The sequence below is a fragment of the Crinia signifera genome, chromosome 7 (assembly GCF_055691185.1).
Source record: "Crinia signifera chromosome 7, ASM5569118v1, whole genome shotgun sequence".
NCBI lineage: Eukaryota > Metazoa > Chordata > Amphibia > Anura > Myobatrachidae > Crinia > Crinia signifera.
The window spans coordinates 50,607,602-50,751,780 of record NC_139223.1 but is presented as its reverse complement, the minus strand read 5'-3'; the positions used below and the strand labels follow the sequence as shown (position 1 = coordinate 50,751,780).

General features: G+C 47.4%; 3 protein-coding genes across 7 annotated transcripts in view; 2 read left to right on the top strand and 1 right to left on the bottom strand.

The window, feature by feature from the left end:
• The window catches only part of MRM2 (mitochondrial rRNA methyltransferase 2), a 41,394-nt gene extending 5,126 nt beyond the window's left edge, over positions 1 to 36,268 (bottom strand). Inside the window, exons 1-2 of the mRNA XM_083153051.1 lie at positions 35,991 to 36,268; positions 35,811 to 35,894 (exon numbers count right to left, since the gene is read on the bottom strand). Coding sequence (XP_083009177.1) covers positions 35,811 to 35,894; positions 35,991 to 36,253 — 347 coding nt within the window. The 5' untranslated portion in view covers positions 36,254 to 36,268. The remainder of the gene's footprint in view (positions 1 to 35,810; positions 35,895 to 35,990) is intronic.
• On the top strand, positions 36,113 to 43,214 carry NUDT1 (nudix hydrolase 1). 5 transcript variants are annotated; one of them, XM_083153056.1, is made up of 5 exons: positions 36,113 to 36,410; positions 37,152 to 37,266; positions 39,122 to 39,278; positions 40,896 to 41,041; positions 41,802 to 43,214. In XM_083153056.1, the coding sequence occupies exons 3-5, from the start codon at positions 39,127 to 39,129 to the stop codon at positions 41,972 to 41,974; spliced, it is 471 nt and encodes a 156-aa protein (XP_083009182.1). In that variant the 5' UTR covers positions 36,113 to 36,410; positions 37,152 to 37,266; positions 39,122 to 39,126; the 3' UTR covers positions 41,975 to 43,214. The 5 variants fall into 5 exon arrangements, with proteins under 5 accessions (XP_083009182.1, XP_083009180.1, XP_083009181.1 ...); XM_083153054.1 differs by having other exon boundaries at positions 39,119 to 39,278; XM_083153055.1 differs by lacking the exon at positions 36,113 to 36,410 and adding an exon at positions 36,412 to 36,481 and having other exon boundaries at positions 39,119 to 39,278.
• Positions 43,215 to 97,292: 54,078 nt separating this feature from the next.
• Positions 97,293 to 131,113, top strand: EIF3B (eukaryotic translation initiation factor 3 subunit B). Its single transcript, XM_083153050.1, has 19 exons — positions 97,293 to 97,753; positions 104,188 to 104,380; positions 106,601 to 106,720; positions 106,822 to 106,879; positions 106,991 to 107,119; positions 108,173 to 108,330; positions 108,982 to 109,113; positions 109,202 to 109,268; positions 110,167 to 110,213; positions 110,299 to 110,509; positions 110,616 to 110,688; positions 114,758 to 114,880; positions 114,957 to 115,035; positions 115,125 to 115,263; positions 116,118 to 116,243; positions 116,551 to 116,628; positions 122,854 to 122,962; positions 123,152 to 123,264; positions 130,640 to 131,113. Exons 1-18 carry the CDS (start codon positions 97,504 to 97,506, stop codon positions 123,247 to 123,249), a joined length of 2,190 nt encoding a protein of 729 aa, XP_083009176.1. The 5' UTR covers positions 97,293 to 97,503; the 3' UTR covers positions 123,250 to 123,264; positions 130,640 to 131,113.
• The last annotated feature ends 13,066 nt before the right edge of the window (positions 131,114 to 144,179 follow it).

Here is a 144,179-nt window from a genome sequence, read left to right as displayed (position 1 = left end):
CCTACACCCCTACTCTCGTAAACATGTCACCTGACGTGGAATGACGGCTTCCTCCTATGGAATGACGGCCTTTTAATTCGCCATCCTGAAGCCAAAATAGCATTAAAGCAGCTCCATTATGCGATATTAAGACCCCGATGTTACGGTGATCCCCATAGCGCACGCGCTCATCCTTTTCCAAATATGCCCGCCTACACCCCTACTCTCGTAAACATGTCACGTGACGCGGAATGACGGCTTCCTCCTATGGAATGACGGCCTTTTAATTCGCCATCTTGAAGCCAAAATAGCATTAAAATAGCTCCATTATGCGATATTAAGACCCCGATGTTACGGTGATCCCCATAGCGCACGCGCTCATCCTTTTCCAAATATGCCCGCCTACACCCCTACTCTCGCAAACATGTCACGTGACGCGGAATGACGGCTGCCTCCTATGGAATGACAGCCTTTTAATTCGCCATCCTGAAGCCAAAATAGCATTAAAATAGCACAGTGGAATGACAGTGGAATGACAGTGTTGTCTGCAGATAAGGAATGCCAATTGACTATAATGGGAGAAAATGACTTTTATATTAATATTTCTGAAATTATTGCACATATCAACTATATTTTAGGTATACTTCTTGCTAAGACCATTACACATATTTTACATGCAGAATGACGCGGAATGACGGCTTCCTCCTATGGAATGACGGCCTTTTAATTCGCCATCCTGAAGCCAAAATAGCATTAAAATAGCTCCATTATGCGATATTAAGACCCCGATGTTACGGTGATCCCCATAGCGCACGCGCTCATCCTTTTCCAAATATGTCCGCCTACACCCCTACTCTCGTAAACATGTCACCTGACGCGGAATGACGGCTGCACCCTATGGAATGACGGCCTTTTAATTCGCCATCCTGAAGCCAAAATAGCATTAAAGCAGCTCCATTATGCGATATTAAGACCCCGATGTTTTGGTGATCCCCATAGCGCACGCGCTCATCCTTTTCCAAATATGCCCGCCTACACCCCTACTCTCGTAAACATGTCACCTGACGTGGAATGACGGCTTCCTCCTATGGAATGACGGCCTTTTAATTCGCCATCCTGAAGCCAAAATAGCATTAAAATAGCTCCATTATGCGATATTAAGACCCCGATGTTACGGTGATCCCCATAGCGCACGCGCTCATCCTTTTCCAAATATGTCCGCCTACACCCCTACTCTCGTAAACATGTCACCTGACGCGGAATGACGGCTGCACCCTATGGAATGACGGCCTTTTAATTCGCCATCCTGAAGCCAAAATAGCATTAAAGCAGCTCCATTATGCGATATTAAGACCCCGATGTTACGGTGATCCCCATAGCGCACGCGCTCATCCTTTTCCAAATATGCCCGCCTACACCCCTACTCTCGTAAACATGTCACCTGACGTGGAATGACGGCTTCCTCCTATGGAATGACGGCCTTTTAATTCGCCATCCTGAAGCCAAAATAGCATTAAAATAGCTCCATTATGCGATATTAAGACCCCGATGTTACAGTGATCCCCATAGCGCACGCGCTCATCCTTTTCCAAATATGTCCGCCTACACTCCTACTCTCGTAAACATGTCACCTGACGTGGAATGACGGCTTCCTCCTATGGAATGACGGCCTTTTAATTCGCCATCCTGAAGCCAAAATAGCATTAAAGCAGCTCCATTATGCGATATTAAGACCCCGATGTTACGGTGATCCCCATAGCGCACGCGCTCTTCCTTTTCCAAATATGCCCGCCTACACCCCTACTCTCGTAAACATGTCACGTGACGCGGAATGACGGCTGCCTCCTATGGAATGACAGCCTTTTAATTCGCCATCTTGAAGCCAAAATAGCATTAAAATAGCTCCATTATGCGATATTAAGACCCCGATGTTACGGTGATCCCCATAGCGCACGCGCTCATCCTTTTCCAAATATGCCCGCCTACACCCCTACTCTCGCAAACATGTCACGTGACGCGGAATGACGGCTGCCTCCTATGGAATGACAGCCTTTTAATTCGCCATCCTGAAGCCAAAATAGCATTAAAATAGCTCCATTATGCGATATTAAGACCCCGATGTTACAGTGATCCCCATAGCGCACGCGCTCATCCTTTTCCAAATATGTCCGCCTACACTCCTACTCTCGTAAACATGTCACCTGACGCGGAATGACGGCTGCATCCTATGGAATGACGGCCTTTTAATTCGCCATCCTGAAGCCAAAATACCATTAAAATAGCACAGTGGAATGACAGTGGAATGACAGTGTTGTCTGCAGATAAGGAATGCCAATTGACTATAATGGGAGAAAATGACTTTTATATTAATATTTCTGAAATTATTGCACATATCAACTATATTTTAGGTATACTTCTTGCTAAGACCATTACACATATTTTACATGCAGAATGGCGCGGAATGACGGCTTCCTCCTATGGAATGACGGCCTTTTAATTCGCCATCCTGAAGCCAAAATAGCATTAAAATAGCTCCATTATGCGATATTAAGACCCCGATGTTACAGTGATCCCCATAGCGCACGCGCTCATCCTTTTCCAAATATGTCCGCCTACACCCCTACTCTCGTAAACATGTCACCTGACGTGGAATGACGGCTTCCTCCTATGGAATGACGGCCTTTTAATTCGCCATCCTGAAGCCAAAATAGCATTAAAGCAGCTCCATTATGCGATATTAAGACCCCGATGTTACGGTGATCCCCATAGCGCACGCGCTCATCCTTTTCCAAATATGCCCGCCTACACCCCTACTCTCGTAAACATGTCACCTGACGTGGAATGACGGCTTCCTCCTATGGAATGACGGCCTTTTAATTCGCCATCCTGAAGCCAAAATAGCATTAAAGCAGCTCCATTATGCGATATTAAGACCCCGATGTTACGGTGATCCCCATAGCGCACGCGCTCATCCTTTTCCAAATATGCCCGCCTACACCCCTACTCTCGTAAACATGTCACGTGACGCGGAATGACGGCTTCCTCCTATGGAATGACGGCCTTTTAATTCGCCATCTTGAAGCCAAAATAGCATTAAAATAGCTCCATTATGCGATATTAAGACCCCGATGTTACGGTGATCCCCATAGCGCACGCGCTCATCCTTTTCCAAATATGCCCGCCTACACCCCTACTCTCGCAAACATGTCACGTGACGCGGAATGACGGCTGCCTCCTATGGAATGACAGCCTTTTAATTCGCCATCCTGAAGCCAAAATAGCATTAAAATAGCACAGTGGAATGACAGTGGAATGACAGTGTTGTCTGCAGATAAGGAATGCCAATTGACTATAATGGGAGAAAATGACTTTTATATTAATATTTCTGAAATTATTGCACATATCAACTATATTTTAGGTATACTTCTTGCTAAGACCATTACACATATTTTACATGCAGAATGACGCGGAATGACGGCTTCCTCCTATGGAATGACGGCCTTTTAATTCGCCATCCTGAAGCCAAAATAGCATTAAAATAGCTCCATTATGCGATATTAAGACCCCGATGTTACGGTGATCCCCATAGCGCACGCGCTCATCCTTTTCCAAATATGTCCGCCTACACCCCTACTCTCGTAAACATGTCACCTGACGCGGAATGACGGCTGCACCCTATGGAATGACGGCCTTTTAATTCGCCATCCTGAAGCCAAAATAGCATTAAAGCAGCTCCATTATGCGATATTAAGACCCCGATGTTTTGGTGATCCCCATAGCGCACGCGCTCATCCTTTTCCAAATATGCCCGCCTACACCCCTACTCTCGTAAACATGTCACCTGACGTGGAATGACGGCTTCCTCCTATGGAATGACGGCCTTTTAATTCGCCACCCTGAAGCCAAAATAGCATTAAAATAGCTCCATTATGCGATATTAAGACCCCGATGTTACGGTGATCCCCATAGCGCACGCGCTCATCCTTTTCCAAATATGTCCGCCTACACCCCTACTCTCGTAAACATGTCACCTGACGCGGAATGACGGCTGCACCCTATGGAATGACGGCCTTTTAATTCGCCATCCTGAAGCCAAAATAGCATTAAAGCAGCTCCATTATGCGATATTAAGACCCCGATGTTACGGTGATCCCCATAGCGCACGCGCTCATCCTTTTCCAAATATGCCCGCCTACACCCCTACTCTCGTAAACATGTCACCTGACGTGGAATGACGGCTTCCTCCTATGGAATGACGGCCTTTTAATTCGCCATCCTGAAGCCAAAATAGCATTAAAATAGCTCCATTATGCGATATTAAGACCCCGATGTTACAGTGATCCCCATAGCGCACGCGCTCATCCTTTTCCAAATATGTCCGCCTACACTCCTACTCTCGTAAACATGTCACCTGACGTGGAATGACGGCTTCCTCCTATGGAATGACGGCCTTTTAATTCGCCATCCTGAAGCCAAAATAGCATTAAAGCAGCTCCATTATGCGATATTAAGACCCCGATGTTACGGTGATCCCCATAGCGCACGCGCTCTTCCTTTTCCAAATATGCCCGCCTACACCCCTACTCTCGTAAACATGTCACGTGACGCGGAATGACGGCTGCCTCCTATGGAATGACAGCCTTTTAATTCGCCATCTTGAAGCCAAAATAGCATTAAAATAGCTCCATTATGCGATATTAAGACCCCGATGTTACGGTGATCCCCATAGCGCACGCGCTCATCCTTTTCCAAATATGCCCGCCTACACCCCTACTCTCGCAAACATGTCACGTGACGCGGAATGACGGCTGCCTCCTATGGAATGACAGCCTTTTAATTCGCCATCCTGAAGCCAAAATAGCATTAAAATAGCACAGTGGAATGACAGTGGAATGACAGTGTTGTCTGCAGATAAGGAATGCCAATTGACTATAATGGGAGAAAATGACTTTTATATTAATATTTCTGAAATTATTGCACATATCAACTATATTTTAGGTATACTTCTTGCTAAGACCATTACACATATTTTACATGCAGAATGACGCGGAATGACGGCTTCCTCCTATGGAATGACGGCCTTTTAATTCGCCATCCTGAAGCCAAAATAGCATTAAAATAGCTCCATTATGCGATATTAAGACCCCGATGTTACGGTGATCCCCATAGCGCACGCGCTCATCCTTTTCCAAATATGTCCGACTACACTCCTACTCTCGTAAACATGTCACCTGACGCGGAATGACGGCTGCCTCCTATGGAATGACGGCCTTTTAATTCGCCATCCTGAAGCCAAAATAGCATTAAAGCAGCTCCATTATGCGATATTAAGACCCCGATGTTACGGTGATCCCCATAGCGCACGCGCTCATCCTTTTCCAAATATGCCCGCCTACACCCCTACTCTCGTAAACATGTCACGTGACGCGGAATGACGGCTGCCTCCTATGGAATGACAGCCTTTTAATTCGCCATCTTGAAGCCAAAATAGCATTAAAATAGCTCCATTATGCGATATTAAGACCCCGATGTTACGGTGATCCCCATAGCGCACGCGCTCATCCTTTTCCAAATATGCCCGCCTACACTCCTACTCTCGTAAACATGTCACGTGACGCGGAATGACGGCTGCCTCCTATGGAATGACAGCCTTTTAATTCGCCATCCTGAAGCCAAAATAGCATTAAAATAGCTCCATTATGCGATATTAAGACCCCGATGTTACAGTGATCCCCATAGCGCACGCGCTCATCCTTTTCCAAATATGTCCGCCTACACCCCTACTCTCGTAAACATGTCACCTGACGCGGAATGACGGCTGCACCCTATGGAATGACGGCCTTTTAATTCGCCATCCTGAAGCCAAAATAGCATTAAAGCAGCTCCATTATGCGATATTAAGACCCCGATGTTACGGTGATCCCCATAGCGCACGCGCTCATCCTTTTCCAAATATGCCCGCCTACACCCCTACTCTCGTAAACATGTCACGTTACGCGGAATGACGGCTGCCTCCTATGGAATGACGGCCTTTTAATTCGCCATCCTGAAGCCAAAATAGCATTAAAATAGCTCCATTATGCGATATTAAGACCCCGATGTTACGGTGATCCCCATAGCGCACGCGCTCATCCTTTTCCAAATATGTCCGCCTACACTCCTACTCTCGTAAACATGTCACCTGACGCGGAATGACGGCTGCACCCTATGGAATGACGGCCTTTTAATTCGCCATCCTGAAGCCAAAATAGCATTAAAGCAGCTCCATTATGCGATATTAAGACCCCGATGTTACGGTGATCCCCATAGCGCACGCGCTCATCCTTTTCCAAATATGCCCGCCTACACCCCTACTCTCGCAAACATGTCACGTGACGCGGAATGACGGCTGCCTCCTATGGAATGACGGCCTTTTAATTCGCCATCCTGAAGCCAAAATAGCATTAAAATAGCTCCATTATGCGATATTAAGACCCCGATGTTACGGTGATCCCCATAGCGCACGCGCTCATCCTTTTCCAAATATGCCCGCCTACACCCCTACTCTCGTAAACATGTCACCTGACGTGGAATGACGGCTTCCTCCTATGGAATGACGGCCTTTTAATTCGCCATCCTGAAGCCAAAATAGCATTAAAGCAGCTCCATTATGCGATATTAAGACCCCAATGTTACGGTGATCCCCATAGCGCACGCGCTCATCCTTTTCCAAATATGCCCGCCTACACCCCTACTCTCGTAAACATGTCACGTGACGCGGAATGACGGCTGCCTCCTATGGAATGACGGCCTTTTAATTCGCCATCCTGAAGCCAAAATAGCATTAAAATAGCTCCATTATGCGATATTAAGACCCCGATGTTACGGTGATCCCCATAGCGCACGCGCTCATCCTTTTCCAAATATGTCCGCCTACACCCCTACTCTCGTAAACATGTCACCTGACGTGGAATGACGGCTTCCTCCTATGGAATGACGGCCTTTTAATTCGCCATCCTGAAGCCAAAATAGCATTAAAGCAGCTCCATTATGCGATATTAAGACCCCGATGTTACGGTGATCCCCATAGCGCACGCGCTCATCCTTTTCCAAATATGCCCGCCTACACCCCTACTCTCGTAAACATGTCACCTGACGTGGAATGACGGCTTCCTCCTATGGAATGACGGCCTTTTAATTCGCCATCCTGAAGCCAAAATAGCATTAAAGCAGCTCCATTATGCGATATTAAGACCCCGATGTTACGGTGATCCCCATAGCGCACGCGCTCATCCTTTTCCAAATATGCCCGCCTACACCCCTACTCTCGCAAACATGTCACGTGACGCGGAATGACGGCTTCCTCCTATGGAATGACGGCCTTTTAATTCGCCATCTTGAAGCCAAAATAGCATTAAAATAGCTCCATTATGCGATATTAAGACCCCGATGTTACGGTGATCCCCATAGCGCACGCGCTCATCCTTTTCCAAATATGCCCGCCTACACCCCTACTCTCGCAAACATGTCACGTGACGCGGAATGACGGCTGCCTCCTATGGAATGACAGCCTTTTAATTCGCCATCCTGAAGCCAAAATAGCATTAAAATAGCACAGTGGAATGACAGTGTTGTCTGCAGATAAGGAATGCCAATTGACTATAATGGGAGAAAATGACTTTTATATTAATATTTCTGAAATTATTGCACATATCAACTATATTTTAGGTATACTTCTTGCTAAGACCATTACACATATTTTACATGCAGAATGACGCGGAATGACGGCTTCCTCCTATGGAATGACGGCCTTTTAATTCGCCATCCTGAAGCCAAAATAGCATTAAAATAGCTCCATTATGCGATATTAAGACCCCGATGTTACGGTGATCCCCATAGCGCACGCGCTCATCCTTTTCCAAATATGTCCGCCTACACCCCTACTCTCGTAAACATGTCACCTGACGCGGAATGACGGCTGCACCCTATGGAATGACGGCCTTTTAATTCGCCATCCTGAAGCCAAAATAGCATTAAAGCAGCTCCATTATGCGATATTAAGACCCCGATGTTTTGGTGATCCCCATAGCGCACGCGCTCATCCTTTTCCAAATATGCCCGCCTACACCCCTACTCTCGTAAACATGTCACCTGACGTGGAATGACGGCTTCCTCCTATGGAATGACGGCCTTTTAATTCGCCATCCTGAAGCCAAAATAGCATTAAAATAGCTCCATTATGCGATATTAAGACCCCGATGTTACGGTGATCCCCATAGCGCACGCGCTCATCCTTTTCCAAATATGTCCGCCTACACCCCTACTCTCGTAAACATGTCACCTGACGCAGAATGACGGCTGCACCCTATGGAATGACGGCCTTTTAATTCGCCATCCTGAAGCCAAAATAGCATTAAAGCAGCTCCATTATGCGATATTAAGACCCCGATGTTTTGGTGATCCCCATAGCGCACGCGCTCATCCTTTTCCAAATATGTCCGCCTACACTCCTACTCTCGTAAACATGTCACCTGACGTGGAATGACGGCTTCCTCCTATGGAATAACGGCCTTTTAATACGCCATCCTGAAGCCAAAATAGCATTAAAATAGCTCTATTATGCGATATTAAGACCCCGATGTAACGGTGATCCCCATAGCGCACGCGCTCATCCTTTTCCAAATATGTCCGCCTACAACCCTACTCTCGTAAACATGTCACCTGACGCGGAATGACGGCTGCACCCTATTAAATGACGGCCTTTTAATTCGCCATCCTGAAGCCAAAATAGCATTAAAGCAGCTCCATTATGCTATATTAAGACCCCGATTTTACTATGATCCAATAAGCGCACACACTAACCTCTTTCCGTATACGCCTGCCTACACCCCTACTCTTATTAATATGTCAAATTACTTAGTTTTTTTTTTGGTACTTGTGTGTTATTGCGGTGCCCGTAACGTAGCGTCCCTGTTAAAATAGGCGTAGTGTTCCCGCGGCCAGCGTAGTTTAGTGTTCCCGCCCGTCGGGCCGGAGCTTACGTAGTTAGCGTAGTCAGTCAGTGTTATGCAGTTAGTGTAGTCAGTGATCGCATATTGTATTGTGTGGGAACCATTGACCATTTTAACCTGCCTGACATGACAGGTGTGAATGTGTTCCTGAAACACCCCCACTATCCACGCCAGCCCAAAGTGCGGTGAGTGCAGCGTCAAGCATCCTCCTGACCCTTTCATACCCCCACTATTGCCGCGCTTCGGAATCGGTGGCTCGCTGCGCTTGCCTCACTTTTCTAAAATCAACTCCCCGCTGACGTGGATAGTGGGTGTATGAAAAGGTCGGGAGGACACGTAACGCATCAACGCGTCCCCTTTGCGGGGCTTGCTACGCTCGCCACGCTTCAGGCTGACGTGGATAGTGGGGGTTTTAAATGGAGGCATTTGCCAGTATGTAACATGGAGCACTGGCAAATGACTCCTTTATTGTGCATGAGACGCACTTGCTGCCAAACCCCCCCCCCCCCCCCCCTTTGCGCAGGAGACGCACGTGCTACCGAACCCCTAACCCTGCCGTACCCTGCCGCAATAATTACTGAGACGTCTCAGACCCGCATGATCCCCTCTCCGCTGGTGTCTGCCAGCGCAGGGGATCTGGCGGTTACCAGCGCTGTGTGAGAGGCACTCACTAGGCTGGCCAGGGATGCTGGGGACAGAGCCGCAGCTCTCCTGGGGACAGTACGCTGGCTAGCTGCCTGATGGGGACACTTACTGACTACGCAGGGCTGCCACGGAGTCACTACGCTGACTACGCTAGGCAGCTGTTGGGCTACGCTAACGTAGCTTAGCCTGCGCTGAAAAGGTAGCATAGCCAGGCACTGTGATAATACACAATTACCAGGGTTTTTTTTTCCACAAAAGTGCTTGAAGTGTGGCAGTAAACAACTTTATGACATACCGCCAGATCTGGCCACCATTTTGATCTTGCCGGAGAAAGAAAAATAGCAGCCTTGGGATTGAGTATGGCATCCCAGCTCTGGAAAAGTAGCATCATTATGTGTAAAGGTGTCCCTCTGTGGACAGGTGTCCATCAGCATTGGCCAAGCTGGTATGTACTGTAGGTTGAGCATGGTCCTGGCTGTAACTTTTTAGTTAGCACTGGGGCGGTGGGTATGCTGGCATTCACAATACTCACCCCTGCATACCGACTACCACCAGGAGTCCTGCCCCAGAATACCAAGATCATTGGAAATGCCTACGTCGGAATGTTGAATGCAAGTATGTGCGTTAGGAATGGCTGGGGGGGTTAAGGTTTAGGCACTAGGGATGACATAGGTCAATTCTGGGTAGGTGGGAGTTAGGGTTATGCACTTAGAAATGTGTTTTTTTTTTTTTTTTTCAATAATAACTTTTTATTGAGTCTTGAACACTTATAACAATAGAATCGGTAACCAATGTTTGGTTTCGATTGTGCAAAATATCTGAATAAATTGTAAAAAGACATTACAATTACATAGGTGTGAAACATACATGACAGGTTTTAAATTTATGAGTTAAGAAGAGAAAAGGAGGAAAGAGCGGAGAGAAAAATAAGAAGATAAAAGATGAAAAGAGGGAAAGAAAGGGGTGAAAAGGAAAGGAAAAGGTCCCGGGGTGAGTTATGAGGCGGAGAGGTCCAATAGGCAGGGGTCCATAAAGGGACAACTAGCTCCTAAGTAGAGCCGTCATCCACAGAGTGCGGAGGGGATAGAAGGGTTGCTGGGTCTGCAGTGTCTGTGTGAGACAGTGGAAGGCCATGGGACTCCCTATATTCACTCCATTTAAACCACTTGAGGTGTATTGACGAAGCTGAAGATGTATATTTAACGTTGGATGTCTCGAATAGAAAATGCTTATGAATACTAGAAATTATATGTGGCATGGAAGGGACATCTAAGGATTTCCAAAGTTGACCTATGGCAGCTTTGGTGGCTATCAGAATGTGTCGAAGAATGTATAGGTCTCCCTTGGGAAGCTGCATACACTGATGTAGGAGAGCTATTATTGGGTCCAAAGGGATACTAACTCTCAAAACATCACTAATAAGAGAGAACACTTCACCCCACAGCGGACGTATAAACGCACATTCCCAGAAGATGTGGTACAGGGAACCCACACTGCCACAGCTCCTCCAGAAAAGTTTGGAGACGGTGGGCCAGATCCCGTGGAGCCGCTGGGGGGTGAAGTACGCTCTGTGGCACAACCTGTAAAACATCTCAGAGTGGTGGAGGCATCTAGACATTTTAAAGCCAGAGTAGAGAATAGCGTTCCACTCCTCCTCCGTGAAGGTAGTGGACAGATCCACCTCCCACTTCAGCTGGGCCGGTAATTTACCTTTTTTCCCTTTAGTAACCAAGTATCTATACCATCTTGAAATACCCCCTCTATGGTTCTGTGAAGTCAAATAAGAGAGTACGTAATTAGGGAAGGAGGGGCTGGCCGTGGTACTTTTAAATGAGGATGACAACCAGTGCCGTATTTGAAGGTATTTATAAAAGTCCTGCTTGAGTACCCCGTATCTCTCCTGTAAAGAAGAGAACTGTAAAAGATTACCCTTGTGGTACATCGGTCTAAGGGACACTATTCCTGCCTCTATCCAAGAATCTAGCTTCAGGTTGGGAATGAGTCTCGACATAGCTTTAAGTGACAGGTCGGGTCCAGGCAGGGAAACTCCCTCCGCGCCAGTGATAGCTTTATGCCAAACCGTTACCGTAGCTTTGATAGATGTCCCAGGGCCAGACCTTTTAGGGGAGACCTGAGGGGGAATCCAAAATAGGTAGTTTAGGCCCAGTCTTGGGGAGAAAGAGCGTTCTATCACCACCCAAGGCTTAGGGGAGTGCGGCGCGAACCAGTCTCTAGCTTGACTAAGCCGACAAGCCAATTGATATCTCTCGATATCCGGATAGGCCACTCCCCCCCCTGTCCTTAGGCAGCGAGAGCACTCCTCTGGAGATCCTGGGCCTGGAACCCTTCCAAATGTATTTAGAAAATAAGGCATTGAATTTACAAATAAGAGAAGTAGGGAGGATCCGAGGGATAGCTCTGAACAAATACATGAGCTTAGGTAGCAAGACCATCTTTGACGCTGCTACTCTACCTAACCAGGAGATCTCGTGTATGGACCATTCCAGGTTCGCAAAAACGCGCTATAGCGCGTATTTTACCCTAAAACGGTCCCCGGGGACTCAGTTTTTAAAACTAAAGGGGTCCCCGAGGACGCGCTGTACTAAACCTGTCAGCCGCCGCTGCGAGCCAATCACTGTGACTGCAGCGGCCGCCGGGACCCAATCACTGAACAGTGGCCGCCGGCAGCCAATCACTGTAGGTTTTATACAGTTTGCTGCCGCTGCGCACCTTAAAGCAACGCACCCTGCATGAGAGCAGGTTACCGTTTCATAGTAACTCTGCATCCCAAGTCCACTCCGCTGCTGAGAGGGGGATGCTGTAACAGCCGCTCTCAGCAGAGTAGATGAGCGCGCTGTCAGGGTGGCGGGGGACTGGATGTGGCTAAAGCAACTCAGAGCAGCGTGTCAGCTATTCCAGCCACATCCAGTCCCCCGCCGCGCTGATAGCCCGCTCACCTACTCTGCTGAGCAGCATGTCGGCATGTTTTCCAGCCCCCCCCCCCCACTGTGGCAACAAACCTAATATGCGCCCTCCCCCCCCCCCCAATGGCAACCAGCATAAAACGCCCCCTCCCCTGTGGCAACCAGCATAAAATGCCCCCATCCCCCCCAGCATGTGACCCCTGCAAGGAGCATGTAACCCCTAGCAACAAGCATGTAAGTAAGCAGCACTTATGTGCTATAATATATACTGGGCATTACAGTGTGTGCTATGATGTGTACTGGGCATATCAGTGTGTGCTATGATGTGTACTGGGCATATCGGTGTGTGCTATAATATATACTGGGCATTACAGTGTGTGCTATAATGTGTACTGGGGTGTACTGGGCATATCGGTGTGTGCTATAATGTGTACTGGGCATATCGGTGTGTGCTGTAATGTGTACTGGGCATTACGGTGTGTGCTGTAATGTGTACTGGGCATTACGGTGTGTGCTGTAATGTGTACTGGGCATTACGGGGTGTGCTGTAATGTGTACTGGGCATTACGGGGTGTGCTGTAATGTGTACTGGGCATTACGGGGTGTGCTGTAATGTGTACTGGACATTACGGGGTGTGCTGTAATGTGTACTGGGCATTACGGGGTGTGCTGTAATGTGTGCTGGGCATTACGGGGTGTGCTGTAATGTGTGCTGGGCATTACGGGGTGTGCTGTAATGTGTGCTGGGCATTACGGGGTGTGCTGTAATGTGTGCTGGGCATTACGGGGTGTGCTGTAATGTGTACTGGGCATTACGGGGTGTGCTGTAATGTGTACTGGGCATTACGGGGTGTGCTGTAATGTGTACTGGGCATTACGGGGTGTGCTGTAATGTGTACTGGGCATTACGGGGTGTGCTGTAATGTGTACTGGGCATTACGGGGTGTGCTGTAATGTGTACTGGGCATTACGGGGTGTGCTGTAATGTGTACTGGGCATTACGGGGTGTGCTGTAATGTGTACTGGGCATTACGGGGTGTGCTGTAATGTGTACTGGGCATTACGGGGTGTGCTGTAATGTGTACTGGGCATTACGGGGTGTGCTGTAATGTGTACTACTATGTGACAACACCACTTCCCCCCCCCCCCCCCCAAACACATGCCATAAATTTTTAGCGCGCGCCTTCGGCGCGCACTGTCCCTGTTTTCAGGTTTAGTTAGTTTCTAGTATATATGTACCTTCATGAGAGTGGGCCAATTGATACTCTCCCCCCCCCCCCTCCTGACCCACATGTGCTATGCTAGGGAGAAGGGGAGAGGAGGATTTATTCCGTTGGGACCCAGAAAAGGTCCGGTAGGACCCCAATTTTTAGAAGTGAAGGGTCCCCGGGACCTACTTTTTTGGGTGGTTTTCGCGAACACTGCATTCAGTAATGAGCTTTTCAAAAGCATTCAGTAAAGGGATAAAATTACAATCTATAATATTGAGATCCCAAGCTACATGCACCCCCAGATATTTAATCGATTTGTTCTGCCAGGCATATTGGTATTTGTCTTTTAATACTGTAGTTACCGCGGGAGGGATATGCAGTGGGAGGGCTTCAGTCTTAGAGGTATTAAGCTTATAAAAGGATACTTTGGAATATTCCTCCAGAGTCTCGTGTAGAGCAGGGAGGGAGCTCTCAGGATCCAGAAGACATAAAAGTATGTCATCTGCAAACATACAAATTTTATGGGGAATCTCACCCACAACTGGGCCCACTATTTGGCTGTTTGTCCTAATTTTTTCCGCCAAAGGTTCAATAGCCAGAACGAAAATTAGTGGGGACAGGGGGCAACCCTGTCTGGTCCCGTTGGTAATATTAAAGCTAGAGGACAGGCAGCCGTTCACGAAGACCCTTGCGGAAGGACAGGAATACAGGGCAAGTATGGAATTCAAAAAGATAACCCCAATGGAGCCTATTGAACGCTTTCTTATTCATATTACAGTACTCCACAATATCAAAAACCCTTCTTGTATTATCCGGTGCCTGCCTCCCCGGGACAAATCCCACCTGATCGGCTGCCACCAAAGCAGGAAGCAGAGGAGCCAAACGATTGGCGACTAATTTAGCGTATAGTTGAAGGTCAGTGTTTAAAAGGGCTATAAGGCGAAAGTTCTGGGCCGAGGTTGCAGGTTTACCAGGTTTGGGGATCGCCACAATTCTTGCCTCAAGCATTTCCCTAGGGAAGCCCTTGGATTCCGAGGCTTCACTAAAGACAGTTAACAGTACAGGGATAAGTTCTGACTTGAAGCATTTATAGAAGGTGGAGGGATATCCATCCGGGCCAGGGGCTTTATCTCGTGGCAAAGAGTCGATGGCAGCCTCTATTTCGGAAGTGGACCAGGGAGAGCATAGAGACAGCGATGTCTCGGTCCAATTTTGGGAGATTGATGCTGTTCAGAAAGTTATCTTTCTGCTTTATGGGCAGACTCCAATCTAGTTAATTCTTCTTCAGCTAGTAAGCGCTCTTTGATTTGAGCCTTTTTTAACCTGGAGGCTGCCTGAATGGCAGAACCTCGGATTACTGCTTTGAGCGAACACCAATGATTGAATATGGAGGTGTCGTTGGGGTGATTAGTAGAGATATAGGAAGTAAGAGCGTCCTTAATAAACTGAAGGGATTCAGGGTGGGACAAGGCCGATTTACCCAGTCTCCAGGGGCCCGGGGGAGCTCTATAGCGAGATTGATCCCAGGAGATAAACAAGGGGGCATGGTCCGACCAAGTAATGGGTAGTATTTCAATTTTACGTAGAGACTCTAAAATCCATTCATCTGTTAGCGCTAAGTCTATCCTAGAATAAGTTTGGTGAGGGTGAGAGAAGAACGTATAATCTCGCTTCCCTGGGTGCTTAGCACGCCAAGCATCATGTAGGTCAAATTCATTAATGATCTGCCTAAACCTGGAGGAGTCGTCTGCTGCTTGGGTCCCCCTTCTAGAGCAATGGCCCGATCTATCAATATTGGGGTCCAAGACCATATTGAAGTCTCCCAGAACAATGAGGGCTCCCCTTGTATGCTTCTGCACCAATGCACAGAGTCTCCTTACGAACTTTACCTGCCCAGTATTTGGAGCATAGCAGGCAACCAGGGTTACCTCCACTTCATCCAATTTACCCACTAAAATTATAAATCTGCCCTCCGAATCAGAGTGTTGAAAAGAGAGTGTGAAAGGACAGTGAACAGAAAACAGAATTGCAACACCAGCTTTCTTAAGGGGACCATTGGCTGAATAACACTGGGGATATCTAGCATCTGAGAACTTAGGAGGGGACGATTTCTTAAAGTGTGTTTCTTGTAGTGCAACTATATGAGCCTTCAATTTATGGAAGGTGGCCAGAGCAACTCTGCGTTTATGGGGGGAATTGAGCCCCTTCACATTCAGCGATAGAATGTTAACCATAATCTAACTTGGGTAAAAGTTTAACTCTATCTAGGCAGAGAACAATCTCATAATAACTCACCCACACCGGGACCCCGAGAGGAGGGATAGTAAGAAGAAAGGATAGGTTAAGCAGGGAGAATAGAGACAGAGATGTAAAGACAGCGACTCTAAGAAGAGTCGAGAAGAGGCACCAAGCAAAAAGTACCTCACACATAGTTCAAAAAGGGGGGTAGTGGCCTAACACCCCAAGGTAGTTAAATCCAAACTAGTATTAAAACAGGCTTAAACAGACTATACTAAACTCTACCGATCTCCTTAATGCCAATATCAAACATTGCAGGAATAAGATAATAGAAATGCAACAGGGACACAGAGCCCTTGCTCATAGGTTGAAACATAACGGGGATCAGGAGGCCCCCTGCGGAGGTCCCCACGGTAGTTTTAATATTACAATATATTTAAACAACATTAGACCAAGTGCTGAGGCCCGCCACAGACAGCAGGCCCTCCGCTCACTCCTCGGCACGTCCCCCAAGTCGGCATAGACTAGTGAACAGATACAGTGCGCCAACAGGAGGTATAGGGCGCATCTTAGAGGACACCTGGAGCGCTCCAAGGAGAGACCGGGGCCGGTCCGCCACATGCAGTGCAATTAACGGTTTGCTACATCAGACATGGCTAATAACATAAGTACGTTGTAAAACAATTATGCTCTATATGCTTAATTCAACAGGATAATTAGGGCTATGTGGGCACTATTAATAAAAGACGTATCACAGGGTATCCACTTTCCAAATAATTTGGGAATACCACCAGCGAGAAGGCGCCATTGGGCGCGTCCTTCCCCACCGGTGTGGACTTACTCCACCGTCGACCAGTCCTGCTGAAGCCGGCGGTTTGGAGAGTCCCCTGGGTGAGTTACCGGGATGTTCCATTTCTGCAATATTTTCAAACTGTCCTCCATTGAGGAGATAGAGATGGTTGACCCCTCACGTACAATCAGTAGTCGAGTCGGGAAACCCCAACGGTAAAGGACATTGGCCTTCCTGAGCGATAAGGTAATAGGTTGTAGCGCTCTCCTCTTAGCTAAGGTTGCCTGCGACAGGTCCCCAAACAACTGATAGGAGCCCAAGGCAGCAGCCGTCTCAGAGGAGGGTCTCGCCGCTTTTAGGAGAGCCTCTTTAATGTGGTAGAAATGTACACGCATGAGGACGTCTCTGGGTGCACCCTCAGGGGCGTTCCTGGCTCGTGGAAGCCTATGAATCCGGTCTATCAACAGGTCGGAAGCCGAGGCCGATGGAAGGAGCTTCTTGAAAATATCCAAAGTCACATCATGAAGGCTACTGTTAGAGACGTTGTCAGGAATGCCCCTTAGCTTAAGGTTATTCCTGCGGGAGCGATCCTCCAAGTCTGCAACTTTATCCCGTAACAAGGCGACTTCCGTCTCCAGATTAGCATGAGAGTCAATCAAATCGTTATGGGAAGCAACCACCTCCCCCATTTTCAACTCCAAAGCTGTCACGGCTAAAGGGCTGGATGGAGTCGTGTGGTGCACAGAAGCCGGAGACGGACCAGGAGGAGTAGGATTTAAACGTGCAGGTTTAATAACAGATTTCATAAATGATAAACTTCACTCAAATACTTCTTTAAGTGACAGTTGGGATAAATTAAATAGAGTCCAGCACAATATTAATAACGAGCAGGTAAATCTGGAAACGTGTACATGATGAGCCAGAGTACATAGAGGAAGATCCGGAAAGAGGTTGATTTGATGACAGAAGAAATGGATCCGGATGACTGAAAGATGATGGAATGAATGAGTTGTATGAAGGAGGGCAGCGGAATGCTGTGCAGGGTAATTCTGGGACACAAGCAGGAACAAGCACTAGGTAGGACTTGCAGCATTGGTGTCAGGAGAAAACTTCCTTGTAGCAAGATGCAGGGAGCAAGGCACCAGAGTCAGGGGAGAAAGAGCCAGGATCCGGGAATCAGCTAGGAGTTGTGAATGACTCCAAAGACTCATTGCACTGACACTGAACAGCCTAGGCAGATCCCTTATATCCCCAGGGGATGGCTGCCATTGGCTGTCAGCGCAGGATGAGGAGGGAACCTCCACTCTGGGCCAATCTGTCTCCTGCCCTCAACCAAGATGGCGACGCCGGCCTCCCGGCACGACTATCTGCAAAGACACCGCTACCCGACGCTCCCCTGCTGCCATCCCTACCCAGAGCTGCCGCTACCCGAACACCGCAGACCGGAGCCTGCACACGCTAGCCGGCGGTGGGCGCGGACGGGTGAGTACTGTACCCGCCGCGCTCCGTCGCGGCTACGTGTGACAGTACCCCCCCTTTTCAGGGTGACCCCAGGGCGCCTATGGGCCTTGTGAGGATTTCTCTGGAGAAATTGCTTTATCAGTTTCGGAGCGTGCAAATCAATGGAATCCACCCAAGAGTTCTCTTCGGGACCAAACCCAACCCATTCCACCAGATACTGGGTACGAGAATTGCGGCAACGAGAGTCTATAATGCGTCTTACCTCGAATTCAGCCCCACTTTCAGAGTTAATCTTGGGCGGTTTGGGAATCTTCTTTTGATAAGAGTTCAACCTTAAAGGCTTGAGGAGGGACACATGGAAGGAATTGGAAATCCTTAGGGAAGGAGGAAGTTGAAGTCTATAAGCGACCGGATTAATGACTTGGGTGATAGGGTATGGTCCAATGAACCGGGGAGCCAGCTTCATAGAGGGCAGACGGAGGCGTATATGGCGGGTAGACAGCCATACCCGGTCTCCGACTTTCAATCTGGGCGCTGCCCTTCTTTTCCTGTCTGCCATCCTCTTGTATCGGGCGGAAGATTTAAGGAGAGCGGTGTGGACATCCGACCAGATTTTAGCAAAGCGTTGTAATGAAGTGGTTGCTGCAGGGACTTCGGAAGAGGATAATTCTGAGAAATCTGGAGATCGTGGATGTTTGCCGAATACTGTAAAGAAGGGGGTGGTTCCGGAGGAAGAGTAATAGGAGTTGTTATGCATATATTCTGCCCACGGGAGAAGATCCACCCAGTCATCTTGGGAAGACGAGACAAACAGTCAGATAAAGGCCTCCAAGTCTTGATTCACCCGTTCTGTCTGGCCGTTGGTCTGGGGATGAAAGGCAGTGGAAAACTTGAGTTTGACCTGTACCGCGGCACAGAGAGCTCTCCAGAACTTTGCAACGAACTGTACTCTGCGGTCGGATACAATCTCTTTGGGCAGTCCGTGAAGATTAAAAATGGTTGAGATAAATAGCTGAGCCAGTACTGGAGCAGAGGGGAGACCTTTTAGTGGGACGAAATGGACTATTTTAGAGAATCGGTCAACCACTACCCAGATTGCAGTATGACCTTTTGAGGGAGGTAGTTCGCAAATTAAGTCCATTGACAGATGGGTCCATGGTTCTGTGGGAATGGTTAGAGGGCGGAGAGGACCAGCGGGAGTTGTTCTGGGCACCTTATGCTGAGCACATTTTACACAAGAGGCGACGAAGTTGGTTACGTCGTGGCGGATGGTTGGCCACCAATAAGAACGTGACAGGAACATCAAGGTCTTTTGTGCTCCTGCGTGCCCTGCGAAGCGGGAAGAGTGTGCCCATGACAATATTTTCTTGCGGAGTTCGGGGGGAACGAACGTTTTACCTGGAGGAGGAGATGGCTGTACGGTTACTTGGGCGAAGACCACCGGATCGAGGATTGGACGAGGAGGTGTCTCTAGGTCAGAGGTCGTCTCAAAGGAGCGGGATAGAGCGTCCGCCTTAGTATTCGTGGTTCCAGGTCGGAATTTAATTTGGAAATCAAAGCGTTCAAAGAACATGGCCCAACGGGCTTGGCGGGCAGTAAGGCACTGAGCTTGTTTGAGAAAGGACAGATTTTTGTGGTCTGAATACACGGTGATCTTATGCCGCGCCCCCTCCAGAAGGTAGCGCCACTCCTCTAACGCAGTTTTGACTGCAAGCAACTCCTGTTCCCCGATGGGGTAATTCCTCTCTGCCAGGAGGAATTTTTTAGAGAGGAAGGCACAAGGGTGTAATTCTTGATCCTCACCTTTTTGTGACAAGATGGCCCCGATCCCTTCCGAGGATGCGTCCACCTCGAGAATGAAGGGCTTGTCGAGGTCTGGTTGGAGGAGGATTGGTGCCGTCATGAATGCTCTCTTTAACTGCTGGAAGGCAGAGGATGCTTCTGGCGACCATCGGCTTGGATCAGCTCCCTTGCAAGTGAGAGCAGTGAGGGGAGCAGCGATAGTAGAGAAGTTCCGGATAAATCGCCGGTAATAGTTTGAGAACCCTAGGAATCTCTGAATTCCTTTGAGTGTTGTGGGGGCTGCCCAGTCTTGGATGGCTCTCACCTTCTCTGGGTCCATCTCTATCCCAGTGGCGGAGAGAATGTGACCCAAGAATGGAATGGACGTGACCTCAAAAACGCACTTCTCCAACTTGCAGAACAGTTGATTTTGGCGAAGACGTCGTAGGACTTCGGACACTGTCTGTCTGTGAAGTTGAAGATTTGGAGAGAAGATGAGTATATCGTCTAGATAGACTACGATGGAGTGGTACAGCAAGTCCCGAAAGATATCATTTACAAACTGTTGGAAGACGGCGGGGGCGTTACAAAGGCCGAAGGGCATCACCAGGTATTCATAGTGACCGTCGCGCGTATTAAAAGTTGTCTTCCACTCGTCACCTGGACGGATCCGGATCAAATTGTAGGCCCCTCGCAGGTCCAATTTAGTAAAGATTACTGCCCCTCTGATCTTGTCGAATAGTTCTGCGATAAGGGGTAAGGGATAGCGGTTTTTAATGGTGATGTCGTTCAGGCCCCTATAATCGATACATGGCCGAAGACCGCCATCCTTCTTTTTCACAAAGAAAAACCCGGCCCCGGCCGGAGAAGTAGATGGTCGAATGAAACCTTTGTTTAAGTTCTCTTGAATGTACGAGGACATGGCCTCAGTCTCGGGTAGCGACAGGGGATAGATGCGGCCACGAGGAGAGAATTTCCCGGCCACCAGCTCTATCGGGCAGTCCCAAGGACGGTGAGGAGGCAGGGTGTCGGCACCACCTTTACTGAAGACATCTGTAAATGAACGATATGGTGCGGGTATCGACAAGGGTGGAGCTGAAGAGGATGAAGGACAGTTACCCTCACGTTGTGGATGGGTCTGGTAGACCGGAAGGATCTGAGGAATGCAAGTAGACTGGCAATCTGTTCCCCAGGCCTTGACCTCCATATTGGTCCAATCGATGTGTGGGTTATGTTTGGAGAGCCAGGGAAGGCCCAGGACCATTTGGTGTGGGGACTGTGGAAGAATGAAGAATTCGAGGGTCTCTTGATGTAGAGCTCCTATGAGCAGTGTCACCGGGGTGGTCTGATGGGTGATTTGTCCACTACGAATTCGACTCCCATCCACTGCAGTGAGGACCAGCGAGTGATCCAGGGGTTGTACAGGCAGGGCATGTTGGGTGACAAAAGAGGAAGAAAGGAAGTTTCCCGCTGCTCCAGAGTCCAATAGGGCCTGAACTCTTTTTCTCCCTTGGGGACACACAAGGGTAACCGGAATGGTGGAATCAGAAGAAGAGGGAGATGGAAGCAAGACTCCTAATCGGACCTCCCTCGGGGAGAATAGGAGCGGTCGTTTTCCCGGCCGCAGCGGGCAGGAAGCCAATAAGTGAGCTGAGGAACCACAGTACATGCACAGATTCTCTCGCCGTCTTCGGGACTTCTCTTCGAGAGAAAGACGGGAGCGGTTGATTTGCATGGGCTCATCTGTTGAAACCGCAGGAGGCGGGGTTGGTTTGGAAGCTGGTGTGACATTGGAAGGGAATCGAGGGCGAAGGCGATCAGAGCGATTCCTCTCAAGTTGGCGTTCTTGGAGTCGCAGATCGACCTTGTTACATAATGAAATGAGTTCAGCCAGGGTGGAAGGAGAATCGCGAGTTGCTAACTCGTCCTTGATGCGCCCGGCTAGGCCATTCCAGAAGGCAGAAACGAGAGCCTCTTCGTTCCATCTGAGTTCGGAAGCCAGGGTTTGAAATTGTACGACATATTGTCCCACTGGGCGACTGCCCTGACGAATCCTTAGGATCTCCGTGGCTGCGGAGGACACTCTGCCAGGCTCGTCGAAGATGCGACGGAAGGAGGCCACAAATTCTTCATAGTTGTTGAGGATGGGATCCGCACGCTCCCAAAGGGGGGACACCCACTCCAGGGCTGGACCCGCCAGTAGGGACACGATGTAAGCCACCCGAGTCTTGGGAGAGGGGAAATTGGAAGGCTGGAGGGTAAAATGGACGTCACATTGATTCAGGAATCCTCGACACCCATTCGGGGACCCGTCATATTAACTGGGGGTTGATAGCTGTAGATGGTGAGGAGCAGCTGGCCCAGGAGGAGCAGCAGAGGTCGAAGCTCCGGAGGTTGGTGCTGCCGAAACTGGGGGAGCCGCCTGAGGTGGTGACAAGGTCTGGAGAAATTGAGCCCCTTGACGCTGGGTAGCCTCTACCTGTTCCAAGCGAGCCATGATGCCTTGAAGAACATCCGTCATGGAGGCCTGTGCTTCACCCGATTCCATCGGGTCAGTGCAAACTGTCACGGCTAAAGGGCTGGATGGAGTCGTGTGGTGCACAGAAGCCGGAGACGGACCAGGAGGAGTAGGATTGAAACGTGCAGGTTTAATAACAGATTTCATAAATGATAAACTTCACTCAAATACTTCTTTAAGTGACAGTTGGGATAAATTAAATAGAGTCCAGCACAATATTAATAACGAGCAGGTAAATCTGGAAACGTGTACATGATGAGCCAGAGTACATAGAGGAAGATCCGGAAAGAGGTTGATTTGATGACAGAAGAAATGGATCCGGATGACTGAAAGATGATGGAATGAATGAGTTGTATGAAGGAGGGCAGCGGAATGCTGTGCAGGGTAATTCTGGGACACAAGCAGGAACAAGCACTAGGTACAGTAGGACTTGCAGCATTGGTGTCAGGAGAAAACTTCCTTGTAGCAAGATGCAGGGAGCAAGGCACCAGAGTCAGGGGAGAAAGAGCCAGGATCCGGGAATCAGCTAGGAGTTGTGAATGACTCCAAAGACTCATTGCACTGACACTGAACAGCCTAGGCAGATCCCTTATATCCCCAGGGGACGGCTGCCATTGGCTGTCAGCGCAGGATGAGGAGGGAACCTCCACTCTGGGCCAATCTGTCTCCTGCCCTCAACCAAGATGGTGACGCCGGCCTCCCGGCACCACTATCTGCAAAGACACCGCTACCCGACGCTCCCCTGCTGCCGTCCCTACCCAGAGCTGCCGCTACCCGCACACCGCAGACCGGAGCCTGCACACGCTAGCCGGCGGCGGGCGCGGACGGGTGAGTACTGTACCCGCCGCGCTCCGTCGCGGATACGTGTGACAAAAGCATCCGTACATTCTCCCAGTTCGTTTATGGAACGCTGGCACGACTGTAGGGATGTACGTATTTCCGCGGATACTTCATCTTTCAGTTGTGTAAGTAGAAATTTCAAGGTGCCAACTGTCAGCGCCTCATCATCAGGAAGCTCCCTGCGGGTTGGGGTCTCCAGAGGAGAAGACAGGGAAGGGGCTGACGTAGGGAATAGTGAAGTGGGAGACGAGGTGGATGTGGAAGGTGGAGCATTTTCAGATTTAGAGGATCTGGGAGACGGTTTGAAAAAAGCCACCTGGGACACTGTCTTAGACACCTTGTTTTTGCGCGATCTCATAATGGCGAAGGCAGGAACATTCACTTCTCTTAAATCAATTCCTTAATAGGGTCAAGGGGGTCGGTAGCAATTTCACATAAACAGAACTGTCAGGCTGCACTCATGCAGAAAGAGGACAGTCTCACAGCATCCGCCTTGACATAATGGGGTGTATGCGAGGCCGTCACATCAAATGTACACAAGAGCACACTGACTCCCCAATGGGCTGAATGATAAGGTAGGGATTCACAGCTAGCAGGAGGGGGGTGAGATCACTGTGTCCCGATCAATTCTGGTTGTAGCAGTATAGGGAAGTAAGGAGCAGTAGTGTAGATTCAGAGTAGGTGGCGCACAGGAGACACTTATTTTGTGTACCCACTATCTCATGCCCAGGCTGAGCTTACCCTGCAGTACAGTACAGAGGGGCTTGCCACCCAGTATGTGAGTGAAGGCAGTGCAGTAGAGTAATATGCCCTGTGAGGTGTTATATTAATGTAGGCTAGGGTAGCTGTAAAGAAGGCACTGAGTGCCACTTACTGCAGCTTGCTGGGGGCAGCTGGGGGTCTGCAGGAATCCGTGTGGAGCACAGTATGCCGGGGAAGAGCAGCAGAGGTCTTAGGCTGCAGCTCCGGATCCAAGATGGCCGCCATCTCCCTGAAGCAGAGGGGATCACCGCAGGGAGGACTCCTCGGGCGACAGCAGCAGATCCTCAGCCCGCTGCCAGCCTCCTCCCGCTCCTGGATGGGCTGCACGGGCTGCTGGGGGTCTCTGCTTCACTCCTGCCACTCCGGGCGCGGCGGGCTGGACCCGGAACCGCGTCGCGGGCAGCCGCAAAACTCGAGGCCCCGGCTCCACCACCACGAGTAGGCCGCAACCCGCGGGGACTCCGGGAATGTCCCCCGGCTCTGCGGCACTAGTCAGCTGTGCGAGGGGGCCCCGGGCAAGTGATCTGGGGCAGTTGTGGGTAGGGATGAGGCTCTGGGTACCAGGTTTTGGCCTTGATAGTGGGAGCTCCAGCAGCCCACGTCTGCTCAGCTCAGCGTCCTGGCCACGCCCCCCCCAGAAATGTGTTTAAGGCTAGGCTTTGGGGTGGGAGGGTTTGGTTTAGTGAGCAGAGTACTAGGGTTAGTCTGTGTGGTTGGGGGAAGGTTAGGGATAGGAAGGGGCTGTAAAGTATACTTACAAGACCCCTTTCAGGATTCCGTCTTACAGGATGCCGGTGTTGGTTTTCTGACTGTCAGCATCCTCACTGCCACTCATTCATGTGTATTTCATCTCTTAAGGCCCCCATACACTACACGATTTGGGCCCGATTTCACCCGATTCTGGAGGATCGGGCCAAGAAATCGGGTGAAATTGCCCAAATCGCGTAGGGTATGACATCCAATCTCTTCCGATGCGTGGTCCCGTGCGCATCGGATCAGATCTGGATGTCGGACGGTCTGCACATAAGATAAATCTTATGTGCAGCCGGCATTGAGCTGGTCTGGGGGAGTGGGGACCAGAGACCGGAGAGCAGGGTCTGGTCCGTGGGTGATGCAGAGGGAGTAGTCAGCTAGTGGCAGGAGAGGTGGCAGGGAGCGGGGTCCGGTCCAGCTGCAGGAGGGGTAGTGGGCTAGCGGGTGGACTGGAGAGGTAGCGACAGGCGGTGAGCGCACGGCACAAAGCAGAGTCCAGGTAGAATAGGAAACATCCTATTCAAAAGACTGTGTGGGCAGGGCAGTCGCTGATTGGCTGAGCTCTCAGGCAATCAGCATCCGCCCAGTCTCTCCGGTCTCTGGTCCCCGCTCCCCCAGACGGACCCTGACCCCCCCCCGCCGCAAGCTCCCCCTAGACCCTGCTCTCCTGCAGCTCCCCCGGATTTGAATCGATCCGATTTATCATATGCAAAAAAATGGCACATCAAGTGCCAAATCATATCAGGAGCTGCCGGGGGGAGCTCAGTGGAAGTTGGGGCCGACATTAGGCCGACTTGTCCTAATGTCCCGGCAAAGAGTAAAAAATCACACACATCATCTATAGGGATGTGGAACCATTTGTAGGCAACAAGTAGATGGTTCCCACACAATACAATATGCGATCACTGACTACACTAACTGCATAACACTGACTGACTACGCTAACTACGTAAGCTCCGGCTCGACGGGCGGGAACACTAAACTACGCTGGCCGCGGGAACACTACGCCTATTTTGACAGGGACGCTACGTAACGGGCACCGCAATAACACACAAGTACCAAAAAAAAAAACAAAGTAATTTGACATATTAATAAGAGTAGGGGTGTAGGCAGGCGTATACGGAAAGAGGTTAGTGTGTGCTCTTATTGGATCATAGTAAAATCGGGGTCTTAATATAGCATAATGGAGCTATTTTGGCTTCAGGATGGCGAATTAAAAGGCCGTCATTCCATAGGAGGCAGCCGTCATTCCGCGTCATGTGACATGTTTACGAGAGCAGGGGTGTAGGCGGGCATATTTGGAAAAGGATGAGCGCTTGCGCTATGGGGATCACCGTAACATCGGGGTCTTAATATCGCATAATGGAGCTGCTTTAATGCTATTTTGGCTTCAGGATGGCGAATTAAAAGGCCGTCATTCCATAGGATGCAGCCGTCATTCCGCGTCAGGTGACATGTTTACGAGAGTAGGCGGACATATTTGGAAAAGGATGAGCGCGTGCGCTATGGGGATCACCGTAACATCGGGGTCTTAATATCGCATAATGGAGCTATTTTAATGCTATTTTGGCTTCAGGATGGCGAATTAAAAGGCTGTCATTCCATAGGAGGCAGCCGTCATTCCGCGTCACGTGACATGTTTACGAGAGTAGGGGTGTAGGCGGGCATATTTGGAAAAGGATGAGCGCGTGCGCTATGGGGATCACCGTAACATCGGGGTCTTAATATCGCATAATGGAGCTGCTTTAATGCTATTTTGGCTTCAGGATGGCGAATTAAAAGGCCGTCATTCCATAGGAGGAAGCCGTCATTCCACGTCAGGTGACATGTTTACGAGAGTAGGAGTGTAGGCGGACATATTTGGAAAAGGATGAGCGCGTGCGCTATGGGGATCACCGTTACATCGGGGTCTTAATATCGCATAATGGAGCTATTTTAATGCTATTTTGGCTTCAGGATGGCGAATTAAAAGGCCGTCATTCCATAGGAGGCAGCCGTCATTCCGCGTCACGTGACATGTTTGCGAGAGTAGGGGTGTAGGCGGGCATATTTGGAAAAGGATGAGCGCGTGCGCTATGGGGATCACCGTAACATCGGGGTCTTAATATCGCATAATGGAGCTGCTTTAATGCTATTTTGGCTTCAGGATGGCGAATTAAAAGGCCGTCATTCCATAGGGTGCAGCCGTCATTCCGCGTCAGGTGACATGTTTACGAGAGATGGGGTGTAGGCGGACATATTTGGAAAAGGATGAGCGCGTGCGCTATGGGGATCACCGTAACATCGGGGTCTTAATATCGCATAATGGAGCTATTTTAATGCTATTTTGGCTTCAGGATGGCGAATTAAAAGGCTGTCATTCCATAGGAGGCAGCCGTCATTCCGCGTCACGTGACATGTTTACGAGAGTAGGGGTGTAGGCGGGCATATTTGGAAAAGGATGAGCGCGTGCGCTATGGGGATCACTGTAACATCGGGGTCTTAATATCGCATAATGGAGCTGCTTTAATGCTATTTTGGCTTCAGGATGGCGAATTAAAAGGCCGTCATTCCATAGGAGGAAGCCGTCATTCCACGTCAGGTGACATGTTTACGAGAGTAGGAGTGTAGGCGGACATATTTGGAAAAGGATGAGCGCGTGCGCTATGGGGATCACCGTAACATCGGGGTCTTAATATCGCATAATGGAGCTATTTTAATGCTATTTTGGCTTCAGGATGGCGAATTAAAAGGCTGTCATTCCATAGGAGGCAGCCGTCATTCCGCGTCACGTGACATGTTTACGAGAGTAGGGGTGTAGGCGGGCATATTTGGAAAAGGATGAGCGCGTGCGCTATGGGGATCACCGTAACATCGGGGTCTTAATATCGCATAATGGAGCTGCTTTAATGCTATTTTGGCTTCAGGATGGCGAATTAAAAGGCCGTCATTCCATAGGAGGAAGCCGTCATTCCGCGTCAGGTGACATGTTTACGAGAGTAGGGGTGTAGGCGGACATATTTGGAAAAGGATGAGCGCGTGCGCTATGGGGATCACCGTAACATCGGGGTCTTAATATCGCATAATGGAGCTATTTTAATGCTATTTTGGCTTCAGGATGGCGAATTAAAAGGCCGTCATTCCATAGGAGGAAGCCGTCATTCCGCGTCATTCTGCATGTAAAATATGTGTAATGGTCTTAGCAAGAAGTATACCTAAAATATAGTTGATATGTGCAATAATTTTAGAAATATTAATATAAAAGTCATTTTCTCCCATTATAGTCAATTGGCATTCCTTATCTGCAGACAACACTGTCATTCCACTGTCATTCCACTGTGCTATTTTAATGCTATTTTGGCTTCAGGATGGCAAATTAAAAGGCCGTCATTCCATAGGATGCAGCCGTCATTCCGCGTCAGGTGAAATGTTTACGAGAGTAGGAGTGTAGGCGGACATATTTGGAAAAGGATGAGCGCGTGCGCTATGGGGATCACCGTAACATCGGGGTCTTAATATCGCATAATGGAGCTATTTTAATGCTATTTTGGCTTCAGGATGGCGAATTAAAAGGCTGTCATTCCATAGGAGGCAGCCGTCATTCCGCGTCACGTGACATGTTTACGAGAGTAGGGGTGTAGGCGGGCATATTTGGAAAAGGATGAGCGCGTGCGCTATGGGGATCACTGTAACATCGGGGTCTTAATATCGCATAATGGAGCTGCTTTAATGCTATTTTGGCTTCAGGATGGCGAATTAAAAGGCCGTCATTCCATAGGAGGAAGCCGTCATTCCACGTCAGGTGACATGTTTACGAGAGTAGGGGTGTAGGCGGACATATTTGGAAAAGGATGAGCGCGTGCGCTATGGGGATCACCGTTACATCGGGGTCTTAATATCGCATAATGGAGCTATTTTAATGCTATTTTGGCTTCAGGATGGCGAATTAAAAGGCCGTCATTCCATAGGAGGCAGCCGTCATTCCGCGTCACGTGACATGTTTACGAGAGTAGGGGTGTAGGCGGGCATATTTGGAAAAGGATGAGCGTGTGCGCTATGGGGATCACCGTAACATCGGGGTCTTAATATCGCATAATGGAGCTGCTTTAATGCTATTTTGGCTTCAGGATGGCGAATTAAAAGGCCGTCATTCCATAGGAGGAAGCCGTCATTCCGCGTCACGTGACATGTTTACGAGAGTAGGGGTGTAGGCGGGCATATTTGGAAAAGGATGAGCGCGTGCGCTATGGGGATCACCGTAACATCGGGGTCTTAATATCGCATAATGGAGCTATTTTAATGCTATTTTGGCTTCAGGATGGCGAATTAAAAGGCTGTCATTCCATAGGAGGCAGCCGTCATTCCGCGTCACGTGACATGTTTACGAGAGTAGGGGTGTAGGCGGGCATATTTGGAAAAGGATGAGCGCGTGCGCTATGGGGATCACCGTAACATCGGGGTCTTAATATCGCATAATGGAGCTGCTTTAATGCTATTTTGGCTTCAGGATGGCAAATAAAAAGGCCGTCATTCCATAGGGTGCAGCCGTCATTCCGCGTCAGGTGACATGTTTACGAGAGTAGGGGTGTAGGCGGACATATTTGGAAAAGGATGAGCGCGTGCGCTATGGGGATCACCGTAACATCGGGGTCTTAATATTGCATAATGGAGCTATTTTAATGCTATTTTGGCTTCAGGATGGCGAATTAAAAGGCCGTCATTCCGCGCCATTCTGCATGTAAAATATGTGTAATGGTCTTAGCAAGAAGTATACCTAAAATATAGTTGATATGTGCAATAATTTCAGAAATATTAATATAAAAGTCATTTTCTCCCATTATAGTCAATTGGCATTCCTTATCTGCAGACAACACTGTCATTCCACTGTCATTCCACTGTGCTATTTTAATGGTATTTTGGCTTCAGGATGGCGAATTAAAAGGCCGTCATTCCATAGGATGCAGCCGTCATTCCGCGTCAGGTGACATGTTTACGAGAGTAGGAGTGTAGGCGGACATATTTGGAAAAGGATGAGCGCGTGCGCTATGGGGATCACTGTAACATCGGGGTCTTAATATCGCATAATGGAGCTATTTTAATGCTATTTTGGCTTCAGGATGGCGAATTAAAAGGCTGTCATTCCATAGGAGGCAGCCGTCATTCCGCGTCACGTGACATGTTTACGAGAGTAGGGTTGTAGGCGGGCATATTTGGAAAAGGATGAGCGCGTACGCTATGGGGATCACCGTAACATCGGGGTCTTAATATCGCATAATGGAGCTGCTTTAATGCTATTTTGGCTTCAGGATGGCGAATTAAAAGGCCGTCATTCCATAGGGTGCAGCCGTCATTCCGCGTCAGGTGACATGTTTATGAGAGTAGGGGTGTAGGCGGACATATTTGGAAAAGGATGAGCGCGTGCGCTGTGGGGATCACTGTAACATCGGGGTCTTAATATCGCATAATGGAGCTATTTTAATGCTATTTTGGCTTCAGGATGGCGAATTAAAAGGCTGTCATTCCATAGGAGGCAGCCGTCATTCCGCGTCACGTGACATGTTTACGAGAGTAGGGGTGTAGGCGGGCATATTTGGAAAAGGATGAGCGCGTGCGCTATGGGGATCACCGTAACATCGGGGTCTTAATATCGCATAATGGAGCTATTTTAATGCTATTTTGGCTTCAGGATGGCGAATTAAAAGGCTGTCATTCCATAGGAGGCAGCCGTCATTCCGCGTCACGTGACATGTTTACGAGAGTAGGGGTGTAGGCGGGCATATTTGGAAAAGGATGAGCGCGTGCGCTATGGGGATCACCGTAACATCGGGGTCTTAATATCGCATAATGGAGCTGCTTTAATGCTATTTTGGCTTCAGGATGGCGAATTAAAAGGCCGTCATTCCATAGGAGGAAGCCGTCATTCCGCGTCACGTGACATGTTTACGAGAGTAGGGGTGTAGACGGGCATATTTGGAAAAGGATGAGCGCGTGCGCTATGGGGATCACCGTAACATCGGGGTCTTAATATCGCATAATGGAGCTGCTTTAATGCTATTTTGGCTTTAGGATGGCGAATTAAAAGGCCGTCATTCCATAGGAGGAAGCCGTCATTCCACGTCAGGTGACATGTTTACGAGAGTAGGAGTGTAGGCGGACATATTTGGAAAAGGATGAGCGCGTGCGCTATGGGGATCACCGTAACATCGGGGTCTTAATATCGCATAATGGAGCTATTTTAATGCTATTTTGGCTTCAGGATGGCGAATTAAAAGGCTGTCTTTCCATAGGAGGCAGCCGTCATTCCGCGTCAGGTGACATGTTTACGAGAGTAGGAGTGTAGGCGGACATATTTGGAAAAGGATGAGCGCGTGCGCTATGGGGATCACTGTAACATCGGGGTCTTAATATCGCATAATGGAGCTATTTTAATGCTATTTTGGCTTCAGGATGGCGAATTAAAATGCTGTCATTCCATAGGAGGCAGCCGTCATTCCGCGTCACGTGACATGTTTACGAGAGTAGGGGTGTAGGCGGGCATATTTGGAAAAGGATGAGCGCGTGCGCTATGGGGATCACCGTAACATCGGGGTCTTAATATCGCATAATGGAGCTGCTTTAATGCTATTTTGGCTTCAGGATGGGGAATTAAAAGGCCGTCATTCCATAGGGTGCAGCCGACATTCCGCGTCAGGTGACATGTTTACGAGAGTAGGGGTGTAGGCGGACATATTTGGAAAAGGATGAGCGCGTGCGCTATGGGGATCACCGTAACATCGGGGTCTTAATATCGCATAATGGAGCTATTTTAATGCTATTTTGGCTTCAGGATGGCGAATAAAAAGGCCGTCATTCCATAGGAGGAAGCCGTCATTCCGCGTCATTCTGCATGTAAAATATGTGTAATGGTCTTAGCAAGAAGTATACCTAAAATATAGTTGATATGTGCAATAATTTCAGAAATATTAATATAAAAGTCATTTTCTCCCATTATAGTCAATTGGCATTCCTTATCTGCAGACAACACTGTCATTCCACTGTCATTCCACTGTGCTATTTTAATGCTATTTTGGCTTCAGGATGGCGAATTAAAAGGCCGTCATTCCATAGGAGGCAGCCGTCATTCCGCGTCACGTGACATGTTTACGAGAGTAGGGGTGTAGGCGGGCATATTTGGAAAAGGATGAGCGCGTGCGCTATGGGGATCACCGTAACATCGGGGTCTTAATATCGCATAATGGAGCTGCTTTAATGCTATTTTGGCTTCAGGATGGCGAATTAAAAGGCCGTCATTCCATAGGAGGAAGCCGTCATTCCACGTCAGGTGACATGTTTACGAGAGTAGGAGTGTAGGCGGACATATTTGGAAAAGGATGAGCGCGTGCGCTATGGGGATCACCGTAACATCGGGGTCTTAATATCGCATAATGGAGCTATTTTAATGCTATTTTGGCTTCAGGATGGCGAATTAAAAGGCTGTCATTCCATAGGAGGCAGCCGTCTTTCCGCGTCATGTGACATGTTTACGAGAGTAGGGGTGTAGGCGGGCATATTTGGAAAAGGATGAGCGCGTGCGCTATGGGGATCACCGTAACATCGGGGTCTTAATATCGCATAATGGAGCTGCTTTAATGCTATTTTGGCTTCAGGATGGCGAATTAAAAGGCCGTCATTCCATAGGGTGCAGCCGTCATTCCGCGTCAGGTGACATGTTTACGAGAGTAGGGGTGTAGGCGGACATATTTGGAAAAGGATGAGCGCGTGCGCTATGGGGATCACCGTAACATCGGGGTCTTAATATCGCATAATGGAGCTATTTTAATGCTATTTTGGCTTCAGGATGGCGAATTAAAAGGCCGTCATTCCATAGGAGGAAGCCGTCATTCCGCGTCATTCTGCATGTAAAATATGTGTAATGGTCTTAGCAAGAAGTATACCTAAAATATAGTTGATATGTGCAATAATTTTAGAAATATTAATATAAAAGTCATTTTCTCCCATTATAGTCAATTGGCATTCCTTATCTGCAGACAACACTGTCATTCCACTGTCATTCCACTGTGCTATTTTAATGCTATTTTGGCTTCAGGATGGCAAATTAAAAGGCCGTCATTCCATAGGATGCAGCCGTCATTCCGCGTCAGGTGAAATGTTTACGAGAGTAGGAGTGTAGGCGGACATATTTGGAAAAGGATGAGCGCGTGCGCTATGGGGATCACCGTAACATCGGGGTCTTAATATCGCATAATGGAGCTATTTTAATGCTATTTTGGCTTCAGGATGGCGAATTAAAAGGCTGTCATTCCATAGGAGGCAGCCGTCATTCCGCGTCACGTGACATGTTTACGAGAGTAGGGGTGTAGGCGGGCATATTTGGAAAAGGATGAGCGCGTGCGCTATGGGGATCACTGTAACATCGGGGTCTTAATATCGCATAATGGAGCTGCTTTAATGCTATTTTGGCTTCAGGATGGCGAATTAAAAGGCCGTCATTCCATAGGAGGAAGCCGTCATTCCACGTCAGGTGACATGTTTACGAGAGTAGGGGTGTAGGCGGACATATTTGGAAAAGGATGAGCGCGTGCGCTATGGGGATCACCGTTACATCGGGGTCTTAATATCGCATAATGGAGCTATTTTAATGCTATTTTGGCTTCAGGATGGCGAATTAAAAGGCCGTCATTCCATAGGAGGCAGCCGTCATTCCGCGTCACGTGACATGTTTACGAGAGTAGGGGTGTAGGCGGGCATATTTGGAAAAGGATGAGCGTGTGCGCTATGGGGATCACCGTAACATCGGGGTCTTAATATCGCATAATGGAGCTGCTTTAATGCTATTTTGGCTTCAGGATGGCGAATTAAAAGGCCGTCATTCCATAGGAGGAAGCCGTCATTCCGCGTCACGTGACATGTTTACGAGAGTAGGGGTGTAGGCGGGCATATTTGGAAAAGGATGAGCGCGTGCGCTATGGGGATCACCGTAACATCGGGGTCTTAATATCGCATAATGGAGCTATTTTAATGCTATTTTGGCTTCAGGATGGCGAATTAAAAGGCTGTCATTCCATAGGAGGCAGCCGTCATTCCGCGTCACGTGACATGTTTACGAGAGTAGGGGTGTAGGCGGGCATATTTGGAAAAGGATGAGCGCGTGCGCTATGGGGATCACCGTAACATCGGGGTCTTAATATCGCATAATGGAGCTGCTTTAATGCTATTTTGGCTTCAGGATGGCAAATTAAAAGGCCGTCATTCCATAGGGTGCAGCCGTCATTCCGCGTCAGGTGACATGTTTACGAGAGTAGGGGTGTAGGCGGACATATTTGGAAAAGGATGAGCGCGTGCGCTATGGGGATCACCGTAACATCGGGGTCTTAATATTGCATAATGGAGCTATTTTAATGCTATTTTGGCTTCAGGATGGCGAATTAAAAGGCCGTCATTCCGCGCCATTCTGCATGTAAAATATGTGTAATGGTCTTAGCAAGAAGTATACCTAAAATATAGTTGATATGTGCAATAATTTCAGAAATATTAATATAAAAGTCATTTTCTCCCATTATAGTCAATTGGCATTCCTTATCTGCAGACAACACTGTCATTCCACTGTCATTCCACTGTGCTATTTTAATGGTATTTTGGCTTCAGGATGGCGAATTAAAAGGCCGTCATTCCATAGGATGCAGCCGTCATTCCGCGTCAGGTGACATGTTTACGAGAGTAGGAGTGTAGGCGGACATATTTGGAAAAGGATGAGCGCGTGCGCTATGGGGATCACTGTAACATCGGGGTCTTAATATCGCATAATGGAGCTATTTTAATGCTATTTTGGCTTCAGGATGGCGAATTAAAAGGCTGTCATTCCATAGGAGGCAGCCGTCATTCCGCGTCACGTGACATGTTTACGAGAGTAGGGTTGTAGGCGGGCATATTTGGAAAAGGATGAGCGCGTACGCTATGGGGATCACCGTAACATCGGGGTCTTAATATCGCATAATGGAGCTGCTTTAATGCTATTTTGGCTTCAGGATGGCGAATTAAAAGGCCGTCATTCCATAGGGTGCAGCCGTCATTCCGCGTCAGGTGACATGTTTATGAGAGTAGGGGTGTAGGCGGACATATTTGGAAAAGGATGAGCGCGTGCGCTGTGGGGATCACTGTAACATCGGGGTCTTAATATCGCATAATGGAGCTATTTTAATGCTATTTTGGCTTCAGGATGGCGAATTAAAAGGCTGTCATTCCATAGGAGGCAGCCGTCATTCCGCGTCACGTGACATGTTTACGAGAGTAGGGGTGTAGGCGGGCATATTTGGAAAAGGATGAGCGCGTGCGCTATGGGGATCACCGTAACATCGGGGTCTTAATATCGCATAATGGAGCTATTTTAATGCTATTTTGGCTTCAAGATGGCGAATTAAAAGGCTGTCATTCCATAGGAGGCAGCCGTCATTCCGCGTCACGTGACATGTTTACGAGAGTAGGGGTGTAGGCGGACATATTTGGAAAAGGATGAGCGCGTGCGCTATGGGGATCACCGTAACATCGGGGTCTTAATATCGCATAATGGAGCTATTTTAATGCTATTTTGGCTTCAGGATGGCGAATTAAAAGGCCGTCATTCCATAGGAGGAAGCCGTCATTCCGCGTCATTCTGCATGTAAAATATGTGTAATGGTCTTAGCAAGAAGTATACCTAAAACATAGTTGATATGTGCAATAATTTTTAGAAATATTAATATAAAAGTCATTTTCTTCCATTATAGTCAATTGGCATTCCTTATCTGCAGACAACACTGTCATTCCACTGTCATTCCTTTTAGTATGTCCCCCTGTCACTAAGAAAACCAGGCTTTAACCATGATCTTCCCGAGTTAAAACAATCACTGACAGACAAACTGGACATAATACCCTAACAGGCATGCTGCACCACAAACTTACCGTGAGGTCACTGCAGCAGCCGCCATCGCTATACAACATTTATGACACAGAAAGCGGCTGACACCTCGGCGGACATATTTGTTACTGGAAAAAAAACTGAAATAAAAACAATTTAAGGTATAATGTATATGTCAAATATAAACAATTTGATGACATAGTAACAGTAAAAATAAGAATTACATGACTAAAAACGAACAGGAAACCGTCTGCCTGAATATGGCATGGCTGCCAGAGGCATCATACTGGCAGATCACGTGACCAACATTATTAGAAAAGCGAGTCAGATGATCGACACACCCACTGTGAGCACAGCTGAGCTTAGATGGGAACCATCGATTGCGAATACAACGATGGCAATCACTGCTTTGCTCAGATGAGAGAGTCGGATCGTAGCTGGGGCGGGGCTGCCGGACTCTCCTGCTTGTGCTGACAACTGAGGTCATGCTGCTCAGCCAGTCAGTGGAATAGAAGAGCCTACTCTCCACCCATCCTGGTACAGTCACTGTCTGAGTGTCTGTCCCGCCTCACTGATTGGTCACTGTTCGGGAGGGGGCGGGATAAGAAGTTTCTGTCGTCTGAGAGAGCAGCACTGGTTAAGTAGTAAGTACCACCACCATCGGCCCTGCGCACATCATCGATGGCGACCCGCATCAGGGAACAGGCTATTGATGGTAAACATGTAGGGCTATAGGAGACATCGATGTTTTGGGAAACGATGGCCATTCCTACTGTTAAGTTAACGCGGGTGAATTACACGTGTGTGTTATGTATATCAGTATCGTTCTGGATTCTTGCTATTATCCCTGTAATTGGAACCTGCCAAGGTAACTATCTGAAATGCGCTGTAAATATACAAAAACAGAAATAAAAAAAGGGTATGTATATATTATATACTACATACACACATACTACATGCGTAGTATTGTATTGGGCAATCCTGAAGCTGTGTCTTCCTTTTTAGTGCTGTATTCAATTAAATATAGCTGTGGAAGCCTCTGCTAATCATCACTGTAATAATAATTTTAGCCATTTATTTAAAGTGTAAACCAACCCAAAATTGTATACACTAAAGGTGCTCATACACTGCTGCGCTGTGTAACCCATCCCCTGCCGCCGGGAGGGGGGCTGAGTCGGAGGTCGGACATAGTCCGACCTCCGGCTCAGGTCCGATGCGCACGGGACAGTGCATCGGACCCGAGGGGAACATCAAACACGGCCGATTTCTTGGCCCGATCCATTTGGATTGAGTGAAATGCTCCCAAATCGGACAAGTGTAAAGGCATCTGTGTCTGTCATTGTTACCATTTTATACCATTCTTTCACTATAAACTATACTTACAGGTCCACCTGGACAGGAGCCATTGGCGGCTGATAAGTCTCGCCTGGTAACACGTTGGCCAAAGGACACCAAAGGACACTGCAGCAGGGCTTGTGCTATAAGTAACCGTCACATCAGGTAAGTAGTGATCTTTGTGCACGCCAGTGGGGTAACTACTGTAAGGCAGCCCCAGCTGCCGCTTGGGGGTCTATGTGGCCGCCAGCACCCGCTGGACGCACTGACATGCTGCTGCCCACTGGCAGGCGGCAGCAGGTGCGGCCATGGCAGAGACGACAAATCCCATCCACTGATTCAATTGACTGTACACAGAACCGGCTATTGGCTACTGTGTACAGGATGGGCATGCTGGGGTGACCTGGGATGCGTCGGAGCCAAGGGAATCAGCAGTGTCTGCTGGTTTCTCTTCCTCTATCCTGCTTCAGATTCTCTATTATGCGTGTGATGTCATCACGTGACACACTGGGGCAACACACTGGAGAGGAGCCTGGGGGGGCGAGCAAAGTGTATAGTTACGCCACTGGTGCACACGCTATCGTCAGGGGCCAGGGCTGGTGCAAGGTTTTATGGCACCCTAGGTAAAACTTCAGCTTATTGCTCCCACCACTCACACACCAGTACCAACTTTCCAGATCCTCACGGGAAAGTGTGGACTTGGTGTCTTAGACAGTTAGCAACTGCTGTTTGCATTGAGTTTAACAAGGATGCCGCGCTGAGTCATCCTTCATTTTGTCATAGTCAGGGGTTCCTCCCAGATTCCGGGGCCCCTAGGCAGCCGGATAATGAGTAACCTGTTGTAGAGGAAAACGCTTTGTGCTGTCAGAATTCACGTTCCCATTCAAGTCACATGTCTAAAGCAGTTTGTGCAAAAATGTACATTCTAGGCTTGGTGGATCTACTGCAAGGTGAGTAAAGTGCAACATGAATCTGTCACATGAATGAGCAATATATCACTTGAGTAGAGTATTATTTTTATTAACAATTTCTTATAATGGTGCTTGCATCTTCTGTTACGCTTTATAATTGGGCAAAACAGCATTAAAACGAGACACAGTAATAGACAAAGTGGTTAGAGGGTCCTGCTTGCAAACTCACAATTTATAGCAGTGATAGTTAACCTTGACACTCTAGCTGTTGTTGAACTACACATCCCAGCATGCCTTGCATCAGTTTTAGCATGGCCAAATAGCAAAACTGTAGCAGGACATGCTGGGATGTGTAGTTCAAGAACATCTGGAGTGTCGAGGTTAGCCATCACTGATCTATAGGGAAATAGGCAATTAATAAATAAGGTTAAGTTTTACGGTACTCATATGTTAGTTGGGCGCCCACTATAGTTAGTACGCTCATACCCCCACTATCCATGTCGGTATGGAGTCGACTTTATATAGTGTGGCGAGCGCAGCGAGTCACCAAGCCCGAAGCGTGGTGAGCGGATGCGGAAAACTAAGCAAATAGCTTAGTGGGCGCCCAACTAACATAAAAGTACCAGTTTTACATATTGGGCCTGATACTGAGTTTTGTTTTTAATAATATTATTATTATATATTTTTTTTTTTTTATAACTGGCTTGTTCTTACTTCACCATCCATGTTGGCATAGAGGGAAAATATAATAGTGTGCCAAGCTTAACGAGGCAACAAGCCCTAAGCATGGCGAGCACGTATTACACTAATTGGGGGTCCATGTCGACAGTTGTCAACATGGACACAAAACAATGTGAAAAACACATGGCGATTTTTATGTGTCTACTTTTTTTATCTCAACATTTTGACCCAGTTGACCTTTTCCACGTACACCTGTCCTATGTTGTCCTTTTGACCCTGGCGACATATTTCATGTCGACCTGTTAGAGTAGACCTAATAACTCATATCGTAGACACTGTCTATCTAATAATCCACAACTGTTTCAAATAGTGCTGATTGTTGTCTTCTAGTTTTCATCCAGTTATATTATAATGTAATGTCCCAGCAGACACAATGTTCACATCCAAGCTCCTCACGCTTGTCCTGGTAGTGCAGCCCCAGAGGATTTTGCTGGGCATGAAGAAACGTGGCTTTGGTGCTGGCAGGTGGAACGGCTTTGGAGGAAAAGTGCAGGACGGAGAGACGATCGAGGAAGCCGCCAAGAGGTGGGAGGTTGGAATATGGAGAAGACTTACTGAATATCATATCACAGATAGTCTTGCCACTATTAAACTATCTTACCATATACTGGTCAAAGCTAGTATCTTGGTAGTAGTTGGTTGCCATGGGTGACTGCGTATGCGACATGTGTGTATGCTTATAATTGATAAAACCTGATGTCCTCAGTGTTCATTGCGTCCTAAAAGGAGTTATATTACAGATTTGGTCACTTGGCTTTCCATGAGCTGCATAAAAGCACTTTGGCCAAAATCGGATGTGCTTGATGTCCCCCTCGGGTCCGATGCATGGTCTCTGGCGCTTCGGACCTGTTGCCCGTCCCACCTCCGACTCGACCCTCCTCCCGGTGGCGGCGAGCGGAGTCGCATGCGATACATCGCATGTGCAAGGACCTCATACAATGTATCACATGCGGTCCGGGAAGGTGCCAGGCGGCTCAAGGGAGTTGGATGGCCATACACTGCTGCTATACATCACAGTAATGTATGGGCACCTTTATTTGCCAGCAAAACATTGGTCCATTTGCCAGGTTGGGATCATTTGTTCTACAGCATGATGGTCGACACCATTAGGTTGACATGGGTCTAGGTTGGCTTTGGAAAAGGTCGACATGGTTCTAGGTCGCAAGGTCATTAGTTCGACAATGTCTATGTCAACAGTCAAAAGATTTGAAAGTACCACAAAAGTGCGCAATTAAACAGAGTGCAGCCACATGTATAAATCGCCAAAAAAGGGTAAACATCCAAAGATACCCCAAAAGCAATGGAATAGTGACAACAATAGGTGTTAATACTCGGGCGCACAGTGTAACCCTTTCCACAGTAATAATAAATTGAACAAGATCACCGTAATTCGCTTGATGATCAGGGATGGTAATACATTAGCAGGGTTCAACACCTGAAACGATATACCTCCTTCTGAATAATTTTGCCTATTCTTAGGTTCTAATTTCGGTGTATCCGATGATATGGGGTGAGTCCCTCTGGTACGTTTTTTTGTGTAGTTTGATTTTGACCTTTATTCAGATAGGGAGGAAATATAGCCTCTATTTGTGAATGGTGTTTCTGATAAATCCCCTCTATTGAGAATAAACTCTTTAACTTCAAAAACACTTTTCAGTTTTAAGGTAAAAGTCAGGAAAATATTCCACCTCAGTATAAGTCTGTGTGTGCTCCTTGGAGTCCAGCCAGCAAGTCAAAAGATTGACATGGGGTTTTTCACTGTTTTTTTTTAACCTGAATGTCAACAGAGTCGACATGGACACATTTTCAAGTGCGCCGCATCCCCTCGCACCGCTCGCTATGCGTCGGACACTATTTTATTCTCCCATCACGCCCTAGTGGATGGTAGGGCATGAAATACCGCCTGTCGGCTCAAAAAAAACAATGAAAAAACCCATGTCGACCTTTTGACTGTCAACCTAGACATTGTCGACCTAACGACCTGTCGAACTAATGACCTTTCGACCTAGAACCATGTTGACCTAATGACTGTCGACCATCATGCTGTAGACCAAATGACCGCATCCCCATTTGCCAATCTTTGCTTGTTGTGGGGATGGTAATATTTAGTTCTATTTTACATGTGTCTGTTTCTTTACATAGAGAACTGTGGGAAGAAAGTGGGCTAAGTGTTGACACTCTCCTGAAAATCGGGCAGATACAGTTTGAGTTCGTTGGCAGCACGGAATTATTAGAAGTCCATGTTTTTCGGGCAGATGAGTTTACAGGAGAACCAAGTGAAAGTGAAGGTAAGCCAGCGCTAGTGATAGCTCACTGCGACAGCTATTCTCACTGTGTAGAGGGAATCAGTAAACTGGCCATACCTGTACTGTTGTATTTTACCTTGAAAGGTACATGTATAAAACATTAAAGTCATACTAAATGTATTTGCCCTTTATTTTTGTAATAAAAAATATATATATATATATATATATATATATATATATATATATATATATATATATATTTTTTTTTTTTGTTTTTTTTTTTTTTGCATTACTGTTTTTATTTTTTATTACTATGAAAGGGTTTCCGAGTCTGCTTGCAGAGCTCACCCTTCAGTAGGGTGATGTTATGTCTCCCTTCTTACCTGCCTCCTCTCCTCCCAGAACTCTCCTGATGGTCTTATTGATTTGTGAGAGCTGCAGGCTCGGATGCTGAGGGGCGTGACGGTCCGTGACCAATAGAAGCGGTGCGGTGTGAGCATAGCATATTGGGCAGGTGTTTTTATGCATCCCATTGGCCACTATTTTGCCACGGCACCCCTACCCTTGCTGATACACTAGCTGGGTATCACTAACTGTTCACTGTGTTAGGAAGTCTGAATATATTAATGATAGTCAACAAATGAGCATCAGAATCCGCTTTCTTCGTTTATTCTAACCCTTCACAGAGCGATAGTATAAAACTATTTAGTCATTTATTGGACGGAACTACATAATATGCTATGAGATTTCTGACAGCGTAAGCACAAACATTTCTTAGTGGCATTGTGTTTTCTTTTCTCAGAAATGCGGCCTCAGTGGTTTCAGATGGACAGTATTCCCTACGATGGAATGTGGCCGGATGACATACTCTGGCTGCCCCTATTGCTGAAGGGGAAGAAGTTTCAGGGTTATTTCAAGTTTGAGGGACACGACAAAATTCTGAACTACACACTGGAACAGGTGGAGAATATCTGAGAGAAATCCACCAGCAACAGTTCCACCTGTTACGGTGGAACCCTACTTCTTTTGTCCGCTATATTTTTGGAGCCAAGCCTAGTCCAAGAGCCCGGTGCTGATTTTGGAAATACGGGGGAACCTCAGACAACATTTCCAACCCCATTTTTTTCAGAAACTAGGTTGGCTCAAAGAGCCCAGGGCTGGTTATGCTCAGGAGGGGGGGGGGAACCCTCTTCCATTTTTATGTGTTTAACATTGTCAAAGAAACCGCACTTTCCCATTACTAAAGAAAAACACACCCCAAAAAAAAAATAATCACATTCCTATTACTAAAAGAAAAATCACCAGAAATCACAATTGATTTTTAAATTTGGCTAAAAAAATCACACCCTATTACAAATGGTGTTTTTGAAGGAAATTAATCTCAAATTTTACTTTTTTTTTTTTTTTGGTGACTAAAAAAATGGAACCCTATTACTTTTGGCCTTATACCTCACACTTTTTCATCCACTTGCACTATTGCGTCATCTACCACTCTCTGTATGACTATTGCGTCATAGTAAATTTGGTGGCATTTCTCCCAACATGACCCATTCCAGGAGGGACATAATACTCTGCTCCTGGACTTCCTTCTTAGGCGCCGATTCTGGTTCACACAGAGTGAACTAAATTTGGCCCCTGCCCCGATGGTTGGGGTTTGTGCAAGTGCACTTTTGCAATTTACACTGTCGCCAGGCCGTACGCAGAGGGGAGGATGGGATGGGGGTGGTGGCAGTGCTGGGACATGGCAACGCCTTGCGTTTCATGGGTGTCTCCATGAAAACGCTGGGCTTTCCCATGGTTGAGTGACAGGTCATGCTGGGATGTATGTGGTGGTAACCAGCGTCTGCTCCAGAGGAGGGGCTGCAGCACAGTTAAAAATTCAATAGTGGGGCCACACCCACTTCCACCAACTGCCATTCCAAAGTGACTCATTGGCAGTTGATATGGCTCCCCTCTTTGAAGTTTGAACTGTGCTGCAGCCCAACCTCTGGAGCCACCACTGGTGGTAACCTTAGCCACCTTCCCCTTACTGTCCGTTTCAATTAAGTTTTTTTTGCTGTATTCCACACTATATACAGATGGAGCCCTCCTCATTTAGCCCTTTTCTTTTTTTTTTCAAACAATTTTATTAATTTTGTCAAAATGGGATATTACATGTTTACATCCTTGTGGTTACATGTATAAACTTTTGTGAATAAAGCATAATTATTTGGTACATGTATTCTGATCATTGCACGAACAGTTACATCATACATATAAATCATAGAGAAATTTCGGTACTTGTGAGTTATCTGGGCGTCCGATTTTTTGATTGTATGCCTTAAGTTAAGGCATACAATCAGATGCGATGCGATGCGATATCGCATCGCATCGCATGCGACCATCGGATGCGATGACCCGATTTTTCCATAGGAATCAATGTTAAAATGGACTGAGTCCATTTTAACATGGAATTCAATGGGAAAAAGGGGTCCTTTTCATACCCCTACTATCCAAGTGGGCATGGAGTTGGATATAAACCTGTGGCGAGCGTAGCGAGCCACCGAGCCCGAAGCGTGGCGAGCGAAGCGAGCCCCACGAGGGGACGGTATTCCGTGTCCCCTCGCGGGGCTCGCTACGCTCGCCACGCTTCGGGCTCGGTGGCTCGCTACGCTCGCCACAGGTTTATATCCAACTCCATGCCCACTTGGATAGTAGGGGTATGAAAAGGACCCCTTTTTCCCATTGAATTCCATGTTAAAATGGACTCAGTCCATTTTAACATTGATTCCTATGGAAAAATCGGGTCATCGCATCGCATCGCATCCGATGGTCGCATGCGATGCGATGCGATGTCCCGATCCGACCCGATTTAAAAATCGGACGCCCGGATAACTCACAAGTACCGAAATTTCTCTGCATGTCACTTGTTCTATCTTCCCACTTTCCCGAGCAGTGACTCTCTGAAAGTGTATATGTATCTCAGCAAAACACTTCAAAAGTCACCAAATATCCTAAGTAGTATATATATCTAGTTTGTTAAAACATATCACTCACAATTACCTTATCTAACTCTAACACTGTAACTTTTTTTTTTTTGCAACTGTTATAGCTAAAGTAAGGAATGGAAACAATTCAGTTTTCCGTCCATGTATGTTCCAATTGGAGAAATTTGCCCATATCATGGCTAGAGGATCTTTAATGAGGTGTAGACCACATGTGTTATTTATAAACTTCATTACCTTGTCCCGAAACTTCCTGATTTTCCCACAATCCCACATGTGGTGGAAAAATGTAGCATTAGAACCCTTAAAGTGTTTCCTATGGGCTTGCGAGATATAAGCTCTATGTAGCATTTTAACATGCACATCTTGCAACATAGCGTTTAAAAGCGATATGGGCCTATATGAACCTGGATCCTCCAGGTCTCTACCCGGTTTCGGAAGCACCTTTACCACTGCCGAGTTAAAATATAAGGGTAGTTGTTTGCCCTGGAATATGGCATTGAAAACGGTGACCAAGGTGTCTCTTACCCTGGGTTTTAACATTTTATAGAATTCTCCAGAATACCCGTCTGGCCGTGGGGCTTTGAGAGGTTTGATTTTGGATATGGCTTGTTACTTTATCCATAGTTCTAGGCGCAGTGATGCGGTCTGCCGCCGTGCTTGAAATTTGGGGCAGGGATATAGATGCCCAGAACTTCTCTTTTTCCCCCCTGATCTATTTCTCCCTGAGAGTATAGCTGAGAGTTAAGCATCTCCGGTCCTTTGTGTGTCCTGTCGCCCCTCAGATTTTTCAAGGCTTTAATGAACGCAGATCGCAGATCCTCTCACTAGGTAAGGTAATAGGTTTCCATTTTTATTCCCATGTCTGTAGAACTGAAAGTTAGCATTATTTATATATTTTAATGTCTGGAATTCCAACAAGGGATCAAATTGAGTTTTGGCCTGCAAATATATCCTTTTATGTATTGGGGTAGGGGACGATTTAAAAACCGCATACGTAGTTGTTAGCGAATCTTGGGCTTTGATTATATCTGCTGATCTTTCTTTATGATGTTTATTGACAAAGGAAATGATTTCCCCTCTCAGCACTGCCTTATCTGCTGCCTGTCTACACCATGGTCTTTGTTAGTATGTTGATGCTCCATCCATTTAGCCTCCAGGGCATCTCTAAAAGTCTTGGAAGACGCCAGATAGGAAGGGAACCGCCATTGGCGATGTGTCCCGACATCTAGAGCAGTTTCCAGTCTAATCCATATCATAGAATGATCTGACAGACACATAGGTTTGATACCCGCATCAAGCAGATTGCCACAGAGGCCCACAGACGGGAGTATGTAATCAATTCGTCACAAAGTACCATGGGCAGCCGAGAGGCACAAATAATCTCTCTCAGTTGGATGTAACAGCTTCCTGCTATCATCCAGATGGAGTTGGGATGAAAACTCCCTAATACCCACTGAGGGTTGTGTAGGTTGTCTTTTAGGGTTGGCTAAGATCAAGTGTAGTATCTGTTCTTATCAGTTGGGTATGGACTGGCCTCCTGGCAGAGAATAGAGAAAGGCTTGTCTGAGTAGCTGCTCTGATGGGCGGAGGGTGTGGGACCCCTCTGTTTTTTCCCGGGAGCAGTGAAAGGGCTAGCTGAGTACCTTCACCTCTGCCAGTGGTAGGAGGTGTTGTTTCCGTAAACCCACTGGTAAGAGGGGGGGAGAAACATTGGGCTTAGTAGTTTGACTCTCTTGACGGGGTTCGTAGCCCCCGAAGGATGAGTCAGCGAAAGGCTCAGTCTAGTATCCATTCCCAGGGAGCGGAGAAAAGCTGAGACCGAGTAGATTGGTCCAGGCTGGGTAGGGCCCCAGCCTGGGCACAGCGAAAAGCTCAGCCTAGTATCTTAACCCTGGGAGCGGAGAAACACTGGGACTGAGTAGATTGCTCTTCCGAGGGGGGTGCAGCCCCTAAGGGAGTCTTTCGAAAAGCCCAGTGGAGTACCCATTCCCATGCCAGGGGCTGGAAAGTACCTGCTGGTGAGACGGAGAAACACTTGGTCGGACGCTGACTGGTCGGCTGCCTGGAGCCCGAGGCTGCACTGTGCCCCCGGGGTAACTCGGGGGTGCCTGATTTGCACTGGTGATGTCCAGCACCATGCACTGAATGGCACTTGCACCGCGCACTTCCCCCTAGGTTAGGCTACACGTCCTTACCTCGTCCTTTTGGATGGGGTAGGACAACTTTTTACACCCCCACCCCGGCCTTCTGGCTAGGGCCTCTTTTTATTTCTTTCTTTGATTTGCACTTTTGAGCACTTCACGTTTTTCGTTAGTTTTGTCACGTTTTTTGATTTGGGTAGTGCGGCTGTCCCTAACGGGCCTTCCGTTCCCCAAATGTGGCTGGGACTCTTCACCTTTTGGGGAGAGTCCCGGTCCCCTCGAGGGCAACCCCGAGCCGCAAGGCGGAGGGAAGCCTAAGCGGGTCTCTTCAAACCTTCGGGTGCGGAGGACCCACCGTCCAAAACCCTTCCGGGGGTGGAGGAAACGCGGGTCTCTCTGAGCTTCGGCGAAGAGGACCCACCGATCCCTTTTTTCCCTTCCTCGGCCTTATGGTTGAGGGGGGTTAGGGGAACCATGGGGCCTTTCTCCTTTGGGAGAGGGTCCACACGTTCGTACGGCTGCCCCCTTTGCACGTGTTTAGGCACAGCACTGGTGGTGGTGGGAGCACACCTCGGGCTCCCTGAGTTTCTTCAAATTCAAACTTTAGGGTTAAATGATTTATCAAGCGAGGGCATGGTCACTATATTAAAGTCCCCGCATATAATTAGACACAAACTGCATATGGGTACAGTTTCGATAGTAAGCTAGCAAAAAAAATTTAGAATAAGTATTGGGTGTGTATAAATTACATAGCACAAATTTCTCCTGATGTATGGAGATCACCACCACCACCACCACAAAACGCCCCTCCGGGTCTACTATACATTTAGTGACTGTCGCTCCCAATGTCTTACGTGTTAAAATGGCCACCCCTCTAGCTTTAGAGGTAAAAGCAGCATATGCCTCAACTTTAAAACCTAGAACTCCCAATTTATCATGTTCTGTGTCAGTAAGGTGAGTTTCCTGAAGCATTATCACATCTACATTTTGCTTCCCCAGATATAAGAGAAGCTTCTTCATTTTAATTGGGGAATTGATCCCTCCTACATTCCACAAGCAAAACTTTATACTAGACATATCACATTTACCATCGGATAACCCTTATGAAGCACCCGACCGAGTCCTGAATCCCACCCCCCCCCCCTCCCAACCCCAAAAAAACAGAAACAAAGTAAAGAAAAAAACAGATAAACCAGACAAACATTCTAACCGTTGAGGGATAGACCCTCCCTAGCATTATGCTATTAATGCAGACTTTTCTGTGTAAACGCATAGCACTACTGCTGTTGCAGCAGTTTATAACACAGCATACGGCCCCCAGGCATATCCAGACTCCTCAAATGGTGATGACACATTTATCAACAGAACCAATGCTCATTAACGAGTGAATCCCATTTCTATAAGGATTTGAGCATAACCCACATAATTAACATATTCGATTTCAAGCAATTGTACAGTTAACAACCGCGTATACACACGGTTTTTGAAGCTTTAGATATCAAAACTTTAGATATCAACAGGCTAACCAAACTTCCAACAATGGCAGCAAAGGATTTCTATGACGGTAACTTGCATAATAGGCAGAAGTAGGAAAGTCAGGTATATTTAGGTAAAATAATACATCTCAAGCTTTTTCCTTAATGCTCAGTCAGGAGACACTGAAGAACCGTCATCCATCTTGAAGTACACACACACGTAACCTTGCAGGGTACAAGAGGGCAAATTTGCGGTTGTCTTTTATAAGCCTGCCACATATCAGGGAGAACTCCTTTCGTGCCCTTGTGACCTCTGATGACTAGTTCTGAAACAATAAGATCTTCTGACCTTCCCATTGTATATCCTTATTTTTCCTTGATGCTGTCCATAAAAGCTCCTTATGGAGATAATTCAAGCACCTGAAGATAGTCACCCTAGGACGCATGTTAACCCCTTTCTTCGCGGGTCCTAGGCAATGAGCCCGCTCAATCACCATATCCTCGCAGTCAGACTCCACTCCCAGCAAACCCGGCAGTGTAACCTTTATAAAATGGTAGAGTGCCGGCCCTTTCAGGGATTCATGGCATGGTAAGACTTCTGTAGCCCTGAGGTGTCTGCCTTAAGGGTCTGAACATCATGAAAGACTGTCCCTAATTGGGCTTCTGCTGTGCTGACTCTGTGTCAGCTGTGATAAATGGTCCTTCAGGTCCTCAATAGTTTGTTTAAAGGTAGCAGCCTGTTCCTGGAACATTAAGGCTATGGTTTCCTTTATAGTCTTAAACATGTCCTGATATGAGCCCTCTACAGGGGGGGGGGGGGAGGTCAGCGCCTCTAGGGGTTTCAGATTCTGGTACCTGTAGTGCGCCATGTGTCTGTTCTTGTGCTGGGGGAGCCGCGGCCGCCATCTTGGATTTTTGCTTCCCAGGCTGAGTCCCCTGTGGCTTTAAGAAGCCTCCCTGTCCGGTATACCGCTCTGTGGTGAGGTGGAGGGCGCCGTTTCCAGCCGTGAGGTGCAGCTCCTCTCATGTGCACCGGAACCGGAAGTCTCATTTAGCCCTTTAATAGGATTAAGTGAGTAATAGGATTACTCTGCTAATCCCCTACTATATTGTTCTATGTATTGCATTGCTGCTGAGAACAATAGGATAGCCATGGTGAGCCACGACCTAAGGAAGATAGTTGAGAGGGGCTCCGACTGTACTTTGTAAGTTTCATTGCCGCATTCAAATAGTGTTGGGCAAAACAGCTGTCATTATCCTGAACCTCCTGATGTATTTAGGTACTGTTTGTCTGTATACACTGTAATGTCTTCATTTATGATTACTGCTACCATTGATTCTTGTTCCTTTTTTTTCTACATTAAAAATTGATTGTGAAAATAAAATGGACCTTGTGTTTGTGTGGCATAAATTGAGACTGATTGCTTCAGTGGGCCAGGTACAGATGTGACCGTTTCATATACTCCGATGTGGCTGATCGGTTCCTGCACATCTGCACAAGACAATAGCTAGCCATTGGGTCTAATTTGCAGCTGACTGCCTAATGACTGGAACCCTGCAGTTGGGGTTAGGTTCCTGGGGCCTGTAATGCTCTAGTGACCCCTCCTCACCAGTGGCATGATCCGGTATGAGAATCCTGCCATCATTACCATACAATACACTCACCATAACCAGGTCGCTCATCGCTCACAACTACTGTATACTGCCCAATTCTCAAAAAACTTCTAGAGGCCATTGAGAGAATAGGCAATACCGGCTGGCCATGTTGGGGCTGCAACACATTATAGCCAGTGCTATGTACCCATACCGCCCAACATCTGCATCGGTGGCAGTGGGACATCGGTGGCTGCTGGCCATGCCCTCCGTCTCTCTGTGTTTCTGAATAGACACTGTGGGCATGCAGGGGAGAGCAAGGGGGCTCCCAATTGCAAGAGGATAGAGCACTGACTTCTTCTTTCTCTCTCCCCAGCGCAGTTTGTGCGTGGACCGAGCTTTATCGCAAGCTCTGTTCCTGCATGCATGGATCCATCCATGCAATCTAGTCAATTATTGCATTGTGAGTTGGGCCAATAGTATTGCAGCACATTAGCATCTAATGATACAGATGGTGTTTGTCAATACCTATGTATTGCCAAATACAGTGTTCAGACAGGGGGGGTAAAAAAAAATTGCCCATGTAATCCAAAATAAATTCTAACATATTTCATATATTTTATTACATACAATTTTTATATGCATTTCTTACACATCTGTTTTTATATTCATGAATAATTATTAGCTTATATAGGCCTGGCAGTATTTTTCTTTTCCTAACAAACAAAACTCTATTTTTTTTTTATTAGCTGGATCGTTTTGATCATTTTGTGTAGCAAAGGTAAGTAAAAAAAAAAAAAAAGTGCAAAAGTCAGCAAAACAGCTGCTGCCAGTTCCATATTTTTAATCAGAATGAGACCATCCAAGTTTGTAATAATATCTTCCAGTGACCTTGTGAGGACATTAGATGGGTAAAATAAAACTACAGCAATATTTTTACATTACTTTGCAAAATGAGGTGCAGCTTTGGTATATACCTCTCTCCTCATGTGCCTTTCTTAGAATATATAAACCTCTGCCACCCTGATGCTTGCTTCAGTGTCCTGTCCACTGATGCAACTATCCATATTAACCATGTACTTGTCCTAAACTGTCTTGTGCTGTAATTCGTTATGTGTTTTTGCCAGTGGCGTAACTATAGCTCCGCAGCTCCCGCGGTGGCGGGGGGGGGGGCGCAGAGAAATTGGGGGCGCCGCCGGGGGGGCTGCGGGGCTATAGTTACCCGCGGTCTGCGTCTCGCCCGGCTCTCTGTCGGGACCTTCCTGACGTCACGGTCCCGGCCGGCTCCTGCTGCAATGAAAACTGACAATTAGAAAATGTCTGCCCCCATACTGCAGACAGTTTTCTGTCTGCAGTATGGGGGCAGCCATTTTCTAAGAGTCCGTTTTCATTGTAGCAGCAGGAGCCGGCCGGGACCGTGACGTCAGGAAGGTCCCGACAGAGAGCCGGGCGAGACGCAGACCGCGGGTAAGAAGGGGGGGCAGGTTAGGTGTTGTGTGTGTGTGGGGACGCTAAATAGTTAGTTACGCCCCTGGTTTTTGCTAATAACTATGCTCTGTAAAGCGCTGCGGAATATGTATGCGCTATATAAGAAACTGTTAATAAATAAATACCTTCTTACGTACTGAAGTATAAAACATAGGTCGCTATTCAATTTGCTGAAGTTATTTACTGCAGATAATTGATTTGCCGGGGGCTATTCAATTACCCCAGATACCTGGCACTTATCAGGGATCATATTGATTAATTGGATAGCACAATAATGGTCATCAGTCAAAAATTGTGCTATCAGGTTTTTTTGTTGGGGGGTGGGGGTTTGCTGATTGTGCAACTTCTCCACCCTATGTGTGATCCTCACAGGTAAGTATCTTCTACTTTACAGGTAAGTATCGCTTTGTTTTTACAAGTTATTCGGCTATACACTTATGGACAGTTCATTACAATAAAACACACAAATAAAACAATAAGGTTGCTTTTATTAAACTGGAACTCTGCTTTCGATGAAAGCCTGTTTGAAATCAAGGTTATTATTGGGCATGAAATATCAATATGCCAATACAAACATTTACTCACATAACATTAGTGAGCTGTTACTATCTAACAACTGGTTGACAGCAGAATAAATAAAGATTTAACACTTCACTTACAAACTATGGTGACACGTTACAATGCCAAATAATGTGAATAAATACTACACTGACCTCTAGAGATCGCTGTCTAAACCGTTACACTAGATTGTTATTACTTTGATAGACAGGCAAAATAATTGCTGGTAAAACATTTCCTAAATATCAATTACATTAAAATGTTAAACATTTCCACAGTACCCTTTGTTTCCTATAAGGCCTTTAATTACACAAATGGGTTATTATTGCGCAATAATCCTTCCTTCTTATAATAACCTAGAGTTAACTCTTTTTATGACTATAGTCAACTGTTATACAAGCGCTTTTTAATAACTGTCTATTCCTTTGTTGCAGGCTTTCAGGTCCCACGTCGCAATGTCTATTCCCTGAACAGAATATTTGTAATCCAAAATTTGGGAAGAAGTAGGTAAGTGTCGCTTGGCGGGGTCCTGATGTAGTCTATGCATTAAAGGGAAGAATAGGCTAATGGGCGTTAAACCGAAGAATGGTCTATAAATTACAACAGTCCCCAGCTGTCTGGCACTTCCAAACTATTGCTCCTCTGTGCTGAGATTATACTGCAAAATTGGTTTTGTTGTTATCCTGAGCCCCTTGCTATGTGAACTGTCCCTGCTATTGCTGGGATAGGCTTCTTATTACGATGAAGCACCGCTGCTAGTAAATCAGTCTCCAAATACAATGTCCTAGAAAAATCTTAGTTTAACTGGCAGTTGTAGTCTAAACCTCCCAAGTATGATAGTCTATTAGCTATTTCTGAAGCAAGCCTGGATTAGTTATAAGGTCCCTCTCTCTCTGTAACATCGACAGCTTCAGTAAGGATTGCTGGCAAGGAGCGTACGTCCTGAAGTCTATGACTACTCCTAATGTGCTGAGATAACCTTATAGCCAGACTCGGGGGTGCAGACTACACTGGGAGATGATGTAGCGTCGTCTCTTTACTTTATGCAGCTCTTACAGCTCTGTATGCAGTTTTATACAGCTCTTACTGAGCAAAGCAGTCTGATTGATGCGTGTGATACAAGTCCCTGGGACTTGCTAGAACAGCTGAGTGTATGATGCGGGAGGCAGGGCTGAGGGCATAGTGGGCGGCCCTTTTGGGCTGGATAGTCACTCACCGCGCCCCTTTATTGTTCCTTATCTGCTGCAGGATCGACTGGACACTCCCTCCGGTGCCGCCTCCACCGCCTAGTCACCGCCCGGAATGACGCAGACACCGCCTTCCTATGACGCTGCGGCCCGCCCAGGAACACCACGTCTGGGTTTGCAGGGGAGAAGCCGCCGGATCTCTGGTGCCTGTCACCGCTGAAGGGAAGAAGCTCTGCCGTCGTCTCTGGAGCCCCTGGTGAGTGTGCTCCGTGTCTCAGCACCGCTCTCTGCTTCCTCTCCAGCTGCGTAGCTCTGCTTGCTTTTACAACCTCTGGGGAACTGCTCAACAGCCGTTAACGGCTGTCAGTTTTTTTTACCCAGGCTCTCGTGGCTCACGGTGCACGTCATGTGCACGGGCTGAATAACTTTATCGACATAGGGGTTTTCTGCCAGCAGTTCGTTGCTCCCTGTCTAATGTCTCTCTGGCGGGGAGCACAGTGTAAAACCATTAAAAGAACAGTCTCTGGCCTTCTGTGGAGGCATGCCCATAGACATACATTTAATGTCCCCTATAGGGTTTAATTATTACACAAAGCATTAAGTATTCTCTATGAGACTTGTAATATGACATTAACTGTACATTCATAACATATACATATCTACAACAAGGGTATATATCTACCCCTAACGTGGCGGCTACCACATATGCACTGTGTCACGAGGCGGCGAGTACGAACCTCGACTGCGAATGGCCGCAGCGAGTTGCTCACTTACCGGGCAGTTCAGTTCGCAATGTGGAGGGAGGGGCGGATGCGGCACTGGGCCATTTTATGGGTGCCCCCATGAAAAGCGTTCTCAGCCGCCCACCCTGTCTTCGTCCCGGCGGCCACAAATATAGGCCAGCTGAGACTGACTTATATTTGCTAAGGCAGGAGAAATCATTCAATGGTCAGCGAACAATGAATGATTTGACCTGCAGCGGCGGCATGTGAGGGGATGTGTCTTTTTGACACACACCCCCTTCCCCTCGCATGGTTGCACAGGGAAATGTGTGTGTGTGTGGGGGGGGGGAGGCAGATAAACATTCAGAATCACCCCCTCTGTCCGTCCGGCTGGTTCGTGCTTGCCTCTGTCTCTACTGGCTCCCGGGGCTGAAGGTGATCAGTTGCTGTGGGTGCTCCCATTGCGTAAGGGTGTTTGAGTGTCCTGTGCTTCCTTACTGCTGTTCTTCAGCAGTCTGGATATTCTTCAGTTTTATAGCAGTCCAGTCCGCCTGGTAATTCTGTGTTCCAGCATATTCTAGTCTTCAGTCTACATCTGGCACTGCAAAAGACCAAGGCTTCTTGGTGAAGACCTCCTTGCAAGGGTTCTTGGTGAAGACCTCCTTGCAAGGGTTCTTGGTGAAGACCTCCTTGCAAGGGTTCTTGGTGAAGACCTCAGATGCCCCTGTACTGGTTCACGACCAGCTTTATCACTAGTACAGTATCTAAATTCCTTGCAGTTAACTATCCATTATAAACATGTAGCTGTAACTAATATTTACATTACTGACATCAGCTCGGCTTTCCAATACTTTCATTTGCGACAAACACAACTGAATTAACAACAAAGTCTGTACAGGGTCAGTGGACATACTGGGTTCTATTATCAATATGAATATTGAATTATGCTACCCTCATGTCAATTATCATGTAGGAGAATGCAATCTATCAATTTGCTACGGAAATAACAAAATATTGTCAGTATGGGATAGTATTTATTTTCTGGCAGACATGAATTTAGAATATAATACATTAAAAAAAAAATGTATTCACTAAAGACTCTAAAGAAGGGCTGTTAACAAAGGTAAACCTACTCATCAGGGCTGACCCTAATCAATTTAATGCCCTAGGCAAGATACCAGCGGTTGCCCCTTTCCCACAATGAAAAAAAAATCTTTGTGTGCGCCAAGGCTTGTGCACTAGAAAGGTGCATGGCCTCACTGAATGGGCATGGCCTCATAACAGTGGGTGACTGGGGAGGCAGATGTTGTCAGTGTCGCCACCTCTCAAGTCTCCCCCACCTTATGTTTTCACCCATTGGCTATATCCCCCTTGTGTGTCTCCAGCCATCAAGTCCCTCTACCTTGTGTCTTCAGCCATCAAATATTTCCCTCTTATGTGTCTCCAGCCATCAAATATCTCCACCTTGTATGTTTTCAGCCATCAAGTCTCCCCCCTTGTGTCTCCAGCCATCAATCAAGTCTCGACCCACTGTGCGTCTCCAGCTATCAAACATTTTCCGGTACTTATGTAGTATCTGGACGTCCGATTTAGAAATCGGATCGCATCGCATCGCATGCGACCAAATCGTATGCGATGCCATGGTACAGATTTTTCCATAGGATTCAATGTTAAAATGGTCTGAGTCCATTTTAACATAGAATTCAATGGGAAAAAGGGGTCCTTTTCCTTTCCCCACTATCCAAGTGGGCATGGAGTTGGATATAAACCTTTGGCGAGCCCGAAGCGTGGCGAGCCCCGCTAGGGGATGCGGAATACTTTTTAACGAATCCGTGTCCGCTCGCTACGCTTCGGGCTCGGTGGCTCGCTACGCTCGCCACAGGTTTATATTCAATTCTATGCCCACTTGGATAGTGGGGAAATGAACAGGACCATTTTAACATTGAATCCTATTGAAAATCTCATTGCATCGCATCTGATTGTATGCCTTAAGTTAAGGCATACAATCAAAAAATCGGGCGTCCAGATACTACATAAGTACCCATTTTCCACTTGTGTGTCTCCAGCCATTAATTCCCTCTACCTTGTGTCGCCATCCATCAAATATCTCCCTCTTGTATGTTTTCAGCCATCAAGTCTCCCCCATCTTGTGTTTCCAGCCAAATCAGTCCCCTTTGTGTGTCTCCAGCTATCAAATATTTCCTACTTGTGTACAAGTAAAACAAAAAGATGGAGCGCTAGAAATGGATCAATTGGGTGCTAATATTACACAGTATTTATTAATTAGTATAAAACATATACTTAATGCATGGGTATAAAAATGTTGAAAGTTTTTAAATTATTAAAACATAAACATATATAGTATTCAATGTAAAAATAAAATAAAAATAGGGCAAAGGTTGTATACTTATAGGTTGGAATCACATTTGTGTCCCTTTGGAAAGCTCAGTTGGTGGTTAGAAATGTTCAGTTTCCCCAGGATGGGTCCAGTGTGTGATTATAGTACAGGTGGGAGTCCACTAACCTTGCAGGATTTTGTAAACAGCACTGGAGGATGTTTAGCAGTCTTCAAGTGGAGAGGCGTCCTCAATTGCGATGTTTGTAATCCACATTTGGCAGGTGGTAGTGTCCCAAAAAGGGTCGTTTTCAGCTGTGGACACAGGGGTGGGAAAGTCTTTGAGCCAATTCCAATAAGGGCATCCAAAAAGCAACCAGAGATTGTCCCAAGAGCTGTTTAAAATCAGCAGGTGCTTCCTCCTGACATGTTTCCTTGTCCTACTGACAACTTTGTCACTACCGGCGGGGAATGAGGACCCACCTCAGGAGACTGTCCAGGTGTGGGCTGCACTGGCACTTGGAACTTAACGGGCTGAATGTAAGACCTGCACATAAATCTCTGGCTGGGAGTATTGGCTGGAACTCCGTAGCAAGGGCACAAAGTTTAACTGCCCAGAGGTCTTCGCCAGGGACCCCTGCAAGGAGGTTTGGGTTTCGATGCGTATGGACAGCAGGTCGTGGCCCCTCGCCAGGAGATGCTTCCACCCTTCTTGACTCAGGAGCGGCTGGGAATTCCATCTCCGCAGAATTGGTCCGACAACACAGAATTCCTATCCAGAACCTCAAATCTCCAGTGTGGCTCTCTGCAGTGGATGGCAGTTATATTCCGAATGGCCTAATCTTCTGTACTACGATTCCCCTGGATATGAAGGTGGGGGTACTTCATCGTGAACGGTTGGAGTTCTTGGTCATATATCAGGCTTCTTTCCCGGTACTGGGTTTCCTGTGGCTACAGAAGCATAGCCCCCATATCGATTGGTCATCAATGCAGATCCTCTCCTGATCCAGGTAATTTCTCTGCATGCTTCTGAACCTGAAGGACAGGCAGGGATTCCAGAACCGTATAGTTCGTTCCTCGACGTGTTTAACAAAAAAGCCACAGATTCCTTACCACCGCATTGAGAGTGGGATTGCCCCATTGACCTAGTGCCAGGAAAGATTCCTCCCCCATCTATCCCTTGTCCCTACACGAGACCAAGGCAATGTCTGAGTACACCACTGATAATTTGAAAAAAGGATTCATTCGACCCTCCTCTTCACCGGCAGGGGCCGGCTTTTTCTTCGTGAAAAAGAAAGATGGTTCGCTCCGCGCCTGCATTGATTGTTGTGGTCTTAACGAAATCACCATTAAGAATCGTTATCCTTTGCCCCTCATCCCAGAACTTTTTGATAGAATTAAAGGAGCCACCATTTTCTCAAAACTAGATTTATGGGGAGCATATAACCTGATCCGGATGCATGAAGGGGATGAGTGGAATACTGCTTTTAATACCAGGGATGGGCATTATGAATACCTGATAATGCCATTTGGGCTCTGTAATACCCCTGTCGTCTTCCAAAACTTTGTGAATTAAATATTTATTCATCGGTAGTTGTAGTTGGTACTTTTAATATTTTCATGAGATCTAGTGTCACATCGGAATCAAGTCAAAGAGGTTCTCCGACGTCTTTGAGTGAATAATTTGTACTGTAAGCTTGAGAAATGTATCTTTGAGGCAAGGGTGCATAGTGTCTGGGGAGGGTCTCCAGATGGACCCTCAAAAGGTGTGTGCCATCCTGAACTGGACCTTGCCAACAACCCTACGAGCTATCCAGCACTTCCTAGGATTTGCTAATTATTACCGCAAGTTCATTTAGGGCTTTTCCTCAATTGTTGCTCCTATCACTGCTCTTACGAAGAAGGGGGTCAATCCAGCCCGTTGGCTATAAAGGCATTCCATTCCTTGAAGCAAGCTTTCATATCGGCTCCTGTACTTTGTCAACCTGATATCACGCGTCCGTTCATCTTAGAGGTCGACGCCTCTTCAGAGGTAGTGGGAGCTATCCTCTCTCAGCGCAGTGACGATGGGAAGTTACATCCCTGTAGATTCTTTTCGAAGATGTTCTCACCCGCAGAACGCAACTATGCCTTTGGGGAACAAGAGGAATGGAATTACCTCTTGGAGGGCATTCAGCATCCTCTCACAGTGTTCACAGACCACAAGAATCTATTGTACCTCCGTACCACCCATTGCCTTAATCCACGACTATCTCGGTGGACCCTATTTTTTACCAGTTTTGAGTTCAGATTATCCTTCCGTCCTGGCTCTTAAAACATCAAAGCCGATGCCTTATCCCGGTCATTGTCCCCCTCCGAAGAGGAGACTCCTGTCAAACCAGTTCTCGATCCCGTGGTGTTTGCTTCTACTCGGGTATCTACGCCACCGGTAGGGAAGACTTTCCTACCCCTGTCCCTAAGGGAAAAGTTGCTGCAACGGCACATCAGTCTAAATTCTCTGGACACTCTGTAATCCAGAAAACATTGGAATTCTTGCCTTGGTCATATTGGTGGCCATCTATGCGGACTGACGTCCAGTCTTTTGTATCTTCATGCCCGGTATGTGGGCAACATAAAACTTCTCATCAAGCTCCAGCAGGAAAACTGTTGCCATTGCCTATTCCGACTCGTGTGTGGTCACACCTGGCCATGGACTTTATCACAGATTTGCCCCCATCCAATGACTACACTACCATTTGGGTTATAATCGACCGCTTCTCTAAGATGGCCCAATTTGTGCCCCTAAAAGGCCTTCCCAGTGCTCCTACTTTGGCTCAACTGTTCATTACTCACATATTCCAGCTTCATATTCTTCCAGAGGAGATCATCTCAGACCGGGGTGTGCAATTTGTGGCAAGGTTTTGGTGGGCTTTATGTTCTGCTTTGCATATTCAACTGAAGTTTTCAATGGCATATTACCCTCAAACCAAAGGGCAGACCAAAAGGGTGAACCAGGACCTGGAGACTTTCTTGCGATTATATCTCTCATCTTCTCAGGATAACTGGTCAGAGCTACTCCCGTGGGCGGAGTTCTCCCACAACAACACTACCACAGTGCCAGCCGATCCACTCCATTCTTTGTGGTTTATGGAATGCATCCCCGGGTACCTGAATTTTCCAAATTCCCTGCTGACAACCAGCCTGCAGTTGATGCAGGACCGTAAAATGTCAGACTAGGCTTCTGAATAACGAGGCTGAACTTAAAGGGCCAACTTGGCTTGGGAAAGTCTGGGTGACGAATAACTGTAACTTAAATGGCCGACTTGGCTTGGGAACTCCTGGAGAAATATAACTGTAACTTAAATGGCCAACTTGGCTTGGGAACTCCTGGAGAAATATAACTGTAACTTAAATGGCCGACTTGGCTTGGGAACTCTGGGTGAAGTCTAACGGTAACTTAATGGCCAACTTGGCTTGGGAATAACTGGAGACGGGAACAAGCTGGTTCAGAGATCAGGCAAATGCAGGATTCTAAAGCTGAGCTGGGACTGGAACTGTAGTACCATTCATAGACACTGGAGGCTGCTGTAGGATTATGCTGCTGTCAGCTGAGGCATTGTACCAACACTGAGGCTTACACCCTGCTGGATTTTATAGACCTGCCCAGCCAGCACAGACCAGCCCCCTATCCTCAGAAGGGATAAATCATCCCCGCCTGCCGGTCACGTGACACAGCCAAGATTGCGGCGCCCGGTCTCGGGAGCCGATACCGGTATCGATGCCGGACCCGCCACAGACCTGGGACCCCCCAATCCAGGCTGCCCACCGGACCCCCTCGGCCAAGCACTGACGTGGTACAGGGACCGAAGCACCCGGCGGGGTCAGTAGCGGCAGCAGGGGAGATCAACCTTTGATAAAGTTGTCAGTAGGACAATGAAACAAATTTTGGTACTTATGTAATATCTGGGCTCCCGTTTTTCTTATGAGACCGCGTCCCCTCGCGGGGCTCGCTGCGCTCGCCACGCTTCGGGCACGGTGGCTCGCTGCGCTCGCCACACTATATAAAATCAACTCCATGCGTAGTTGGATAGTAGGGGTATGAAAAATGGGGTGCATTTAACATGGGAGCCCAGATAATACATAAGTACCTTTATTTCTAGCACTTCACCTTTTTTTTACTTGTACCCTCTTAGGGGTTTTGACATCCCCCCCATAGGTTTTTCCTTTAGCCGCAAGGCTAAAAGATACACTCTTTTTTTCTGATTTCCTACTTTCCTACTTATGTGTCTTCAGACATCGTCTCCCCCACACAGGCTCCAGCCATCAAATATCTCCCTCTTGTAAGTCCCCAGCCATCAAGTCTCCCCCCACCATGTGTCTCCAGCTCTCAAATATCTCCCTCTTGTAAGTCCCCAGCCATCAAGTCTCCCCCCACCATGTGTCTCCAGCTCTCAAATATCTCCCCCTTGAGGATCTCCAGCAACCCAATATCTAGAACAAGCCCTCACAATTGACTTACCATTGCTGCCTATCCTATGTTTCATCTACGGCACACTCTCTGCTGTGAATGATGTAGACGTGACCATAGCATCAGAAGTTGCAGGAGCTGTATTATCGGTCCCGGGCCGAGCAGGTTTTCTGCCGATCTGCTGCCATCGGAGGCCAGCCACTGTCAACCAAGACCTCTGAGCTTATATGCCCAGCTTGCCTAAATGCCCCTAGGTATTTGCCAGTACTGTCCATGCCTAGGGTCCTCTCTGTTAGTAATACTAAATTGTGCCACACACCGTCATCCAGTTATAAGGAATTTCGGTACTTATGTATTATCTGGGCTGCCGATTTTTTGATTGTATGCCTTAACTTAAGGCATACAATCAGATGCGATGCGATGCGATGCCCCGATTTTTCCATAGGATTCAATGTTAAAATGGACTGAGTCCATTTTAACATGGAATTCAATGGGAAAAAGGGGTCCTTTTCATACCCCTACTATCCAAGTGGGCATGGAGTTGGATATAAACCTGTGGCGAGCGTAGCGAGCCACCGAGCCCGAAGCGTGGCGAGCGGACGGTATTCTGTGTCCCCTCGCTGGGCTCGCTACGCTCGCCACGCTTCGGGCTCGGGGGCTCGCTACGCTCGCCACAGGTTTATATCCAACTCCATGCCCACTTGGATAGTAGGGGTATGAAAAGAACCCCTTTTCCATTGAATTCCATGTCAAAATCGGCAGCCCAGTTAGTACATAAGTACCAGAATTTCTACAGTATTTTTCTTTTATATAAACTTTTGTTTATTGAAGCATAAAAAGAAAATAGAATACAATATATGAACATATGCTAATGCGTTTGTGACGCACGTGTGTGTGTGTGGGGGGGGGGGGGGGGCGGGGGGCGGACAGCTAATATGACCGGACATCAGCTGCCGGCCCTATTCCCTGGAGTTCTACGCACATATGTATGGGTGGCCTGGACCACCATTACATATGTGTGCGCCTTTACCATCATTCGATGATTGGCGACCATCGAAAGATGGGGGAGGTTCCCACTGGCATGCGAATGGATGTTTATGTTAAACCATATATATATATATATATATATATATTTATTTGCACTGTTTGATGAAACCATGCTTCCACGCAGCAGCACGCCAAAAAGAAAGAGTTAAACCGTATTTCAGATAATTAGGGTTGTGTGATCCTCAGAAAGAGGACTCGTCAGAATTTGACTTCCTCCCTTGAAGTGCTGATAAATAAACCGTTATCTCTTTTGAGGCCATTTTTCTCCTTCTGTAATTTCGCAGTGTACAACTATCTGCTCATACATCAGCCCTGATCAAAGAGGGAGAAGCAGTAACTGTGACAGTCCTATCACTGCTCGCGCTCATAATACCGTCTCCATATCCTTCCTAACAAATCTATTCTGTTTCATGAAGGACAAAAATAACTAAGACACATCTCAAAGGGCTTCATCTCACTGACAGCAACACGAATCAGCACAGCTCTGATGCCATGTGACTGCCGACACTGCTTTGAGGAAAGGGAGGGGGGGGGATTGATATTGTCAAATTCTATATATCCCCCCCAGCCCCCCGAAAGGTTTTCATTATGAAACCCTGGGTATTAACAGTCATCATGCATTGCAAAGTCGCTCACAGACATGGAGAGATTCTTTGTAAACTTTTTTGTTACACTCAAAACGGGAATTAATGTACACTTGTGATTTTCGTCACTCGAGCCCGCCAGCATTGATGAAGCCTGTGCTTTGGGACCTGCTGAGTGAGGACCAAGCGCAGCACAGGCAGCATGCAGTGGAGGGTTGCTGTGGGCAAAATGAGCTGCCCAGGCCCTTCCAGAGGTCGGGGCCCAGGACAGTTGTACCCATAGCACCCCCCTGTTGGCGGCCCTGCATGCACATATATGGGTATCACATCCAGCACCTATGGCATGCGACCACCTAGCGCCCCCTGGTTGCGGCCCTGCCTATAGTCCACCCTGTAATTAAAGGCCCACTTACGGCATTGAGAAGTGCACTGTTGAATAAGCTCTGCATGTCCGACTGCAGAAGATGGGGAGGTTCAGGGCAGAATTATTTTGCTATGATTTCACTTGGACTAAATACAGCTAAATTACTCTCTGAAAATATACTGTAGCTCCATTCGTGGCTTCAATAATAAGTCATGAAAGTGAGGGGACAGATACAGTCTGTATTATATGTGTCACTCTGGTTATATAGCCCATTAAATGCAGGGTCATAACAAGGACCCAGGGGAATCAGGATATATAGATGGTCTATGGGCACAGGCTTATGGAGGCCACTAGTGGCTGATCTGTAGTCCAGATCCAGAATAGAGGGCCAGATGCACTAAGCTTCAAAAGTGATGAAATGGAGAGTGATATACAGCCAGCCAATCAGCTCCTACCTGACATTTCTCAAACACAGTCTGTGAAATGGCAGGTAGGAGCTGATTGGCTGGTTGTTTATCACTCTCCATTTTATCACTTTTTAATCTTAATGCATCTTAAGCATTTAATTAGGGCAGGCATGTCCAAAGTCAGGCCCGGGGGCCAATTGCGGCCCGTACTGTCATTTCAAGTGGCCCGCAGCCTCCAGCTGGAAGTGGGCAGAGCATCAGATGTGGAAAGCACAGCACAGGACACTAAAGGTGGGGCCCCCACGAGCGCGCCTTTACCTTGCTGTCTGCTGCAGTGAGGAGGTGCCGGCCGCCACAGTCAGATGTGTTTGGCATCCTACACCTGCTGCTGCAATTGTATATCACCCTACTCCACAATCACAGTGACAGCAGTGTTTGGGGAGGGGGGCAGGAAGGGGGAACCTTGCTCCTGTAACATGCAGAGCGGAGGAGGGCAGCAGCGGGAGCCCAAGCATCTCCTGTCCTTGCAGTGCCTGCTTTGCATCTCCATCCTCTGGCTCACACAAGGGGCTGGGAAACATACAGAGAAGGGAGGGGGCAGAGTGGGGGATATACAGTGAAGGAGGGTCAGGCTGGGGGACATACAGTGAATGGAGGCAGTGATGGCCATTCAGAGAAGGGGGAGCAGGGGCAGGCTGGGGGACATACAGCAAATGGGGGCAGAGTGGCGTACATAGTGAATGGGAGTCATACAGTGAAGGAGGGTCAGGCTTGGGGTCATACAATGAATGGAGGCACTGATGGACATTAAGAGAAGGGGGGAAAGGCTGGGGGACAGAGTGAATGGGTGCAGAGTGGGGAACATACAGTGAATGGGGGACATACAGTGAAGGAGGGGCAGGCTGGGGGACATACAGTGAATGGGGGCAGGCTGGGGGAAATACAGTGAAGGGGCAGGCTGGGGGACATAGAGTGAATGGGGGCAGAGTGGGGGCCATTCTGATGTGATTAATGATTCAAAGAATGTCAGGCTGAATGGTCGGCCCCCACACATTTACACTTCACCAAATCTGGCCCAAAGCATGGCATTCACAGCGAGCCATTTGAGGGGACACGGTACACTTTGACTGTGTCCTTGTCAACTATGTTGACAGTTGGGTAAAAAAACATGTGAAAAACTCATGTCGATCTTATGACTGTCAACCTTCCCTCTGTCAACATAATGCTTGTGTTGAATGCTTGTGTTGACCGCCCAATCCTGCCATTAGTTCTGTTGACCTATTTTATGTGTCGACGTAAGCCCTGTTGACCTTCAGCGGTCGACCTTATGCATTTCAACCTAATTTGGGTCGACACAATGACCCATACCCTTAGTTAGTGTGGTGTAAGTTCAGTGCCGCACTATCAGATACCCAAGGACGTAGGGGTCAGCACAACATACAGATATGGGGACAGTAGAGGCCTAGTGTAACACATACAGATAATAAAAGAGGAGGAAGGGATAGTGTAGCACGCTGGTTCTCACCCTCCTTTCCCCCAACAGTGCACGTGTTCCAGGTCACCCGGCAGGTGCACAGGTGCACTCGTTATTCACAGATGCATTTAAAAAATCAAAGGTGGAGCTGATTATTTTACCTGTGATTCTGTGTGGAGACCTGGAGAACATGGACTGTAGGGGGGTCATTGAGGACCGAGGTTGAGAACCACTGGTGTAGCACATACAGATATAAGGAGGCAGCGTGATACATACAAAAGTTTGGGGTCACTTAGACTTTCAATGAAGATAACATTAAATGAATCAGAAATACACTTTATACGATGTTAATGTGGTAAATGACTATACTACTGCTCCAAACGTCTGACTTTTATAGGAATATCTACATAGGTGTATAGAGGCCCATTTCCAGCAACCATCACTCCAATGTTCTAATGGTACACAGCATTGTGTTTCCTAATCGCAGGAAGATTAGAAAAGATGCTGGAAGAGTGCTGTCAAGCATGGTGGAGGTAATATGATGGTCTGGGCTGATTTTCTGCCTGTAAAATGGGAGATTTGTACAAGGTAAAAGGGATTTTGAATAAGGAAGGCTATCACTCCATTTTTCAATGCCATGCCATACCCTGTGGACAGCGCTTGATTGGAGCCAATTTCCTCCTCCAACAGGGCAATGACCCAAAGCAAACCTCCAAATAATGCAATAACTATTTAGGGAGGAAGCAGGCATCTGGTATTGTGTCTGTAATGGAGTGGCCGATGCAGTCACCGGATTTCAACCCCATTGAGCTGTGGGTATTGTATGCAAGAAGTGTCCTTCAAGTTAATACAACTTGTGGGAGGAAGCGTGGGGTGAAATGCATACCTCCCAACAATCCCGATTTTATCGGGACAGTCCCGATTGTCAGGGCCTGTCCCGATGTCCCACCCGCGGGCGGCAGTGTCCCGCGGTGTGGGGGGGGCTGTTGGGAGTCCCCCCTGTCAGCTGTTAAGCAGCGGGGAATAAACGCTGTGCGCATGCGCACAGCGTCTATTCCCGCAGCCAGGGGGCTGGGGGCATGGCTAGAGGCTCACAGAGCCTCTGGGTCATGCCCCCATAGCGGCAAAATGGGGGCGTGGCCTCGCAGAAGAGCCACGAGTATAGGCCATGCCCCCAAATTAGGCCACGTCCCCCGAAAATTTAGGCGCGCCTGCGGCGCGCAGCAGCAGCATCCCGCCTGCTGGGATGCAAAAGTTGGGAGGTATGGAAATGTCTTCAGCTAGAATGCCAAAGGTCTGCAATGCTGTAATTGCTGCAAAAGGAGCATTCTTTGACTAAAGCAAAGTTTGAAGGACAAAATTACTATTTAAAATAAAAAATAATCATTATGATGGCTCCCACTGGCTCCCACTGCCTGCATCCAATCTCTGAAAAGCAGCGCCAGCGACGCGCGGGGGAAATTGCCAAGCCAGCCATCCCGGAACCCAACACACTGAGGCTCAGACAACCAGGTACAGTACATCAGGTGTAAAGATATGGGGTTGGTGACCAGTTCCATACCCCATACCTTTACACCTGATGTACTGTACCAGTTGGACTTTTTTACTGCCTTGAGAAAGGTCTTTAGGGACTGAAACGTCAGCAGGCTCTCCATTTAACCATTAAACGTGGATACTGACCCTGATGACACCATTTACAAAGTCTGGGGAGTGCTGTTTTCCCTTATGGGAGTAGTCTGTGCATATATATACACAACAGGCTTCAATGAAAAGCGGGGGCACTCACCAAGGCAGTTTTAAGTTAGCATTTATTGTTTCATAATCACAGCATCATTGTCGAGGTTTCGACCCACTAGGGGTCTTTGTCCAGACATCAGAACATGGACCAAAGATATAGCAGGCAAGCATTCTTTGAAGTATCAAGCAGATGGATCCCGAAGAGATACCTATCTCTTTCTCTAACTGGACCATAGCGGGCGTCACACAACTCATACCAGGGACATCTTTTCGTATGGGCTTAATGGGCACTTTCCCAGGGGCCCCAGGTGTATAAGGGCCATATAGATATATTGTTAGTAGGGTAACGTGGCGCTTATTGTAGAGGATCTGCCTGATCTCCACATATAAGTTCTCCCAAAAAGAGCCCCCAATGGACAATGGTAAGAAATAATGGGTGGTGCTGAATTCTAGGCGTTCCCCATTGTTTGTAGGGGAAAAAAAAGGGAAAAAAAGGTTTCAATTAGACTTCCCTTTTCAATCCTGTTGTGGACCTCTTCAGATTCTCCTCAGATGTCATGAAGTAAGTATCCAGATTTCGAAGTACATGCAAAAAAGATATATTGCAGAAATGTGAAGAATAGTTTTCAACTTTAACAAAAGGATTTTATGCGGTATACTGTTTCTTATATGTAGATATCGATGTTAGAGCGTACCGAACTCACACAATCAATAGAATATGGAACACACATCTAGGTTTCTTTATAATATTTGACAATGGCGTACCGGTACTCACGATAAATAATGGAATGTAACACACATCAGGGTTTCTTTCTCCTTTGAATGGTTTTATTGGTCGATAAAATGTACAACTTTAGAATTTAAAACAAAGGGTTTGAAAGGCAGCAGGTGAAATGAGATCCAAACAAAAATATAGTGGGGTCAAATCCGGATATCACCCAAAATAAAGATCGCAAGATAAACACTGCATCCAGTACCTCTCTCTCCCAATTAAACACACTGGGTCTGCATCAACATGTTTCGAGAGATGACCTCTCTTCCTCAGGATGCACAAAGATGGGGCAGATGGCTGACATCCTGAGATGTAAGCTGCCCGCCTCCAACAGGCATGGGCCCGCCCACCCTCGTACCTATGGGAAGGCCCAGCATTTTCATGGGGACTCCCATGAAACGCTAAGATTTCCCATGGGCGACCCTTGTCCCTGCCGCTGTCCACCCCTAGCCCACCCCCAGCCTGCCCCGATGCCTGAGAATGGCTCGCGACTTTTTAAGTCGCGGAAGCTCTTCAAAAAGGGGACCTGAACATGCGCATAAAAGATCATGCGCAGTCCCACAACCATCGGGACGGGGCTGTACTTGCAGCAATGCGAGAAGATTGGAATCATCCCCCAAATGTGACTTGCAAACTAATCTGAATCACCCTGTTTATTCACTTGTTGCACTCATAACATGTGGGGTGACATTCTATGGGCTGAGAGAAAAGCGCATATATTTTTCGCACTCCACATCGCCGCTCTTCGCACTTTCAGAAATCACATTTTTTAGTCATAATTCGCATATTTAATAGAATGTGCATTAGAGGCTAAAAAGTGCGATGTAGTGCGATTTGCGGCGAATTGATGCGAAATTATGTCACTAAAAAGTGCGATTTCTTCCGCCGGTCATGTGCGAATTTTAGACCAACCGGAGTGCGATTTACAAGACTGTCTCCACATGACAAATAACCCCCTAACCTATTGGCCCACCTAGGTCTCCTCCATTATGCATCACACCCCCTATATAAAGGGGCATTGGCGCCATTTCACTCTTTGATAGGAAGTAAGGAGCATGGAGAGGAGCAGTGGCAGTGTGAGAAGAGGTGTTGGTGGCAGAGTGAGGAGTGGCAGAGGGGCCAGTGGCAGAGGGAGCAGTGGCAGTGTGACTAGAGGAAGAGGGGCCAGTGGCAGAGGGAGCAGTGGCAGCAGCCAGGCAAGAGGAGCCAGTGGGAGAGGCAGCAGAGGACTGGTGAGGTCGACCTCCATTACAGGGAGTGGCAGCAGTGTGGCAGCCACCATGGCCACTGCAAGGGCAGCCCCAGACCAGGCCCTGGCAAACCAGGCCCAGCAGGTGGAGGTGGAGGATCCGCTGGCATCCCCATCCTGTAGCCAGGACCTTGCCCATACCCCACAGCAGCTGCAGGAGGGCCACATGTCCGAGATGGAGGTGAGGAGGAGGAGGAGGAGGAGGAAGACACTGGCATGGAGGAGGATTTTGACATGCATGTGGAAAATATAGAGGATGAGGAGGAGGGTGAAGCTGGCCGCACCAAAAGTGGGAGAAATGCCCGATTCAGTTATGGGGAGAATGTGGCGCTTGTCCGGGCCATCATACCCCTGTATGACCGCTTACTGGGGAAAAACTAGCACAAGACCACCTCACATCGTAAACGTGGTATGTGGAAGGACATCACCCAGGCGGTCAACGCTGTCAGTCACCGCAAGAGGCTAATCAAAAACGTTAAAAAGCGGTTTAACGACATCAAGCGGCAGCTGAAAAAGAAAATGGCATGGAGATGGAGGAGGCCACCAAGACTGGCGGAGGAAGCCCCACCACAATATCCTACACATCATATGAGGTGAAGCTCCAAAGAATTACCCCCCCTGAGGTCCTGCCTGGGATGCACATTGCGGATACCGATAGGCCGGCAATCCCACCCCGAGCTGGTAAGTGTCACCACATGCAATATGAAACATACATGCCAATGTATTTAAACTGCAATGTTATTTTGTATTGTTATACTAATTAATGTGGTGCTGTGGAACTACATAGCCCAGCAAGGTCTGTCAATGGCAATAGTTTACACCTACTTTAAAAATGATCAGAATGCTGGGCCTTGTAGTTCCACAACTGCACATCTATTGTTCCACACTGTAACATTTTTTCTAGCAGCTTCATATGTATGTGGCCCAAAAACATTGGTGTACTGGTGGTTTAGCAGTCACGCCTACATACCACAGATTTGCCAACAGTTGTAATGTGTCAAGCAGTGTTTTAATTTTTTGGGCTGACTACAGGTGCAAAACATCAATGTCAAAATATGAATAGTAAATAATATAGCCCTAAACCAAAGGTAAATTTGTCCATTATTGTAATTTATTTGATGATTTTGCACAAAAGCATCTCCATTGCTCGGTACATAAAGTCTGCCGATCTTTCCTTTCACAGATTGTCCGTCCCGAAGTGATCAAGCATCCAAGAAAAGAAGCTCCGATGGTGCCGCATCTGTGGAAGCAGGTAAATGTTCAAACCACAGGCCATTACACATACAGTACACACACCCATGTCACATCAAATAATAAATCACATTACAGTCATCTCCAGCTGCTACATTGCAACGGACATGAATGTAATGTGGCCTAGCCATGTCAATGAAGATTATTGTCAATGTTTCATGCAGGATCGGGGTCCATTTGTAAGTACATAGTACCCCTAGGTATGGGCGTCTACCATCTCAGACCCTTTCCAAAACAGTACTGACGACAGAAAGGACAATATATGCATCTGTACTTACCTCTTCCTCTGTATCCACAGGTACTGTACAACTAGGACAACAATCCACAGAATCCTCTGATATGCCGGTGGATGACATAGAGATAATTCTGGAACCAGTGGACATGTTTGCGGCTGAGGAGGAAATAAACACATCATCACAGAGTGATCTTCCACCAAGTGGGGTGACTCCAAACCCACCCCCACCCAGAAATACTCCCCCTACAGCTGCTTCTGCTGCCCAAGTAGCTACCTCCTTGGTACATTTCAAGGACAAACAACTAGAATTTATGGCCTCCCAAAGTCTGGAAATGGACAACATTAAGGGGTACATGCGTGACACCTTTCTACAGTTGATAAAATTGTCTAGGAGTGTACGGGTTGGTGTAGGCACTCAGGTGCGTATGGCAAATAGCATAGACACCCGTCTTGCTGAACTTAGTTCTGCTGTAAGGGAGCAGAATATCCATATTGGCAGCCTTGCACAAAGTATTCATTCAATTAGTCAATCGTGTACTGGGCAGACCAATGCGTTGATCGCTATGCAGGCACAAATCCATCAAATGGAGGTGTCAGGTGTCATAGGTGCAACTACATCTACAATTAGTAGTGTATCTAGCACACCAGTAAGTGGCTCACCAACTTCCCCACCCCGTCGGAGTATTAGGACCCGGGGTGGTGTGTGCGCAGGGTCAAGAGGTGGTAGTGCGCGGCCTGATGGAGGGATAAAATAATTATTTTACATAAAATAAATTGATAATGCATGTACTATGCTTGAATTTTTGTTACATTAATACACATTTCTATTGTTTGCGACTGACAAATGCAGGTTATGTATGACATAATATACTGTAGTAAAAATGTCACAACGCATACCATTTTGTCTGTGTGTTATTCTTCAAACATTTGTTGTATGATCTGTTCCATAATGTAATGATATATGGGCAAGGTATTGGTGGAAGATGCTGTTGTCTCAAATCTGGCCTGTCCGAGGTTGTGGAACTACATATTTCAGCAAGCTGTGGCAGTCATGTTTTGAGCTGTCATGCTTACAGTGTGTCAGGGCATGCTGGCCCATGTAGTTCCACAACAACAGGTAAGCCATAGTTGATTGCACAAAAATCACATACATGTTGTTAATATACTTACAAGGTTTTTTACAGCAAGGGATAGGTCTGCACCACCAACTGTACCCTTGGACTGTGTCTATTGGGCTAAATGTGGGGGCAAAAAGATGTTAGTGATAAATGTAATGTAGGTGAGTTCACTTCCAGCAAAGGTACATGTAGGAATAGAGGGCACATGTGCTTACCAGAAAAGTAGTGCCTGATGATGTCTGTACGCACCAGATTCCCCCTCTGCGTACCCCTCACTACCCGAGGTGTGGTAGGTTGGGCTTCCTGCACGACTGCTGCATGATCCTCCTCCACATAGGCTGGTTGGTATAGGGCTATGTTGTGTAACAATCAGCAAGCCTGGACGATCATCACTACTTTTGCAGGGTGGTAAAGCAGCAAACCAGATGACCGGTCCAAACACCGGAATCTACTTTTCAACACTCCAAAAGTACGCTCCACCACATTGCAGGTTGCAATATGGGCTTCATTATACCGGTGCTGTGCAGGGCCATCGGGGGTGCGCAAAGGTGTCATGAGCCAGGAAAGACACCCATATCCTGAGTCACCTAAACCAAAGAAAGGAAGTTATTGCCTTATATGGTTAGGTATGTGCAGTGGGCAAATAGTATTTACATGGACAAGAGTAGTAGGCTGGTGAAAATTAAAACACACACACACACATTTCAGCAGGTACAAATATGAATAGAGAGGGTAATATGTAAAAATGTACTTACCAAGTAGCCAGCCCTCTGGCATTTGTTGTTGGGTAAATCAGTTCCAGAGGACGGAGTGTCTCAGAATATAGGCGTCATGGCAGTTCCCAGGGAAGCCTGCAACTACACTTAGGATTTTGAGATGAGCATCACATACAACCTGCACGTTGAGGGAGTGCCGCCCACACCTATTGATATAGACGTGGCCCCGCACGTGCGGTGCCCTAATCCCAATGTGTGTGCAGTCTATAGCTCCCAGCACGTGAGGGAATGCTGAGAGTCTATAGAAAGCAACCTTGTGGTCCTGCCACTCTGACTCTGAACTGGGGAATCTGATGTATGTCCGCCACAACTTCTTTAAAGCAAGTAACACTTGAGTAAAATGCTTTGAGAAAGTGACTTGTGATACCCCCAAGGACCATGAGGTCACGGACTGAGTGGAGCCAGTGGCCAAATAGTAGAGGGTACACATTAATTTCTGCAGCCCAGACACTGCATAGTCCCCCCCGTCCCCCCCCCCCTCCCAAAAAAGGGTCCAAATCATCTCTCACCTGCTCATATAAGTTCAACAAGTTATTGCGGTTTAGCCTAAACATCCCCACAACCTGTTGATCCGAGAGGGAGTCCAGGTACAGCCTAGCACGATACATACGTGGGGTACGCACTATTTGGGGTGGTACCTGGTTCTGGTGCGCAGCTTCCTCCCTCCTGCGCAGCTCCTCCAAATGGGCCAAATCCAAAATGAGCAACTCAAATCCACTCTGCACAATCTCCATGTCTCAAACCCTCACAGGTGTCCTTATTGATGTGGGGGTATATGTAGGGGTGTTTGTGAGTGAAATTAAGGACACCTGTGATGACATTAACCATGTGTGCACTTGACCAAACTGAGTTCTGGGCCAAATCGCCCAACAGAACCTGGTCTGAAAAAATGGCGATTATTAGACACCTTAAAAGTGCGATTTGCGAAATCCCATTCCATTAAATAAGCGAATTGTATACTTTTCTATTGGAAAACATCTGGATGCGATAAAAGTGCGAATTTTTACCGCACTTTCAGTACGCATGACTTATCGCACAAAATATGCGATTTAGGGACCTTTTTCGCATCAGATTAAATATGCGATTTCAAGGAAAAAATGCGAATTAGCCGTTTTTTGGAGTAAAATTCGCCAAAAAACACAACTCTCATTCCATAGAATGTCACCTGTATTGTCTTAACCCTTTGAGTGCCAACATCTTTTTGATAGATATGCAAAATATCCGCTAAAAATGTTAGCGCCGCTTACATTTGTTATATAAATTTAAATACAAAATGTTGTGTAAAAAATATAATATTTCCTATATCAGGTAAATATTACAGGTCCTTATGATGATGTTTGCTTAGCAATTTTAACATCAATTTTGACAAATTCACCTGGCATTTAAAGGGATAAAAAGAATCAACAACCGGAGATAATTGATTTTTCTCAATAAAATAAATACATAACTGAAGCTTTTCTTACTGAGATAGTGTTCAGTGTGTAGTCACTGATATTCTTTACAGAGCACCTTCTTACTGGCAGAGCACACAGGATGTTAAATCCTAGGCCTCAAGGACCAGCTCCACCTCGTGATGTTGTCGTAGGCTATATTACATTACCTCTCTTCCTCCAGGAATAAAGATATCAGTCTTTTTGAAAGTGAGCTCTTCCTGCAAATGTATTCCCAGCAGCTTCCCGATTCACTGCTACAAAAACTAGGCATAAAGCTTCAGCTTAAGGTGCATCTACATGACTACATCAGCAATTACAAATACAAATGTGCAGATTCTGCATTTTTTCTCCCCTGGTTTAATGATTCTACAATCTGTGGGAGGGGTCACAGAGAGCGGCAGGGCCATCGGTGCAGACACTATCAATGGTTGCTATCGATGGTGATTCTGCACCCAGTCATCGATAGTGGCAAACTATTTTGATGGATAACCATCAATAGTTTTAGCTATCGATGATCATCCATTATATTTAACTGAATGGCCCGTTGACCAATTAGAACTCGTGGGCGGGACTTCCAGGTGTCGGGGGTGGAGCTATGCTTCGTGATCCCAGCACCTTGAGAAAAAAACACAGGAAACATCGTTGTAGGGAAACTATCTGGTACTCCCACATCGATGGCAAAAGTATTAGACATCGGCCACAAACCATCGATGATTTTAAATCATCGATGGTCGATGGCCATCCCTAGGCAGGACCGGGTTAAGCCTTCGGGGGGCCTGGGGTCACTTTAGACAGGGGGGCCCCCTTGCACTTGTCATTACTGGCCACAAACTGCACGGGAAAATATTACCCTGTCAAAACACAGTGTAAAGGCAGTATAAACTTGGTCAATGGGTAACTGCATGGGGGGAAAATACCACATGAAAAGCCTGTGTTTTTCCCTCTGTACCTTTCTCTATAGGAGCCCTGACAGGCTCAGTGCTGCCTCTGATTAAAAACCCTCCCATGATGAAGCCACTGCAGCTGCTGTCCTCCATGGGCCTGAGAAGAATATGATGAGCTCCACCAAACAGAGCTCAGCACAAGCCTCTCTCAGCCTCTGACCTCTTGTGCAAAGTCTCATGGGATTTAGTCAACTCCCAGTAATGCACTGCACACTTGTGCCTTGGCTCCCAATGCTCAGCATCATTAATCATTGTCACATTGGCAGATAGGCAAAGCTGCAGCACTACCCCACTCCCATGCACAAAACCTTTAGCTAAAAAAAAAAATACATGCCAACCACAGGGGGCCCCTGTGTGCCCCCCCCCCCCTAATCTGGCCCTGGAGAGCTGGAATCTGCTGCGGTGCAGGTGTAATCAGAGCACTTACCTCACGCACTTGCTCTTATCTACAGATCGTCACTCCAGTCGACGGTCCTGGACACCAAGTCTTATACAGGACCTCCCACTCCTGCAACCTATAATGCAGGGGTGGGGAACCTCATATGCGGCCCCCGTAGCTGGTCTGAGTGGCCCTCCCACCCGCCCAGCGGCTTTGCCAGGAGTCAAGTACAGGGGAATTCTCGCGAGAAGTCGGTAGTTCCTCTTAATCAACAGTAGCCGGAGACTGTCAGTCCTATTCAGCGGCAGCCGCCGGAGCGTGGGACGGCTGCATCAGGACAATTTGTATGAGACATTTTTACATATGGCCCCCGAAAGATTTTTCATCATTGGCACTTCTAGCTTCGAACTGGGCGTATCTTAGGTTCAAAGCACTGAGTGCAACCCTGAACGAAGAGGGAAAGGGGAAAAAGGGACAACAAACACTCATCAATTATGTAGGAAACATGGATATGCTCTCCAGATGTAACCTTGTCTTCTTGCTGGTTGACTTGTCCTTCTCTCGCTACCTGCAAATTAACACAAAGACGCAGCACGCCCGCACCTGCTTTTACACTCTCTATATGTGCAAAAACAATAATAATGAGAGAGAGAGAACAGGCTGCTGCTGCAGCTGCTTCTCTCCCCTGCTCAGCATATGGCACTGAGCAGAATGTGCTGGGCTGGGGAGAGAGGCTGTGCTGCAGAGGAAGCCTGTCCTCTCTACTTCCACATTCCAGCTCTCTGCAGCAGGGGAGGGGGGCATGGGACCTGTGCCCTTCCATCAGACCCAGGCCCCCCCCCCCCCCCCACACACACACACACTATACCACTGGCACCTAATTATAACAGTGCCTACTTTGAAACAAATGAAACTTCTACTTCATGGCCCCTAATCCCAGAGGGACCCTGAAGCAACTTTTACACGTGAAATTTCCAACAAAATCAATGTTATTTTTAAGTGTGTACTAGTAAAATAAGATTATTTTTACCTCTTGTTTTTATGCACTGTATGGTTATAGCTCACTCATCACCAATAACAGCACGACAGCCAGTAACAAAGGGGCTGCTAGCAAGCCAGAAACAGCCAGCAAGGTTCAGGCTCTACAGTCTTTCATCGTGCGCCAGCGATGCCGAGCAGCCAGACAGCGGGTGAGGCAGCCCCAGTATTCAGTGAAGGGGCTGGCATCATGTTGGAGCTTGGCAGGCATCATAAGTTATCAGACAATACAATAGTATGCCAGCTTTTATCCCTAGTCAGTCATCAGTTTACTTTGCCTCATTGCAGTGATACTACCAGACACAGAAAGGCATGCATTACTTGCTACTAGCTACATAAAGGCATGCATTACTTGCTACTAGCTACATAAAGGCATGCATTACTTGCTACTAGCTACATAAAGGCATGCATTACTTGCTACTAGCTACATAAAGGAGTGCATTACTTGCTACTAGCTACATAAAGGCATGCATTACTTGCTACTAGCTACATAAAGGCATGCATTACTTGCTACTAGCTACATAAAGGCGTGCGTTACTTGCTACTAGCTACATAAAGGCGTGCATTACTTGCTACTAGCTACATAAAGGCGTGCATTACTTGCTACTAGCTATATAAGGCGTGCATTACTTGCTACTAGCTACATAAAGGCGTGCATTACTGACTGCTAGCTACTTAAAGGCGTGCATTACTGGCTACTAGCTACATAAAGGCGTGCATTACTTGCTACTAGCTACATAAAGGTGTGCATTACTTGCTACTAGCTACATAAAGGCGTGCATTACTTGCTACTAGCTACATAAAGGCGTGCATTACTTGCTACTAGCTACATAAAGGCGTGCATTACTTGCTACTAGCTATATAAAGGCGTGCATTACTTGCTACTAGCTACATAAAGGTGTGCATTACTTGCTACTAGCTACATAAAGGCGTGCATTACTTGCTACTAGCTATATAAAGGCGTGCATTACTTGCTACTAGCTACATAAAGGTGTGCATTACTTGCTACTAGCTACATAAAGGTGTGCATTACTTGCTACTAGCTACATAAAGGTGTGCATTACTTGCTACTAGCTATATAAAGGCGTGCATTACTTGCTACTAGCTACATAAAGGAGTGCATTACTTGCTACTAGCTAAATAAAGGAGAAAGAACTTTTGAGTGGGCTTCGAATGATTTTGGTCCCGTGAAACTGGGCCATTTGGTTCCAGAGTAATCTGCCCTCAAAGAACATTAACAGCCATGAAATTACACAGAAATAAAAAAAAAATGTTTTATCCGCAATAGCTCCGGAAACAATTTACCCATAGGGACCAGCCTGGTATCAGATTGAAGGCCCATTGATTTGGGGGGAGACCAACACAAGCTTCTGTGATGCCAGGGGAGGGGGGGGGGGGGGCTGGCAGCCGGTGGAACAGGTGGGGTTCAGAATTAGCGGGTCCCATATTAACCTATGGGGAAATGTTCCAGATTTGCCAGGGGGCTAGCAACATGGGGCCAGGCTCGTAAGAAAGCTCTGGTCCTCAGCTACAAATTGTCTCAGTCTGAAAAGACAGGGGGGCACATGCCTGGGGGCTCCCCTCCCGAATCTGCCCATGCATTGCAGGGATATACTCACACAACTGTCTCTCTTTCAGCCTTCTCTTTCTTGCATGCCTTCTATTATTAGACCAGCAGGTGGCACCAAATTCATACATTTAACAGCAGATCCAATATACACTATAATATTCATTATTGAATCCCTACAGATATAACGGGCCAAGATACAAATTATCTTGATATTGGTCTACAGGGTACTGACCCAATACTAATAATATTATTATATTCTCAGTTTACCACAGTTTGGTAACTGGTATACTTTTACTTTTTTAGTCCATAGTGACCATTTAGGAATCACACATCAGGAGATATTGAATTATCAGTAGAATATTCAAAATAATATATAAGTGCATACTCTACAGCAGTGGTTCCCAACCTGGGGTACTAGTACCCCTAGGGGTACTCTGCAGACCAGTTTGGGTTCTTGAAAATAATACTGGTAATGGCGGACGATGAAAAGGTCTTTTGATGGCTGAAGAAGACCAACCTTGTTGTGTCATATGCCTGACCAGCAATCCACTGGGAGCTTCCCATGCTGCCCTCAGACATCAGCAGTCATCTGCCCAGCACTGACAAAGGTGAAGGAAGCAGCGGCATTAATCCTACCGGTGTTAGTGGGAATCCTGGAGATAATACCCAACCAGTGTCTAGACACGGAAGGGCATGATTCCTGGCTGTGTACTATTCCTCCGCTCCTCCTTAATATAAGGACATGCATAAGGATCCGCATACCGCTAAGTACTGTCCATATTTCAAAATGAGAGGAGGGGGTACTTATCAATGAAAAGCCTAATCAAGGGGTACAGGAAAGAAAAAAGGTTGGGAACCACTGCTCTACAGCATGGGTCTTCAAACTGCGGCCCTCCAGATGTTGTGAAACTACAAATCCCAGCATGCCTTGCCACAGTTTTAACACTCCCTTTTAGCGAAACTGTGGCAAGGCATGCTGTGATTTGTAGTTTCACAACATCTGGAGGGCCGCAGTTTGAAGACCCATGCTCTACAGCAAAGATTATTCTTGATTATATCAGTATATACGGTACTGTTTACCTAGAACGGCGCCCACGATCTATATCGCGGGTATCTTGCCGCAAATCGCAGGCATTGCATGCATCTTATGTGTTTGTAATGTTAAATTACCTTCCAATCAACCAGATCAACCCAATGGACCCGATTTTACATAGGGAACAATGTTAAATTCCCTTCCAATCAACCAGATCAACCCAATGGACACGATTTTACATGGGGAACAATGTTAAATTGCCCCCAGACCACAAATTGAATTGAATAACCACCCTGAAGTGTGAAATCCCCCCCCCCCCCCCATTGTTAACATCACCCCGCGGTCAACGTCATCCCGAAGTGTGGCGAGCGCAGCGAGCCCGCGAGGGGCGGCGGTACGCGGCCTCCGACCTTTTCATACCCCCACTATCCACGTCGGTGTGGAGTTAGGAATAGAAAGTGTGGCGAGCGCAGCAAGCAGCCGAGCCCGAGCGTAGTGAGCCCCGCGAGGGGACGCGGATACCTGTGAAGCCCGCGAGGGGACGCGGATACCTGTGAAGGTATCCGCGGCCCCTCGCCACGCTTCGGGCTCGGTGGCTCGCTGCGCTCGCCACACTTTCTGTTCTTGACTCCACGCCGCCGTGGATAGTGGGGGTATGAAAAGGTTGGAGGACGCGTACCGCCGCCGCTCGCCACGCTTCAGGATGACGTTGACCGTGGGGTGACGTTAACAATGGGGGAGGGGCATTTCACACTTCAGGGTGGTTATTCTATTCAATTTGTGGTCTGGAGTAGGGTGGCCAATCCCGGGATCGGGATCCGCGGGATCCCGGGATTTGGCCCCCAAAACACCGGGATTTCAATCCCGGGATTGGAGTTTCCAATCCCGGGATTTCGGGATTAGACTGCGCATGCGCAGTCTAATGCCGGGCAGCGTCTGAGCGGGTGCTCAGCAGCTGCCCGGCTTCTCCCGTCCCGGGCAGCGCGGCTCTGCGCAGCGTGACGACGTCAGAGGTCACGCTGCGCAGGCCGCACAGGCTGTCTGCCTCCATACTGTTCCAGCCTGCCCAGCTGCCCTGTCCCCGGACCAGCCCGCCCAGCCGTCCTGTCACCGGACCAGCCCGTCCACCCAGCAGCGGACCTGCCGGCACACCACCATGCCACCAGTGGACCAGCCCGGTCTCCATCACCCCGGCTCGCCCACCCACCCGGCCGCACCACGCATCTGTAAGTAAATATGCGGGGCGGCCGAGGTGGGTTTTTAATAGTAGGGAAGCCAATCCCGGGATCCCGGGGATCCCGGGATTGGGCATTTTTCAATCCCGAATTCCGGGATTGAAAAAATGCCCCGGGATTGGCTTCCCTAGTCTGGAGGCTATTGTTCGCTATGTAAGATCGTGTCCATTGGGTTGATCTGGTTGATTAGAAGGGAATTTAACATTGTTCCCTATGTAAAATCGCTACAATCGCACCCATCGCATCGCAGGCATCGCATGCCACTATAATGGCATGCGATGTACATGCGATCAATGCGATGGGCGCCGTGCTAGGTAAACAGTACCGTATATACTTTATAACAAATGTCACAGTCTCCCGGACCGCGGGAGTCTCTTACCGGGTCCGGGGACGTGCGTTCTGCGGGCGGCAGGTCAGGCGGGGTGGATGGCAGGCTGGGCATGGCGGGCGGCAGGCTGACTCCTCCAAGCAGCGGGGAGTTCAGCCTGGGTGTCTCCGTGCTGACACGGGCGGTAGCCGGCAAGTCAGCAGGCTGCTGGAGTCTCCCTCCGTCGGAGCTTCAGCAGCGTGTGTCCAGGCTTCCGGGTATGCGGGCGCGCGCTCACTAGGGGCGCGCGTGCCGCACGTTCTAAGATTTAAAGGCACAGGCAGGAAATAAGCAGCAGCCTGCAGGGGATAAAAGGAAGTCTCTGGCAGGGGAACTCTGCCAGAGTATAGGCTCACACCTACTCCAGCGTTACTGTGCCCTAGTGCTTGTCTCTATTGCTATCATTTGATCCGGCTTGTTACTGACGATTCTCCCGCTTAACCCCTTGTACTTCGCTTGTGACTTCTCCGTGTATGACCCCGGCTTGCTCTCGACTATTCTCCCGTCTCATCCCAGTGTACCGCAACCAGTGTCTCCCGTGTATGACCCGGCCGGTGGTCGCAGCAAGTGCTCCCTCACTTCGCATTCCGAACCCAGCTAAATTCGATGGGAATCCTAAGGAGTGTCGGGGGTTTCTGAATCAGTGCCTTATCCAGTTTGAGATACAGGCAGCATCCTTCCCGTCGGATAGAGCGAAGGTAGCCTACATGATTTCACTACTGTCGGGTCAAGCTCTGTCCTGGGCCTCGCCACTCTGGGAGAAGGATCACGCGGTGATTAATAGCATCACTGAATTCATCACCGAGTTCCGTAAGGTGTTTGATGAACCAGGCCGGGTGACGTCCGCCGCCTCAGCCATTCTTCGGCTGAGACAGGGAACCCAGACTGTGGGTCAATACACGGTCCAGTTCAGGACCCTCGCATCCGAGCTGGGGTGGAACGAGGAAGCCCTGATGGCCACTCATCCGAGAAAATTAAGGATGAGTTGGCAGGTCGAGAGCCGTCGACTTCTTTGGACGACCTTATTTCCTTATGTACACGGGTTGACCTCCGTTACCAAGAGAGGGACAAGGAGAGGGAACAGTCCCGGAAGTACAGTTTCAAGTTGGCACCTCGATTTATTCCTCCAACTAGCTCACCATCGGCATCAGCCTCCGGGGCAAGTCAGCAGTCAGAGGAACCCATGCAGATTGGGAAAGCTCGCCTTCCTTTCGCAGAAAGGGAGCGAAGATTCAAGAATCGACTGTGTCTGTACTGTGGAGAGTCAGGTCATCTCCTCTCCGCTTGTTCTAAGCGTCCGGGAAACGACAAGGCCTAACTGATTATAAGGGGGTCAGGTTAGGCACATTATCGTATACCTCTTCTCAAGTATCCGCAATTGGGTTCACCATCGACATAACCTTAACTTTTAAAAACTCTTCCTTGATTCTCAAAGCATTTCTAGATTCCGGCGCAGATGGTAACTTCATCACCGCAGATACTGCCAAGCGCTTAGGAGTTCCGTGTCACGGACTGAAGAATCCTCTACGCATCATCGGAGTAGATGGTAATAGATTGCCCTTTTCAAACATCTGTTCCAATACTGCCGCTGTACAGATGAGAGTAGGGATCCTCCATAAAGAGTCCATTCCCTTCTTCGTGCTTCCATCAGCAGAGAACCCTGTAATTTTGGGATTGCCATGGCTACAGTTGCATTCACCTGTCCTGGACTGGAAGCATCCTCAAGTATTGGCATGGGGGCAGGAGTGTCAGGGGCGATGCCTTGAACAGGTGAAACGTCATTCATGTTCTATATCCTCCTCTAAACTGGGAACCAGCCCCAAGCTTCCAATCGCTTACCAAGCCTTCGCGGATGTGTTCAGCAAGAAGGAAGCAGAGAAGCTACCAGCCCATAGAATTTGGGATTGTGCCATAGATTTAGTTCCTGGGAAATGTCCTCCTCGGGGTCGAGGGTTTCCATTGTCCATGGCAGAGTCTCAGTCAGTTTCCGAGTATATTAAGGATAATCTGGAGCTGGGTTTTATCAGAGAATCTAAGTCACCAGCGGGAGCGGGGCTGTTCTTTGTAAAGAAAAAAGACGGGGGTCTCAGGCCCTGTATTGATTATAGGGGTCTCAATGCCATCACGGTGAAGGATCGTTTTCCCCTCCCCCTCATCTCCGAACTCTTTGACAGGATCAAAGGGGCTCATTTTTTCACAAAACTGGATCTCCGTGGGGCATATAATTTGATCCGAATTAGGTCAGGAGATGAGTGGAAGACAGCCTTCAATACGCGAGATGGACACTTTGAGTATTTGGTGATGCCGTTCGGCTTGAGCAACGCTCCGGCAGTTTTCCAAAGATACATGACTATATCTTCCAAGATCTGTTGAACAGATTTGTAATTGTCTACCTGGACGACATCTTAATTTTTTCAAGAAACCTTCATGTACATCAGCAGCATGTTCAAGAGGTTCTGAATCGTCTTCGTAAGCACCGGTTGTACTGCAAACTAGAGAAATGCTCATTCGAACAACAGGAGATGCCTTTCTTGGGGTTCATTGTTACTGGGTCAGAATTACGGATGGACCCAAAGAAGTTGTCTGCAATCTCTGACTGGCGACAACCAGTAGGGTTAAAATCCATTCAACGTTTTTTGGGTTTTTGCAACTTCTACAGACAGTTCATAAAGGGTTATTCTTCTGTAGTAGCTCCTATAACCAAGCTCACTCGCAAAGGCGAGAATACCAAAGAGTGGTCTGCTGAGGCTAAGCGAGCCTTTTCATTACTCAAGCACCTCTTTCTTTCCGCACCCATTTTAAGGCAGCCTAACCCTGACAAACCCTTCTTCGTGGAGGTAGATGCATCTTCAGTAGGGGTAGGGGCAGTCCTTTCCCAAAAAGATGAGGCTAACAAATGGTACGCCTGTGGTTTCTTCTCCAAGAAATTTCAACCTGCAGAAAGAAATTATGCTGTAGGGGACAAGGAGCTGTTAGCTATTAAGTTGGCCTTACAGGAATGGCGTCATATATTGGAGGGCGCAAAATTCCCAGTAACAGTCTATACTGATCACAGAAACCTAATGTACCTCAAGACGGCTCATTGCCTAAATTATAGACAGGCTCGATGGTCCTTATTTTTTGACCGATTCAATCTGGTGCTAACTTATCGTCCAGGAGACAAGAACATTAAGGCAGATGCACTTTCGCGAGTATTTGGGCCAGCTGCCTCAGAGGAGTTAGATGACCAGAAGCCCATTCTAAAGTCTTCTTGTTTCATTGCATCCTCCAAAAAGATTAAAGTCCCCGTAGGGAAGACGTTTGTGCCATTAAAGTCCCGAACCAAACTGCTGAATTGGTTCCACTCCTCTCACTTCACCGGGCACGCAGGTGTCAAGAAGACTACAGAAATCATTTGTCGTAGTTACTGGTGGCCCTCAGTCAAAACAGACGTCAAGAACTTTGTAGCTGCTTGCGATACATGTGCTCAACACAAGTCCATACCACAAGCTCCAGTTGGCTTACTTCAGCCCCTTCCAGTCCCAACTCACCCCTGGGTTGATATTTCGATGGATTTCATCACTGAACTCCCTGTTAGCCAAGGTTTTAATACTGTCTGGGTGGTGGTGGATCGTTTTTCCAAGGCGGCTCACTTCATTCCCCTCAAGGGTCTTCCATCTGCTTCTCAGCTGGCCGAGAGTTTTATAAAAAATATCTTTAGACTGCATGGATTTCCTCAAAGTATAGTGTCTGATAGAGGAGTCCAATTCACTTCCAAGTTTTGGCGAGCTTTATGTTCTTCTTTTAATGTCAAACTCAACTTCTCTTCGGCTTACCATCCCCAGAGCAATGGGCAGACCGAAAGAGTTAACCAAGACCTCGAAAAGTTTTTAAGGATGTATGTGTCAGCCAATCAAGATGATTGGGCATCTTTGCTTCCTTGGGCAGAATTTGCCCACAACAATCTTTACCACGAGTCCACCGGTCAGTCTCCATTCTTCATTCAAAATGGATTCCATCCTAATCTTCCAGAAATTTTTTCCAAGTCTTCCAGTACTCTGCCAGCCATCCAACACACTGTTGAAAAGTTTTTGAATATTTGGTCTGAGGTGAGAAGAAACCTTACTAAAACCTCTGATCGCTACAGACGTTTTGCCAATTATAAAAGGAAAACGGCTCCCCAATTTAAACCCGGAGATAGGGTATGGCTCTCCACGAGACATTTAAGGCTCAAAGTCCCGTCTATGAAGTTAGCTCAAAAGTTCATTGGTCCCTTTTATGTCCTTCAAGTAATTAATCCAGTAGCAGTAAGGCTCAAACTGCCCAGATCTCTTAGGATTCCCAACGTCTTTCATGTGTCACTTCTGAAACCACTTATTCTCAATAAGTTTTCTTCTCTCAAACGGCCTCATACGCCTCTCCTAGTAGATGGTCAGGAGGAATATGAGATAAAACAGATTCTGGATTCAAGAATTTCCAGGGGTCGTGTTCAGTTCCTCATCGACTGGAAAGGATTCGGTCCTGAAGAGCGCTGCTGGGTTAAGGCCTCTGAGATTCACGCTCCGCAGTTACTCCGCAGGTTTCATCAGAAATATCCCAGGAAACCTTTCATAGGGTTTTCGGTGCCCACCCCTAGGGTGGGGGGTAATGTCACAGTCTCCCGGACCGCGGGAGTCTCTTACCGGGGACGTGCGTTCTGCGGGCGGCAGGTCAGGCGGGGTAGACGGCAGGCTGGGCATGGCGGGCGGCAGGCTGACTCCTCCAAGCAGCGGGGAGTTCAGCCTGGGTGTCTCCGTGCTGACACGGGCGGTAGCCGGCAAGTCAGCAGGCTGCTGGAGTCTCCCTCCGTCGGAGCTTCAGCAGCGTGTGTCCAGGCTTCCGGGTATGCGGGCGCGCGCTCACTAGGGGCGCGCGCGCCGCACGTTCTAAGATTTAAAGGCACAGGCAGGAAATAAGCAGCAGCCTGCAGGGGATAAAAGGAAGTCTCTGGCAGGGGAACTCTGCCAGAGTATAGGCTCACACCTACTCCAGCGTTACTGTGCCCTAGTGCTTGTCTCTATTGCTATCATTTGATCCGGCTTGTTACTGACGATTCTCCCGCTTAACCCCTTGTACTTCGCTTGTGACTTCTCCGTGTATGACCCCGGCTTGCTCTCGACTATTCTCCCGTCTCATCCCAGTGTACCGCAACCAGTGTCTCCCGTGTATGACCCGGCTTGTCTTGGACCTTCTTTGCCTCTCCCCTGGGCTCCTAACTGACCGTATAAATACCGACCCAGCTAGACGTCCGCTTCTCCATATCATCTACCTCCCAGCCTCCAGCTCATAAAGGGAAACCTAACTGTCACACCAGGGGGCTTAGTCGACAAGACTGAGACCTCTGGTGGGGACCTGGACCGGTACCTGAACCGGGGAGGTTGGAGAGGACCCTTGCGCATGAACTGCGCGACAGTGCACCCAGAGCCAATAAGCAGTCAGAGGTAAAAGTACAACCAGATTTATTATGCAGAAGGTTGTAACGGTACAGGCAGTAAAGTATGCAGGAGTAATGACAGTTCATGCAGATTGCAATACTTTACAGATGTGATGAATGGTATCGATGGTGGAACATCGGATCCGGATATCGGATATGGAAGCTGTGGGTCCGGAGTGACGGACGGAAAGCTGGAGCTTGACTGTGGGTCCGGAATGACGGACGGAAGCTGGACTGGAGATCCGGAATATCGGACTAACGATGATGATGTGGGAACATCGATGGTGGATGATGCTGGAGCATCGGAGGACCAGAGTCCCGGAGCTAGGCTTGGTCGCTGGGCTGTAGAGGCAGGATCACAGGCGATGGAATAACCTGGACTTCACAGGAGATGGAATAACCTGGAATACACTGCAGCATGGAAGACAACACCAGCAGAGAAATACACTTGCACGGAGACAAGGACAGCTGACCATACACTGGAGACAACTGAAGCACTAGCAATGGTTCTGAGAGCTCCCTGCATACTTATACCCACTGGGTGGCCAGGATTGGCCGGGCAGGTATGACAGGGAGATCAGAACCAACGGGATTGGACAGTACAGACATGTGACTGGGAAGAACATGGCAGCCCCATGTCTGCTATGGCGGGAAAGTGTGTTTGTGCACGCCATGCTGGATACTGGGAGCAATGGCGGCGGACAGGTGGATTGCCGTGCACTGGGTACTGTCACTGGGAGACAGGAGAGCGGTGCGCCGCGCAGCCGCGGACTCAGCAGCGCTGAGAGGACTGGAGGATGGCAGCGGTGATGGCGCACGGCAGACAGAACGCCGGCAGAGATGACGTCTGGACCGCAAGCTGAACCTGCGGAGGCACTTAGCCGGTAAGAAAGTCTGTCTGACAGCTCGGATCGTGACAGCACCCCCCCCTTTAAGGGTGGCCCCAGGACACCTTTTAGGCTTGCGGGGAAACTTGGAGTGGAACGCCCGGATGAGTCTGGGAGCATGGACATCGATGGCATTGGTCCATGATCGTTCTTCGGGGCCGTAGCCCTTCCAATCGATCAGATATTGCAGACGACCATATCGGATGCGAGAGTCCAAGATTTTATTGACCTCATACTCTGTTCCACGCTGGGTGCAAACCTTAGGAGCCTTGGGGAGCTTGGAATGAAAGCGATTCAGAACCAGCGGCTTGAGCAGCGAAATGTGGAATGTAGCTGGCACTTTCAAATAGGGCGGCAACTTGAGCTTGTAAGCTACTGGATTGACGACTCGCTCAACTGGGAAAGGACCAATATATCGGGGAGCGAACTTCATCGATGGCACTCTCAATCGAAGATTCTTGGTTGACAACCAGACACGATCTCCCCGACGGAGGGCTGGCACAGCTCTGCGTTTCCTGTCGGCAAATTTTTTGTACCTGCTTGAAGCTTTCAGGAGTGAAGAACGAATGAGCTTCCAGGATTTGACGAATTGCCGGATGGTCGTGTCGACCGCTGGAACAGAGGACACAGGTTGCAGAGTGAAGTCAGGAACTCGAGGATGAAACCCATAGTTGGCAAGGAATGGAGTGACTTTTGATGAAGAATGATATTGGTTATTATGGCAGAACTCTGCCCATGGAAGGAGTTGAGCCCAGTCATCTTGGGAAGAAGAGACATATGTGCGGAGAAATGCTTCAAGGTCCTGATTCACCCTCTCCGTTTGGCCATTGGTTTGAGGGTGGTAGGCTGTGGAAAACTTTAACTTGATTTGAAGCAGGGAGCACAGGCTTCGCCAGAATTTGGCTACGAATTGGACTCCTCTATCGGAGATGATTTCAAGAGGCAGTCCATGAAGCTTGAATATCTCTTTGATGAAGAGCTGGGACAGCTTGGAAGCTGACAGAAGGCCGGTGAGGGGAACGAAGTGAGCCATCTTGGTGAACCGGTCAACAATCACCCAGATGGTGGTGAATTTGTCAGACTCTGGAAGATCAGTTACAAAGTCCATAGAAATATGCGTCCAAGGACGATGTGGCACTGACAGTGGCATCAATTGCCCAGGAGGAGACTGACGACTGGTCTTGTGCTGAGCACATTTAGCACAAGAGGAAACAAAGTCCTGTACATCCTGTTTGAGGGACGGCCACCAGTAGGACCTGGTGATAAACTCGTAAGTTTTCTGAATGCCTGCATGGCCAGCGAATTTTGAAGAATGCGCCCAACAGAGCAACTTCTTTCTTAGAGCTGGCTTTACATATCTTTTCCCTGTAGGGGGCGTGAGATTTGAAACTCTCGTTGCGGAGAAGGCCACTGGATCAATAATGAAATGTTGATGTGTGGACTTAGACTCACTTTCTTGCTCCCATGAGCGGGAAAGGGCATCAGCTTTTCGGTTTTGTGTCCCTGGACAGAACGACAGCTTGAAACGGAACCTGGAAAAGAAAAGTGTCCATCTGGCTTGACGGGGATTTAAACATTGAGCAGACTTGAGATACAGAAGATTCTTATGGTCTGTGATAATTGTGATCTCATGAACAGCGCCCTCTAGAAGATATCTCCATTCTTCTAATGCCAACTTGATGGCGAGGAGCTCTTGGTCACCGATGGCATAGTTACGCTCTGCAGGCAGGAACTTACGAGAGTAGAAACCACAGGGATGAAGACGACCATCGGGCGCTTTCTGCGAGAGGACTGCCCCAACACCCACGGAGGAGGCATCAACCTCGAGAATAAAGGGCAAGGTGGTATCAGGTTGTCTTAAAACAGGAGCGGAAGTGAACCTCTGTTTCAACAGATGGAAGGCTTCGATGGCTTCTGCCGGCCACTTCGCTGGATTAGACCCCTTTTTCGTTAAGGCAGTGATGGGAGCCACAATAGACGAGAAATTACGAATGAATTTTCTGTAATAATTGGCAAAACCCAGGAAACGTTGAATACCTTTCAGCGAAGAGGGAATTGGCCAATCTTGGATGGCCTGCAGTTTTCCTGGATCCATTTGAAGACCGGAACCGGAGACAATGTACCCTAGGAAGGGTATAGACTTCACCTCGAAGACACACTTCTCCAGTTTACAGTAGAGATGATTTGCTCGCAGCCGGGACAGAACCTCTTTGACCCAATAACGATGTTCTGTGATGTTATTGGCGTAGATTAAAATGTCATCGAGATATACAACTACATGACGATACAGAATGTCCCGAAAAATCTCATTGACATAGTGCTGGAACACGGCTGGGGCATTGCTGAGCCCGAAGGGCATGACGAGGTACTCATAGTGGCCGTCTCTGGTATTAAACGCCGTCTTCCACTCGTCGCCCTCTCGTATGCGGATGAGATTGTATGCACCCCTCAGATCGAGTTTCGTAAAGATGGTTGCACCGCTGACACGGTCAAATAGCTCGGTGATGAGGGGCAACGGATATCGGTTCTTTACTGTAATGTCATTGAGGCCGCGATAATCAATGCAGGGACGTAGGCCTCCATCCTTCTTCTTAACGAAGAAGAATCCTGCGCCAGCAGGAGAAGTCGAAGGACGGATGAATCCCTTTGCCAGATTTTCCTTGATGTAATTGGTCATGGCTTGAGTCTCTGGAAGAGAGAGAGGATAGGTTCTACCTCTGGGTGGTTCTTTGCCTGGGATAAGTTCGATAGGGCAATCCCACGGTCTGTGAGGAGGTAGGACATCAGCGCCAGACTTGCTGAATACATCTGAGTACTCTTGGTAGGGAAGAGGCGGAAGGTCTGCTGCATCGGCTGAAGAATGACGAGCTGGGAGTACCTTTTGGAGACAGGTACCGGAGCAGGAAGGATCCCAGGAAAGGATTTCCGATGTCTTCCAATCAAGACGAGGATTGTGAAGACGGAGCCAGGGTAAACCCAGAACCAGAGCATGAGTGGCTCGGGGTAAAACCAGGAAGGACAAAAGTTCAGTGTGCAGGACTCCCACTTTTACTGTAAGTGGCAAAGTTCTGCGGGAGACTGTCGCATCAGGAATCCTACTGCCATCCACAGCAGTAAGGAAGACAGTCTTGGAAAGACTTTCAATGGGTAACCCCCACTTGCGGACCAGTTCTGCAGTAACGAAGTTGCCAGCGGCACCGGAATCAAGAAGTGCGGAGACAGTCTTGAAATGCTGACCAACTTGTAGGGAAACTGGAAGGACACAATCAGTTGCTGATGGAGAGGACTTAATCACTCCTAGCCTACCCTCTCCTTGACGGGCTAGGAGGAGGAGTTTTCCTGACGCTTTGGGCATGCAGAAATTTGATGTGCAGGATCGGAACAATACAGGCAGAGCTGTGCCAACCGTCGACGTTCTCCTGGAGACAAACGGAAACGGTTTATCTCCATTGGTTCTTCTTTAGAATGGACCGCAGGAGCAGTGGGTAAAGAAGGCGGAGGAGTTGGCACTCTAACTGGAGCGCTCTTGTGACGTTCTACAGCCCTTTCTCTGAAGCGTAGGTCTACTTTGATACACAATGAAATAAGGTCACTTAGACCTGAGGGTAAGTCTCTGGTAGCGAGTTCATCCTTAATACGATCGGATAGGCCATGCCAGAAAGCTGCGTATAAGGCCCCATCACACCAGGAGAGTTCAGACGCCAGAATCTGGAACTGGACCAGATATTGCCCGACGGAACGGGATCCCTGTCTGAGACGGAGGAGTTCAGTGGAGGCAGATGCTGATCGCCCAGGCTCATCGAAGATACGCCGGAATGTTGACACGAAGTCCTTGTAATTGGACAGGATGGCATCAGATGTTTCCCATAAGGGAGACGCCCATTCTAACGCTGCTCCACACAGGAGGGAGATGATGTAGGCGATCTTGACCCTTTCAGTAGGGAAGTTGCTGGGTTGCAGCTCGAAGTGAATTTCACACTGATTGAGAAAACCTCGACAGGTCTTGGGGTTCCCATCATACTTGGTGGGGACAGACAGATGAAGGCGAGGTGCAGCAGCCATTACAGGAGGATGAACGAGACTTAGAAGTTCTCTGACAGGCTCAGGGCCACTGAGAGTGGTCTGTAGCTTATCCAGCCGGGAAGACAGATCTTGTAGACAATGAATCACTTGGCTCTGCGCAGCCTCTTGCTGATCCAAGCGAACAGCCAGTTGCTGTACAGGGCTGGGTGGAGATGCTTGGTTTGCGGCTGGATCCATTTGGCTAGTGCTTACTGTCACACCAGGGGGCTTAGTCGACAAGACTGAGACCTCTGGTGGGGACCTGGACCGGTACCTGAACCGGGGAGGTTGGAGAGGACCCTTGCGCATGAACTGCGCGACAGTGCACCCAGAGCCAATAAGCAGTCAGAGGTAAAAGTACAACCAGATTTATTATGCAGAAGGTTGTAACGGTACAGGCAGTAAAGTATGCAGGAGTAATGACAGTTCATGCAGATTGCAATACTTTACAGATGTGATGAATGGTATCGATGGTGGAACATCGGATCCGGATATCGGATATGGAAGCTGTGGGTCCGGAGTGACGGACGGAAAGCTGGAGCTTGACTGTGGGTCCGGAATGACGGACGGAAGCTGGACTGGAGATCCGGAATATCGGACTAACGATGATGATGTGGGAACATCGATGGTGGATGATGCTGGAGCATCGGAGGACCAGAGTCCCGGAGCTAGGCTTGGTCGCTGGGCTGTAGAGGCAGGATCACAGGCGATGGAATAACCTGGACTTCACAGGAGATGGAATAACCTGGAATACACTGCAGCATGGAAGACAACACCAGCAGAGAAATACACTTGCACGGAGACAAGGACAGCTGACCATACACTGGAGACAACTGAAGCACTAGCAATGGTTCTGAGAGCTCCCTGCATACTTATACCCACTGGGTGGCCAGGATTGGCCGGGCAGGTATGACAGGGAGATCAGAACCAACGGGATTGGACAGTACAGACATGTGACTGGGAAGAACATGGCAGCCCCCATGTCTGCTATGGCGGGAAAGTGTGTTTGTGCACGCCATGCTGGATACTGGGAGCAATGGCGGCGGACAGGTGGATTGCCGTGCACTGGGTACTGTCACTGGGAGACAGGAGAGCGGTGCGCCGCGCAGCCGCGGACTCAGCAGCGCTGAGAGGACTTGAGGATGGCAGCGGTGATGGCGCACGGCAGACAGGACGCCGGCAGAGATGACGTCTGGACCGCAAGCTGAACCTGCGGAGGCACTTAGCCGGTAAGAAAGTCTGTCTGACAGCTCGGATCGTGACACTAACTAGAGGACCGTGACCGACGTGTCGAGTGCCGCAGAAGCCCAAATCCCAATTGGAGGGGTCACTGGCAGAAAACCCTCGGCACGGTTAGACTCCACACCTCTACGTTAGGTCTAGCCAATTCCCGAGCTGAATAGGCAGGGATTCCAGTAAACTTGTGACAACAAAGACTTTTCATATTCTATGTGTTGCATGTATGCAAGCTTATCAAATTCCAGAACCAGTCATAGAACCTTGCATTCTGGTGGAATCGATGCAATAAAGAATACAGCATCTATCCTTATGTATCAATGCCTATTTCCCTATAGATTGTAAGCTTGCGAGCAGGGCCCTCCTACATTTTGACTGGCTGTAAATACCCTGTTTGTTGTATCAGTGTCTCCTTTGTAAAGTGCAATGGAATATGCTGCGGTATATAAGAAACTGTTAATAAATAATAATAAATACATTTATGTGTCATGTATGTGGCTTTTGATGACAATATATTTTTTTTTTCAATCATATGAAGAAATATTTATTAAGAGATCAACAAAGGTACAAATAAAACATGAGTACAGTCCGGAGAACCGCAAGATAAGACAATATACGTAATTAGAGAACGCGGTGTTCAATGGCAACGATGGATAAGTCAAATATATAGAAAAGGACTAGTAGTGGGTAAAAGATATAGAAGCTTACAAACATTTCTATGGTGCCTCCCCATACAGGATGGTGGCTATGGGTTCAGATTGAGATGAAATACTAAGGGGAAATAAAAGCATGGTTCAATATGGTTCAATATGGTTCAATATGGTTCAATATATGGTTCAATATATGGTTCAATATATAGATTTCGGGGCAGGTAGCCTGGTGTAACAAGTAAGTTAGGGAGTTTACCAAGGGAGTATGTGGGATCAAGAGTAGAGAGTAGTAGGTCAGGGTTCCCAGGGAGCGCAGAAGAATAGAGAGGTGGGAAGTAGAAAGAATGAAAGTAGAAACTGAATGGGCACGGAAGATAGGGAAGGGGTGTAGGAGGGGAAGCAAGCCGGGGGGGGGAAAGGGGGGGGAAAGGGGGGGGGGGGAAGGGGGAATAAAGAGGGGGGGGGGGGAGAGAGAGTAATGAAGCCTTTCCAGGAAGGGTCGCACTATAAAGCGTGTGTCATGGTGTCCATACAGTATGAAACTTGTCCACTGTGCTATTATGGAGACTAGTGCTGAATTCCATTTTGGCCACAAACCAAACGCGGTTAACAAGTTCCTGGTGAGTCGGAGGGGAGGGTCGTTTGCAGGATCTAGCAATCTGGTATTTAGCAGCACAGCTAATGTGCAGCAGCAATTTATTCTCATGTTTGGATATCTGGCAGACCGGGGCACACAATAGCATCGTCGCCGGGGAGAGAGGGGGGGGGGGGGCAGTGTGGGATTACAGAGGTTACAAGTGTGCGGACAGTTGCCCAGAAAGGAGTTAATTTAGGACATGTCCACCATATATGAAAAAAAGATCCTAAGTGTATATCAGGGTAACACAGGCTAGACCGGATTGGATCAGGGTTAGTCCTGAAGGAATAAGTATGATCTGCTGCGATAGCTAGAAACAAGCCGTATAACCAGCACAGAGCTTAGGGCAGGCTGCAGGGGCATAACTATAGCACCGCAGTCCCCGCGGTCACGGGGGGCTCTGTGCATGTGGGGGCGCCGGGGGGCTGCGGTTCTATAGTAATGCCCCCGCCCCCCATACCTCGCAGGCTTAACCTGTCTGCGCGTCCCGGCTCCCCTCCTGGCTTCAATCAATTCTATGGAGACGGACCACGATAAAATGGCCACCCCATAAAGCAGACAGTTCTCTGAAACTGTCTGCGGTATGGGGGCGGCCACTTTATCGTGGTCCGTCTGCATAGAATTAATTGAAGCCAGGAGTGGAGCCGGGACGCGCAGACAGGTAAGCCTGCCGCGATGGGGGGGGGGGGACAGGCGGCGGGGGGGGGGGGGGGGGGGGGGGAGGCCAGCAGGGAGGGGGGGGGTACCAGTTTCATATGGTACTGAACCTATTTTGCAATTATGGGTACTAGATTGAAATACCACATGGATTGGTTGGAGACATCTCTCCAAAAAGTATTTCCAGGGGTTACTATCTGCTAATAAATAAACTATTTCAAATAGTTTTTGTAACACTGGGGCAGATGTATTAAGCCTTAACAAGAGATAAATGCAAGGTTGATAAAGAGAGATAGATGTCCAGCCAATCAGCTCCTTACTGACTTTTTTCAAACACAGTGTGTAACATGGCAGTTAGGATGTGATTGGCTGGACGTTTATCTCACTTTATCACCCTTGAATTTATCTCTTGTTAAGGCTTAATACATCTGCCCCACTTTGTGGTATGAAACACTTCTTTCTCAATGATCGCCTGATATCACTTTTGATTTTCTATATCGATGAGCTGGTTTACTACCATTATTTTATCTTATTGCCCTGTATAGTAAGATTATGTTATTATGATTCTTTTCGGACATCGAGAACGATTCAGACCTGCTCGCGTATATATTCGCTGCCTAGAGAGCAGGTAAAAACGCTGCGCTGCTGAACACAATACTACTAAATTGACTTGTCATTTATTGATGGGGATTCTTGTTCATTTGATTGAATTGTATTATATACTGCAGTTGTCAATACATGAATACCACTCTTGTGACAATTGTGTTTGGCATCTGCCTTACTTTAGCAGTGTACTACTATCTAAGCACATTACTCTGCGTAGCAGTGACACTGTGGTTCTATTAAATAAATTGGTTGTCACTGTCCAAATGAATAGTGACTTGTCCGGGGTCTCTGTGGGTTCTCTTCTTTCTGCCTAAGCACCAGGAACTTCCAGAAGACAGTGCACTTAGGAGGCAGAGCCAGACAACATGTGCTTTCAAGACTCGCTTCTTCAGTAAATCTAACCTTTTGTTTATGCTCACTTCTATCCCTGCTGTGTCATCCTAGTTTGTCTGCCCCATCCCTTTAGACGAGTGATGGCTAACCTAGACACTCCAGCTGTTGTTGAACTACACATCCCAGCATGCCCTGCTACAGTTTTACTATTTGGCCATGCTGAAACTGATGCAGGGCATGCTGGGATGTGTAGTTCAACAACAGCTGGGCTGTCGAGGTTAGCCATCACTGCTTTAGACTGTAAGCTCTCACGAGCAGGGCCCTCTCTCCTCATGTGCTTTTCTAAAATTATATATACTGTTACTTTTATACTTGTATCAGTGTCCACTGCTGCAACTGTCTTTTATTTACTATGTACTTGTCCTAATTTGCATTTGTACTGTAAATCACAAAAAAAAATGTTTCTCATATCTGTATTGTCAGGCGCTGCGGAACCTTGTGGCGCCATTTAAATTAACGATAATAATAAAATATTAATAATTATGTTATTGTGCACTAAATATTCCTGGATACCATCTCTTAATATTCCCTCAAATATTTTTCCTACTACTGATGTTAGGCTTACTGGTCTACAATTTGCCTAGTCTTCCATTTTTACCTTTTTTGAATATTGGTACCACTTCCGCTAATCTCCAGTCCAAGTTACCAAACCTTTCAAGAATGATTTATCGAATGTGGCGTGCAAGGGTTTGCTAACTTCTCCCATAGTTCCATCAGACCTCTCCGGTGAATTCCATCTGGTCCTGGTGATTTATTAGTCTCTATTTTGCAGAGTCGCTTAAAGACCTCTTCTGCAGTTAATTCTATATTTAATACTCCTGTGCGCCCCCAAAACATTTATGGTTCCTGCGGTTTTCCATGTCTGGTCCTCTCTAGTAAAAGCTGAAGAAATTTTTTATTGAATACCTCTGCCATATCTTTGTCCTCTGCCATATCTTTGTCCTCAGTAACGCTTTTACCAACCATATTGGTTATAGGGCCTACTGTACGTTTTCCGTTTTTAATCTTTTACTATTTTTTACTATTTAGATGCCTGACACTGTATTCAAATACATACTTTAATATAAACTTGGCCCCCTTTAGCAAATATAACAGCATCCACTCTTCATTAAAGGCGTTTCTCAAGTTTTTGGAGAGTTTCTGTGGGAATTTGTGCCCATTCTTTCTGTAGAGCATTTATGAGGTCTTGCACTGATGTTGAACGAGAAGGCCTGGCTCTTAATCTCCGTTCCAGTTCATACCAAAGGTGATCACTGGGGTTGAGGTAGCAGATGGAGTATGGAAAGCAGTCCCAATACTGTATTAGCAGATGGGGTACTGATAGCTGTCCCAGTACCTTATTAGCAGATGAGGTACAGACAGTAGTCCCAGTACCGTATTAGCAGATGGGGTAAGAACAGAAGTCCCAATACCGTATTAGAAGATGGGGTACTGACAGCTATCCCAGTACCTTATTAGCAGATGTAGTATGGACAGCAGTCCCAGTACCGTATTAGAAGATGGGGTAAGGACAGCAGTCCCAGTACCGTATTAGCAGATGAGGTACAGACAGTAGTCCCAGTACCGTAATAGCAGATGGGGTACTGACAGCTGTACCAGTACCTTATTAGCAGATGGGGTATGTACAGTAGTCTCAGTACCATATTAGCAGATGGGGTAAGGACAGTAGTCCAAGTACCAAATTGGCTGATGGGGTACGGACAGCAGTTCTAGTACCGTATTAGCAGATGGGGTATGGACAGTAGTCCCGCTACCGTACTAGCAGATGGGGTACGGACAGAAGTTCCAGTACCATATTAGCAGATGGGGTATGGACAGTAGTCCCAGTACCGTATTAGCAGGTGGGGTACGGACAGCAGTCCCAGTACCATATTAGCAGATGGGGTATGGACAGTAGTCCCAGTACCGTATTAGCACATGGGGTATGGACAGCAGTCTCAGTACCGCATTAGCAGATGGAGTACAGACAGCAGTCCCAGTGCCGTATTAGCAGATGGGGTACGGACAGTAGCCCCAGTTCCGTATTAGCAGGTGGGGTAAGGACAGCAGTCCCAGTGCTGTATTTGCAGATGGGGTACGGACAGTAGTCCCAATTCCGTATTAGCAGGTGGGGTACAGGCAGCAGTCCCAGTGCCGTAATAGCATATGGGGTACGGACAGTAGTCCCAGTTCCGTATTAGCAGGTGGGGTAAGGACAGTAGTCCCAGTGCCGTATTAGCAGATGGGGTACGGACAGTAGTCCCAGTTACGTATTAGCAGGTGGGGTATGGACAGCAGTCAAAGCACCGTATTAGCAGATGGGTTATGGACAGTAGTCCTAGTACCGTATTAGCAGATGGGGTACGCACAGCAGTCCCATATTAGCAGATGGGGTATGGACAGCAGTCCCAGTACCGTATTAGCAGATGGGGTACGGACAGCAGTCCCAGTACCGTATTAGCAGATAGGGTATTGACAGCAGTCTCAATACCGCATTAGCAGATGGGGTACGGACAGCAGTCTCAATACCGCATTAGCAGATGGGGTACGGACAGCAGTCCCAGTACCGTATTGGGGGGGGGGGGGGGGGGGGGGAGGGAATGGCCGAGCCCAGACTCGAATCCCCGCTGTTCGTAGCAGTTCGGATTTTCATGATTTCGGACTGCTCATCACTATTTGGGATGCTGGTGTCGGTATTCTGACCGCCGGCATCTTGCCTATTCATATCCTGTACCCAACTCATATTCAGAACCAAAACTAAAACGGATTCATTGGTGATCCCGAGGTTGTGTTGATGGATGACAGGTGGTACCCAGAGCCGGCCTTAGGCATAGGCCAACTAGGCAATTGCCTAGGGCATTTGGAATGCCTAGGGGCATCAGCAGCTTCTGCTGATTAAAATGATATGCAGCATGCCTATATTCTGTATGTGAGTGAGGCTGTATCTGCATATGAAATAGTGTATTCATGGAAATCACTTTAACATAGCATTCCGTATGCAGGTACAGCCACAGTCGCACACAGAATATAGGCATGCCGCATATTATTTTAATCATCGGAAGCTCCTTGTGTGTGCTGGTCATAACAATGCAAATAAGATGAATTTTCAGCAAAAAAGGCACCGAATGGGTGCGCTGGTTCTATTTAAATTATTGCGGGTAGGGACACCAAAATGATGACTGCTATGATGAGGGTTGATGGTGCTGGGAAAGGGGAGCAGGGTCAGAGACGGAACTAGTGGCGGTGCTAGGGGGCAACAGTCAAAATCTTGCCTAGGGCGTAATTTAGGCTAGGGCCGGCTCTGGTGGTACCCCTCTTTAATAACAGGCCAGTCAGTGTGAAGTATGTACCTGTAGAAACATGAGAAGAATGCTTACATGGTACCAATGCCTCTGACAAAAGACACTCGTAGTGATGTAGTGGTGACACACGGTAATAAGTTGTGGCCATGCAAAACAATAAGTTTGTCAACTGGTAAAAAAAATACAATAACAACTCATTGATGAGCATTATATCAAAAAAGATGTCAATGACGCTAAATAAACAACTGCCGTAAAGCGTGGCGGCTGCAGATTGCGACACTGCCAGGCTCTCCCAGCAGCCAGTCACACTCAGCAGTATAGGCCGGGGGAAGACACAGGGCAGTCGCCGCCATGTTGGATCAGTCTATTTCTTTTATTTTAGGGGGGGCGGATAATTTCTTCCTGCCAGCTTGGCGTGGATATTATCTGCAGGCCACATAATAAATACTATAGGACAGTGCATAAATACGGGATAACCCCGGTGACCGGCAGGCTGCCCGTGATATAGCCGTCAGTGTGAGACGGAGCCGGGGTGCGGGCGATGGCTTCCCCTCTCACCGGCCGTGGCTTCCTCCTTTTCCGCCCTGCGCCGGGTACTGTGCACATGGCCTGCTGCTAGCGCCGCCGAGCCGGGACCTGTAATCAGTGGTGACCCCAGCCTAGGAGCGGGCCCTTCAGCCCCGTACAGCGGCGAGAGATGCACCAGGCGGAGAACGCGTGTGACGGGCCGGAGCCGGGCATGGAGGTAGAAGTAGAAGAGGAGGAAGTGGCGGAGACAGAGACGGAGGTGGCGGCGCCGGTGCCGGTGGTGGTGGCGGCTGCCGAGGCCACCGAGGAGGAGGAGGACGAAGACGACGAAGGTGATGGCGATGAAGAAGAGGAGGAGGACGACGACGGGATGTCGTTCAGCGACCCGGAGGACTTTGTGGACGACATCAGCGAGGAGGGTGAGGCGGGCAGCGGGGCTCGGGCTACAGTCTGGCATCACTTGGGCCGATAGAATGCGGTTTGATAGATTTGGGCCGCCCAGCAACCACAAGTCCCAGCATGTACTGCCTGGCATAGAGCAGATGCTGCATAGCGTAAGGGCCGGGTTGGGGCCTTTGGCGCAGATGCTACCTGGTATAAGGGCAGGGATTTGGGCCCGGGGCACAGAAGCTGCCTGGCATGAGGTCAGGGAATTAAAGTAGTTACTCGCAGTTGCTAGTCTCCAGTAACTAAGCACATGAGAAGTACTGAAATAATAGTCATTACTAGACCTGAGCACTTCGGATTTACTCAGATCTCAAAGCGGGATCTTATTGGCTATCTGGCTGTCATACTGTATGTTGTGGATAGCTGGTAAGAACCAAGTACATGTGGAGCACTCCTCTCTAGTTGTTGTTCTAGGGCAGGCATGTCCAACGTTGGTCCTCCAGATGTTTTGAAACTACACATCCCAGCATGCTTTGCAATAGTTTTAGCATTCTCTAATAGCAAAACTGTGTCAAAGCATGCTGGGATGTGTAGTTTCACAACATCTGGAGGGCCAACAGTGGACATGCCTGTTTTAGGGCATTTGTTCCCATACTATGGCCCGTATTCAATGTGCCTGGCGAGTGGGTTAAATGGTGGCGAGCGCCCAAAAAGAGCAACCCTCGCAGTTTTGCGCCAGCTGCTCACACTATTCTACATTCGGGGGGATTCCTCGCTTTCCCCCCAAACAGCAAGGCTTGTGGCTAATGCAGGGAGCCTGCTGCATTAAGCTGTAAGCCTCGATAATTTTTTTTTTCATTATTTTTTTAAGCAGCCGCACATGTCGTTTCCCCATAGCTAGGTCTTTGCAGCGACAGGGAAACGGCGTGTGCAGGGGAGTGCAACAAAAATAAAGGTGAAACTGTGTATAAGTGGAGCAGCAATTCCCACTTTGTAAAGTGTGTTACCCAACACACTCCAATAAACAAGCAAAAGAAGAAATAACAAAGGGCAATAAAAGTTTTAAATTCCAATGGTTCCTCCAAAAAGGTGTGTCGATGATATTATCAATCTTATTAGAAGAATCTTTAACCGATCACTGGTTCCACCTTACAGTGGTCAATTTCTTTGGAAGTTTTACTGTACTGCTTATTTCCTTTTTTTTTTGCCGTGTGCAGGTGGTCAGTTGAATACTGACCGTGCAAGCAGTCGGCACTGCTCGCTGCCACCGCTCGCAGAAATCATTGAATATACCCTTATGTGCCTTGGGTCGGTGGTAGAGTACCAACTCAAACTGTATGGTCAGTTGGTGGCAGCTAATCATAATATATGTGAACAACAGAAGCAAATCCTGACCTTCACCACATAACTAAACATAAAGATTAGTGTTCATTCTAGCACCCGGTATATCTTTGAAAACCCATGCAGTTCCTCTTCCCTGCCTGGGGTGTTGCTGTCTGCTGTGGTGTTTCTAGCACAGGTCTGGTTTGCTTATCAGTGCTGATATACATACCACACAGTTCTAGAAGCACTACAGCATACAGTGACACCCCAGGCAGGTAAGAGGAACTGCATGGGTTTGCAAAGATAGCGGGTGCTAGAATGAACACTAAGGATGACGTATAAAGACACATTTTTTTTTTTTTTGGTACCTTAATTTTGCTGCCACCGCTTATGCTACTGAACTTGCGTAGCATCATTTTTCGCCACACCTTTACTAAAGGTAATAATACATAGTGCCATGGACACAGGCTACCTTGCTGAAAAGCCTTAAGGTTCCCATACACGTTACGATAAAGCGTGCAATGCGCCGCGTTATCGGGAGGATCTCAATGCATACGGTTTTGTATGTGATGCAATCCGCGGGCAGTACAAAAAGTATGTGCAGCACATACTTTTTGTAGTATGCGATGCAGCAGGAGCATGCTTATTGCAACATGTATGGGCACCTTAACTTAGCGGCTAAAATAACTGGCGTAGTGGTGGCCGCAAAGATGAGGAAGTACTCAGTAGTTATTTATTTATTTATTTTTCTGATTTTCTCAGTAAGAAACATTTGGCTTAGCTGTGTTGTGAAGAAACTTCTGATGCTCTAAGGCAGTGTTTCCCAACCCTGGTCCTCAAGTATCCCCAACAGTGCATGTTTTCCAGGTCTCCTCATAGAATCACAAGTGACATAATTAGCTCCACCTGTGGATCTTTTAAAATGTGTGTGAATGAGTGCACCTGCCGGGTGACCTGGAAAATGTGCACTGTTGGGGGTACTTGAGGACCAGGGTTGGGAACCACTGCTCTATAAGTTTCGGGAACCAATGTCCTAGTTCAGTGGTAGCCAACTCCAGTCTTAGAGAGCTACCAACAGTTCAAGATTTCTAGATCAGTGGTTCTCAACCTCGGTCTTCAAGGACCCCCAACGGTGCACATTTTCCAGGTCTCCACACAGAATCACAGGTTAAATAATTAGCTCCACCTGTGATCGTTTAAAATGTGTCAGTGAATAATTAGTGCATCTGACAGGTGACCTGGAAAACGTGCACTGTTGGGGGTCCTTGAGGACCGAAGTTGAGAACCACTGTTCTAGATCACCTAGCAGGGGCACAGGTGTATTCATTACTCACTGACACATTATAAATCATCCACAGGTGGAGATAATTAATGATTATGTGAAGAGACCTCGAAAATGTTAACTCTCGGTAGCTCTCGAGGACTGGAGTTGGCTACCCCTGTCCTAGTCACTGCCACTAATAGAAGACCACTTATTTTGTTCTTCTGTAGTTTATGGGCCATTTTCAAATGTTTTCAAGCTTAAACCCCCCCCCCCCCCAGTGGCGGTGAACTGAAATTCATGAAAAGTCATCTGTTTGAAGGCTCAAAACGGAATTTTCGTTGTGCGCCCATTAGTTTGGTGAGGTTTACTGTAGCTGCTATGCGCTGTTGAGCCCATCCATAATGAGCGCAGAAATAAGATCAATTACATATCACCCCGAGACAGGAGATCATGTGCGATATGACAATTGAATACAACCATATATTTTTCCTTTGGGGGTTGATCCACGTAATTGGGAATCTTGTTCTGCAGTGTGATCCTTATGTATCACCCTATGTATCAGATCTTAGGTTCTCGTAGAGGGGAATACAAAATTCAGTAAAGGTGCGTACACACGGGGCAATATGATCGCTGGCAATATATTGCTCAGCAATCATATTGCCCCGTGTCCCGTTTTCATCTGCGACCAGAAATGGTCGCAGATTAAAATTTAATCACTGCTGGGTGAAGAGGCAGGGGATGTCGCTGGTCGGAGGAGCATGCTCCTCCGACCAGCGACAATTCAGGGGCTGAAAACGGGAGCGCGCACCCTGCAATTTATCGCTAGTGCACACTCCAATCACTGGCAATATGCTCAGCGACCATATTGCCAGCGATTTCAGCCCCTATCGCCCCCGTGTGTACACAGTCTAAGTTTGCTGCAATGCTTTTGTTACCATCTATGACAAACATGCTCACCCTGACATTGCTTCTTGCTATTAACTTGCCACCTTTTATCTGTAAACAGTAACCATATTACATCATGTGTGAAATCTAGGTGGCTGCTTTGGGCCAGAACTATGACACTATTAATGTAGCCAAATGCCTTGCTATCTAATTAGTGACCCCCACAAATGGATGAATGAGATTCTCACTGTCCCTACCTGCTATTTAACAAAACCACACCTTGGTTGAATCAGTGGGGAGAGAAGCTCCTGTTGCGCTTACATATGACCCTTTGGTACCCAGAGTACTGAAATGATCCATTACAACCATAACAAGGTACAGAGAAGCAGAAAATTATTATAATTTTTTTTTTTTTGGTACGTGTGCCCCAATGTAAGAGTATTGTCTCCTGAATCTTGTTAGTTTACTTCTGTGAGTCCCACCAACTGAGTGTCATAAATAATATGCCAGTTTGGAACACAAATAGGGTTCAAATCTGGTTTAAAAATGTGAGCTGTGTATGAGCCCAGCAGTTGTAGATGCAGGGTATACATACACAACCATTGTTCTTTTATTGTATGGAACAGTGAACATTGTGCCTGCTGTGCATGAGAACGTGGTTTGTAAGAGCAGTTTGGCAGAATAGTTGTCGGTGTGTACGTTCTGTAAGCGCCCTGGCCATTGTTGGTAATCTTGTCAGTGCAGCGTGTGTGTGTGTTCCCGCCCGTTACAAGAGATTATCAGGTGTCAGGGTTTTTTTGTTTGTTTCTGCTCAAATTACAATAAATATCTATTCTTTTTTTTCTATTTGATTATGTAAATTTACAAAACACTTATTGATGATTTAAGCTAATAATGCTGGTATAGGTTTTTTTGGTACTCTTTACCTAGAAGGGCGCCCATGATTTTGATCTTGGGCATCGCAAGGTAAAAAATCGCATGCGATGCGACCGACGCGATTACCGCGATTTCCCATAGGGAACAATGTTAAATGTCCCAATTGACCCGATTTTCCATAGGGAACAATGTTAAATGGCCCACAGAGGCCAAATAGGCACCCTGAAGTGTGAAATGGTCCCCCCAATTGTTGCACCCTGAAGTGTGAAATGGTCCCCCCAATTGTTAACGCCACCCCACGATCAACGTGAACCCGAAGCGTGGTGAGCGCAGCGGTACGCGTCCTACGACCTTTTCATACCCCCACTATCCACGTCGGCGTGGAGTTGAGAATAGAAAGTGTGGTGAGCGCAGCGAGCCCGAAGTGTGGAGAGCCCCGCGAGGGGACGCGGATACCTTCACAGGTATCCGCGCCCCCTCGCGGGCTTCACAGGTATCCGCGCCCCCTCGCGGGCTTCACAGGTATCCGCGCCCCCTCGCGGGCTTCACAGGTATCCGCGCCCCCTCGCGGGCTTCACAGGTATCCGCGCCCCCTCGCGGGCTTCACAGGTATCCGCGCCCCCTCGCGGGCTTCACAGGTATCCGCGCCCCCTCGCGGGCTTCACAGGTATCCGCGCCCCCTCGCGGGCTTCACAGGTATCCGCGCCCGCTCGCTGCGCTCGCCACACTTTCTATTCTCAACTCCACGCTGACGTGGATAGTGGGGGTATGAAAAGGTGGTAGGACACGTACCGCCGCCCCTCGCGGGCTCGCTGCGCTCGCCACGCTTCGGGTTCACGTTGATCGTGGGGTGGCGTTAACAATTGGGGGGACCATTTCACACTTCAGGGTGCCTATTTGGCCTCTGTGGGCCATTTAACATTGTTCCCTATGGAAAATTGGGTCAATTGGGACATTTAACATTGTTCCCTATGGGAAATCGCGGTAATCGCGTCGGTCGCATCACATGCAATTTTTTTGGTCGCATGCGATGCGACCGACGCGATTTACATTCTTCTAACCTGCTTCTGGTCCTTTTTCGTAAATGTAATAACCTGCCAAATGCCAATGTTTAAACTGGCAGTCATTTAAATAGTAAAACATTGGCCTGATTATAATTTCACAGGCTATAACATTTAATTCACGAGCGTCTGTAAGGGGGTTATTCAATATTTTCCCTCACAGCTACCACTAGTGGGGCAACATGGCTCAATTTAGTTCGGTCCTTATTAAATGTGGGAGAGACACTTGTTTGCGCCGCCCTATGTGGCGGTGCGATGCATTGTGCGAAAAGTCTGTGGTTTTTACCCCCAAATGGGATTATAGGTACACTAAGCAGGACGTTAGATGGGATGCTGTGTCTATACTAGTACTTGTAACTTTTTGCATTAGGCTCATAGAGAGCATGTTCATGACTGGGTAACCATGCTGTGGTGCTAGCAGTGCAGAATCAATCATTCTTGTTGCAGTTAATGTTCTCTTACTTGGTCAAACCAACAACTTAAATACCACACAACAAATACATTCATTTTTGGGAGACGATTGGTTAACTCTTCTGATTTTGAATATGCTGCATTCTGTTCTAAAATGTTATCCTCTCTTTGTGCCTAATTCAGACCTGATTGCAGGACAAATTTTGTTCTCAAAATGGACAAAATCATGCTGCACTGCAGGTGGGGCAGCTGTAACATGTGCAGAGAGAGTTGCATTTGGGTGGGGTGTGTTCAAACTGAAATTTAAACTGCAGTGTAAAAATGAAGCAGCCAGTGTTTACCCTTCACAGAAACAAAATAACTCCTCCAAATGTAACACTGCACCGGTCACATCTGCCCCATCTGTAGTGCAGCATAGTTTTTGTCGATTTTTGAAAACAAATTTGTCCCCCTTTTTCCTTTCTGTTCCTTCTTTATCGTGAGGATATTTGCTACTGCTTGGGTATCATTTTCATTTATAGTTAAGTTTTCTTATTTATTTTTTGATTTAAATAAACCAAATGCATCAGTAGCATTTGGAGCTTGAAAGCATATTGACATATGTAGCATTATTCCTGTGCGCTGACTTGGCTTTCTGTTCCTCCAGAGTTGCTAGGTGACGTCCTGAAAGAATGCCCCCTAGAAGCAGATGGCATAGATTCGGTGGTCGTAGTGGATAACGTACCGCAGGTTGGTCCTGACCGGTTGGAGAAGCTAAAGAACGTGATCAATAAAATTTTCTCAAAGTTTGGAAAAATTACTAATGAATACTATCCAGATGCAGATGGACTAACAAAAGGGTATGTATGTGTGTGGCACTACGTTACACAGTAATACTCCCATGTTCTAGTCGGTCTTATTTAACCCCTTACCGATGCAGCCTGTTTTTGCCTTCCTGACAGAGCCCTTTTTTTCAAATCTGACATGTATCACTTTATGTGGGGATAACTTTTTATTGCTTTTACTTATCCCAGTGATCTTGAGATTGTTTTCTCGTGACACATTGTACTTTAAGTTAGTGGTAAATTTTGGTCGATACAGTTTTTTTTTTTTTTTTTTTGTGAAAAATACCAAAATGTCGTAAAAAAATTGAACATTTTGCAAAATGTAAAATTTTCTGCTTGTGAGACAAATAATCATAACACTCAAAATAGTTAATAACTAACATAGACCATATGTATACTTTATTATTACATCATTATTTCAACCTCCTTTAATTTTTTTGGACACTAGGGGGCAGCAGAGTCAAAATTTTACACATAACACAGTAAACGCTGCTTTTGGCTGTTCACGTTTGGCCACGATTGAACAGCCAATCGCAGCGATCGCCGATGGCGGGGGGCATCGCTGCCCCCCCTGGGCAATGAGGGAAGATGTCTGCTGTCAGGGACAGCAGACATCGTCCCTCTGTCACCGCGTCTATAGACGGGGTGACAGTTTAAAAACATGACGTACATTTATGCCATGTGTCAGGAAGTACATCCCGACCATGACGTAAATGTACGTCAAATGTCGGGAAGGGGTTAATGTCTATTTCTTTATAATTGTATACAATTATATGGTGCGGATTATTTACTAGGTCTCTGAAGGATTACGGTGTGGCCTTCTGCACTTTTCATATGATTGAGAAGTTATTAAATGCTCCTCAGACCTATAATTTTTTTAATTACAATGTGATTTGGCTTACCGTGATTCATTGTGAATAATCCCTGTGCAAGGTTCTTCACTTTCAAATCTCAATTTCATCTTGGTTTTAATAGGGACACGGATGCAAGGTTGACGGTATGAAGGTCGAAATAATGCTTGTGTCGACATATGGGAAGGGTCGGCATGGTCAGAAGGTTGAGGCAAGCATTATGTCGACAGTCAAAAGGTCAACATGAGTTAAAAAAATATATAAATGCAAAAACAGGCGGTATTTCATACAATACCATCCACTAGGGCGTGGAGGGAGAAAAGAATAGTGTGCTGGATGCAGCGACCCATGCGAGGGGAGGCGATACACTAATAGGGGGTCCATGTTGACATAGACATGGGGAAAAAAGAATTTCAATTTAATGTAAGTCGACCTTCATATTGTCAACCCTATGACTCATACGCTTTTAATGTTATGCGACTGTGCCTTAATTAGTGTTCATTCTAGCATCCTTCAAACCTATGCCGGTCCTCTTCCCTGCCTGGGGGTGAGGCAGTCTGCTGTGGTGCTTCTCAGGTCTGGTCTGCATATCCATGCTGAAATACAGACCACTGTGCTAGAAGCATCACAGCAGAGAGAGGCACCCCAGACAGAAGAGGCACTGCATGGGTTTTGAAAGGTGCAGGGTGCTAGAATAACGCTACTTAATATTGGCTGACCACTATCCATTCCAATGTTTGAGCAGCAGATTACTCCTGGTGCACAGTAGGTCAATATGCCGCTTCCTGGGGCTGGATCCTACCACCAGCCTCAATGAGGTTTTAAAAGCACGATGTGTTGTAATGTCATGTAGAAAGAGACTTGACAACTTGTCAGCAAGATGTACAATGCAGAGTCAGTCGCAGGTCTCTTAAGAGGAAGGGATGTATATAATTCTCTGGACAACAATGTAAAGTTACTGAAATTGCATAACAACAAGTTTGAAAGTGGTGGTAGAATTTGTATCCAGCTTCTGGTGCATGTATCCTTTGTATAGGCTGGAAGCCATTACTGCTATGTTTTAGTGATTGGAACTGTGAAGGAATCCAGACTGATCTATTATATTGTGAGCGGTTTTTACCTAGTGTTCATTCTAGCGCCCAGCAACTTGTAATATTCTTGCAGTTACTCCTTCCTACCTGGGGTGTTGCGGTCTGCTGTGGCGGTTCTAGCTCAATCTGGTTGGTATCTCAATTGTGAGATACCCAGTACACTGGTAGAAGCACCACAGCAGAGTGTGACACCCCTGACAGGAAGGAGAAACCGCAATAATGTTATCATGGGCATAGGAAGCCTACAGCTCTAATTATGCTTCATGTTGTGGTTACTGTTCTTGCTGCCATAGGTATATATTCTTGGAATACACGTTACCTGCTCATGCTCAGGATGCTGTGAAGGGAGCAGATGGCTACAAGTTGGACAAGCAGCACACGTTCAGAGTTAATCTATTCACAGACTTTGATAAGTGAGTGTTTGCACTTTCTTTCCATTTCAGTATAATAGGATATGTTACAGTGGTCTGACCCGGGCATTGTCCATATTTCAACTGCTGTTTTCATTTTGCAGATATATGGTCATTAGTGATGAGTGGGAAGTCCCTGAAAAACAGCCATTTAAGGACTTTGTAAGTACATTTTGTACCGCCTATTAGACGCAGCATCATTATTCTCCTACAGTACTGTTATAATCCCACATCATACAGGATCCAGCCTGATGTCTCTGTCTTTCCTTCTAGGGTAACTTGAGGTCATGGCTTGAGGATCTGGACTGCCGCGATCAGTTCAGTGTTATCTTTGAGTCCGGTGATAGAACGACAATTTTCTGGAATGATGTTAAGGAACCAGTTCCGGTGGAGGAGAGACCTGTAAGTTACTCTTGTGCTGTAGATCCATTTATTGGGCAGATGTTCCCACTTTATTGTTTTCCATCACAAACACACAGTGGCTTCTTCTGTGTGGTTATGTGGGATGCGGCTTAAATGGATCTGGTCTGTCCTGTGTTTAAAGTAGGCAGTCGGTGAGTCCAGTATGTACTTGCCTTTCCATCTTACCCGATCCAGGACATAAGCAGTACAGGATTTCTCTTAACATAGTGATGATGGGTAAAGGAATATGGGCATATGTAGAAATGTTTCTTCCATCCACTAGGGGGCACACAAACACTGGGTATAGCTTGGTTTGTAGAGAGTCTACACACCAAATAGGTACATTTTTCCCAGCATGCTAATAACTGTTCCCCCCAGTTACTATTTTATGTACTTTTCGTTTCTTTTGATGAGTGGTCTGTGCAGGCGTCCCAAAGGATGCCCTCACAGCCACTCCAATGCCCAGTGGCAATAGCAGAGACTGGGTCACTGACTTCCACTCCAGGTGTGGACAGCAAACCTCTTCTAAATACCGCAGCACAGCCGGTAATCCTGAGCCGGAGTGGGAGACCTTAGAAGTTTCTCATATAGGAGAAAGTTGCTCTGTTAGTACACTGTTGATGTTTGGTTAGGAAATGATTTATTACTACCTATTTACAGTCTTACATGGCCGGACAATCCCGTCATTTTTCTTATTTTCACGAAAGAAGTCCTGTAAACCTCTCCTACCTCTTGGCTACTAGAGCTTAAACTGTTTAGACATTAATGAATGTTTAGGGGTAAATATACAAAGCAACGGTTTTCAGAAGATGAATGTTTAAAGAGGAAATCTTTAAATACCAAGCCTTAAGCATTTAATATTTTAGCATGCTGCCCTTGTAAATCCAGTAGCTGAAACCACAGGGGATATATTGGCGGCTTTATAAAGCACCATTTAGTAAATGTATCCCTTGATCTGAAATCAGATTACCCTTTCAGATACAGGGAGTATAATTCGCTTGACTTGATTTGCCAGGCTAGCAGTATTTGTAAACCGTTCACTTCTCTCTCTAGCGGTGGACTGAGACGTATGTGCGCTGGTCACCAAGAGGAACTTACCTGGCCACTTTTCATCAAAGAGGTATTGCTCTGTGGGGAGGGGAGAAGTTCAAGCAAATCCAGAGGTTCAGCCACCAAGGGGTGCAGCTCATTGACTTTTCCCCATGTGAAAGGTCTGTATAGCATTCATATTGCCTGCTTTTTGTTTTGACTAACTGCATTATTTTTTTTTTTTTTTTTTTGTTGAATGTTTAAAGTTTTAATGGGGTATTCAATGTTTGTCGTGCTCCCGCAGCCATCTCCCGACGGGGGAAATGGCTGCGGGGCCCTATTCAATGCGGTCTTCCCCGACAGCATTGGACAGGGGTTCTCGGCAGAATGAGCCTGACCTCACAAGCTGTCGGGCTTGTTCTGCCGAGAAAAGCCGGAAATAGGCGAGCTCCCGGCCGGAGCTCGTCTATTTCCGCCCTCAACTCGCGGCCACGCCCCTTTCGCCGCTCGGCGGCCGGGACATTGAATCCCGACCGCCGAGCTCAAGTCGAGCAAAGCGAGAATGGGACAGGGGCACGGCTGTCGAGCTTGCTTGACAGCCGTGCCCCTGACATTGAATACCCCCCTTAGACTGTATAGAGCTCTCATTTATGTCTATAGTGTCTGACATGTATTGCAGTTTGGAGTAGATGGATAAAGCGGTGATCAGAAGTGTGCCATAGCAACCAATCAAATGCATTCTATAAAATTATACATAGCAGCTGATTGGCACACTTCTCCACTGGCTCCACCCTTGTGACTGATTGATACATCTATACATGTTTTCCCTGTAGGTATCTTGTTACATTCAGCCCCCTTATGGACACCAAGGATGATCCTCAAGCCATTATCATCTGGGACACGCTGACCGGACAGAAGAAGCGAGGATTCCACTGTGAGAGTTCGGCACACTGGCCAATCTTTAAGTATGTTTAGCTCCTCTGTTTTTGCTTTAATGAGCTTGTCTTCGGTCTTCTTTTTTTCCTGTAATAACCACATTACAACTTTTCTTAGGTGGAGTCACGATGGCAAATTCTTTGCCCGAATGACCTTGGATACGCTCAGTATTTATGAAACTCCTGTAAGTGTTTACGTTCTTGTCTGTCTTTTTTCTAAAAATAAAAAGATTGTGAGTAAGCAGTGGTTGTGGTAAAGCGGCTTGCCTCATTTAAAGGAGTACAAATGGTATTTTGTTGTAAAATCTAGTTTCAAGTTGGGAGTTTAAGGGTTTCAATGTACAATTGGTATTTCGTACAGACAATTTTGGATGAAATCCCGGATTCCCAGTCGTGCGGAAAATGTAGCAGGAAAGTTGAATAGCGGTAACTGATTGCTGCAGCTTGTTGCAACATGGGTTAGAAATACTGAATATTCTGGAAAATTAATCTTTGTCCCACCTCCAGTATAAAAAATGGTGGCACAATGTTTTAGAATTTGTGTACGATTGCCACAAATATGCCGCGATACAATAGATATATATATAAATATAGAGAGGCTTCCGCTTTTTTTTTAGTTTTTTTTTTTTATATACTGCATCCACTCGTAAGGTGGTGGTGTTCAATTAGGGTAGGTGATAAAAGGAAGCATGATGATGAAACTAATCCGATTTGGAAACTACCAACATCCATTTATAATGAATGAAATTGGCCTAGGTATATGCAGCTGTGTTTTATTCCAGATTATTGAATAGGGAGGATCAGTGGACACCTAGTACAGTGTTCCACGGTTGTGTATAATAATAGTATCTGTTGAGGCTGTGGTAGTTGTAGTTTATTACGGAGTTCTCCATTTGCTCTGTGCTTATAGCGTCAATAAGAAAGCTGTTCACATCTGTTGCTTTGCCTGTGATTAATGTACAGGAAGTGTTTTTTAGTATTATAATTCAGCGACAGCCTAGAACTGATAGAGATACATAGACATACAGCATTCTGCGCTGATTCAGCAATCCGTCATATTGATTTGGGGTTTTTGTCTTGCAGTCCATGGGCTTGTTAGACAAAAAGAGTTTAAAGATTACTGGAATAAAGTAAGTATATTCAGCATTCTGTTTCCAGCCAGCTGTTCTGTTCTTTTCTGCCAAATCACTAAAGCATAGCGTTCTCCCTATTTAGGGACTTTTCGTGGTCTCCCGGTGGTAATATCATAGCGTTTTGGGTACCAGAGGACAAAGACATCCCCGCTAGGGTGACTTTAATGCAGATGCCAACCAGGATAGAGATCAGAGTGAGAAACTTGTTTAACGTTGTGGATTGCAAGCTGCACTGGCAGAAGAATGGGGACTACCTGTGCGTGAAGGTGGACAGAACCCCTAAAGGGACTCAGGTAGGTGCACTTCAAGATCAAAGCTCTTATCTGGTGTCGCCCTGTTCTCCTATTAATAGCGGTAAGTTTATGCTAAGTCTTTTCTCCTCCTATCCCTCATCCATAGGGCATGGTTACCAATTTTGAGATCTTCAGAATGAGGGAGAAGCAAGTCCCAGTAGATGTGGTTGAAATGAAAGGTGAAGTATTTTGTATTTTATTTTTTAGCTGTGTTTGTTGATGGGTTTTATTAAAGTTCCAAACTACTTCTTGAATTGCATCTTCTGTCTGCATCTGTTCAATTAACCATCATGCATAAGGGTATTTGGAAACCTCTCATCTGGCCATGCCGCATAGACCTCTACATTAGGGCGGAGTGAAAAAACTGAAATTGAGAAATTCAAAATCGGCTAGTGTGGGAAAGTTGTGACTTGACCTGAATAAGAAACGTGCAAAAGCATTTTGATCTGAGTCAACATCTTCTGTTCTGGCAAGAGGCCTAAAGTTTCACTTTTTAGGTGAACATGACGAAACCTATGAAGATGCTCCGATCTAGTTATAATTATATCAGGATGTCTTAGAGTGGTTCATTAATATACTTTAGCATAGTAAAAAACAGTACGAGCTTGTCCTAGTGCAAAGTGACTGACTGGCGGGAGAAAAAAATCCCTAATAATTGACCCATTTTCATGGTCACAATTGTGAATATTGTGTGTTTTCTCCTGAACGTGTTTATAATAGAAGAAGCACAAATACTCTAAATGGAATTTCATTGAGACTGTGTGAAATATAACACTGCATAATAGCCCTTAATCAGACCTGATCACAGTACAAATTTGTTCTCAAAATGGGCAAAACAAATGCTGCATTGCAGATGGGGCAGATGTAACGTGCTGAGAGAGTTAAATTTGGGTGGGGTGTGTTGAAACTGAAATCTAAATTGCAGTGTAAAAATAATTTAGCAGGTATTTACCCTGCACAGAAACAAAATAACTCAACACAAATCTAAAGGTGGCCATACATTTACAGATCGATTGTCAGATCTGGCTGGTTGGAACAAATACCTGGTAATATCTGAATGACAGTTTTTGGCAGTTTTCCAGCATTTCAAAGCAAAGTGCTCTCATCCATTACCAGTATTTTGTTCCAAACAGACAGATCGGACAATAAATCTGTAGATGTATGGCCACTCCCTCTGCACATGTTACATCTGCCCCACCTGCAGCTACATTACAGCATATAATTATGCCAAAGATAAGCCAATATATTAACAGTTAAATACATTAAAGTGCATTATGCTGTAATAAGTATTGCTGATCAATCCTGCCTAGCAGGGCTGTCTTTTTGTATGGGCTTAATGGGCTTATGTTGATAGCTGAGGATCCCCTTTTTCCAGGGATACCAGAATTTAGAAAATCGGCCCTGGGGAACTGCAGATATCCAACTTCAAAGCAGCAGTCCACATCCGACCTGTTAATTAAAATTTCCAGTCATATTTCTCAGGTTCTCTCTGACACTAGTGGCTTGTCTCTATCATGCCCAGAACCAGAGATATCAGCCTTCAAGCAGCCGGTCCCTGCTCCAGCTCCAAACGTCTGGTGTAGTTTTATATTTTTGTCAATGGATTGCTTCAGCTCCTGATCTCTGATACCCAAGTTCCCAGCACCTCCTGAAAGTTGGGACTCTAGGTTTTTATACTAGGCTAAGATATTTCCAGATAATGGCGATATCTGCAGTCAAACAAGCTGCCCTTCCACCGGAAAATGACGAATATTAAGCCCACTCCATTATCCAACCGTCCCCTGTGTATAAAACACCTACCTCCCTGGAAGTCATTTACAAGGGACCCTTCATACAGCTCAGTGCCCCCTTCCACATGTTAGTGTTCACCCTCCCACCACCTGTGCAGTTAAAGGAGTAATTAGCAGAAGTTACTGCTCCAGGTCCTACATGTTGAATGGAAGATAGAGCACCCCCTGCCACCCGTGGGACATCAAAGCTGCTGCTGATACCACCCCCCACCCCTAGGAGGGGAGAATGGGTAAGGGCCCCAGTGCATTGCTTTGCCCAGGTGCCCACACTGCTGTTAAGATGGCCCTGCTGCCTAGAAATGAACACAGTGATTGGCATATATGTACTGCTGGACACCACTCATAGAATGATTAACCTGTTATTTTTTGAATCAATGTTCTTGTTTTTTTTTCCCCTAAACATTAGATGTATTTGTTTATTTATTTATTTACAGTTTCTTATATAGCTCAGCAGATTCCTTTACGCTTTACAATAGTAGACAGTGGTAAAACAAACTGGGTAATGACAGACAGACTTGGGGGTTAGAGGGCCCTGCTGCAAGCTTACAATTTATTACACCATAATACACTTCAACGTATTTATATTGGCTTATCTTTGTCATAATATATGCTGTAATGCAGCCCAATCATGTTCCCAGTATAGGGGATGCAACACTGTTTTTCTGTCAATAAACAGAAGTGATATGTAAAATGATACATTAGACAGTTTACACTTACTTGTAAAACTTATTGTAACAGTTACTGTTTTTCAATAACAGACTGCAACAGTTATTTCTTATTTATATACACAGGATTGTCTATCTTTGTATATGCACTGCAAAGATAGCAGCATAAATCCAATTTCATGTATTTCAGTGACACTGTGTGAAATATAACACTGCATAATGGCCCTTAATCAGACCTGATCGCAGTACAAATTTGTTCTCAAAATGGGCAAAAAAATGCTGGACTGCAGGTGGGGCAGATGTAACATGTGCAGAGAGATTTAAGGTGGCCATACATCTACAGATTTATTGTCCGATCTGTCTGGTTGGAACAAAATCCTGGTAAAAGATGAGAGCAAATGACAGTTGACCATTTGCTTTGAAATGCTGAAAAACTGTCATTCAGATATTACCAGCTGTTTGTTCCAACCGGCCCAATCTGACAATCGATCTGTAGATGTATGGCCACCTTTAGATTTGTGTGAGTTATTTTGTTTCTGTGCAAGGTAAATACCGGCTGCATTATTTTTACACTGTAATTTAGATTTCAGTTTCAACACACCCCACCCAAATTTAACTCTCTCAGCACGTTACATCTGCCCCACCTGCAATGCAGCATTTGTTTTGCCCATTTTGAGAACAAATTGGTACTGGGATCAGGTCTGATTAAGGCCTTTATGCAGTGTTATATTTCACACAGTGTCACCGAAATTCCATTTAGAGTATTTGTGCTTCTTCTATTATAAACACGTTCAGGAGAAAACACAATATTCACAATTGTGACCATGAAAATGGGTCAATTATTAGGGATTTTTTCTCCCACCAAAGTCATTCACTTTGTACTAGGACAAGCTCATACTCTCTTTTACTATGCTAAAGTATATTAATGAACCACTCTAAGACATCCTGACATAATTTTAACTAGATCGGAGCATCTTCATAGTTTTCGTCATTTTCACCAAAAAAGTGAAACTTCAGGCCTCTTGCCAGAACAGAAGATGTTGACTCAGATCAAAATGCTTTTGCACGTTTCCTATTCAAGTCAAGTCACAACTTTTCCACACTAGCCGATTTTGAATTTCTCAATTTCAGTTTTTTCACTCCGCCCTACTCTACATACTGTAGCTGAGGAGTTACCCTCTGCCTTGTCTCCTCCATGTGAGGTCCATATCAGAAACCTCCTTACTTGGCATAGCGGAAGAAGCTATCACTGTTGTGAAGCTACACATCCCAGCATGCCTTGCTACAGTGTTGCTGTTTGGCCATGCTAAAACTGTTGCAGGGCATGCTGGGATGTGTAGTTCAACAACAGTTGGAGATCCAAAGGTCCCCCATTCCAGCCTTACAGCTGTACAGTTTGGTCTGGTAACTTGTTATTTGAAAAGCATAGCGAGTAACCCTAGGAATACCCTGAATATTGGAACGGTTTTGCCTCAAAACTAGTTCATACATGGTCTACGCTAGGCATGTCCAAACTATGGCCCTCCAGCTATTGTGAAACTACACGTCCCAGCATGCCTTGTAATAGTTTTAGCATTCCCTAGTGGAAGTGCTGTGGCAAGGCATCTTGGGACTTGTAGTTTCACAACAACTGGAGGGTCATAGTTTGGACATGCCTGGTCTAGGGAATGGTGATCCAGTCTGTTGGATGCGCTCTATTTAATAATTGTCATTTCTATGACCAGCTCCATCCTTCATCATACCTTGTTGTACTCCTCCTGTTACATCTATGTATGTTGTGTGATCTCCTACAGATGGTATCATTGCCTTTGCCTGGGAACCCAATGGAAGTAAATTTGCTGTGCTCCATGGTGAAGTCCCCCGAATATCTGTCTCTTTCTACCATGTGAAGAATAACGGGAAAATCGAGCTGATCAGTAAGTCCTCGTGTTCTTTCCAAGCACATCGGTATAAGTTAATATGGGTGGTTTTAACCGCATGGTTTTATTTCAGAGACCTATGACAAGCAGCAAGCCAACACAATCTTCTGGAGTCCCATGGGGCAGTTCTTGGTTCTGGCAGGCTTGAGAAGGTGAATAGATGAGGCCTTTTCTCCCCATAGTCATTGGCTGCCCAACCATCCGTGTAGTGCTGCTGTAACACTTGTCCCTGCTCTTCCAGCATGAATGGAGCTCTTGCCTTCGTTGACACCTCAGATTGCACCATAATGAACATTGCAGAACATTATACAGCCTCCGACGTCGAGTGGGATCCGACAGGTCGTTTCCTAGTTACTTCTGTGTCCTGGTGGAGCCACAAAGTAAGCTTTATTGCATCTGTCAATGTTGAGCCTTGTGGCCATTTGCATGTGTGTTTCAGGGCTCTTAAGTCCTTAAAGAGAACCGAATGAGCTATCTGAATCTACTGTTGGTTTATTACCTGGATCTGCACATTTTTTAAGTCTGGGAGCTTTGATAGTTTAACACATTTAAGCACTGAGCGTAAAAAGCCGTGTGATGGAAATTCACTGAGTTGATGTTAAAAAGAAACCAAGTAAGTTAATATGCTAACCTATACACGGCACGTTTCTCTGAGGAAGGTGACCCTGACCATCCGAGTCGATGTATTCCATGCCCATCTTCCCCCTACCAATCACACCGTCCTAATAGGTTTCTGTGCCACAAAAATGAATGCAGGTAGCTGGAACGCCTGTCATTTTTAGTAGTGATTGATGCCTGCCTTAAAACCCTTTTTGAGAGCCAAGTGAATTTGTCAAAATAGGTATAAAAATTGCCAAGCAAACCGTTTTTATTAATCATAATGGCCTGTAATGTTTACTTTTTATATAGGAAATATTTTTTATTTTGTTACACAATTTTTTAAATTTGAATTTATATAACAAATGTAAGCAACGCTGGCATTTTTAGAGATATTGGCACTCAAAGGGTTAATTGCTGCTTGTATACTCATTGAAACACTGGCTGCGCTTAGACCATTTAGCAGTTACCCTGGGTGATGCTTTAGCCACAATCTATCATGCCACAGTTGTGCCCAATTACAGGGGCAACTATCTGGAATAGTAGGAAGCTCGTGTTGATCTGGTCTGTCTGTGATGTTGGCATTCCTTTTTTTTTTTTATTATTATTATTAACTTGTTCTATTTTCATTATTGAGGTCGATAATGCATACTGGTTGTGGACATTCCAAGGTCGTCTTCTCCAAAAGAACAGCAAAGACCGCTTCTGCCAGCTTTTGTGGAGGCCAAGACCCCCAACTCTGCTAGATCCAGAGGAAATAAAGGTACATGGAGATAATATATATTTTTTTTTAAATCTAGAATGAATTTTATGGCATTACATGACCTGAAATATTAAAGATTTGTTTGGGTTTCCATCCTACCAGTTCCTAATTGTTTACGTCCTAGCTCTGGTGGGACATTTAATCTCTCCCCAGCCCTAACCATGCACCATCACCTAGCTGAGCACTATATCCAAAACTTTTGGTTTAGGCTGGATTAACCCTTAAGATTTTGTCAGGGAATGAGTAATGGTGAGGCTGAAATAGAATTATTTTTCATTTTGTTTAATGTAGCTTGTTTGTTTTACAGACCATCAAGAAAGATTTGAAGAAGTACTCCAAGATATTTGAGCAGAAAGATCGTTTGAGTCAATCCAAGGCTTCAAAGGTAACACCACCCCCCCTCCTGAAAAATCTCAAACTGTAACCATCTGCGAGGAGTTTTGCTAGCTATTAAGTACTATTATGATGATCCATATTTCAGAGTAACTTCATGTGGTGAACCATGTGTTCTAATTGTATGTATTTAAAAAAAACTTAAAGTGAGCGTAAAAGCAGACATAATATAAAATAATGACATCTGTATCAGAGCAAATTACTTTCACACAGAATCACATCTGACATATTTATCCTTTCACCTCGCAAATGCCAGGTCACACCTAGGATTTGGACACTATACCGTCCCGGGTACAACCCGACATTTGCGAGGTGAAGCTCCCCACAGTGACTCAGCAATAAGCTGGGTTGCTGACTTCACACTGGGGCTAGAACTTATTCATGGGTTCAGGAACTTATCCTGGATCCTTATTGTTATTGCTCCATCATGGCACATGTTTGACTGAAGAAAAAAAAAAAAAGCCTTTCTCTGACATGCAGCAGGGACCACTGGAATCACTTCGGTATTAGAGCTGGGAATGCTGGGAGCTAGGCACTACTTAATAATAATTAGGGGATACTGGCTCCTCCCCTCTAAGACCCACAATCCTCCAGTGAGAAAATTGTGCCAGGGAGTTAGGTCACAGTTTTTTCTGCTCCTGCACATTTTTCAAGCTTTTTGCTCTATTTTTTTACAAGAGTACTTTTCTCTTGGTAGCTATTGTGAATCCCTTCCCCACCTATTGAAAGGTGTGGGTCCGGGCATTCAGCGCCCCTGGATATCCAGGTCGTCAGTCAGGACCTCGTTAAAGGTGCCTGCCTGCACGGGTTCCGTGTTCCTGCCGCCCCTCCAGCAAAGGGGACGCCAGTCACGAAGTGGAAGCCTCCGGTGGTGAGTAATGCGCTGAGCGCACTTTCCACACGCCGTCCCCTGCTCTCCGTCTGCCGCGCTGTGCGTTGTTCCTCTGCAGCGCTGTGAGGCGCCGCCATCTTGCGGACGGCGCGTCCTCGTGTACAGGTCCCACTCAACAGAACTAAGTGCCGGAGGCATTACACGGAGGAGCGCTAGCAAGCGGGTGGCTCTGGACGCTGTCAGGTCTGTACAGGCTGGCTAGGTAAGAGGGAGAGGGGACTCGCTATTCAACGGAGGCGGGCATGGCGCGGCCATTACGCAGATACGCAGTAAGGCTGACTCTTTCCTGTTCACAGGTGACTGCAGCTTAGAAGGCTCTGAAAAAAGTTTACTGACAGTGTTTTGCGCGGTATTGGTCTTGGTGTTAACAGGGCTCATTCTCCTCCAGGTCTCACAGAACCCTGAGGTTTTTGGTTTGTGAGAGGTGTATCTGTACTCAGTGTGTGTGTGTGTGTGTGTGTGTGTGTAAGCCTGTATCGCGCGCTGTTATTGGACCGGGCGAGCAGGGATCATGACGGGCAAGTCCAAAGCCTCTCAGAAGGTTTTTGCTTGTACTGTTTGTACAGCAAAGTTTTCTCAATACACAGCTGAGGGAAATGCCACGGTTTGTCAGTCATGTTCAGGTGCTGAATCTGCATCACTGGCGGGGTCTCAGGCGCCCCAGTGGGCCTCAACCTTGGTAGGTACTATGTCCAAGCTCACTTCTGAGTTGGCGCTGGCTCGCAGAGCTGAGCCTTCTTGGGCTACAGCCCTAGCAAGGTCTGTGGAGGGGTTAGCTAGCTCCATGAGCAGACCAGAGAGGGCCTCTACATCCACCAATAAGCGACCTTATCAGGCTCTTATTGTGGAGGATGATTTAGATAAGGAACAGGATCCATTTCATGAAATGGAAGATGGTGAATGGGAAGAGGTTCAGGATGCCGTTCCTGAGGGAGAGCCGACACCTTTAGGTATAGAGGCTCTTATTATGGCGGTAAAGGAGGTGCTTCGTTTACCGGAGGATCCTAGACCAGAGCCGCAGGAGTTTGATCTGTTTGGCGGGGTTCAGAAAACGTCAGTGGTCTTTCCCTGTCCAAATCAGGATCAGCTTGTGGCAGCATGGAAGAACCCGGACAAACGGTTCCAGATTCCCAGACGTTTTCCTTCTCTGTATCCCTTTGAGCCAGCTGCTCTAAGCAAGTGGGAGACTCCACCGCCTGTGGACACATCAGTTTCCCGGCTGTCCAAGAAGACGACACTGCCAGTCCCTGGGGCTTCGGCCTTGAAAGATCCTTCAGATAGAAAGATGGAGGCTACCCTCAAGGCCATTTATGTAGCAGCAGGGACTCAACTCAGACCGGCTATAGTTTCGGCCTGGGTAAATAGGGCAAATGTCAAATGGGCGGAGTTAATCATTGAGGGGTTGGAAGCCGGTATACCTATGGAGGAGCTACGCCGCCTAGCCGAACACATTAAGGAGTCGACTATGTTCTTGGGAGAGGCTGCTAAGGATGTATCCTTAATTTCTTCTAGAATCTCAGCTAGCGCCATTTCTGCGCGGCGAGCTCTCTGGCTTCGCTCTTGGCAGGCGGATGCGGAATCTAAAAGGGCTGTGGAGGGACTTCCCTTTTCTGGGGACATCCTCTTCGGGCCTGAATTAGATAAATGGATCTCACAGGCGACGGGGGGAAAGTCGGCCTTCCTACCGTCTGCAGCTCCTCCCCCTCCTAGGCGACAGTTCGCAGGTCCGTCCTTTCAGTCCTTTCGGACCCAGCGCCCCTTTCGGGGCAGAGGAAGAGGCTTCCAGTCGTCCAGAGGTTCCAGGGCCAGAGCCCGTCCCCAGGCTGCTCCAAGAGTCCAGGACCCTAAGCCCCAGCAGAAGCCGGTGGCATGACGGTTTACCAGCTTCCGTCAATATTTTACCGGTAGGTGCCCGTCTGTTGGCCTTCAGAACCCAATGGTTCTCCCTGTCGGAGGATCCTTGGGTTCGCAGGGTAGTTTCAGAGGGGTACCGAATTCAGTTCGATTCCACTCCTCCGTTACGGTTCTTCACTACGGCTCTACCAACAGCTCAGGAAAAAAAAACAAGCCTGCTAGAGGCCATTCGGATCTTGCTGGAGGCTCAGGTCATCATGCCGGTCCCAGCAAATCAGAGGAACACAGGGTACTACTCAACCCTCTTTGTAGTCCCCAAGCCGGATGGGTCAGTCAGGCCCATTCTCAACCTGAAGCCTTTGAATCTGTTAGTCTCTTATCAACCATTCAAGATGGAATCAATCCACTCAGTGATTGCCTCGTTGGAGCCAGGGGAGTACATGATATCCTTGGATATCAAAGATGCTTACCTACACATCCCGATTTGGATTTCTCACCAGGCCTTTCTCCGTTTTGCCATCGGTCGGGATCATTTTCAGTTCAGGGCTCTGCCCTTCGGATTGTCAGCGCCCAGAGTATTCACCAAAACTCTATCAGTGGCCATCGCATACCTCAGATGTCAGGGGGTGACCATAATCCCCTATTTGGACGATCTCCTAATCAAGGCCCCAACGAGGGAGTTACTGGAGAGTCAGGCGAGGTTAACTACTCAGACGCTCACCAGCCTGGGGTGGATAATGAATTTCAAGAAATCCTCTCTAGTCCCATCCAGGAGGATCTTGTTTCTAGGTCTTTGGCTAGACACGGAGGCTCTGAGAATCTACCTGCCGGAGGACAAGATCCAGGCGATCTTGCTCTTGGTTCAGAGGATCTTACTTCCACAGAAGATCAGCCTTCACCTGTGCACGCAGCTTCTAGGGAAGATGGTGGCAGCTTTCCCAGCTCTGACGTGGGGATGTTTCCACTGAAGACCGTTTCAGTGGGATCTTCTCAGGAAGGGTGCGGGCTCGCACCTGAATCTTCACAGAAGGATCCACTTGTCGGCCGAGGCGAGACATTCACTACTGTGGTGGCGACACAGGAGGAACTTGATAGAGGGTCGTCTGTTTGCAGTCCAGGACTGGATTGTGTTGACGACGGACACAAGCCTCCGCGGCTGGGGTGCCGTAGTGCTTCACCTCTGTCTCCAGGGCAGGTGGGACCTGCAGGAAAGTCACTTGTCCATCAATGTCTTGGAGATCAGAGCCATATACAATGCTCTGCTGGAGGCTCAGGAATTCCTTCAGGGTCAACACGTAAAAATAAGATCGGACAATGCCACGGCAGTCGCCTATGTGAACAGGCAGGGCGGCACGAGAAGCAGCATGGCCATGAAGGATGTAAGGAAGATCCTTCAGTGGGCGGAACGGTCAGGAGTAATTCTGCTTGCGGTATTCCTTCCAGGTCGGGAAAATCTAGAGGCCGATTTCCTCAGCAGGGAGGACCTACACCCAGGCGAGTGGTCTCTCAACCCCGAGGTGTTTCGAGAGCTCACCGACAGATGGGGAGTTCCCGAGGTGGACCTGATGGCGTCTCGGAAGAACCATCAGCTACCAGCATACGTGGCACGTACAAGAGACCCTCAGGCCATAGCGGCAGACGCTCTGTCAACGCCGTGGGAGTTCAGATTTGTCTATCTGTTCCCTCCACTTCTGGGCCAGGTACTGAAGAGACTCAAGAGGGAACCAGTGCAGGCTATTCTCATAGCGCCCTGGTGGCCTCGCAGAACGTGGTTCTCAGACATCCAGAAGTTACTGGCAGACGAGCCAGTTCGGTTGCCCCTCAGACCGGATCTTCTTCTACAAGGACCCTTTTTTCATCAGAATCTGCCACAGCTGCATTTGACGGGAGACCGAGGTCTTGCGGGAGAAGGGAATTCCAAGAGCTGTAATTCCTACGATGTTAAGGGCCCGAAAGCCCGCCTCAGCAGCGCATTATCACAGAATATGGCGCTCATATGCGGGCTGGTGCGAGTCTAGGGGCTGGCCATTCCGGGTCTTCAGGTTGTCCCGCCTTCTGTTGTTCTTACAGAGAGGGTTGGACGGTGGTCTGAGACTGGGTTCGCTTAAGGTCCAGGTCTCAGCCCTGTCCGTCCTCTTTCAGAAAAGATTGGCCCTCATGCCTGAGGTGCAAACATTCTTTCAGGGGGTTCTTCGGGTCCAGCCTCCCTTCGTACCTCCCACAGCTCCTTGGGATCTGGATTTGGTACTGGCCTTCTTGAGGTCTGAGACCTTTGAGCCACTGGACAGGGTGGAACTGAAGTTCTTGTGCTGGAAGACAGTGCTTTTGCTAGCCCTGGCCTCAGCTCGCCGGGTTTCGGAGCTGAGTGCTCTGTCCTGTAAGCCTCCGTATTTAATTTTCCACGAGGACAGAGCAGAACTGCGTACCCGGGCCGGGTTCCTTCCGAAGGTGGTATCCTCATACCACATTAACCAGCCTATTGTGGTGCCGGCTTTCCAGGGAGATTCTCCGGAACAATCCTCTTTGGACGTGGTCAGGGCTCTTCGGATTTACGTTAATAGAACCAGGTCTATACGCAAATCGGATTCCTTATTTGTGCTCTATGACGCTTTCCGCAGGGGGTGGCCTGCGTCTAAACAGACAATTGCACGATGGATCAAGTGGACGATCCGTAGTGCTTATCTTCAGGCGGGACAGGTGCCCCCTGTCTCCTTGACGGCGCACTCTACCAGATCGGTGAGTACATCGTGGGCCGCTGAGAGAGGGGCTTCTATCTCTCAGCTGTGCAGAGCGGCCACTTGGTCGTCTCAGAACACGTTTGTAAAATTTTACCAGTTCGATACCTTTGCCGCTTCGGCTTCGACTTTCGGTCGTCTGGTTCTGCAGAATCCTCAGCACTCTCCCTCCCGGGTCTTGGTCTTTGGAACCTCCCCGAAGTGATTCCAGTGGTCCCTGCTGCATGTCAGAGAAAAGAGGATTTTGGTACTTACCGGTAAATCCATTTCTCTGAGATCAGCAGGGACCACTGGACACCCGCCCGGCTGCTGGATTCTGCCTGTTGTGGTTGCTGTTGCAGCCCGGTCCGATACCTGCGTGTGGTATGTATGGTTATGATTTTTTATGTTTTTCTGTAACCCTTTCCTCTGGTGGGCCAATTTCCTCACTGGGGGATTGTGGGTCTTAGAGGGGAGGAGCCAGTATCCCCTAATTAATATTAAGAAGTGCCTAGCTCCCAGCATTCCCAGCTCTAATACCGAAGTGATTCCAGTGGTCCCTGCTGATCTCAGAGAAATGGATTTACCGGTAAGTACCAAAATCCTCTTATCCTATTTCAGGCCAATACTCGCTATGGCGTTAAAATCACAAGATTAGCCAATAATTTTCTTTATTGATCTGGGCAATTTGGATACTGGCTTAAGGTTCCAAACAAGTATTTAAGTGTCTCACGCTTTTTTCTCTTCTGTACAAAAGGAACTGGTAGAGCGTAGAAGAACCATGATGGAAGAATACAAGACCTACCGTGAATTGGCGCAGAAGCTGTTATTGGAGCAGAAAGAGGCCCGTTTGGAGCTTAGAGGAGGTACGGACTGGTTGTGTGTGCACCTTGGTAGCATGTTGGGTTTGCTATCATTAAATAAGTGAAAGCCAGTGGCTGGGATATAGCCATTGTGTGCCCTGACCATTATCCCAGTTACCACACTATGGCATTTGATGATAAGCTTTGCTCTAAAGTCTCTAATCTTTCTGGTTTTCTCTCCATCCTTATTAGGAGTGGATACAGATGAGCTGGACAGCAATGTGGAGGATTGGGAAGAGGAAACCATTGAGTTCTTTGTCACTGAAGAAATTATACCACTAGAGGAGTAATCTGATACGGACCTGGTGGGTTGCACTTTGGTTTTGATCGCCAGTCTCCTTTGTGAATATTTTGTATGAAAACGAACGTATTGATTTGTTGAAGTCATGTAACATTGCTAGTTGTATGTGTAAAAGAAACACCATGAGCAAGTCAACGAAGAGGAATGCAAACAAAATTCACGTTGCAGAACTCTAAATATAGATGTTGAAGTAGTAGTGATCGGCATTCAGTCATATTCACGTAACTTCATTATCTGTTCACTAGACAGCTGGATCGTGCTATACAGTCCATGTAGGTCCGTGCAGACGACACAGGAGGGCGTTGGTTGTGTGTACATTGCTCACTCAGCTGGACATGTGTGGTTTTTTTAACTAAGGCAACTGCTTAAAGTTGTTTAAGGAGTGTACTAGCTTACAAAGTCTACTCCCCATTGCAGGTTAAAAGCCAACTGAGTGCTGGGAATTGGCTTGTCTCTGTCCATGTACATTATGTATAGAAAATGGGCCATGTTATTAGTCATGTTATTCCCACAACTTTGTGACCTAACCCCAGGATGTACTATGGGAGGACTAGTATTTTTGTCACTCTGTCATCTGTCATCCCACACACAGTGGGAGATCATCTGTCATCCCACACACAGTGGGAGATAAAGCGGCACAGTCGTGGCACTATAATGCTTCCTTCTTTACCAAGCCGATGCAGGAAGGTACACCAACAAAATGCATTACTGTTTTCTGTGGTGAATAGGCAACGACACCTGCAGTAGAAATCGATAGCTGCTGGTGTTGCTCTGCATGTCAGTGCGCTATTTTGTCAGATAGCAGCAACACTATAGATAGTCATGCAGCACACACCACCAGATCTATACATGGGAGGAAGCGGGATCCGATTTTCACTTTCACACTGACGCATCCTACATCTACACTGCGTTTCCTTATCGTTGGGCTCTCCTATTCCTTCACTGCCCATGGCTTGTGGGTGAGGAGCAGACAATGGCAAGAGGGAACAGTCTGTGGCATGTATTCAATTGATGTCGAAACTGACGTTTTGCCAAAAAGATGTCCGTTTTCGACATTAATAGATCTGAAGGGGTTCTGATCTATTCAATCCTAGCAGGGTTTTTTTCCGGAATCTTCCGACTTGCCGAAAACCAGGTGGATTGGTGGGTTAGCCACTAATCCTCCTACTTTTGACAGAAACAAGTGTTTCCGCCAATCTCATTCCGACATGAAAATATGTCTTATTGAGGCAGGGAGGACGGAGCAGGGTGAGCAGCAGCCGCTTACACGGTACTCACCTGCCGCAAGCAGCTCACCCGGCTCCTTCCCTGCAAGATTGTTACAGGAGTGGAGTTGGTAGTTTAACCCTTTGAGTGACAAGTGAATTTGTCAAAATTGGTGTGAAAATTGCCAAGCAAATCTTTTAATGTATCATAATGACCTGTAATATTTTTTTTTTCATTCATGCCAATGGTGGTCACTGGGACAGTGGGGTGTGGGTGGAGCTTCAGCTACAGGCACCAAGTAGAATAGAGTTCTTCAAGTGCAGCCCAGGCTCCTCCTCCACGCCCCTACAGGCTCCAGTTGTTTCTTGGTGCCTCAAGGCACAGGTACCATGGGACAGGGCTCCGTGCCCTGTCTGAAATCTTCAATTTTTTTTTTTTTTTTTTTTTTTTTACACGGAGACAGCGTTACGCTGCTCCCCTGTGGCTGGCAGCGGCGCGCTGACTTTCATAGCCAGACCCGCCGCTCTCCTCATGACACGGAGGACGCCGCGCTCCACCACAGGTAAGCGGGACCTCCATGTGAGGGGACGCGCGCACCATTATATGTGCGCTCCGCTAGCGGTCCAGTCACCGGGCGGGGTGCAGCCCGGGTGACCCTGGCAGTGGCACCCAGTCTTTTCTGCGCGGCCACTAGACCACCAGGGAGCCGTACTGTGGAGCGCCATTTTTGTTAATGGCGCAGGGCACTGATGGTTCCAGGGGAGGCGGGGCCTTGATCCACAGCTCCCCGCCTCCACGCTCAGAGCGACATAACGCTGTTTTCCCGCCTGAGCTTAGCTTCCCCACGCCCCAGCAGCGTACTGAAGACGCCATTACGCGGGACTACACTGTGGGAGAAGTGCACCGGAATCCCTGCTCCTCTACACGCTACAGGAACAGGTTTTGTCTGCAGCCCTCTGTACCTCAGTATTTGGCTGAGTGTCAGAGAGTATAGTGTCTTTTCTACTGTCATCCATCTGTATACCTTTATAGTTTCAGAGGGTGTTACTGTCCACTGTATTATTGTAACCAGTGCACACAGGGCCTGTCTGTGTGAAAATGTCACAGAAAAACCCCAAAGCAAAGCCAGCTAGGGATTCACCTAAGCTGCATGCTTATACATGCACTAACTGTAAGGAGAATTATTCCTCCATACAGGAGCAAGCTGGTTTGTGTGAACGCTGTTCTGCACAGGACTCCCTGGGGGGCCCCTCAGTCCCAACAGAACCCAGTTGGGCTTCCACTCTCTCAGCAGCCATGAAGGAGTTAGCTACTCAGTTAGCTGCAAACAGAGAGTCTGCTGCGCAGCCATTGCCAGCTCAGCCTGCTGTTGCTGCATCAGAGCCGGCCTGGGTACAGGGTTTATCCTCCTCTGTTCAGGATTTAGTCCAGGTGTCTGCTTCTCTGCAATCTGCATTGAGGGCTCCACCTAAACGCAAAGCACAAGCTCCTTTAGCTTCTAATCAATCAGATGCTGGGGATGACTTGGGTGACCAGGTGCTGGTCGACACAGACGAAGATGTTGACATAGATGATGTTGACATAGATGAACCTGATAAGGAGGAAAGAATGACCCAGTCCAGAGTAGACTCCTTAGTTAAAGCTGTTAGGATGTCTCTCAATATACAGGACACCCAGGCCACAGCACCTGACACACTTCTTTTTAAAAAGAAAAAGAAGGAGTTGGCTCTTTTTCCCTCAAATTCAGACTTAAATGAGGTCTTATCTGAAGCGTGGCAACACCCTAACAAAAAGTTTTTAGTGTCCAAACGCCTGATTTCCTTTTTCCCATTCGCTCCAGCGGACCGTAAGAAATGGGAGGAGCCTCCACAGGTCGACGCTCACGTAGCCCGCCTAGTTAAGGCCACTACCCTTCCCATTCCTACAGTGGCCTCTCTTAAGGACCCTACTGACAGGAAGATTGAACACTGCCTAAAATCAGTGTTCTCCAATGCTGGCGTGTCAGCAAGACCAGCTATGGCCTCAGCCTGGGTAGCAAAGGCAATTGCAACTTGGGCTGACTCCCTACAGGAGCAAATTTCCTCAGGCACACGTCGCTCTGAATTGTTATCAACGGTGGACCTCATTAGGGAAGGGGCCACATACCTGGAAGAGGCAGCGATAGATGCAGCTGCCCTCTCCTCAAAAATTTCAGCTTCTTCAATTGCTGCCCGGCGTGCACTGTGGCTGCGTACTTGGAACGCAGATTCTGATTCCAAAAAGGCATTGGAGGCCCTTCCATTCTCAGGGGAGATTCTGTTCGGCTCCGAGCTGGACAAGATTGTAGCCACCATTGCAACGTCCAAAACAGCTTTTCTGCCTTCGGCACCGGCTAGGCCTAGATCTCAGTCCTTTCGGACCTTCCGTCCACAGGGGAGGCCCAGGGGTCAGCCTTCATCAAGGGCGCAGGCCCCCACAAGGCGTCCATCCGCTCCCAAGACCAAACAGTCCTGGGCGGGTCGCCGTCAGGCCCCAAAACAGGCCGACAAGCCCTCAACATGAGGATCAGGCGGCCCACCAACCACATCAGGTGGGCGGTCGCCTGTTGTCATTTGCCGGGGTTTGGCAGGCCACTACCACCGACAGGTGGGTAAACACCATAGTGGCCCAGGGTTACTCCCTCTCCTTTCAGGGGCGTCCGCCATCTCGGTTTTTCACAACAAGCATGCCCCGGGAGAAGGACAGAGCGGCTGCTCTGACCAGCTCCATTCACACCCTGCTGGCAGCAGGGGTCATAGTACCTGTCCCACTTTCTCAGCGAGGAGCAGGTTTCTACTCAAGCCTGTTCCTGGTGACAAAGCCGGACGGGTCATACCGGCCCATCCTCAACCTGAAGGGCCTGAACAAACATCTCTGTATCCCCAAGTTCAGGATGGAGTCCCTCAGGTCTATCCTGCAATCTCTGGAACCGGGGGACTTCATGGCATCCCTGGACATTCAGGATGCCTACCTCCATGTGCCAATTCGATCGGACAGCCAGTGCTACCTCAGGTTTGCAGTCAAAAGCAACCACTACCAGTTCATAGCCCTCCCCTTCGGGCTGTCGACCGCGCCACGAATCTTTACAAAGATCATGGCCACCATGGCGGCGGCCCTAAGGGCCCAGGGCGTTCGTCTACTACCATATCTAGACGACCTCTTGATACTGGCTCAATCCGCACAGACACTCCAGAGGCATCTGGAGCTAACTGTTTCCCTCCTGCAGACCCACGGCTGGCTCATAAATTGGAAAAAATCCTCAACAACCCCATCACAGCGGATGGTGCATCTAGGAGCCTTGATAGACACAAAAACTCTCAGGGTTTACCTGCCGGAGGACAAGTGGATACTCCTCAGAGACCTCCTGAAACTGTTCCTGAAGCAACAAAGGGTCTCTGTGCACCTGTGCATGAAGGTCCTAGGCAAGATGGTATCTTGTTACGACATGGCGGAATTTGCGCAGTTCCACTCCAGGCCCCTGCAGAGGGAAATGCTGCGTCACTGGAACCGTTCCCAACCAAGCCTGAAATCGCAGACCTTTGTTCTGTCCAGGCAGACACGTCTGTCGCTCACATGTGGCTCAGTCCTCTAAACCTTCAAAAAGGGCGCCAGTTTGTCATCCCTCAATGGGTGATGTTAACAACGGACGCCAGCCTCCGAGGGTGGGGAGCTGTTCTGGCAGAACATTCCTTCCAAGGCCGTTGGTCGAGGGAGGAGGCGCTGCTCCCAATAAACATACTGGAGCTAAGAGCCATCCTGCTAGCCCTCAAGTCAGCAGGCCCTCTGATTCACTCCAAACCGGTGAAGATTCAATCAGACAATGCCACTGTGGTGGCATACGTCAACCACCAGGGGGGGACCAGGAGCCTAGCAGCCATGAGGGAGGTAACATCAATTCTGCAGTGGGCAGAACATCACCTGTTAGCTCTGTCAGCGGTACACATACCAGGGGTTCAGAACTGGGAGGCCGATTTTCTGAGCCGCCAGGAGGTACAGTCAGGCGAATGGGGGCTCCACGAGGATGTGTTCCAGGAACTAGTCAACAGATGGGGACTCCCGCAAATAGACCTAATGGCCTCAAGCGTCAACAAAAAGTTACCCCGTTACGGGGCTCGCTCCAGGGACCCACAGGCACATCTGGTGGATGCCCTGTCGGCTCCATGGCCATTCTCCCTGGTCTACATTTTTCCTCCAGTGGCACTGCTACCAAGAGTCCTCAGACGCCTCAAACAAGAAGGGACCACAGCAATCCTCCTGGCCCCAGACTGGCCCCGCAGGGCCTGGTACTCAGACCTTCGGGAGATGTCTCTGCAGCCACCTTGGAGACTGCCGGCTCGTCCGGACTTGCTAGTACAAGGACCATGCCTTCATCCGAATCTAGGCAGACTAGCTTTGACGGCGTGGCTCTTGAAACGGAAGTTTTAAGAGAGAAGGGATTTTCATTACCAGTCATAAAAACCATGATAGCAGCAAGGAAACCTGCTTCTTCCCGGATCTACTATCGAATCTGGAATGCCTTTTTCACCTGGTGTGCGAAGAGGAACCTCCCGCCTAGGGAGTTTCGACTTTCCAGGATCCTGGCCTTCTTGCAGGCGGGCCTGGATTTGGGCCTTAGGTTGTCCTCCTTAAAGGTCCAAGTTTCCGCGCTCTCTATTTTGTTTCAGCGGAAATTAGCAAAGAGGATGGCTATACAGACCTTTTTACAAGGCGTCCTTCACATACAACCTCCCTTTGTGCCCCCAATCCAGCCTTGGGACCTCACAGTGGTACTCTCAGCACTGCAAAAACCACCGTTTGAGCCCCTAGAATCTGCAGAGCTCAGGTGGCTAACATGGAAAACGGTGTTCCTACTGGCTATTTCTTCAGCCAGAAGAGTTTCCGACCTGTCAGCATTATCCAGTGCATCTCCGTATCTGGTGTTCCACCCGGACAGGGCAGTCTTAAGAACTAAAAAGGAGTTCCTGCCCAAAGTTATTTCCAGTTTTCACATAAACCAGGATATTGTTGTCCCTGCCTTCTCCCAGTTGGAGGACTCCCCAGAGTTACGCTCTTTGGATGTTACAAGAGCTTTAAAAGTTTACGTTAATAGGACTCAATCCTTACGCAAGACAGAGGCCCTGTTCGTGCTCTATGATGCAAACAAGAGAGGTTGGCCGGCAACGAAGCAGACATTGGCTCGATGGTTGCGGCTAACTATAAAACAGACTTATGTATCTTCTAATAAGCCAGTTCCATCCTCTGTCAGAGCCCACTCCACGCGTTCGGTAGCAGCCTCTTGGGCGGCTCATCAAGGAGCCTCAGCAGAACAGTTGTGTCGCGCGGCCACTTGGTCCTCTCCACACACCTTTTTAAAATTTTACCATTTTGACACGTTCGCCAGGGCAGATTCTGCTTTTGGGCAACGCGTCATCAGTGCAGCTCAGGTGCGTTCCCTCCCGTAAAAGGGACAGCTTTGGGACGTCCCACTGTCCCAGTGACCACCATTGGCATGAATGAAAAAAGGGGATTTTGGTCCTACCTGTAAAATCCTTTTTTCTGAATCCATGGTGGACACTGGGCGCCCGCCCTCGCACACTGATCTACAGTAATGGGGGTCGGCTTACACCTTCCTGAAACTTATTCTTCCTTTGGGTTGCTGGTTTCTTTCCTATTTCTCTTCCTTTTCCTGTACCTTGCGGGTAAGCTGTTGAACAAACTGAAGCCTGTAGGGGCGTGGAGGAGGAGGAGCCTGGGCTGCACTTGAAGAACTCTATTCTACTTGGTGCCTGTAGCTGAAGCTCCACCCACACCCCACTGTCCCAGTGTCCACCATGGATTCAGAAAAAAGGATTTTACAGGTAGGACCAAAATCCCCTTTTTACACAACACTTTCTATTTGAATTTATATAACAAATGTGAGCGACGTTTTAGCAGATATTTTGCACATCTCACATCTTGGCACTCAAAGGGTTAAAAAAAAAAAAAGCCAGTCCCTTGAAAGGTAAGTGCTGCAGTCATGGTGACTCCTTTTTGGATTAGTAGACCTCAAAAGGGTAAAGTGTAAAGATGGGTATACCGTGCCTGAAGCATAACAAAATATACAACCTGTTGAGTTTAGAATGTGTACCTTAAAAATATATATTATTTACAATGTATATTTTATTTTCTCCTTGCAGCGTTCTGTTTTCTGCATCAGCAATTCCCTACAAAATCCAACAGCTCCAAAGTTCAATCTTAGTCCTTCTGCTGCGACCTTGAATGGACATATTTCCTTTTCAAAGTTGTGCCTTTTAGTCTTCAGTGGAGGATCTAATAAAGAGCGCTACTTTTTAATCTCTTAATTGTTCTACCACCTCTTGATCCATCTTCGATATAGCAAACAAATACTCCTGTTGCTGGTACGTCAAGAGCGGTTCTGCCTCACCATGACTTTGCCACCGGAAGCTCGGCGCACATTGCTTCAGCTTCTGAAGAGCCTTTTCTACTTCCCTACTGAATGGACAGTCAACTGTTCTAAGCGGCAGATGAATAGTGAGGATACCCTTGTACTTATTACACATTTTAGTGTGTTGAACCAGCACTACAGTGGACTGTACCCGCCTCCATTCAGATTGCAACTTTGCAGGATTAAAGATGGAATTTAAAGTAAACCTATATTTACTATGTCTTTATTTTATGCATAACACTGTATAAGGTAGATCAGGCATGTCCAAACTGTGGCCCTCCAGCTGATGTGAAACTACACATCCCAGCATGCCTTGCCATAGTTTTAGCAGTCCCTAATAGCAAGTCTGTGCTAATGCATGATGGGACTTGTAGTTTCACAACAGCTGGAGGGCCATAGTTTGGACGTGCCTGAGGTAGATTAACACCAAAGTTATCAAATCCTTAAGGTGCCCATACACTAGTCCGATTTTTAAGCCAATTTCACCCAATCGGCCCAAATTGGATGTGTTTGACGCACAGTCCCGTGCGCATCGAATCTGAACCGGAGGTCAGACGGGAAGCAGATGGCGGGGGATGGAAGATATAGCGTACTAACCAATTAGCTCTGAACTCCTTTTTGAAACACACGAATATATAAAGTACCAGAAGCTCTGGCTGTCAGGATTATATTATTTAAAAGTAAAAAAAAATACTATACATCAAAGCTGTTAAAACCTATAATTAAAATGTCGCGTCACTTTGTTAATGTTGCTAAAAATGGTCTTATGATTAATTTATAGAACTGAATTTATACCCATGCATACAAGAAATGATAATACTGAAAACCGTTTAAGTGTTTGGTTCTCGTGTAGTTTCATGGCGCCGTGCTACTTCCGGGTTTTACGCTCGCCAAACTATCTAAAATAAAGTAACTTAATTCCATGCCAACGTGGATAGTTCATACCCCCACTATCCACGTTGGCATGGAGTTGATATGAGATAGCGAGCCACAAGGGGACTCAGACTCACGGTGCCATTCTGGCGCCATGAAACTACACAAGTACCAAGTGTTTAAAAACTAATGGTTGAATCCACATGGTTTTTACTAGTATTAACCCTTTCAGTGACAATGTTGCTGTGAGAAATCCTCAAAATGTCCACTAAAAAAAAAATGGCAGCGTCGACTGTTCTTTTAGTCTAAATAAATACAAATACAGCCAAGTCAATTAATTGAAGTTTAGTTCAATTTTGCACCCCAAAAAAAGTCGCTGAGAGCAATGCTGGCATTTTTTAGAGGATATTTTGAGGATCTCCCCACAATGCTGGCACTCAAAGGGATAAGTTGTATCAAGGCTCTTGTTTTACTTCCCAGCTGCTGGCCAGTCCATTAATTACAGCCTTATAGAGGCTACGGCAGATCTGTTAGTGAGTGGCCTCTGATGCAGACTCCGCTTCGGGGGAACAAGAGGTACAGCCTATGTTTAATGCGGTTGCATGTGCAATGAAACTGCTGCGATGGGGACGCAGTTCTTATTACACAATATTATAGTGGCCTCCACATTACAATGAACAGATCAGATTGACACATTACAGTGCCCTCCAGTTCAAATTATGCCACATTATAACACCCACTACACAAGTGATGGCTAACCTGGACACTCCAGCTGTTGTTGAATTACACATCCCAGCATGCCCTGCTACAGTTTTTCCTATTTGGTCATGCGAAAACTGATGCAGGGCATGCTGAGATGTGTAGTTCAACAGCAGCTGGAGTGTCAAGGTTAGCCATCACTGCACTACACACTACTCTCACTGACCATGTAATGTCACTCAATTCCTGCTGTGCAATGGATTAGACCCAACTGTAACACTGTCACAGACCTGGGATTTTGAACTTGGGTCACATTATTAGAAAGCATGCTCATTCTGGAAGCTGTTAGCTTGGGAATACTCTAGACCAGGCATGTCCAAACTATGGCCCTCCAGCTGTTGTGACACTACATATCCCAGCATGCCTTGCCACAGTTTTGATATTAGGGAATTCTAAAACTATGGCAAGGCATGCTGGGACGTGTAGTTTCACAACAGCTGGAGGCCACAGTTTGGACATGCCTGCTGGAGATTAAGGCACTACCTATGCTGACCCTTATTACAGGGATCCCTTATAAATACACCCTTTTAAATCACCATAATTTGGCACCTACTTTATGCTGATCCTGTTAAATAAAGAGATTACCCTACTACACCAATTGGGTTCATTAATAGACCTACTGTAATCTTGAATACATTTGGTCAAATTGAGACTACCTTGCTACATATGCATAGAATATGCAGTCTACCGATAGATGAAACGCGTTGGCTTATCCTGCTTGTACTTGCCTGTATGAGTTCCATTCAAGCAAGTTCCAATAAGAACTTCAGGATTTTCAAATCCACCCCCCCCCCCCCCCACACACACACACACATTTTTTAGCATATCACCACTTCCCCACTCTTTTATAGAAGACCCATCAGTTACAGAGTCAATATTATTATTTATAGTGCATCAGGCTGGCTTTTACCTTTTGGTGATGCAGCCAGCACTACCTGCCCTATCCTATGTGACTCTACACTGGAGTGCATAGGTGGGTTACGAGGCTCAAGCTTTCATGGTGGCTTGGGGGGCTCAAAACGAGCCACGGGTGATGGGTATAGCAGGGCGGGTGGGCGACAAGAGACTGAGGGGTGAATTTATGAAGCTTGGAGAAGTGTTATCTATCCCCATAAAGAACGTTATGAGCAAGGTGATAATGGTTCAGCCAATCAGCTACAATATGTAAATTGACAGGTAAGAGCTGATTGGCTGAACCATTATCACCTTGCTCATAACGTTCTTAATGGGGATAGATAACACTTCTCCAAGCTTCATAAATTCACCCCTCAGTAACCCTTATGTCTCCTGGCGCTCGCTCTCTACTGGCATCCCCTTCATTATGCCTCTCCAGAGTCCATGCATCCTTCTCTCCCTGCAGCCTGTGTGCTCAGCCAATCACTGAGTCGCAGGCTGTTAGGTCAGACATGATTGGCCAGCTGAGCCGTTTCTCACCTGTCCTGTCTTTTATTCAGCGCTGGTGGCTGTCAATAATCAGGGAACCTGGAGCGAGCGCAATGCTGCACTGCCTGTCCCTGACAGGTACCACAATGCTTCTCCATGGTGGAGCAGCGGCTCAATTATTCTCGGCGGTCAGGCAGACCCCGCTGGCTCCCCCAAGCCACTGCAGGGTCTGCCTAACCATATTTACGCCACTGGGATGATCCCCCTGAAATTTTGAAACTCAGGATTTTTTTTTTTTTTGTAATGATAGGTGAGTGCGCACCTCAAAGCACACATCGCACCGCCGGGAATCGCAGCGTGTATAGGCGGCATAAGTTGGAAAAGCGTGATGTGATTCAGGGACAAACTTTGTTCATGCATACATAGTGTTATGGGGTACCAACAGCATCTCTCAATTTAGCTGGTTGCTCTAATAATCGGTGGGCAGATTGCTTAACCCCTTCACGACATTGCCTTTTAAGGTAATTTTTTTTTTTTTTATCCTCCTTGCGTTCAAATAAGCGTAACTTTTTTAATTTTCCGGCTATATAGACACATGAGGGCTTTTTTTTGCGGGACAAGTTGTACTTTGTAATGGTATCATTTACTATACCGTATAATATTCTGGGGAATCAGGAAATAATTCAATGTGGGGTAAAAAAAAAAAAAACCGCCATTGCACAATTTTGCGCTGGTTACGGTTTTTTTGGAGTTCATAGTTCGTTTAAAATGATGGGTTATCTTTATTCTATGGGTCGTTACGATTCTGGCGATACCAAACTTATATAGTTTTCGTTATGTTTTACCACTAAAAAAAAAAATCGCAACTTTTACGGTTTTTCTAATTTGCGTGGCGTCGCCATGTTCTGCGGCTTATAACTTTTTTATTTTTCCACCTACGGACCTGGGTGAGGGCTCATTTTTTGCGGGCTGAAGTGTACTTTTTAATTAATACCATTATGGGATATGGGCGACTTTCTGATCTCTTTTAGTTATTTTTTTTTGGGTACGCGATGCGACCAAAAAACGTAGTTTTGGCGTTGGGGATTATTTTCCGTTTACGCCTTTAACCGTGCGGGATAACTAATGTTATATTTTAATAGATCGGACTTTTAGGAACGCGGCGATACCAAATATGTTTATTTTTTTTATTTTTTATTTATTTTTATTTGGGAAATGGGGAAAGGGGGGTGATTTGAACTTTTAATATTTTTTTATTTTTTTTTTATTTTTAAACTTTATTTATTTATTTTTTTTACTTTTACTACAAGGCCCCCTAGTGTACTTGACCACTAGGGGGCGCGATCGCCTGTACTAGGTTCAGCCATAGAGCTCTATGGCTGAACGTAGTGATTTTATGCACTTCCTATTACATCCTGCCTGAGGCAGGATGTAATAGGTATGCATACACGGCCAGCACAGGGGTCTACATTAGACCCCTGGCTACCATGGCAACCGATCGGCACCCTCCGATCTCGCTGCGGGGGGCCCCGATCGGCGCCGGAGGGGGGCGCCCCCCCCTCCGATCAGCTATTTAAGCACTGCGGGCGCTTTGCCCGCGGTGCTTAAAGGGTTAAACGGCCACGATCGGTGAACTCGCCGCTCGTGGCCGTGAGAGCAGGGACCTGGCTGTAATATACAGCCATTACCTGCTCTCTTTCAAGCCAGCTCACTCCGTGAGCTGGCTTGATTCCCCCGCAACGGACATATGACGTATATATACGTCATATGTCGTGAAGGGGTTAACCCCTTCAATTCGGGAAGGCATTGCTGTCTCTTACACATTGAATTATTTAAGCATTTAAAGAGCGCTATTAGAGGGACACGCCATTGTAGCTGGATGCACTATAACCCAATGAGATCTGACTGCTTAAAAATCATTAATCTACAGTAACTGACCATGATTTTACTCCCCCTCAACATAAAGTCCTAAGTAAAGGACTATCCTTCAGCCCCTCGCCGTTTTTTATTATTATTTAATTATTTTTCTCTACCGTCCAATGGGATACTGGGCTTCACTACTATGGGGGATTGAGACCTCCGCAGGAGAGACAGGCACATAAAAGAACTTTCAGTGTGGGTGCACTGGCTCCTCCCCTCAATCTCCCTCCACTAGTCAGTTTTGAAAAATGTGCCTCAGGAGAGGCAGTGCTTCTGCATGCTCCAGAGTTTTTTCCACATTTATTTTCAAGTTTGTTATTTTGGGGCGCTGTAGTGACCACACAGCTGTCCTGCTTCGTGGGTATCAGGGGAAGGGTCAGTCCCCGACCTCTTCAGGTGCAGAGCTGACCCTGCTACAGGACAATCCAGTCCTGCGTGGGACTTGTCACCGCACAGCATTGCGCTGTAGCGAGCAAGTCCCCTAGCCGCCGCACACCCCTGACAGGTCTGAAGACATCGGTGGTGAGTACAGGCTGGGGGTCCCACAAGGGGTCCCCGCAGCCATTGCTGGTGCGGCAAGACGTACGGCTAGTAATGGCGGCTCTCCAGCAGGGATCGCGTGAACACCGCGTCTGATAACTGGCATAGGGGTGCTGCCGCTGGACACCAGGGACACCCCTCAGGGTATAATGTATGATATATATTTTACACCTTTAATAATGTCAGTATAAATATATTGTAAGCGCCAGCTCCGTGTAAGGGGGCGGGGCTTCACTCAGAGCGGGACCAAGCTCTGCTGGGCGCGCACTGTCACTTCCTGCTTCTTCACACGCTGCCAGACTCCATTACAGGGCTCCTCACTGGCGTGGTGGATCCGGGTACTTGCAGCACGGCAGAGACAGCAGGTTTTTATAGCGATTTAGCGCTGCTGCGCTATCTAGCTTACTCAGACACTGTGTTGTTTATATCACTGTGTTTAGCGTTACCAGCTCACCCAGATCTGTGAGTTCAGGTTAAGGGTGCACTTGGCTCCCCAATTGCTCTGTTTTTTCCCCACTGATTAGTTACAGACACAGTAAAGCAAGCACATAGTCTGTTTTCACTCAGAGGAAACACATCCAGCAGTGTGTGCACGTGTGTGACTGCGTGGGGGTTGTGTTTGTTACTACAGACATTGTAGTACTATCTCATCATGGTGAAAAAGTTCACTTGTATGGTGTGTAGCACCAAGTTTGTGCCCAAGTCACAGTCCCAGGTTACTTGTGAGGCTTGTATGTCACCGCAGCCCAGTAGTGCTGACACCCAGATCAGTGGGGTTCCCCCACAGCTTGCGGGGCAGTCGCAGGCAGACGAGCAGGAGCCTGCGTGGGCCTCCAACATAAAGACCTTGTTGGATTCTGTGGCTTCACAGCTTTCCACTAACACTCAGCAAACGCAGAGGGTTCAGAGAGAATTGTCCATGTTAGCTGCCAGGGTGGATATTCTTCATACCCAAAATGTACCACCTCCTCCCGCACAGCCTCAAAAGAGGCAGGCTACTGCTATGGATCCTGACACAGATGAGGACGATGAGGACATATTGGAGGAGGGTGAGGAGCAGGGTCTGCAGGAACCAGCTCCTGAGGCGGCAGTGCATGGTCCCGAGCCCCTTATCAGGGCCATTAGGGATGTTTTAGATCTCCCAGTAGAGGCATCCACAGAAGGAGATCCTTTCTTCATGACTCAGAAGAAACAGCCAGTGTACTTCCCTGAGCAGGCAGAGTTAGAAACTGCTTTCAGGGCTGCATGGCAAAACCCTGATAAGAGGTTTACTCTTTCAAAAAGGTTCACAAATGCATATCCTTTTGAACCTTTGGGCAGAAAGAAATGGGAGGAGCCACCGGTAGTGGACTCCTCTGTTTCCCGCCTCTCTAAAAAGGTGTTGTTACCAGTCCCAGGGGTATCCACCCTTAAGGACGGGGCGGACAGAAGGCTGGAAGCTACCCTCAAGTCCATATATACGGCCAGTGGGGCATCCCAGCGTCCAGTTTTAGCCAGCTGCTGGATGGCCAAGGCTATTCATACCTGGTCAACCCAGATTCAGGAAGGGTTGTTGGGTGACATGACTGTGGCCCAGATAGGGGACAGCCTGCGTCACATTCAGGATACCGCAAAAATCCTGTGCGAGGCACAAAAGGAATTGGGCGCAATAAACGCGCGCAATTCAGCCATGGCGGTTTCAGCCAGACGGGCCTTGTGGCTGCGTCAGTGGTCTGCAGATGTAGACTCAAAGAAGAGTGTGGAGGGTATTCCCTTTACAGGAGAATGGCTGTTTGGCAGTGAATTAGACGGTTGGATTTCCAAAGCCACGGCAGGAAAATCTACCTTCCTTCCATCAGCCCCCACTGTTGCAAAGCGTACCTTCACAGGTGCTTCCCAGCAGTCCTTTCGTGGGAACAGGTTTCGCCCCAAGGCTAGGGGCGCCTCCAATGCCAGCAGGGGCACAAGAGGCAAGTTTAGGAAGCCTAACACCTCCAACACCCAGGACCGTCCAAATGCCGCGACTTCCTCTAAGCCTGCAGCATGACGGGGTTTTCCCGCCACGAGACTCTCTCGCGGTGGGAGCGCGATTGTTGCATTTCAGCCATGTGTGGGACGCCTCGGGTCTGGATTCCTGGGCCAGGGGTCTCATTTCACTAGGTTACAGGCTGGAATTCGACAAGCCCCCTCCCAGAAGATACTTCAGGTCGGCACTTCCAGCATCCCAGGAAGATCAGGTGCTCCTTCAGGGGGCCATTACCAGGCTGCTTCAGTCTCAGGTAATTGTACCGGTGCCAGACACGGAGCTGGGCCAGGGATATTATTCCAACTTATTCCTGGTACCGAAGCCAGACGGCTCAGTAAGACCCATCCTGAATCTAAAGTCACTGAACCCCTTCCTGCGCGTGTTCAAGTTCAGGATGGAGTCCTTGCGCTCTGTGATCGCCAGCCTAGAAAGAGGGGAGTTCCTGGCCTCTATAGACGTCAAAGACGCCTACCTACACATCCCTATCTGGCCCCCACACCAAATCTATCTCAGGTTTGCCTTGGGGAACGACCATTACCAATTCCGGGCGTTGCCTTTCGGCCTGTCGACAGCCCCGCAGGTTTTCACAAAGGTAATGGCGGAAATGATGTCACTACTCAGGCTCCGGAGGGTGAATGTAGTGCCATACCTGGACGACCTGCTAATAAAAGCAGGGTCGGCGGAGGCTTTAAGCAGTGCTCTCAATCTGTCCATACAGGTTCTAAGAGACCACGGGTGGATCCTGAACATGCCCAAATCATCGCTGGTTCCAACCCAGAGGATGGTTTTCTTGGGCATGATCCTGGATACGTCAGAACAAAAAGTCTTTCTGCCGATGGAAAAGGTCACTGCAATACAACAGCTGGTCAGGGAGGTCCTACAGTCACCTCTGGTACAGATCCATCTTTGCCTCCGGCTTCTAGGCAAGATGGTGGCTTCATTCGAAGCAATACAATTTGGCCGCTTCCATTCCAGGACTTTTCAATTGTATATTCTGACAAAATGGTCCGGCTCCCCCCTGCAGATGCGCAGAAGGATTGGCCTTGCAACAAGAACCAGGATCTCGCTACAGTGGTGGCTAGATTCATCCAATTTGTTGGCAGGCAGACGGTTCCAGATCCAGGACTGGATTCTGGTAACCACGGACGCCAGCCTGAGGGGCTGGGGAGCTGTGACACAGGGAGTCCGCCTACAGGGTCGATGGTCTCCACTGGAGTCAGGCCTTCATATCAACAAGCTGGAGTTGAGGGCGGTCTACTATGCCCTGTTACAGGCAGCTCCATTGTTACAGGGAAAGGCGATCCAGGTCCAGTCGGACAATGCCACCACTGTGGCCTATATAAATCGGCAGGGTGGTACCAAGAGCATGCCTTGCATGAGAGAAGCGTCAAAAATTCTGTCCTGGGCGGAACAGAATGTCCAGGCCCTGTCTGCCATTTTTATCCCGGGGGTCGACAATTGGGAGGCGGACTTCCTGAGTCGTCACGATCTTCACCCGGGAGAGTGGGGCCTTCACACTCAGGTGTTCAATGCCATAGTGGATCTGTGGGGGCTCCCTCAGATCGACCTGATGGCTTCACGATTGAACCACAAGGTAGCAATGTACTGTGCACGGACCAGAGACCCAGGGGCGATAGCGGTGGACGCTCTCACCTGGACCTGGGATTTCCAATTGGTGTACCTCTTCCCACCTCTCCCATTGTTGGCTCGGGTGCTAAAGCGGCTCCGGCATCAGGGGACGGAGGCCATACTGGTGGCACCAGACTGGCCAAGAAGGGCCTGGTACGGGGACATTCAGGCCATGCTAGTGGAAGACCCGTGGCGTCTGCCCCTAAGAGAAGACCTGCTCCTCCAGGGCCCGTTCGTCTTCCAGGACTTACAGCGGCTACGTTTAACGGCCTGGAGGTTGAGCGGCAGATCTTAGTCCACAAGGGTCTCCATCCCTCTGTCGTCACTACAATGATAAAAGCCAGGAAGCCGGTGACGGCGTCTCATCATGTAATATGGCGCAGATATATTGCCTGGTGTGAGAAGAATGACTTGCCTCCGGCCAGTTTTCGATTAAACAGTCTGCTACGTTTCCTTCAGGCTGGCCTGGATAAGGGACTCAGATTGGGTTCCTTAAAGGTCCAAATTTCCGCACTATCTGTGTTTTTTCAGAAAAAGATTGCGGCCTTGCCGGAATTGCAAACCTTCTTACAGGGGGTGCTGAGGATTCAGCCCCCCTTTGTGCCTCCCACTGCACCATGGGATTTGGAAGTAGTTCTTACTTTCTTAAAATCAGCCCGGTTTGTTCCACTGGAGGAGTCTGAGCTGCGACACCTCACTTGGAAGACTGTTGTTCTGCTGGCTCTAGCTTCGGCCAGGAGGGTGTCCGAGCTCGGGGCCTTATCTTGTCGGAGCCCTTACCTTGTGTTCCACAACGATAGGGCGGAACTCAGGACTAGACCACAATTCCTTCCAAAGGTGGTGTCAGGGTTCCACCTAAACCAACCTATTGTGGTTCCTTCTAGCGCGACACACCCAGATATACCAGATACCTTGGATGTGGTCCTCACCCTTAAGGGGTATGTCAAGCGCACAGCTAGGATCCGTAAGACGGACAGCCTGTTTGTGCTTTATGATGCGCAGAAGAAGGGTTTACCTGCTTCAACGCGTACCATTGCCAGGTGGATAAGATGTACTATCCAGCAGGCTTATGCATCAGCTGGTTTGTCGCTTCCTTTTTCAGTAAAGGCTCATTCAACCAGGTCTGTAGGTACCTCTTGGGCGGCTGCTCGAGGGGTGTCGGCAATGCAGCTATGCAGGGCCGCAACTTGGTCAGGGCAACACACATTTGTGAAGTTCTACAAGTTTGACACCCTGGCCAGGGAGGATTCCCAGTTCGGGAATGCGGTTCTACAGCAGAATCCGCACGTTCCCACCCGTTCTGGTAGCTTTGGGACCTCCCCATAGTAGTGAAGCCCAGTATCCCATTGGACGGTAGAGAAAATAGGATTTTGGGTACCTACCGGTAAATCCTTTTCTCGTACGCCATATGGGATACTGGGAGCCCGCCTCAGTGCGGCTTTTTCTGCTGTCAGACCTACTTTATTGTTAGGCTTATTGCCTTGTTTTCTATAGGATAAATATGACTATAGATTTGTTCTAGTTACAGGTGTCCTCTTAAGTTGTTAGGATTCACCTCTTTTATATGTTTTTTGTTCGTTTGGGTGTGCTGGATGAATCTCACCACAATACATTATCACATACTCCTCACATGCTCTCCTTCGGCACAGTTTTTGCATTAACTGACTAGTGGAGGGAGATTGAGGGGAGGAGCCAGTGCACCCACACTGAAAGTTCTTTTATGTGCCTGTCTCTCCTGCGGAGGTCTCAATCCCCCATAGTAGTGAAGCCCAGTATCCCATATGGACTACGAGAAAAGGATTTACCGGTAGGTACCCAAAATCCTATTTTTTTTACACAGTGAAGCCGATACGAATTTGTATGTTAAAATACGAAATTGTATTTAAAAATACGAATTCGGATACTTGTGTATTATCACGGCGCCCATCGCATAGCAGAGCATGATTTTTCATCGCCGCTGATGCGATTTAAGCCCCCTATACGATTTTAAATTGTATAAGCACCCTAATGGGTGTTTTTAAGCACCCTAATGGGTGCTTACAATGTTAAATGCACCCCCACGCCACCCCCAGTAGGAACGTGAACCTGAACCTGAAGCATGGCGAGCGCAGCGGTATGCGTCCTCCGACCTTTTCATAACCCCACTATCCACGTCGGTGTGGAGTTGATTTTATATAGTGTGGCGAGCCACCGAGCCCGAAGTGTGGCGAGCGCACACGTATTACTTTACATGTACTCCGTCCCTTTGCGGGGCGCGCTGCCCTCGCCAAGCTTCGGGCTCGGTGGCACGCTGCGCTCGCCACACTATGTAAGATCAACTCCACGCCGACATGGATAGTAGGGGTATGAAAAGGTCGGAGGACGCGTACCGCCGCCCCTTCGCGGGTTCGCTGCGCTCACCACGCTTCGGGTTCACGTTCATAGTGGGGTCCATTTAACATTGTAAGCCCCCATTAGGGTGCTTATACAATTTATAATCGCATCGCATTGTATGCCATATACAATGCCATACAATTTTAAAATTGTATGACATCGGGGGACTTCGCATCGCATGCTTTATGGTCTGTGATGCGATGGGCGCCGTGATAATACACAAGTACCTGAATTCGTATCGGCAAAAATAGGAATGGATACCAAAATACGAATCAGTCAAATACGACTGATTAGTACATTTTCCTCCGGAATACAAATTTGCATATGGCATATCCCATTTAATATGGAGACATAATAAAAGAAACATATGCACATTTAAAAAAGAAAAACAAAATGTATTCTTCCTCTTTGTCTTGTCCAATACTAGCAGTCCTGAATGCCCGACCACCTCAGAGAAGGAAGGAAGGAAGGAAGGACAGATCACATCAAAAGGATTGTGATTGGTGAAAGTTGAATACTCACTACTATTTAAATCAGTCTGGGACTCCTGGACAGCTTGCCCTGACGAAGTGGGATCTGCGAAGCACGCGCCGGCTCCACAAGCCATGCGGGTGTTTTCCACGTGTCTCTCCATTACGTCTATTTTTACTTGTTCAGAGCTCCATTTCTGGCCCTTGTAATGGCTTTAATGTTTATATTTGAATGCCTAGTTTCATGATTTCTACAGTATAATTGTTGGTGTGAGCACACAGTACCTGGTGTGATCATACCACGTCTGCAGGGTAGTACCAGCACAGGGACGCCGCTGTCATTAACCCTCCATACATAGGGCGGTATTCAATGAGCCTGATTCGCCATGTTTGGCGAATTTTTGACTAAAACGGTGAATCACCCTATTCAATGACCAGATGGCGAATACATTTGAAGGTTTTTTTCGCCATGATTCACCGAGTAGCAATCGCTATCTTTTTATGGAGAAGTGGAATGTGAACTTTTAAAATAAAGTGTTTTGTTTTTTACATTTGGTGTAAAAAAATCAGGAATTTTATTCTGAGGAGGGGCATGCTATTTTTATTCATGTGCTGTAAGCACATGAATATATATTTAATTTAAAAAAAAAATATTTTTAATTTTAATTTTTTTCTTTACACAGCAGCCAGCAGGGGGCGCCGGAGCCGAGCCGCTCATTAGATATTCATATATTCACTGCACCCGATCGTTACATATGCACGATCGGGTGTAGTGAATATACTCGGTCCCCTGCTGGCAGCCTGTGCTGCCTGGCACCCGGGGAGCCCACCTCCCCCCACATACGCTCTGGGGCAGGCAGAGAGACTTCCATCTCCCTGCCTGCCACTGTTCTCAGGCTCCCTGCGGCGTTCGCCGCAGGAGCTCATATTCGCTGGTCGGCGAGGCTCCGGAACGTGGCGAATGTGCATCGAATCCTAAACAGGATTCGCTGCACCTCGCCGGTATTCACAATGAATACCGCCCATAGTAATAATTTAATTTGCTTTCACCTCAGTCAGATCTCATTGGGTTACTTTGCATCTGTGGGTCCCTCTGACAGTGCTCCTAAGATGCTTAAACAATTCCATGTGTAAGAGACAGCAATGCCTTCTCGAATTGAAAGGGTTAAGCAAGCTGCCCACCAATTAATTATAAGCACAACCAGCAATCCTGGTGTGCAATCCTGTTGGTACCCCATAACACTTTTTATATATGCATAAAGTTTGGTCACTGGATCACATTGTGCTTTTCCAACTTAGAACTGATTTAAAACCAGGGT

What these genes read in the sequence shown, in the direction of transcription:
- EIF3B (XM_083153050.1), top strand. Translation starts at nt 97,504, where the DNA reads ATGCACCAGGCGGAGAACGCGTGTGACGGGCCGGAGCCGGGCATGGAG. An exon ending in GGACGACATCAGCGAGGAGG is followed by an intron (nt 97,754 to 104,187) that starts GTGAGGCGGGCA and finishes CTGTTCCTCCAG; the next exon opens with AGTTGCTAGGTGACGTCCTG. An exon ending in CCGTTTGGAGCTTAGAGGAG is followed by an intron (nt 122,963 to 123,151) that starts GTACGGACTGGT and finishes CATCCTTATTAG; the next exon opens with GAGTGGATACAGATGAGCTG.
- NUDT1 (XM_083153056.1), top strand. Translation starts at nt 39,127, where the DNA reads ATGTTCACATCCAAGCTCCTCACGCTTGTCCTGGTAGTGCAGCCCCAG. An exon ending in ATCGAGGAAGCCGCCAAGAG is followed by an intron (nt 39,279 to 40,895) that starts GTGGGAGGTTGG and finishes TTCTTTACATAG; the next exon opens with AGAACTGTGGGAAGAAAGTG. An exon ending in AGAACCAAGTGAAAGTGAAG is followed by an intron (nt 41,042 to 41,801) that starts GTAAGCCAGCGC and finishes TTCTTTTCTCAG; the next exon opens with AAATGCGGCCTCAGTGGTTT.